Here is a 143,296-nt window from a genome sequence, read left to right on the forward strand (position 1 = left end):
TAATCCAGGCTTTAGTATATTTTCATTTCTATTAAATGAAGACTGGCGGTGAACACCGAGCTCGCTGCATTTCACCATCTCTCCGCACTAACCAAAGCAGTTTATATTTTGCGAAGTAAACAGCAAACCAGCACATCTCATTTTTGAAATTCCTCTGGCTTCTCTTTCTGACCTTTGGTATTTGTCCGTATCGATGCTCTCGCTAAGCCATTGCACAAAAACACCTTGAAGTGTCAAGCTTTAAAAATGAGTCTTCTTCCCTCGTTCTCCCGTGCAGCCTGGATTATCTCGGCCTTGTCAAAATACATTCTCTAGTTAGAGGTTGGAAATATTTCCCTGCTGGCTCCCCGGTATTGATTGCGCAGGCTGGGCTGCGCTGCCCAGAGGGAGGGGAGGACGGCACCGGCGCTGCCTCCGCGTCCTGCCCGCCCTGCCCGCCATCCAAACCCGGGACACGGGGCTCCTCCTGCTCTCATCCACACCCATTGCCAAACGGAAAGGAAGAAGCTTCTTAAATGGTGGAAACCGTTCAACTCATGGGCCAGTAAATCAGCATTGGGAAATCACCAACGCGCCGTCGGGCTGAGGCCACGACACCCACGCTCTTCAACACGGCTCCATTTTATTGCACGAGCATATTTACACCGGGCGGTTTAATTCACAGAGAGGATGGGAGCGGATTTGTCAAGAAGCTGCTGGAGAGGCTGACACATGAACCATTCACATATGCGGGGACTTCAGTCATCACAACATTGTCACACAGGTGCCTCATCATGTCACCTTTTGCTTGTAAACTGCCAATGAAGCCACATACGTCTCCATGTCTACAAGGACAAGCCCAAACGCAGCACCAGAGGATCAACAGAACACTGAAGATGACACTGGGGGACAACAGGGTGCTGGGCCGGGCTCAGCAGAGCTGCCCCGGCTGGGCTGGGCTCAACTGGGTGCAAGCAGCACGGCAGGACAGGGACACGGTGGGGACATGCGGGGCAGTGACACCCGGCACACCAGCGTCCCCACCAGGGCTGCGGGGAGCGGACCCGGCCCCGCTCTGCGCCCCAAGGGGCACGTGTGGGATCCCGGCTGCATTTGGGTTGGAAAATGAACACGCACACGCGCACATACACGCGCACACACGCGATGCACCGTGAGCCGGCGGGAGGATCCCAGGCCACGGCAGCCGCGGTACAGGTACCTCAGCCCTGCTCCACCACAGCGTCTCGGTCCGCGGATTAAAACTCTCTCTTAACCCTCTCTTTAATTTGTTTTTAATCTGCAGGGTTACATATACATCTGTATGAACACAATGGACATGCACGTTGCGTTAGTTCACTTAGAAAAGACCCTGATACTGTACTACAGAGTTCTCCACCGTACACCACATTCCCGCCGCAGGGAAGATGAAGCTTGACGGCAGTTTGTGTTAAACATTCCTAATGGTCTTCATTTCTTGCTTTTTCTATATATATTTATTATTTTTAAACAGCAAGCAGATATGTGTCTTCCGGATGTCAATCTCATCTCCATGTACAGCGTACTACACAGACATCTAAAAAAATCCATGTTTTTTAGATTTAGAAGCCATTTTTAAAATTCATTTATTCCTTTTTGGGGCAGGGAAGATTCTACAAGTACCATTTTCACTCTATTATGTAAAGACAGCCGCCCTCGGTGAGCTTTTCAGACAAAACCAGCAAAGAAAAAGCTATACAAACATATACATCAATATGTTTAAATAAAATAGTATTTTATAGATCTTTTTCTTTCCTGTGAGCATAAAGCAGCACACTTGCACACTATTAAATATTTCACAGAATGAGATATGTAAGAGGGAAACACAGTCAGAGCTAACGTTGCACAGGACAGGTACCAACACACCCACCCCACTAACTCACCTCTCGCCGTTTCTCCGGCCAGAAGGGTCCCCGCCGATGCCGGTTGTGCCGCCCCGGTCCTGCCCCGGTCCCCGCGAGGCCAGCGCGGCGGTGCCACCGCGGCTTTGGGGCCTCGCTGCCCCGCGCCTCCCGGCACAAATGGCAGCGGCTTTAGGAAGAAAACGCTTTTTATCTTTTTTCTTTTTTTAAATAAATACCTGCATTGGTAAAGAAAAACACCCTTATATATAAATACTCCTTTTTTCAAGTTTGCTATTCCACCTTAGAGAGACTTTTTTTGTTATGTACACGTGGACTGTTTCTTGCAGACGACAGCAAACAGTGACCGGGCACAACAGCGCTTCCCGTCCTCGGAAACTGAGACTTTGGGTGAGAAACCCCCGGCACGGAGCCCCCCGGCACCCCAGGGCTCCACCTCGTTCAGTGCTCACTGGAGACAGTACATGTAAACACGGGCTTTTTGGTAAACACTGACATTCTGCGAGTGTCCAAGGAAACGTGCGGTTAGGAGGGCTGCGGCAGAACCCACATCCAGCGAGGGGCTGGATTTGGCCACTGGCACAGCCGGGGTGATCCCGAGGATGCCACCATGGCAACACTGGTCCCGCTGCTCCATGCTGCGCAGGAGCCATCCTCAGCACCATCCCCAGCACCGTCCCCATCCTCCTGCTGCAAGGGAACCACTGGTGTCAGCATGGGCACGGCGAGGAGCGCCGCGGCAGTGAGGGTTCCCCTAGACCATGAAGCGGTGCTCCTTGCCGTCGTGCGCCATGAGGATGACGAGGGGTTCCCCTAGACCATGAAGCGGTGCTCCTCGCCGTCGTGCGTCATGAGGATGACGAGGGGTTCCCCTAGACCATGAAGCGGTGCTCCTTGCCATCGTGCGCCATGAGGATGACGAGGGGTTCCCCTAGACCATGAAGCGGTGCTCCTTGCCATCGTGCGCCATGAGGATGACGAGGGGTTCCCCTAGACCATGAAGCGGTGCTCCTTGCCGTCGTGTGCCATGAGGATGACGTTGCGGTTGGAGGTCCAGATGAGCCGCGCCAGGCGCAGCGCGTTGTGTGAGCCCGGCGACGCCGGCTGCACCGGTGGCACCTGGTAGGTCTTGATGCAGCGGAGCTGGGGCGCCGAGTTGAGCATGCCGATGCTCCCCAGGAGAGACGTGTTCATCTGCAGGGACAGCACCGTCAGCCCCTGCCTGGATCCCCCCGGACCCCAGCGTCCCCTCGCCACCCCAAACCGTGACAATCGATGTTGCTCGAGCTGGGCCAGCTGTGCTGTTTAATGCCCTGTTGGTGCACGACCGGGCACACGGGAAGCCCTGACCAACTCTGTGCGCTCACCTTACTGCGCTGCTTGGGGGAGTTTTTAAAGGATGCTGAGCATAAGCGTACGCCTTCAGAATTTCAGGGAAAACTGTGAAATATTAATGAGATTGTATTTATGCTAGACTGGCGTTTACCAAAATCACTAAAACACTAGAGCCGAAGATGCGCAGAACAAAGAGCAGTCGTGGTGGGTACGGACAGGAAAGCCCAACAGCGGGAGCTTTTCCTTGCCCGGTGGCTGAAGGGCCGATGGGAAGCGACCTCCTGAGCCCGGCTTGCTGTGAAGCAGCCCAGGCACCGCTGATGCGCCCCGTGCAGCTCCACCATTTAACAAACGAGACCCTCTGATCTGACCCAGCAGGAGGCACAAACCCTGCCCTCGGAGCAGCGCCCCGGGAAGGCTGGGCGGAGCGGGGACGCTGCGGGCGCGCTGCTGCTGCTGCTGCTGCTGCTGCCGCCACCTCCTGAATTCTGATCAGGACAGAGCACGAGCCATTACTTTTTTGTGGCTCCTCTCGGCAGCAGCGCGGTGTCAGAGGGTGTAAATCACGGCATCTCTAGCAGGGAGCGTGCGAGCACCACTGACATTTTCACAATTTAAATCATCTTGAGTAATAACCCTTTTAAGATGACTAATGCTACTGATTTTCCTGCATTAATAATAGTGCCAAATAGAACACAGAAGGGAAAAATCACTAGTGCACGAGGTCACATTTTAAAGCTAAATGTGTAAGAATATTTAACTCTCTATGCAAAAGCCGCTTTAGCGTGCACATTTACACACCTGGAGGAGCGCGGCAGATCACGATTTACAAGTCATGCCCGACTTTTTTCCTGCCAATTCTGAAAGATCTGGTCTGATTGCTTCCCAGATTCTCCCTCAGCACTTAAATGGAACAAACACAGCTGATGGATGAAGATTCCTGCTGTTCTCATTTACCGTCTCAGAAAGCGCACGATACAGCGATGGGTAATCATTTACTAATTTCTTATGGCACCTGTAGAATTACTGAATGGCACAGAAACTGGGGAAGCACGTTAAAGAGCGTACCTGGTACTTACGGGTATAACTGAGTTCTGTTCTATAGTCTGGCTACTGTAAGACTCAAAGACTGCGATAGCGCACATCGCCTGATCACATCGGCTGCTTCCAAATAACAAATTAAGTCTAAAGCCATTTGAAGGAAGAAAAAAATCCTGCTTAGAGAATACAGACAGCAGCCTACAGCTGACAAAAAGCATCTGTACTGATGCGAGGTTGCCAAGAAAATGATCGCTCACCTTTTAAAGACAACAAACCCCTGGATACCTCACAAAATGGTGGCCTGAGTGGTTCAGGCTCAGCGTTTGCACCTGGGGCTCCCCGCTGTCAGCGTCTCCTCGTGCACAGCCGATCCCCAACCATTACCGGGGTGGTGAGGGCCGCGGCCTTACCTGCCAGAAGCAGAGGTGGCTGTCGGAGTTGGAGTAGGTGGCGAGGTAGCGGCCGTCGGGGGCGAACGCCACGGCCGTGATGGGGCCCTTGTGCCCGTGGATGGTCTGGGGAGGGAACGGGAAGAGAAACAGAGCGGTCACCACGCGGCACCGCCACGGTGCCCAGCACAGTAACCACAGACACACGAGCACGGGGGCTTCCAGAAACCCTCTGTGGAAGGCTGAGGGAGGGCAGTGTCGGCACGAAGAATTAAACCCGACGCAGAGATGCCTCCCAAGCTGCGTCTCCAGCCCTGTCACACGTGGGACTCGTGCCCAGCACAGAGAACACCTCCTCCTGACACCCAAATGGGAAAACGCCGTGGAAACGGCTGGTCAGGTGCTAAATACCACAACAATTCATCCTAAGAGTTCTAATAGCTGCTTAGTCAGTAAAATGGAATTAAATCAGTGCAGGAACACAATCCCCGCCAAACTCAGCTGTTACACCAAAGCGGTTTGTCAGGCATATGCACATACTCTGCAACACCCGGTCAGCAAAGCCGGCTGCGACAACAGGAGCAGCTGCGCTACACCCATCCCCGGCACTCCCGGAGACGAAGACCGGCTCGGGGCTGCAGACGGAGCTGGCCGCATAGAGTAAGAACCCCTTAATATACTCATCTCTTGTTTATAATGCAAAAGGCATGTGAACTCCAACCTGCCCCTGTAATGTAATCACCACAACCTGGGATGAAAGTTTGAAAAGGCAATTAATTAGGTGATCCAATGCTGGGACCCATCAAACTCTTCAGCACTTAACAAGCAAGTAATACTTGTCAATAAAATATGTTTTGGTAATACAAAGGTAGAAAAATCAATAGTACTAGCACACTTGTTGCTCTTTTTACTACTGAAAATGTGTTCTAATAAGTACAATCCTTAAGGGAATTAATCTGCTTTGTTATTTAAAGGAAGTGCTTCTCTAATTGATGCTAATCCTTTCAAGCCAAGATTTATTTTTCAGTGCACTCCGTCAACAGGCGCTTCACAACGCTCATCTCGTGCTTCCGAGGCCAGCGGGTAAGCCTAACGAAACCAAATTAGTGCTGCTCATTCCAAATACTCTGCTTGCACCCAGACATTTGGTGCTGGGACTCCTGAACGCTGCGTTAACGAACCGCAGCGCTAACGAGCCAGCGGAGAACACGCGGCCCAACGTGCTTTCTGTGGGATGGCTTTGGACCGGCTGCCCCCAGCTCTGCTGCTCCGAAGCGGCTCCGTCCGCACGCAACGAGGAGCGCAGGTCTCGGTCTCGGTGGCGGGGCAGAGCGCGGGAGCGGCTGCAGCTGCGGCAGCGCCGGCGCAGCCACCGCGTTCTCACGGGGGACGCTCCCAGCAGAGCCCACGCTGTCCCCACGCTGTCCCCACGCTGTCCCCAGGCACGGCAGACCAGCCGGTGACAGCCACGTTCGGAGCGCGGCGTTCCCTAAACCCTGCACTGAACTGTTACAGGTGATGTGAAACGCTGTATCACCACGGCAATTCCATTTTCAGAAACTTACTAAAACGCACACTTCAAGTTGATAAAGTAACCTACACACCCTATTGAGACATACTAATATTTTACTGCCTTTATTATTTGACATTTGTCTCCCCGATAACCCCGCTCGCTGCCACCGCTTAGGGCTTCACTACAGGTTACAAAGGTTAGAACAGGACTAAAAGAACACGGGCAAAGAACTTGCAACGAGTGAGAGATACCTGAGTCAACCAGGACCCAGGGCCACAGCACCAGCACACAGCCTGCTGTAAATTAACGAGCTAAAACTTCAGCACAAGGAAGAACATCTACACCCACACTATGCCTTATTTCCCCTCGACAAGTTGCAACCTTTTCAAGCAGCGTTTGGCCAAATTCAAATGCCATGTATACATTTCAAAAGAGAGACGGATTTGAGGATGCCAGCTCACCTGAAACAAATTACCAAGAGCATCCCAAGCAGAGGACATGAGATGTCCAGGGGCACCAGCACACTAAGCCGCGTACCTGTTCCAGAAATTTCCTCGTGGCTGCAGAATTACCAGCGGTGCTTTTGGGTGCGGGTGCGTGATTTCTGGCTCACACAGTGCACGGATTCCATGGGGTTTTGTCAACAAAGGCCACGTCTGCAGACGGAGCGGCCGCAGCTCTGCCGCACGCACAACCGTTTTCCAATTCACCGCGAAACATCAATTATCTTTATCAAATAACAGTATCTCATCTCAGTCCATTATCAAGATGGAGTCTTATTTTAGCTGGACTGCAGCCCTATCTGTATATCAAGGCTGGCCGCGGTGCCAGAGTGAGCGAAAGGCTGCGAAATAATCAATAATCATCAGCAAATTGTGGTCGACAGGTTGCGAGGATGGAAGTTTTTGATGCAACCTGCACCTTTCTGCGCGGCTGATGAAGCTCACGCTCCGCGGCAGGGGCGCGCCGCCAGGGCAGCTCGGACGCGGCACCGGGGACCGCGGCGCTCCGGCCACCGCAAAGCCCTCCGGGATGCGCACACAGCCGGGATCCAGGGGAGAAGCTCGCTCGGGAAAGGGCAGCGAGAAAGGACACAAACGGGAACACCAGACAGGTCGCCAGCGATACCTGTCTATTTAAACACAGCCAGCTCTCTGCTTTCCAGAATAAAAGTGGGATGAGATCACCCACATAAATGAAAAAAAGCATAAAAACATACATTAGGTTAATCGCACAGCACCCTTTCTATTCAAGCTGTTAGCTTTATTCAGCGCTTTTCTTATGATAATTTATTTTTGAAATAGAAGTAAGGCACAGAACGAGGTTGCAAGCGTTTTGTGCCGGGTTTTCACTTCTGAGCATGGCGTGAGCGATCTGCAGCCCAAACGTCGCCTCCCCGGGAGGGACGGAGAGGTGATCCAGCCACACACCTCCCTTCCAGCACCCAGCAGATCCTCCAGAAACAGAAACCCCAGCAAACCTGCCACCACCCACATGGCCAAGCAGGTCATTGTCTGAACACCAACCCTGCTCCCCTTCCCGCAGCAGATTCCTGTTGTGTTGTGCTGCCCGTGTCGAGATCTCAGTCTCGACCTCCGAGATGCACACGGAGACACTGGAGGATTAAAATGACAATTAGTGTCTATTTCCTAGCAAAAGTAGAACTGATGTGCAAGATTAAAGACTGATTTCTACCAGCCACCAGGTATCTTCAGAATCTGGCTTAAAACTGCTGCATTTCCTCTTCAGACAACAGAATAAATGGCAACAAAATCATCTGCTTTTCCAAACCAAACCAATTCCTCCCAAAGAAAGGCACATTTCATATCAACTTGATGCTAGTGAAACCTTTACATAAATATAACATGAACACTGTCAGTGTAAACCCAAAGTATTCCAGAGCGTTCCTCCCCACAATCTCCTCCAAGGCACGGATAATTAGTAGGAACTTAGAATGTGAAGAATGTGAAACCACCTGGTAGCCTATTAGCCTGGAAAATACTGAATACATGACTTGATAGAAAAGGGAAAAAGAGAGAGAACCTAATCTCTCCCTAAAAATGAGGTAAAAAAACCCCACCACGTATTTTGAATTCTCACAATACAATAAAAAAGGCTGCAATTTTAAGCCCAATTTAAAGCTTTAACAATTAACTAAAGTCCCAAAGCCCTGACATAAGATATTTCCTTGAAAGTGAGATTTCATGTAGAACAGTCTAGCAATTGTAAATATTCATATTGCAGTTACAACCTCTCTTTCAAAGGCATTAGGAAGAAGCGCACGTTACCAGGCACATCCGCACAAAGCGGTAACACGAGCCAAGAGCACGGCACAAACGCAGGTAACTCAGGTGCTGAGCTACCATCTTACCGGCTGTACTCATAACTGACACCTTGTTAAATAACTGATACTAATACTGTAAATTTCACTGGAAAAAACCTGTCATCTATAAATGTTGATCTATGGTTTGTAAAGAAAGGTGATCCTTGGCATCCATCATTCTATTAATCACTCGGTGTCATTTTCCAGTCCGTACATACAACCGCCTTTCCTGAAAGCGAAATAGAAATGTGCTGGGAGGAAAAAACCCCACCTAGAAAGTGGTTTTGTTCCTTATCGATGCAGTTCAAACGCCTCCCCATTTTTTGTTCAAGCAGATCACCAGCACCCTGTGTCACCTGCAGTGTGAAAATCAGGGAAGCATGTTCAGAGCATGGTTGCGAGAGGCGAAACCCAACACCTGAGCTTCACCCGCAGCAGCGCAACGACACTGTAACGCACTGGGTAAGGTCCCACATTGGATCATCATGAATTACTCAACGCCCACATCCCCACACAAAAGCAATCTCTCCCTTTAGCCAGCATTTCTGCTGGTTTTGGGGTGAGACCCCAACAGCCAGAACTATATTGGCGTGGGGACAGATCCGTGTCTCAACTCACGCTTGATCCAAGCACACCAGGGCAATTAATGCATTTTGATAACCATTGTGAAAGGCTTTCACTTCTGAATAAAAGCATGTTAAAAATGTTCAGCTTTTTCCCCATTTCAAAACTTCCTCCTACACAACCCTGAAGTTATTTCACATCTCCTGAGCAGCCTGGAATCTGCTGCTGAGAAACAGAAGAACTTACAAGATCGGATTTGGAACAAGAAACCTGTATCCAATAGATGGCGTTGCCCCCTAATAGTCATGTACCCGGCACACTCCTAATTTTCAGATCTTATAAAGAATAATAAAATGTGCAAAGGAGCCTGCCCTAATTATCGCAGGAGCCCCAAAGTGTATTTCCATATTCAGCAGTTTTTATAGTTCATTAATAAATCACGATCCAAGTGACTAAAGCTCAAACAACATAGAGCAGTCCATACTTCCTATTTGCCTGCATTATATAGCTATTTATAAAATAAATCTGGCCATCTGAGCTTCCAGAGGACATCTGTCTAAGCAAAACCCACCAGAACATCCCATACAAAGGTGTCAGGTGCCAGATTTGGGAAGGAAAGCCCGGAATCTGGGCACAGCCGTGCTCAGCCCAGCGGGTGCTCTGCGGATCCGCAGCACAAAACGCCACCTGCTCTACAGCGCACACATTTGTTGAGGACTAACGGTAACGTCTTTTAAACACAACAAAAATGCACGGCTACACACACACAACAATAAGGCAGATCCAAAATACAGATATTGTGTCCAAGCTTTACATAAAGACCATTGAAACTCAAGGAGCTGATCACGCAGTACAAGGAATAACAAAGAATGTTACCAGAGAACTTCTCTGAAGAGATACGGCAAATACTTGGTCATGTAAACGGTTTTAACTCCAGGTGCTCATTTCAACATGACCTGTAAGTCTATCTTCTCCTAGGGCACTGGTCACCCGTAAGAAAACCTGGATCTTATTTGACATCAGAAAAGCGTAAGTACCTCAAACGTAAGCATCGTGGCATCTTGTAGGGAGGAGTTTTAGGAAAAAACCAAAGCCCTTGGTGGATTTTCTCTGTTAGGTAAGTGTACTGCTATAACCACTTATACAAATGGTGTGTTTCAGAGCAGGGGTGCACCCACCCAGCCCCGGGAACTCTGTACCGAACCGGGGATCCCCGCGGCGCTGCCCCGGCGTCCCGGCTGCTTTACCTGGCACTTGCCGGTGCGGATGTCGTAGAGCGCCACGGAGCCGTGCCGCGCTCCCACCGCGATCCGGTGGCTGCGCTCGTAGTAGCTCACCATGTAGAACCTGCGTGGGACACGAGAGCGAGTCACAGGTGAGACCGGGGGGTTCACATCCATCTGCAACGCCATCGCGTGATTAGTGTCGGAACAGAGCTTGATTGAAAAACCCATCCACCGCCAGTTTTCATAGGTGGCATCCGGCAAACAAAGCCAACTGGTGTTTGATACGTTCTGCAGAATCACATCACATTTATTTACTTCTATTACACAGTGCTCGACTTCTCCAATGAGTTTGGGAGTAAACCACACGATGATCACCAGGTCCCCGAGTGTCCCCGTGCCTGTTCTGTGTACGGGGAACACAACAATGCTGGATGGCAAATGTTAAACCAGGCAATCCTGACACCCTACAAAGCACTTTTCCTTGAAAATCAAATGAGAAAGAAAGAGAGCAAGCATAGGGAAAAATACACAAACTCATACATGCTTGTTTGGCACGGGGGGGCGCAAAACGAGAATTTATCCAGCACTCCCTTATCTAATAACATCCTGCAGGTGAAAAGGAACTGAAGCATGTGATAGTCCTTAACATTCAGGCACCAGTTTGAACTCAAACAATAGCAAAATCCAAGGAATTTCTAGACCTTGCAACACGGGAGAGCCAAAGCACAGGAGAGCAGCAGGTGCTGCTGCAGGCCAGCAAACGGCATTGCCCTCGCTCCTCACGGCCTTCACACGCCCGTGTGGACGCGGCGCTGGCTCCGGATTGCTCTGGGAAAGAGGGATCCACCAGACTGCACAACAGCAGAGGGTGCGGGGAAAAAAGCTTAAAGGAAACAGCTGGTTTTGGGTGCAATTTTCTAAAAGAATTAATTACTCCTTAAGCTGACATCCGGTTGTCAGCTCTTTAGCCTCATTCTTTATGTTAAATGTTCATTAGAAAGAGCCTGTTGATTAACATCATGGCTAAATTAAATCTTAGTTTCAAATTCCAGTATCTTGCAGCAGCCAGAGGGGTTCTGGATAACAATTCTGACACGCTTCAGGACTATTTCACTTCTCATTACTTTTCCTTTCCACGCAGTGAGGCGCTGGGCACCACCAGCATCGCCACAAGAGCTGACGGACCCTGACCCCTCCAAACCCTGCAAATACCCAACCTCGGCCCGGCAGAAAGAGCTGGGGTATTAAAAGAATTACCATCGGGATTATGGCAAAGCGCTTCCCCTTGGAACCTCTCCAGAGATTCAACCATTTGCTGAAATCCAATGAACATTTCCATTGGGCTGAAGGGTGGGGTGCTGTATCATTTTTACAATGGCTATAACTACGTAGAATAGGAAATATTACTGGTAATCTAACAAAATTTTAAGAGGAGGTATCACTATAAAAATCCAACAGGAATAAGGAGATTTTTGCATTAATTCCCACTTAGCCTTGCATTTCTCTTTTAAGGTAAGCCTTTTAAAGTACCGGGAAGAAGGAAGATTACCTCTGTCAGTGGACTACCTGTCAACAACATCATTCTTCTTTTTTTGAAACTATTAAATATTTTAATAGCTTATTAAATTAAAAGGTAACGGTCGACAGATGATTATTATAATTTATCGGTTGTACAACTTTAATGGTATAACTGGGATATTTATCACAGTCTAAAGATACTGTAAGTGTTCCCATTTTATAAATCACATTTTACTATTTGAAGTCTCATTTTCAGGGGGTGGCAGAATGAGCCCAAGACAAAGAGAACGGCTGATGCTGAAATCGCACTGCGGGTCAGCGAGGGAGGCGGCTCCGGGGCCACCCGTGCCTTTGGGTGCGCAGTGATCCACCGGGCCACCGGCAGCGCCTCACGAGGCGGCACCGCGCTCCTCGGCCCCAAGATTCTGGGCAAGCTCCTATTTGTCACTTTCCCGAGCTGCCTCTCGCCACAAATGGCGGATTTTCAACGCTGCCCGAGCCGTTTCGGCACACTGGGGTGTGCGGGGCAGCTCTACGTGACCAGCAGCGCTCGCTCCGCTTTGCGGGGGAAAGCACCGTGCCAAAGGTTGTTTTGCTCTTGAGAACGAGACACATCCTGCTGGTGACCCAGCAGCTTTCCTCACGGTTTTCTCACCTGCAGATGGCTGGAAAGCACTCCTGAAGACCCTTCTTCTTAACCAAAGACCCTTCCAGGCAATACATGATGATGTCCATCACCTTGGAAACAAAAAGTTAAAGTCATTTGATATACAGTATTTTATGTTCCATAATAAAAGTTCTAACTAGCAAAAATAGAGAATTTCCATGCCTGACTGCATCTTTGATATCCAACTTTCAAATATAATTGAGATAAAACAAACAAGAACTGTCCTGCACGTGAGAAGAGTTTACACCAGCAATGCTACTGATAACGGGAACCATTCAGAGCACCCATAAACAGCTTTAAACCAACAAACCAGCAGTGAACATCAGTGATGGAGCTCTACAAGTAGCTCTGGTTTGAAAAGGGCCTCTGGGCATCAGTATCAACGTTACAGATCTGTCACATCATTTGTACCGTTCCTCAACAGCATCCATCAGCGCCAATGAATGTGCCAGATCAACCATGCACGGGATCCCCAGTGCCACGAGCACCCCCGAGCTCCAGCAAGTTTTCTTGCTTGGGGTTTTGCCCCAACAAAGCAGTTTAGTGCAATTTAATGCAATTTTAGCATTTAGAGTTCAAAAAATGAGCTGGGCAGCATAAATCAAATCCTCTTCGTGCACAGAAAGGTTTGCGGCCCACACGAAGGAAACTCCACAAGACACGGAAGCCCCAGCAGGGCCGGCGGCACAGCCTCACCTCCACCAGCAGGTCCACCACGTCGGTCGGCATCTTCTCGATGAGGATCTCGATGACTCTGAGGATCTCCCCTTTCGCCCGGGCCAGGGTGGTGGTGTGGATGTTCTGCTGGGACTGCGTGTTGGCGGCCAGGGCCGTGTGTCTGTGCACCTGCGGACAGCAGACAACGGTCATGGGCAGAAGGTCTGCACCGTGCATGATGCTCTGCTTCACTTGGAGATCTGGGGATCGTTCCTCATCATCAGTGGAGCCACTAATGGTTACCCTTGGTGGAGTCTGCAAACTAGGGCTTACCTGCTTTACGTCATTCTGAGTCTCACTGAACTAAAGGCCAAGGTAAGGGAATGCCCGGGTCTTGATTACATCTTTCCTTAGGTATTAGATGGCTGCTTCATAACAGGCTTTTCTGGCTGGGCACTGAATATTGCCCACCCTATCGCTTTGGCTCAGCCCAAGGCTGGACCTGGGCTCAGGCTCAGCCAGACTGTGCCCAGCCCACACCAACCCCTGCGGCTCTGTCCCCACTCCATTTTAACTCATACTTAATGTGGTCCTGTCTGCATTGCCCAGAAAAAGCAGGATTTTACACATCCTATTGGAAGTTTCCATAATCAGCGTACAACGATTAAGCCAGACACAAATGACATCCCAAATTCTGGGTGATTTGAGCATCTGCGGGAATACAAACATTCCGCTTTCCGGGAGGGGCGGGCGGGAGGGCGCGGGTCCCGGGGTCACCCACCTCCTTGGCGATGGTGGTGATGAAGGCGGGCGGGCGGGCCGTGGCGATGAGCGACAGCGCGTGCCGCGCCGAGCGCGCCGAGTCGGCCGCCGGGCTCAGGGGCAGCCCCATTGTGATGCTAAACGGGCGCCGGACAAAGCGGGAGAGAGAAAAGGAGCATTAGAAATATGGAGTGAAAAGATTAGAAACAGCTTATAATGTCAGTTCAAGGTCAACGGGAGCACTCAAACAGTTAGAATATAATGGACTTCCAACAATGAGCGGTGATTAGGAGTCAGGGTGTTCTATCATCAAATACAAAATCGAATAATCAACCATGAAGATTGAAAACAGTATGCGCATCTGTCTAAAGCGTTAGAAAGGCCTTGTTAACAAATTATCCGTATGTGCTGAATACATATAATCCAACTGAGGACGAGGCGAATGTGGAATGTCTTCCCGAGAATTTACGGTTTCTTCTTTTATAATGTTTTAAGCACAGGCTGCAAAAAACCCCCCGCTCACGGTAATTGTCCTGAACTGAGCTCAGCACTGGTTACCGGGGAGAAAAGCTTCCGCCAGAACCGCCAGCACTGCACCCACGTGGCCTGATTCGCCTTCCTGCGTGACCCGGCGGCAGCGGCACCAGGTGACACAGCCCGTGCCCTGTGCTGCCCAAACACCGACAGCACTCACACGCTCTTTAGAATCTCTAACACCGAGTTTTAGCCACAATTCTCTGGATAACAGCAAGGGACTAACTGCCATCTAAATGCCCCATACGCCACATTTTCATTTGCTATGATATGATAAATGCAAGAAACGATAAGGTAATGGTGACTATAGCAGCGAGGAAAGAGCCTGCAAACCAGTTTGCCCGCTTCAAAACGTTTCCAGGTGTTCTCCAGGTGTGGTCGGTCCTGCTGCTGTGCCCACACCTGCACCAAGCGCTGGCCCCACGAGCTGTGAAGGAGCTGGTCACAGTACCAGCGCGTGTGAACCAGAGTGTTAATAACAGTGAAGCTTTCCGCTAAAAAGCCTCAGAGGCTCAAGACTTTGTTAAAGCAGAAGGCTGCAAGCAAGCTCCGTGTCAAGCAAGGCTTGGAAAAGAAAAGCACAGTCGTGGAGAAGAGCAGAATCATCCCACGCTTTATCTCTGGCATCTCTATGTGCTTCTATTATAAATTGGTAAACCCTGGTTTATCAGATTCATTTGCTCTGAGAACAGTCAGACACAACCTGCTCTGAAAAGAAATGAGGGAAAGGAGACATTGCCCCATCTTTGGGGTTGTTTCAATCACAACACATCTGCTGCCGCAAGCAAACCAGACGCCGTCCCCGTTTCCCCCTCGTGTCGGCACAGAGCCCAGCCGAGCGCAGACCCGCAGGACCCAGGGCGGCCAGGAAGAGACCGGTTCGTTGGTCCCAACTCCAAAAACACTGGAGTTAATCTGCTTATTCACCTTGCAACATTAACATCTGAGAGCTGCTCTTCTTCTGGGCACCCTCCCTTCCCCAGATGCACCCCACCTTCCCCCAGGCCTGAATCCCAACAGCTGGAGGCTTTTGGGAACCGATACGCTATTCAAATAATATCTTCAACTAAATATAGATTCTCTTAATAGATAACTTGTTTATGTGTGTAGCACAATTTGTCACAACCAGATGTCCCTATATAAAAGTTTTCCACTAAACACAAAACTAAAGAGATTTAGCCTAGTTCAGTACACACGTATATAAACATATGGATCAATCAGAATGCAATTTGCTAATTTTGGTATATCATAATCTATATCAAACTATAGCTTGTAATTCAATAAGTAAAACACCAGACAGCAACGATCCCTATAATCATTGTGCCAAGAAATCCAAGTCCACTAAGTGCTGGAAAACCCCTCTGAACGGAGCAGCCCCACTGGCACAGCCGGCTGCCCGCACTGGGGGGACTGGGGCAGCAAAGTGCTTATAAATACCGGAGCTTTGGGAAACACCTCAGATATTTAGTTAATTCAGAAGGGAAAAAGAAAACCACGGCTGGTTTTTTGGTCGATAGACGTGATTTTTTTGTTAGTTTGAAAAAGCAGCAGCTTGCCATAAAGCTCTTTCCCACCGCACCCTCGGCAGGAGGGGCGCGGGGGGCAGGTGTTTCGGTGCGGGGCCCGCGGCGGAGCGGGGGGCAGACACGCTGAGCCCCCACGCGCCGCAGCGGTGCCCAATGGGCCGCTTTCAATCCAAACCTCGTTATGGGTTAATAAGCAAACGCCTTCTCGCTCGTTACGCCATTTATCAGGACGGCAATTGCGCTGGGCTCCTCCAGGCTGCGCGCCGATGCGCTCACTCGCCCGCGCGGCAGACGGAGCCACGCTGACCTGTGACAGCAGGGACGTCACCGCGGGACGCGGGGACCGGGCACCCCCGCCAGCCCACGGCGGCACAGGCGGGACGGAAACATCGCGGCTGCTCCTGCGCAGCGCAAAACTCACCCAAGTCCACACAACCAACCACCTTCAGCCCGTTTTTAGTTCAGGTCTTCAATCAAAACTCATGGGTGCTCAATAAAAACACTGCTCGTGTCCTGCGAGGTTGCACACGTTAAAGAAATCCCAAACAATAACAGTCAAGAATCCCATTATCTTAACACCAACTGCATTAAGAGACAGGATTTTCCCTCTATTGCAAAGTCATCTTAATGACCTCACTGAAGCATCTAGCCATAATTATTGGATTTAACCATAATAATCTGCTGGCATGACTGACAGCACATAGCACAATCAAGTGTAAAAGTTTGCCTACATGTTTGTGCACATGTAACTAAAGTTGTACAATAACAGTAATTTCTAAGAAACAACACAAATACACACTTAGAGTTCCACGCAGCAAAAAAAAAAGCATTACATTTTTCCGTGTATTTTAGGTCAAAGTGTCAGACTTCCTCACAAAACCTGCTCCTTCCTCCAACCCCAATTACAAATACCTAATTGAAAGAAGATTTTATTTCACAGAGGTTAGAACGCAGGTGCAAGGCAGCACACCATATAAATCTTGATTTAGGACACCTTCCTGAGTTGTTCTCTGACCCCAGAGCCAGGCTGTGCTCTATTGAGTTTATCACTTCTGAGCAATCCTAAGTCTACAGGTTATCTTGATGCTATCAACAGCGGTGCTGTTGATAACACAACCACCTTTTCAAAGGGCGCTTTCCAAAACAATTCACATCCTAAGAGCTTGAGCTTGTAAAAACCAGGGTGGGGAGGGGGAAAATCCACGTATTCAGGCACACTGGTGGGAAATACCTTCTGAAAAGACTGCTTTACAACAGAGAAAGGGTACAAAATAGTATAGAATCATAGGGTGGTTAGGAAGGGGCCTTGAAGGTCACCCTGTCCGAGCCTTGCTGTGAGCAGGGACACCTTCCCCCAGCTCAGGCTGCGGGACGGACTGATGCATTTTAGATATAAAAACGTTTAACTCGCTTCTCGGAATAACTGGCAATACAATGGGAAGCCAAGCGCCACGTACCCCCGGCGCAGAGGGGGTGATGTGCTGCTGGGAGGTGCCAGCGCCGCGGTGTCAGTGTCATGGTCAGACCCCCTCCTTTCCCCGCTGGAAACAGCAAGTTAGACGGTTGAGACGCCCCACTGGAAACCGGAGTCACCCCACGTCCCACCCCGGGGCAGGATCCCACCCGCTGGGCTGGTTTGGGGGTGAGCACCCAACACCTACTTGGCCAGCTGCTTCTCGGCGTCGGCGCAGAGCTCCAGCAGCCCCATGAGCACGGCCGACACGTCCATGTAGGGCTCCCAGACGGTGAAGCCGCGGCCGATGAGGTCGATGGCGGTCCTGCGCACCGTGCTGTGCGCCGGCAGCTTGGCGCTGGGCGGCTGCAGCAGCAGGAACGTCAGCGCCTTGCCTGCGGGGGGACAGAAGCCGCTCAGAGCCGCGCCGGCACCCTCTGCTCCCGCAGCCCCCCGCAACCGCAACCGCGGCACGGCCGGCCCAGCCGAACGCACCGCGACAACGCTGGCTGCCCCGAGGCTTAAACGTACTATTGGCAACACTAAATAAATAGTATTAAATGCGGTTTGGGAAAAGTACACAAAGGCTACATACCTAAGTATTGTTGCCTGCAAATGGTGCAAAAGACAGAATAAATCAATACAGAAACAACAGTCCTCCCTTCAATAGACACTCACTGAGAAAATCATGTAAATCTGTAACATTAGCAGAAACGTTCAGAAAAAAACCAATAATTCTGAAATAATTTCTACGAAAAACAAGCTTAAACGATTAAACTTGGGAAAACTAGTTAAAATGAACCATGCTGAGATGACAGGCTTTTTAACGGGGATCTTGGCTCCTGGCGGGCCTGCTCAGCTGAGACACGGCACAAACCAGGCACCCAACTCACCAAAACTCCACCAAAACAACGGCTCCTTTCCACACGTGCTGCACGCACTGAAGAAATGTGATCAATCATTTCATTTAGGAGACTATTTTTTTTAGTAATTACCTATCTATAAAGCAAAGGAGGGCTAAACCAAGCAACACTCCCAGATAACTTCTTATTGCTACATAATTATTCGTTACCTCTTCATAACGTTCATTCAGCTCGCTCTGGTGGCAAGGATAGCCTGTTAACAGGTTTTTCTCCAGCTTTCAGAAGCAGGCTCTGAGCTGCTTGTTTTGTGTGTTAAATGAACCACCTGTGGTGTGACGTGCTCAGCAAAGCCAACAAGAGACGCTTCCCCAGTCCGGTCACCCCAGCCCCACACGTCTAAAAGAACTGAAAGGTCCTTCTTGAAGTGGACACCAGGCCACAAAGCTCTAATTTGTCTGAATTTCACGTCTCAAATATCAGTATTTTTTTGGAAATCGCGCCAACTCGAACGTGAGGGCAGAGAAATTCACCCCTCGTCCCGGGATCTCCGGGCACCGCTCCTGCTGCAAACGCAGCTCAGGACGGGATGGATGAGCCCACGTCCCTCCGCCGCCCGCTCCTCCGCCTCGACATCTTTGTTTAAGCTTTGACTTGGTTTAAATGAACGAATTAATATTGACAAAAACATCAACTAAGCTAATGAGTTGTTAGTTAAGGCAATAAACATGTCACATTAGAGTCAGCGCAGTAAAGAGGTAATTAGCCCGGAGCGGCTCCGCCGGGGGGGCACCGCGGTGACCGGGACGGTGTCACCCACACGGTGCCACCGGAGCGGTGCGGCCGGTGTCTGCTCCACGCAGAACCGCAGCAGAACCAGCGGCTTGTCTGTCTTGTTGGATATATACATAAAACCCTTGAAACCTGAAGATCTGCCCGGTGAAAACAGTTGTGCTGATTTACACGCGCCTTCTGCTAACGGCAGCCACTGGGAAACTCAATAACAGAATATTATACAGAATAAAGCTCCCTTCTTTAAAAATTAGGCTGCGACTTATGAGATGGAGTCACTTCAAGCAGTAACTCGGCAGAAAAGCAGCTCAGGAGATGAAATTCCTATATAATAAAGCTCCATATGCAGCAAAGCCGGTGCTGTTAAACACCTGCCTGCCTTTCCAGGGGTTCGCTGAACACATCAAGGTTTGAGCCTTTGCTCCTTATGGCATCTTTATTAATGAAGACGTGACATGAATACTAAAGCTCATCAGTTATTTTCGATGCATGTAGCCCCCGGATTTCCAAGATGCCTTTCCTGGCTGAGTCTGGAGAGCTGTGACCACATTACATCAGTCAGCATTGTTACCCCCGATCTGCCGAGAGATTGAAAAATTAAATCATTTGCAGAGGCAAATCAATAGCACAGGCACGAAGGAGACGCTGATAACTCCGACTCGGGCCTCACAACGTGCCACGGGATCAAGTTCCAGCTAAATACAAATGATGGGCTCGGGAACGTGAGTTAGCGTCCTTGCACCTCGTTCTGTTTTGTGTAGGAGGTGCGGGACTGCTCTCGCTTCCAGCCTGCCCTCCCAATTAAACCAAATTGTCACCCCTTCGGAGGGATGTTTTCCTGGTTTGACGAATATCTGTGAATGCCAAGAGAAATACAGAGATATAAATGTGGAGAGCCGGGTTAAAATCCATATCCCTTCGGCCCTCCCTGCTTTGAGTACAGCAAATTCTTATTGCGCATCTTCTCTCATCTTTCAGACAGGTATCAAACCAGGGATATCCTTAGGCCTAAATTAAAAATAGCCACATTATTGAAGAATTTGTTCTAAAGACTTAATGATAAAATGATTTCTTTTCAGTCACACTCAATGTCCAATTTCCTAGGTGTTTTTACAGAACTCATTTTCACGTTGGCCTTTAATATCATTCCGACACTTAGGTTTTAACTGAACTCCCTTTGGCTCTGGTCTCTTCGAGCCATTTAAACCTCGTCCTGGCACCAGACCCAACGCCTGCAACTCCTCAGCCCCTTTCAGCACTGACACGAGTAACGCCTGCGTTCATTTGCAAAAGCACGGTCTCACAGTGTATTCAGAAGCAAAACAGTCATCAAGTGTGACAGTAGTGAGATTGTATCATATTCAAAGTAAGAAACCTCAGAAACGTAATTTAATCTTCAGGGGAACGCTCCCTCCGTGTTAATTATGCACGGCATTTCTGGAAATGTAACGAGAGGTTTAATAGGTCAGAACAATCAATTCTGGGTGCAGTAAATTGCCAGTGTCTCTGTTAAACACCATAGTATATATTGCTTTTCCAGGGGAGAATATCCACTGGGGGGCCAGGAGAGCGCTGCCTCTGCATCACGCAAAATTCTGGAAGACTTTGCATCATTCATTAGGAAGGGGACAAAGGAAAAAGCAGAGAGTCTTTCTAAGAGCTGGTTTCCCAGCCTTTTCAGCCTAACCCCGGCCTAGTTAAACCCACCTAACAGTGCCATTTTTCTTCCTCTCCAAACCTGCAGAGGGGGAATCAGATGTGAACGCAAGATCAATTCTGTTCCAAGACACTAAATGAGGTTTAGATCAGACTTGTTTCAATTTATGGAGAGAGCCCAACTATGCTGCCTTAAATGCCTTCTTCCTCCAACTCTGAAATTACATTACAGAGCTATAGCAAGAGTACACTACCATTATTTTAATCCAAAATTTGTTTATAATCTAGCATGAAGGAGAAAGCCAATATGACTCGGGTCATAACTGTGCATTAAACTTTGTATTTTCATTCCTGTTAATTGCATAATTCCATTAAACCACACTATTTATTTTAATGTTTTCTAAGGAAAGCTATTTCCATAGAAATGATCATCATTCCATAGGAAGTAGCTGTTTCTTCCACCCCACTACTGACCACACTATGAATCTCAGGTCTACCCCATGTTAAATTCTACTGTCAGATTAAATATATTTGGGACACTGCAATGCTGGAAACCCCAGTTTAACAGAAGACATGAAACACCTGACTTTACACCCCACATCATTCCCTGCTTGTGTACACTTGGTGTGCCTGCATACGTGTAAAAAGGGACTGCAAAGCCACAGCACAACCTCTCTACCACAGACACCGCTCCAGCTGCCATGATTGTGTGACGTGAAACCCCAAAACGCGCTGTGCGAGGAGGTTATGCTCGTGTAGCCTGAAAAACAGTATCAGTAACTCAGTGCCACGAACATGCTGTCGTATTTGACACTGACTGAGTTAAAGGGCAAAACACTTACCATTAATAACTATACTGATGGCAGATGCTTGGAAAAATACACTGCGTTAACAACAGAATCAAGTATTTTCATATTCAGGACGGAACAGTCGTTCAGATTTATCAGCCCATTAACTTTATAAACACAGCATTAGCTGCAGTTTAAGTGTGATGTGGTGCATCCGTAATGAGAAATTCTTCGGGTGGCGTTTTATAATTAAATATCTCATGAACTATTTGTAAGGTCAACAGAGATTAATGCAGGATGGCAGGCGAGGTTACCACGGGGATTTCTAGAGAATTCCGCCCTCTCAAAAAGGGTCACGATTATTATTTTCTTAATTACAGTAAGAAACCACAGGCGCAATTTTTACAGCACAAACTCTGCGGGTGTTAACGGTGTAAATGAAGGAATTCATTTTGACAACCGGTAACTTATTTGAGTGCTGCTGACTCCCACCATGGCTTCCATGCTACGGCCAGGAACACAGAACAACTGCACCCACTTTACTGTGGCGTCTCAAAGTTTTAACAGGACGCACACCAAAGAGAAAACACGTAAGTCTGAGTGTGCACTACGAATTTTGCTTTTTCTTGCTTGAAGAAATGATTTTAGAATAGAATCATTTTGGTGGGAAGAGACCTAAATGCACCTGGCTCTGATTTTCCACCAGACACCCTGCACGCCTCCCCGTGCCCTCATGGCCGGTACGGTTTTCTCCAGCTCCACATCCCGAAAGGTCTGTGCGCGAATACGCGACCCCGGCAGCGCCCAGCCCTGCGTGAACGACTCCACCGAGAGCAGGAGCCGCCGCGCGCTGAGCGTGCAGGGAGCCAAGGGGAGACACCTCCTGCCCCACCCGAGCGCTGGGCCACTCACACGTGTGCCTGGCCAGGGAGTAATTGGACCCGCCGCTGGTCAGCCCGAAGCCCTCGGGAATCTGGCTGGAGCTCCGGGGCCGCGTGAGCAGCTTCGGGGGCTCGATCTCGGCCCCGAACTCGGCGCCGATCACGCCCAGCAGGACGATGGCCGTCGCCTGCTTCCGCCGCTCCTCGTACGACGTCGACATCTTCTTCATTTGGGGGAGGCCGGACAGACAACCTACCACGGAAAGGGAGAAACGGGAGAAAAACCAAAAGCAACGGTTTTCATTAATATTGCAAACAACGTTGTGTTTCCCAGTAAAATAAAACAGATTTTCATTTAACTTCAATCGCATCTTCAGGACCATTACTGCCCTTACCCGGATTTTTGGCTGGTGAGGATGATTCCATTTTACTTTTCAAAACAACACATGACAAAAGTCTAAACACCACCTATTTCCAGGCCTGTGTCCAATGAAACCCCCTCCAAAACCCACCAAGATATCACAGGAAAAAAGAGCCACCAGCAATCTGCCTAATTTATATTTTAATTTGTTCACTTGAGAAAAGATCCACAAAATCCTGGTGCTGCACGGCTCCCTCTGCTCCCGAGGCTCACGTGGCTGGGCAGGAACGGCACAGAACCCACGGGGAAGGGAACCAGATTGAGAACCTGTCTGCACAAACCCTCCCGGTGCAGGGAAGGCGCTGTGCGGGGACAGCGACGCGCGGCCGCGGGGAGGGAAACAGCGGCCAGCTCAACAATGGCAGGGGAGGAAAGAAAGGAGAGCAAAAAATCAATAGTAACTGCCTGAAGAGAAAGAAAGATGAAAATGGGCTGGAATAGACAAAGCCAAACGTGTAACAGCTTTAATCGGTTAGCGACGGCTCAGCCCAGTCCCGCCATCTGCAGACACCGGCTCCTCGTTACCGCTCGCACATGGGCCCCGCGCCGTCCCCACGGGGCACCGGGGGTCCCGCACACCCCGCCTGGGGTGTCCCCACCCAGGGACACCGCTGTCACCAGCCAAGGGCCACCGCCAGCCCAGGTGCTCAGCGCCAGCCCGCCTGACAGCTCGGATCAAGATGAATTGGCACCAACTCCTGATCCAAGATTGTTTTATAGAGTTTAATTTCGTTTCTTCCCCTGCTTGGATGAGCACAGCCCCGGTTATGGATTCCTATTCTAACACGGCCACCAGCAGCTGCCGGGCAGGGCTGGGGAAACCATGGGCGGCGAGTGGTGACCTGCTGTGGGCTGAACACAAACCCACCCGTGGGCTGAACACAAACCCACCCGTGGGCTGCTTCCACTTGGAATCTGGTGCTGCACCGTCCCACCTTTCGCTTGATTCCAGCAAGGTGAAGTCAGCCCTTCGCTGGATCCCAAGATGGATGTCGGAGCATCCTTCAAATCACAGGCCTGGCTCAGCAGAACTTTCCCGTTTCAATGTGAACGGCAAACACCGAACCAGTGGGCGGCCCTGAGCCCCAGTGGGACAGGAGCTCCATCGCTGCATGGCACACGATGCTGCGTTCAGTCTGACAGCCCGCTAGGTCTGGAATTAACACGGGATCCCGAGGGAAAACGGAGCCGGTTCCCCGGCTCCAGCGCCCGGATGCGGAGGAGACGACTCTTGAGGAGCCAAACTATCAGTTCCAACCAGACCGCGGTGGGGAATATTCTCAGAGGGTTTCGTGAGCGATGCGGTGTGTGTCAGTCTCTACCCTGCTCACTGCTGTAACGTGGCATCTTCTGCCTCAAAAAAACCCAAATAAACCCAAGAAACTATAAAAACACCACACCAACAGAGAACCCCAAACCCCGACCCTCTCCCTGGTAACACCCCTTCCCAAAACCTCCACATGACAGAGGAAAAAAACCTCTAAATATTTTTGCCCCCCATCCCTTTGATTTTTTAATTACTAGCAGAAACATGCAGTTAATTGCAATGATTTCCTAGAAATAAACTGACAGCCAGTTGGGAGATCTTCAAATGAAATAACGTCTCTAGAAGCAGTCCTTCCTACACTTCCATTTGTCTCAGGAAAACGCGGTATTTTCTCAGCGCGCCGTGCCTCCGTTTAATCACGCTAACGGGTGACACGCAGATCCATTTTCTTGACAGGACGGTTGATCACCCTATCACAGGGAGAAAATTAATAACCTCAAATAGCTCTATGTGGAAAACAGAAGCTGCCCTGCTCAAAGGACAAAAAACCTCCTGCATTTCAGCTGTAAAAATAACACAGTTCCCACTGCACGCACCCAAGAGGAACCCGCGGCGGCCACGGTAAACAGCCCAAAATATCTCCATCTGGGAGAATCACACGTCCACAAGTGCTGAGAGGAGCCAGCGTCACAGATAGGAAGCGCGTTTAGGAAGCCTTTAAAACACAGGTAAAATCTTTCTGAAGTTTAAATTGTTTAAAAGGCTGTGAGGTATTGATCACTTCATTTAAAACCAGAGTGCAGCCACGAGGTCAGGCTAAATCTAACAGTTTGAAGCACTTTACTAAATAACTCTAAAGATCGCGTTAATTGGCTTTGCACAGTTCTTGGGTAAAATTAATTTTATCCTAGCTTACAATAAAAGGATTAAAAGACAAATTAAGTTGTGCAGGTTTAAGTGGAGCGGGAATCAATGGATTTGAGCGAGGGCTGAGCGGCTGCCGGCCGGCCGGGCTGGATCTGCCCATGCAGCAGCGTCCTGGGACACGGACTCCTGCTCTCCAGCCTCTTCCTCCCTTCCAGCTCTGACAAAAACACACAGGTCAATCCAGAAAGTCCTCGGTCCTTCCACGCGACGCCAGGGGAGACACAAACACCCAAACTTATCAGCAACAACCTGCGCACCGGGAGCTGTCAGCCTTCCTCTGCGCTAAAGGGACACGGGGAAAGAACACAGAGGAGCTATGGGAGAGAGCTTTGTTTCATCTTGGCTGTCAATAATCACAACCACTTCTTCATGTCAAGTGTACTATTTTCTTACACTAAACACATTCACATAAAGCTGCTTTGCTTGTGACCTCGAGAGGAAACTGCAGAATCCTTTCAGAAAACTGTACGCTAAACATGCCTATGAGAAATACCTTTACCTTTAATAGCTCATGGTTCTTAAACCAGCCGAAGCCACGCTGCATGCTTGCCTACAATTCTAGTTTTTAAGCTACGTACAGAAGAATAATTACAGTAATTTCAGCACCTCCTGGAAGCTCACAAGAAATCAGAACCGAAAAATATGACGAGGAAATAACAACAACAGCAAGCGATCAGGAGAAGAATGCAGAACGGCTGCTGGGCAGCGTGGCCATTGCTGCAGAGGCAGCTCCCTCCTCCGGCACGGCCGGGAAGGGCTGGGACGCGCCGGGGACACGCTGGGGACACGCCAGGGACACGCTGGGGACACGCCAGGGACACGCAGCCGTGCCCACGGGCTCACCAGCGAGCTCCTCACCATATAGCGCTACAGAAACATCCAGTGGCCCCACACAGTTTACCTGTGAATATGGAAACCTGACATGTGCCCAAAGCTGCGACCCTCACCCTTACAAACCAGAACCACTCCATTCAACAGACCTGAGATCCACACAACCTATTTTGTAAGAGGTCTTGTTACTGTTCCTATAATTGAGACAAGAACTATAAAAGACTAAAACCAAACTACGCTGCAGCTTCACCCAGATATAGCTGAAATGCGCACCGCTGGAATGACATCTATGCAATACAACTAGAGGCATTTTAGTGTGATAGCAATTAGTATTTTCAAATGAAATCTGTGTTTTCCAAAGGTATCTGCTAAAGCACTGTCAGCCAGGGAAGGGGCCACACCAGAACCAACGTGTGTCTATTGTTCTCCCTGATGAGGTACACACTTCAAAACAGAGATATGTATGTGTTTAGATAGCAAAAAAGGGCTTGATAAAACCACTTGAAAACAGATTCAGGTAAGGATGAGCAGAACCACTGTGGAACAAACCCAAAGGCTGTTTTCTGGGGGTTTGGTTTGTTTTCCTGCCTATCAGCACGCTGATTTCTTTGATAACACCTGTCCTGCTATTTTCTTCATGTGTCCACAACAAAGTACTTGAAAATACTCCACATCATTTTTCTGACCGTTCACAGGACAGCGCCCGGCAGACAGGTCTGTTAACCGCAGGACACTGCCCGGCAGACAGGTCTGTTAACCGCAGGACAGTGCCCGGCAGACAGGTCTGTTAACCGCAGGACAGTGCCCGGCAGACAGGTCTGTTAACCGCAGGACAGTGCCCGGCAGACAGGTCTGTTAACCGCAGGACACTGCCCGGCAGACAGGTCTGTTAACCGCAGGACAGTGCCCGGCAGACAGGTCTGTTAACCGCAGGACAGTGCCCGGCAGACAGGTCTGTTAACCGCAGGACACTGTACATCAGACAGGTCTGTTAACCGCAGGACAGCGCCCGGCAGACAGGTCTGTTAACCGCAGGACAGTGCCCGGCAGACAGGTCTGTTAACCGCAGGACAGCGCCCGGCAGACAGGTCTGTTAACCGCAGGACAGTGCCCGGCAGACAGGTCTGTTAACCGCAGGACAGTGCCCGGCAGACAGGTCTGTTAACCGCAGGACAGTGCCCGGCAGACAGGTCTGTTAACCGCAGGACACTGTACATCAGACAGGTCTGTTAACCGCAGGACAGTGCCCGGCAGACAGGTCTGTTAACCGCAGGACAGTGCCCGGCAGACAGGTCTGTTAACCGCAGGACACTGCCCGGCAGACAGGTCTGTTAACCGCAGGACACTGCCCGGCAGACAGGTCTGTTAACCGCAGGACAGCGCCCGGCAGACAGGTCTGTTAACCGCAGGACAGTGCCCGGCAGACAGGTCTGTTAACCGCAGGACACTGCCCGGCAGACAGGTCTGTTAACCGCAGGACAGCGCCCGGCAGACAGGTCTGTTAACCGCAGGACAGCGCCCGGCAGACAGGTCTGTTAACCGCAGGACAGCGCCCGGCAGACAGGTCTGTTAACCGCAGGACAGCGCCCGGCAGACAGGTCTGTTAACCGCAGGACAGCGCCCGGCAGACAGGTCTGTTAACCGCAGGACAGCGCCCGGCAGACAGGTCTGTTAACCGCAGGACACTGTACATCAGACAGGTCTGTTAACCGCAGGACACTGTACATCAGACAGGTCTGTTAACCGCAGGACACTGTACATCAGACAGGTCTGTTAACCGCAGGACAGCGCCCGGCAGACAGGTCTGTTAACCGCAGGACAGTGCCCGGCAGACAGGTCTGTTAACCGCAGGACAGTGCCCGGCAGACAGGTCTGTTAACCGCAGGACACTGCCCGGCAGACAGGTCTGTTAACCGCAGGACAGTGCCCGGCAGACAGGTCTGTTAACCGCAGGACAGTGCCCGGCAGACAGGTCTGTTAACCGCAGGACAGTGCCCGGCAGACAGGTCTGTTAACCGCAGGACAGTGCCCGGCAGACAGGTCTGTTAACCGCAGGACACTGCCCGGCAGACAGGTCTGTTAACCGCAGGACACTGCCCGGCAGACAGGTCTGTTAACCGCAGGACACTGTACATCAGACAGGTCTGTTAACCGCTGGTGTGTGCTGCCAAGGGCAGGACATTTGCTGCTCTGCTTTCTGACAATATTCCCCAGTGATGCCAGCAACACGGCGGCGGCCGGAGACGGAAGACCCGGCAAACCCCTCACGGTGAGCAATGGCACTGATCAGGTAAGCACAGAATACTCTTTTTAGAGACAGCTGGAACCACAAAAACATCTACAGAAAATGAAAGAAGGTTCATCTCTGTTAAATGTTTCCTGTAAGGCCTTGTCTCAAATCAGAGGTCTGAGCACAGGGATGTCGGAGCCCCCAGATCATCCTCACCATATGCTGTGAAACGGTCATTTTCGGGCTAACAAACCCTGTCGGGAACCTGTTCACCTCCAGCCAAAGCGCTACAGAGCGGCTCCTGGCAGCCCAAGGGTTAAGCCGCCGATTTTCTGCTGTGGAGGTGGTGCTACTTTAAGCCAACAGTGTTTAAATCCAGCCCGACACCATCGATCCAGCTGCTCTGCTCAAGGTGAGACCAAATCAACCTGTCGGAAGCTCTGAGCAATAGGCCTGGTGGTGCTCAGCGTCCTCAGCCCCGCATCATGCTAAATCGGCAGTGGATCGCTCTTCCGCAGAGCCGGAATCAGCCCAAAGCCCGGTTCAGCCCAAAGCCTCGCTTAAACCCAGCCATGGATGATACGTATTAGCTCCTTTCATGCAGTTACACACTCCCATCTGGCCTCACCGCAACTCTTCTGCAGGAGGAAACACTGATGCGAGCACCAATTAGTACCTTCTAACGAGGCGATACGAAGCCAGCAGCAACCTGACTCCGCGTCCACAACCGCGGGTCCTGACGCCGCTGCTGTCGATCACCGTCCGAAAACCCCCAGACCTTTAACAGTTACACCTGAAGCAAGTAAAGCAACACCACATTTGATTTTGGAGCACACAGAGAGAGCTTTCCCTGCTTTCTCTCACCAATAAACGTCCCTTTTTTTGGAGGTGCTCAAAGCGTCAAAAAGCAAGTGTACTACAAGTATCTAACCAACTAAAGCCAGATGAATGCAAATGGAAGGCATTATTTTCAACAGCATTTAACAAGCTGTTAACAAGACAAGTGTAGAGTTTTGGATCTCTCTAGACATAGGTGAGACTTCAGTAACACCAGAACAGATCTGGACTTCACATTCTGACGTACGATTATTTTATTGAAAGGAACGTTAAGAGTAAAACTATTCTACATGATAACCATTTTGAAACCTAACGGCAACTTTTCTGATGCTTTATGAAAAGATGTTGCTCCCATTGGAAATCAATAGGAAGGCAGAAGAAATTAGATAGCTGTGATTTGCCAGGGAATCAATAAGAAATAGAGCGATATTAGAATGCACGTTCTTTCACTTCTACATATTAAAATTCGACCCGCAGGTGAACAAAACTTCCAGAATTTACGGGTGACATCCCGTGAGGTGCCATTGTATTTTTCGAAGGTACCTATCATATCATGTCTGACAATGTAAGGTATTTTGCTTTTAAGATCTTCCTGTTTCTGACAGATGAAAATACACTTCTGCTGCTTCAAGGTGTTATTTGCAGTGATCGAACACTGCTTCACGAACGTGCTGCGGCACAGCAAATCCCTGCTGAATGTTTATACGTGGGCCTCTCCTATGGCGCTTTGCACCAGCCATCCCGGGGGGTACTTCAGGTGCAAAGGCACTGAACCCCCCAAAATGTCCACGGACAGAGGGAAGCTTCCAGCACCCCTCAGCACGGGAGTCCACGGACACGGGCAGACACAGCCCAGGCTTCATTTACTGCTTGGTTAGACCAGTATTCTTCGATAGGCACACACATTTCGTGCGAGCTGTAGCAGACTTTACCTTGCAGGGGGATCATTTCAAGCCGAGGAGCCGTAATCCCCGTTTTACGCGATCCCGGAGGCTCCCGATGCGTGTGTGCTGAACGCACGCCACGCTCCGTTTGCCTTTCAGTCAATTAAGCTTTAAGCTGTCAGCAAACAAGACTTTTAAGTTAATTTTGAATGGCCACAAATCAAGCTGAAGGTTGTGAAAGGGCACGCTCGCATGCCGGCATGAGAAAGGCACTTTAATTGCCTCTGAATAGCTATTATATGCTGCAATTTGCCTATTGAATCTTAGATGATCTATTTATTTCGCAAAGTGCAAAGACTGGTGAAAGAATTAAGTGCGTGAACTTTAATCACCTTCTCTCTTGCGTAAGTAGGTAAAATCAAAGTCTTTGCATATAAGAAGTACGACTGGAAGCACAATCTTTTAGCGCAGTTCAATACGGTTGCGTTATATTTTATTTTTGAACGGTGCCAGCTGTCCAAACTACAGCTGGCGTGTGGAACGAGCCACCTCCGGCGCAATAACGTATTGCCGGTTTTTTAATCACAAGTAACTGGCTGATCAACAATTCCTGCACCCACAGCTTCACCGAGTGGTGAGAGATGCTCCGTACCCACACAGCAAAGTCTGCCCGCGTTTGGGTCTTTTAATAAGCTATATGTAATTATTAATTAAAACAGGCTTTGAGGTTTTAAACCTTATTAACATCTATGGCATTTTTCACCAGCAAGTCTAAAAAGGTAAATTGAACAAGCGCAGAGGTTTCAGGTCTTTGCTTTCCACCACCACCCCACTGTTGGGGAACCAGTATCACCTCAGGGCAACGGCGTCCAGACACCTCAGCAATAACACCGCCAGTTCACAACCGTTATTACTCCTGGCGATGCGGTAAATCCATATTCTGCAATGAAGTTACCGGATGACAGGTGGAAAAGAGCTTACTTGTCGCATAAAGAAGACAGCGATCTCAAACCACAGATGCCCAGTAAACTTACACAAAAAAAGCCTTCCCAAATTTCACAAGTTGCTTCCAACACTAAAGGAAACCTTAAAGAACTTGTAGGTTATATTTACTAATATACTGGTCATCAATTAAATGTTTCATGTAATAGTAAATAGCACAAGATAACAGTAATCTCCACATGGAGAGCCCAGGAAACCCCACGCTGCAGCGTCTCTGCCTAATGTCGCCGAGCGAAGACGAGCGGCCAGAAGGACGCAATTACGGTATGAATAGTTCTCTAAGACAAAGAGAGCTCACTTTTCCCATTCAACGGGATTTCTGAGAGCAGCTGTGGCACAAAGGGAGAGGGGGCAGCGCTGGAAGCAGACATCTGCCACCACCGACAGCGCGCAGCCACAGACACAGCGGGGCTGGTACCCCGCGACGGCGTGCAAAGCACGCACCGACCTCCATGGGCGTGCACCCCGCGACGGCGTGCAAAGCACGCACCGACCTCCACGGGCGTGCAGCCCGCAATGGCGTGCAAAGCACGCACCGACCTCCACGGGCGTGCACCCCGCGACGGCGTGCAAAGCATCAGCGACCTCCGTGGGCGTGCAGCCCGCAACGGCGTGCAAAGCACGCACCGACCTCCGTGGGCGTGCAGCCCGCAACGGCGTGCAAAGCACGCACCGACCTCCGTGGGCGTGCACCCCGCAACAGCGTGCAAAGCACGCACCGACCTCCATGGGTGTGGACCCCGCAACAGCGTGCAAAGCACGCACCGACCTCCATGGGCGTGCACCCCGCAACAGCGTGCAAAGCACACACTGACCTCCACGGGCGTGCACCCCGCAACGGCGTGCAAAGCACACACTGACCTCCACGGGCGTGCACCCCGCAACGGCGTGCAAAGCATCACCGACCTCCATGGGCGTGCACCCCGCAACGGCGTGCAAAGCATCACCGACCTCCACGGGCGTGCACCCCGCAACGGCGTGCAAAGCACACACCGACCTCCACGGGCGTGCACCCCGCAACGGCGTGCAAAGCACGCACCGACCTCCACGGGCGTGCACCCCGCAACGGCGTGCAAAGCATCACCGACCTCCATGGGCGTGCACCCCGCAACAGCGTGCAAAGCACGCACCGACCTCCATGGGCGTGCACCCCGCAACAGCGTGCAAAGCACGCACCGACCTCCATGGGTGTGGACCCCGCAACAGCGTGCAAAGCACGCACCGACCTCCATGGGCGTGCACCCCGCAACAGCGTGCAAAGCACACACTGACCTCCACGGGCGTGCACCCCGCAACGGCGTGCAAAGCATCACCGACCTCCACGGGCGTGCACCCCGCAACGGCGTGCAAAGCACACACCGACCTCCACGGGCGTGCACCCCGCAACGGCGTGCAAAGCACGCACCGACCTCCACGGGCGTGCACCCCGCAACGGCGTGCAAAGCATCACCGACCTCCATGGGCGTGCACCCCGCAACGGCGTGCAAAGCACACACCGACCTCCATGGGCGTGCACCCCGCAACAGCGTGCAAAGCATCACCGACCTCCATGGGCGTGCACCCCGCAACGGCGTGCAAAGCACACACCGACCTCCATGGGCGTGCACCCCGCAACGGCGTGCAAAGCACGCACCGACCTCCACGGGCGTGCACCCCGCAACGGCGTGCAAAGCATCACCGACCTCCATGGGCGTGCACCCCGCAACGGCGTGCAAAGCATCACCGACCTCCATGGGCGTGCACCCCGCAACGGCGTGCAAAGCATCACCGACCTCCATGGGCGTGCAGCCCGCAACAGCGTGCAAAGCATCACCGACCTCCATGGGCGTGCACCCCGCAACAGCGTGCAAAGCACACACCGACCTCCATGGGCGTGCACCCCGCAACAGCGTGCAAAGCATCACCGACCTCCATGGGCGTGCACCCCGCAACAGCGTGCAAAGCACGCACCGACCTCCACGGGCGTGCACCCCGCAACAGCGTGCAAAGCACGCACCGACCTCCATGGGCGTGCACCCCGCAACAGCGTGCAAAGCACGCACCGACCTCCATGGGCGTGCAGCCCGCAACGGCGTGCAAAGCACACACTGACCTCCACGGGCGTGCACCCCGCAACAGCGTGCAAAGCACGCACCGACCTCCATGGGTGTGCACCCCGCAACAGCGTGCAAAGCACGCACCGACCTCCGTGGGTGTGCACCCCGCAACAGCGTGCAAAGCACGCACCGACCTCCAAAGCACACACCGACCTCCATGTGCAGCCCACACTGGTGTGCAAAGCACACCAGCGCTACTCTGTGCAGACAGCCCGTCAATGCCGCCCTTAGCACGACCACTACACCAAGAAGCTTCGTTGTCCTTTTAGAACAGGGTCACGTTTCATTTGTATCAAAACTTGTTTTTGTATTCCACCAGCAGTAATTCTGTCTCAGGCAACTTCAACCAGAGACTTGACCCGAAACCAGAGCTGCCATAGAAACTGTCTGAGATCAACAGGAAGAACCAGTTTTCTGTTAGACTTCCCAAAAAGCTGCACAAAGCCTAGTCCATGAGAAGACAGCTTTCGCGATCTATAATCTGCAGTATGCTATACTAAAATACACTGAAGTCATTCCAATTTCAAGGATATTGATATTTAGCATATAGGTATTTTGCTTAGACACTATGTAAATCAGCATTAAAAAAGATCAAAAGATAGCTGCTTATAATTAAAACACCCATTTCCTATGGTCTGTCACTTCAGAACATGCCTTTGTCTGTGCTCACCTGCAGCGGTGCCATCCCAGCCCATCCAAACCCAGTGTTCTCATGTCTGTGCTCACCTGCGGCAGTGCCATCCCAGCCCATCCAAACCCGGTGTTCCCATGTCTGTGCTCACCTGCCACGGTGCCATCCCAGCCCATCCAAACCCGGTGTTCCCATGTCTGTGCTCACCTGCGGCGGTGCCATCCCAGCCCATCCAAACCCGGTGTTCCCATGTCTGTGCTCACCTGCGGCGGTGCCATCCCAGCCCATCCAAACCCAGTGTTCCCGTGTCTGTGCTCACCTGCGGCAGTGCCATCCCAGCCATCCAAACCCGGTGTTCCCGTGTCTGTGCTCACCTGCGGCAGTGCCATCCCAGCCCATCCAAACCCGGTGTTCCCATGTCTGTGCTCACCTGCGGCAGTGCCATCCCAGCCCATCCAAACCCAGTGTTCCCGTGTCTGTGCTCACCTGCGGCAGTGCCATCCCAGCCCATCCAGACCCGGTGTTCCCATGTCTGTGCTCACCTGCGGCAGTGCCATCCCAGCCCATCCAAACCCGGTGTTCCCATGTCTGTGCTCACCTGCGGCAGTGCCATCCCAGCCCATCCAAACCCGGTGTTCCCATGTCTGTGCTCACCTGCGGCAGTGCCATCCCAGCCCATCCAAACCCGGTGTTCCCGTGTCTGTGCTCACCTGCAGCAGTGCCATCCCAGCCCATCCAAAGCCCGTGTTCCCGTGTCTGTGCTCACCTGCGGCGGTGCCATCCCAGCCCATCCAAAGCCCGTGTTCCCGCGGCGGTGCTCACCTGCGGCAGTGCCATCCCAGCCCATCCAAAGCCCATGTTCCCGTGTCTGTGCTCACCTGCGGCAGTGCCATCCCAGCCCATCCAAACCCGGTGTTCCCGTGTCTGTGCTCACCTGCCGCGGTGCCATCCCAGCCCATCCAAACCCGGTGTTCCCATGTCTGTGCTCACCTGCCGCGGTGCCATCCCAGCCCATCCAAACCCGGTGTTCCCATGTCTGTGCTCACCTGCGGCAGTGCCATCCCAGCCCATCCAAACCCGGTGTTCCCATGTCTGTGCTCACCTGCGGCAGTGCCATCCCAGCCCATCCAAACCCGGTGTTCCCGTGTCTGTGCTCACCTGCGGCAGTGCCATCCCAGCCCATCCAAACCCGGTGTTCCCGTGTCTGTGCTCACCTGCCGCGGTGCCATCCCAGCCCATCCAAACCCGGTGTTCCCATGTCTGTGCTCACCTGCCGCGGTGCCATCCCAGCCCATCCAAACCCGGTGTTCCCGTGTCTGTGCTCACCTGCAGCGGTGCCATCCCAGCCCATCCAAAGCCCGTGTTCCTGCGGCGGTGCCATCCCACCCCATCCAAAGCCCGTGTTCCCGTGGCGGTGCTCACCTGCGGCAGTGCCATCCCAGCCCATCCAAAGCCCGTGTTCCCGCGGCGGTGCCATCCCACCCCATCCAAAGCCCGTGTTCCCGTGTCTGTGCTCACCTGCGGCGGTGCCATCCCACCCCATCCAAAGCCCGTGTTCCCGTGTCTGTGCTCACCTGCGGCAGTGCCATCCCAGCCATCCAAAGCCCGTGTTCCCGCGGCGGTGCCATCCCACCCCATCCAAAGCCCGTGTTCCCGTGTCTGTGCTCACCTGCGGCAGTGCCATCCCAGCCATCCAAAGCCCGTGTTCCCGCGGCGGTGCCGTCCCACCCCATCCAAAGCCCGTGTTCCCGTGTCTGTGCTCACCTGCGGCGGTGCCATCCCAGCCCATCCAAAGCCCGTGTTCCCGCGGTGGTGCTCACCTGCGGCGATGTCGTCCTCGGCCAGGTCGTGCTCCTCCTCCTGCGCCTTGGCCTCTGCGCCCAGCGTGTCCGGGCTGGCGCTCCCGGGCTGCACGGCCTCCGTGGGCACCCCCGCTGGAACAGGCAGACACCCGCTACAGTCAGTGAACAACACCCTCACCGCAGGAAAATCAAATCATCCTGTGCTATTGTGAACCACGCAGTGCAACGCCACAAAACAGATAAAGAGCAATCGCCTTCCCATTTCCCTTCACACTGTATACACAAAATTATCCTTTAAGAGTCCTTTCCACACTGTAAATATCTCTCGGTTTTTATTCTTTTTCTGACATCTTCCAGCAGCATTAAAAATATTAGATACACATCTTACAGACTAACAACCATATACACTGGTATTAAGAACTAACACCATTATTACAATTCAATATTTACTGCAGCACCCTAAGCTTATTATTCATTTGATACACTGAAATGTTGCAGCACAGAATTATTTGCCTTATCCCCTTCTGCTCTTTTAAATCAAACTTTGCAGGAGCAAGATGATCAACCTCCAACATAAACAGCAAAGTCTTGGGGGCCCAATCAAACTCCCTTTACTTCAATGAGATGTCCCATTTCAACTGATGGCAGTTTAAGTTTTACTCAATTAATCTAGCTCTAAGGCCATTTTTCTATCTGCAGCAGCATCACCAATCTCAGAACGCGTCTGTTCCTCGTTGCAGAGCCAGCACCCCGAGCGTGCCGCGTCCCACCACACAGCAAACATTCACACTAACTGAGGTAAAAGACATTAAATACAAGCATGATATTCAGCAAAGAAATCCCTGGGAAAGGAGAATTCAATTTGCAGAATCCATTTGATGCTGAAGATGGTCCCTGCTCTTTAAACTCAGCACGCAGAGAAGGGCAGCAGCATTTTTCCCTTTCTGAACGTCATCTGAAAACACATCCCCGTGGCAAACGCCCCAGGACCACCAGCACCTCAGAAACAACTGTGTGCTGTGAAAAGGAGGAGCAGACAAGGCCAGGGCAAATATTTACAGTCGTATGACAACGTTGGTAGCTACAAGATGAAGCCTTGGAAGCTTAGCTGTCCTCCTCCCTGCGGGAGCCTGAGCACCACCGACACCTGCAGCATCTCCACAGGTTTAACCCACAGCACCACTTGCCCAGCCCTCCTGCGCGACGCAGGGTCACAGGCTCACACGCCAACGTGGGACTGCAGGGCCCAACCAAACCCCGGATCTATCGCTCCCCGCACACAGCAATGTGAAGCTCAGGGCAACGTGGCCAAGCAGGAGCCGCCTGTATGCTGGAGACCAAAGGGGAAAGAACCTCTGCCCCTCTATTAGTGATCACCGCTTGTTTTAATCAAAACACCCCTGTTAACGGGTAAGGGAAACACTCTACATCATGCATGAGAACTATTGCAGAGCAACAACATATGCTGGACACAAATATGCTGCTATTAACTTCTGCCCCTGCATCCAGAGGCAAAACAGAGAGAAGTGGAGGATAAAGGAATCAAAGCAATATTTAGCTTTCATATTTCTTCTCCTCTTCTGGTATAAAACTACCCTGCTCACAAGTTCATAAACAGTTCTTATCCCCTTCAATTCCTCCCCAGACCTTTTAAAATGTGTCTTACAATGTAACTGATACGCACACTTCACTGACAGCAGCACATTTGGAGCCTCTATTTTGTTTCTCATATCATATTCTTCAGGGTGTCAGCATCTTTAAGTCCATTCACATGGACAATAAGACTTAAATGCCTCCTCAGCCCTGTCATTCAGGAGAACCAAACTCTGTAACCTTAATTCACATAGTTTATTTATATTAACTGTGTTCAAAACTAACTCCAATTTGCTAGTCCTGAGCTGTTTGACAGGTAGCAGCTACTCCTGAGCGTAAAGGGCAGCTCTAGTTGTATTCTACAAACTGAGTCCAGCTGACCTCCGAATCAGTTAAAAATGATCCGAACACCCAAACTGGCCCGAACACCTGCCAAGGCGAATCGCGCTCTGTGCCCCGACCAGGCACCCGCTACACGCTGTAACCAGCAACAGCTCCATCTGACCAACAAATCCTCAGCATCGCTTTAAATAACCGCTTCCGTGTCATTTACACGTTCCATTTAGATTTAATAACATTATTACGCATCTCTCAAAAATCAATTGGTGTTTAATAAGATCTTTCTCTGAACAGAAACCACATTCGTCGGTGGAAAGATAATCTCATCTTTAGGAAAGATGAACACCTACAACTTAGAAGCAAATGTTCTCATCCACTAAAGCATGAATTTTTACTGGTTTGCTATATCAGGCAGATGCTTTTGGACATTATTCTACAAAGGCAAGTTTCTAGCTGGATAATTGACGGGAGTATCTCATGATGCTGACAGTTCTTCCAAGAACAAACTCTTAGAGTCCATACAACCTCTGCTTTAATAGCAATGAATTAAACAAAAACACTGGAGAAAAATACAGCAGCTTAGTGGTCAGCAGCTATTTGATGTATTAATATCTGGTCAGCTGTGGCTGTGAACACCAGCCTGGGCAGGAGCTGCACCCAGTGTTGCACAGCCGCTGATGGACACACTGCACCAGCTCCTTCCAGAGGCCTCTTACGCTCCTGGGGTGCCGAAGGATCCTTTATAACAACTCCCGTCATCTAATTATACATTATTTGAAAAGGAACGTCAGTGTTTGACCTTAGATTTTCTCCCCCTAGATTGCAGCACTGTTCATGAGTGTACAATTTGTTTTTTAATTTTTTAAAAATTCTAGTAACCGAGTTTAGTGGTTCAACACGGCATTACTTACGCGATATAACGCTGTCGATGTACTGCGGTAAGTAAGGAGCCCAGGCGTCGATGGTTTCCTTGCGCCCCGCCTGCTCGATGCGCCGGAGCTCGGCCAGCAGCAAGGCCTGCGCCGCCTCCCTCACCTGCAACGCAACCCAGCGCCCGGGCTCAGACACGCTAACACTCACACACCTTGGTTTTAGTCCAAAAGATTCAATGTGCAAGGAAGCTGAGCGATAAAAACACTCGCGGCCAAATGGGATATAAATGCACTTCCCTGATGCATAAGGATATGCGGTAAGCGGACTCGCGTCACTCACACGTTGTAATGGGTTTCCAGCAGTTCCCAAGGAAGCCACCTGAGCACACATCCCTCCCGCACAGGACCCCCATGTCCCCACCACTCAAACACCCGCTGACAACCCTTCTAGCGGCTGCTGCAGAGATGCTCCGAAATAGAAAGCAACTCAGCAGCCTCTTGAAAAACATGGGGTAAGGTCTCTTTAATTCTAATAAGATTCTTATTGGAATCACCATAGTTTTTAATTTCTGAAAATACATACAGTGTCCAGAAAGTGGGAAAAAGAAGTATTAAAATGTGATCACTTTTTCAACATTTTGACAGGTTAACTGGAAAATTAACTTACTGAATCTGATATAAAACCTGCAGGAGCATGAGCTGGAAAATGATGTTTGTATTTTTATATTAAGGGTGTCCTGGTTTTGTTAAAACCAAGTTTCTCTTTTAGCGAATTTGCCTGTCAGCTAAAGCCTTCTTATTACATGTGCTCTCCTGAAGGCCAGATCCATGTTTTGGTAGACATAGCAATGGAATGCGAGGTCATTGATAAGGACGGATGCACATCTCGCAAGAGGGGCCACAAGGAACAGGTGACCAGAAACTGACCAGCAGAGTATAGCATCCCATTCAGGTGATACTTCGTATAAAAGCGGGAGATCGAGGATCTCATCCCTTTTCCCTATGGCCGACATTAGCAGAGGACCTTGCGAGTCGCCCCTGCGAATCAAGGCCCAGTGACAGACTGAATCCAGCTCCGGTTGGCTGCAGAGTCCAGTCCAGGACTTTGGGTGCCGGCTCCGCAGTTGTTGGGACTTTCCGGATTGGTTTTGTGTATTTTGTATTATTTTCTCTATTTTATCAGGAGCATCAGTAAAACACTTAATTTTTCCAACTCTCTTCTCTCTGTCCTCCTTTCCCTCCCAGTCGCCTGTCCTTAGTGGGGAGAGGGAGGAGAGGGGGTGAGCAATACATCCGCAATGCACGCCCGCCCGAGGAAGAGGCGCTCACCTCGAGGCAGCGGTCCTGCCAGCGGCGCGCCAGCATCTCCAGCAGCGGCGGGCGGAACTTGTCGAGGCCCAGCAGGTCGGGCAGCATCACGCAGTGCATGGCGGCCAGCTGGCTCCAGCCTGCGACAAGGGACAGCGTCAGTGGCTCTGCCGGCACCGCCAGCGCGGGGGCGGGAACGCGAGGGGAACCCGCACCGGTGCCGCGGCAGGGCGCCCCAGCGGTGCCCTCTGCCGCGGGCTGCCCCGTCTCTACCGGTGCAGGAGCCACTCCACACGCTCGGGTGGTTAACTTGCACGCTTATGAACACACTCAACACACGCACTAAATACAACAACGAGCCCTTACAAGTATTATGGCCATTTCTTCCCAAAAGCCTAAGCCATGGTTCTGCGTTCAGGATTTAGATGCCCAGTTCAAACCATAATTAGTGTTACTTATTGTACTTATTAATGTCCTACATGCAAGTGTGATAGAATTCTATTACAGAAAACTTTGCATATGAATTGCCACACAGGGTTTTCTGTCCCATTTTAAAGGTACACAAATCTATACAACCACGTTTGTCTACCCTTATATACCCATCTAAAGTGTCCTTCACCAGGCGTGTTCATGCTACAACCCTGCAATGTTTCACGGCCAAACCAGTGGTGAGAAGCGCATTGAACTCAAACAACACAGCTTGCAAAGGTGCTTGGAAAGCACTCTATGCAAAAGCATTCTTTCAGTATTATGCTGCTCTACGCCGACTTGAGAAACCGGAGAAATACTTTAGGTGAGCATACAGATCTATATTATTACATTGTCAGCAATACTGAGCATAAAAATCTAAATATTTTAACTAATGAAGCTCTTCATGGTGCTACAACATTATGTCAGTTTTCTTTAAATAAAAATGGATTCTACAGAAGAATTTCCAAGTCAAGAGAGCAGTGTTTCTAATGCTTGAGATGCACGAAAGCAGGAATTTACAGCTTAGTAGGAAGGGCATAAAAATTGTGATTTAAAGCAGCTTGTCTACAGGGATACAAGGGGGTGGGTGGTTGGTTTGGCCACCTCCCGGTCCAGAGAGCAGCAAACCCAGAGCCCTCGGACAGCCCATTCCAGGCAGCCCACGGCACAGATCCGCTCACCCCGCCAGCGCTACAAAGGGCTCCAGAATCAACTCCTCCACAACAACACCCTAAACACATCAAATTAAAGCCATAACAATGATAAGGGACATTAGTTGAAAGTAAAAGACAAACAGATAGAAAAGTGAGGAAAGAATACCTTCATTGACTAAGAAACAGGTATGTAAAGGAGGAGCAGTGTCAGAGCCAGAGGGCCCAGCTTCAGTGCTGGAGGCAACAGCAGGAGCGACTTGCAGAGGAAAGAAGAAGAAATAAAGAGAGAAAACAAAAGGAAAGTGAGGAGAGCAGCTTCTGAAAAACAGATTAGTACCACTGAAGAATGAAGAACAAAGCTGGAGGGAACTGTGGTAATATTAACTTAAAAAAACTCTAGGTTTTACAAGAAGTGCGATGCCAGTGAGGAGAAGACATGCAGCTGCAGAGAAACACAAACACCCACAAACTCGCAGCTCTGGAAACAAAGCCATCACACACGTGTCTTCAGATCGCTACATTGGGCTTGACAGCACAGTTCCCCAGGAATTTAAAACAGGAGCTTTGCTGCTGCTTCTTGTGCTTTTTTAGACAGGTGTGGAATTTGCACTGGTGGTTAAACCCCTGAAATAACCCCTTGGCAACCTGGGCCGCCCGCCTGCCACTCGCAAGCATTGCAGCAGGTATTAGCAATAGGGAGTTCTAACAGGTTCCTTTGTGTCCCCACCCAAATGATTTTAAGCCCAAGCACAGCAAGGACTAAGAAGTGCAAGCAGAGCACAGCGTGTCGGAGCACAGGGGAGCAAAGAGGAGAGCCCAGCTCAGGCCCGGTGCTCAGAACCCAACCCTGACGTGTATTGTACAGACTGCAGTGTTTCTTGGTGCAAACAGCATCTAAAAGCAGTTCTAAACATTATACTTCCACTAACATTATCACATGAAAAGATGCGCAGACCTTATGGCACACACATGCTACAACCCGGGGTCAACACGGAGATTTAGGGGTCACTATCCAACACTTCCTTCCTACAGAGAAATTACCATATGTCATGCACAAGCATCTTCAAATTAATGCCGCTCTTTTATTCCGTTGCAGAACAACAATGGGCCGGAGCCCCCGACCCGATGCGGCATTGTCTCGGGAATGGTCTGTTTGCTTTCCCCGCAGTCAGCTCCTTTTGTACCGGGACATCTGCATCACAACTGCTGCTCCCACCGCGCCCCACACGTGCGGCCCAGGCACCGCCGTGCCCTTCGGGGGGCACAACCTCGCTTCAGGACGCGTTCACTAAGCTGCTCGCTCTACGGAAATCACCTGTTTGTAAAAACACGACCCGCTCCGTTCCAAAAGCGAAGCCTTGCTGTGAAGCTTTCCCCTGGTTCTGCTGCAGTTCTCAGCTCTCCTGCAAGGTCAGGGCTCATCCGGGACACACACGGGTCACACCAACCCACAGCAAGGGGGGCACCACATGCATTAATTGTCCCGCTAATTGACTTTCAAGAAGAATAGCACTAGAAACGTATGAGTAGCAAGATGCTGCCGTGGTGCACGGGGGATGTAAAGGGGGACATGAGCAAGCGCCTTCCCCAGAGCAGGCACCACAGGTCACTGGACCTACCAAACGGGACGATTCCGGAACAGGAGCGTTCGTATATGGTTTTGACAGCACGCTGAATTTCACCTTTATCAACTGTCTCTCATGAAGTTTTATATATATATAATATATATATGTATACATATATATACATGTTTCTACCGGATCTCTGTATGTCTGTCCCCCAAATTAGCAAAGCTGTGCGAAAGAGAAATTACAGAGTTGCCATTTGGGAAAGGAAAAACCAGAGTGGAACATCATCTTTAAAAACGAAACACAGACCCTCTCTGTGACAAATGTGCCTTTTCTCCCACCGAATTTGCCATAGAGACATCATCTCTGAGAAACCCTGACCTTTCAAATACTTATCTTTCCAGGAGGAAAAGCAAACAGCTGTAAAACAAAGAAACAAACAAAAACCCCACTAAACCAAAACAGCCACAGATGTTGAGGCAGGAGTCCTGATTTCCCTTTTAATTTAAGCATTTGTCACTGCCTGCTGGTTCTCTGTTCATGTAGCGCCCTCGATCCTCAGATATCAGTTTTGGCCTCTTTTGCACGCAAGTGAAGCAAATCAGAGGGTTGATGTAAAAGCCGCCCGCTGTGCTCACTCGCTCCGGAATACAACAGCAGTGGCACAAGGCGGACAGCCAGGGAACCCTGCAGGGGCACCCGCCGTCACCCCGCATCACCGCACGGGATGACTGCACCAGCTGTGTTAGAACAGCTTCCTCCCCCTTCATAAAAAGGAGAGGAAGTGTATATATACCACGTAGATGTGTTTTACTTATAACATACAGTATGTTAGTGTGCACAGCCCTTAGTTACAGACTTTAAAACTCTACCTATCACCCCAACACCACACTTAAAATATGTACTTATCTGTAAAAATTCCTTGTCAGGGAATGACTTCATGACAGCATCAGCATCTTAGATTCATTCTTAAAAAGACCTTAATCATTAACGTTTTTACCTAGAACGTTACAATTCTTTTTCTTTCCACATAGAAGCTAGCAATATTTTAATCATTTGATAGTGAGGTGATAACTACAGTGTTAAGAGCTCAAGTGACATCAAATTGTTCCAAAGCAAGTGATTTCTTACCTTGCTTAATTTGTCCTTGGGCCGCATGACTGGAAACAGAAGGGGGTGGCTTCGCTTTGGACATCTCGGGGGTGCCTGGCCTAGGAGGCCTGAGCACAAACGGCACATGAAGGAAGGAGGATGGGGAAATAGAGAAAAACAACATTATTTGCTGGAGATACTATGACTAAAACTTCAAAAAGCAACACTATAAAAAACCGTCAGTTTGACAGGGAAAAAAATAGTGTCATTTACAGTTCCTCAGTAAGCTTATTCTTGGTGATTGAAAGTTCATCTGTTTTGATTTATTTAGAATTTGGCTTCATTATAAAGACTCTTTGAAAACAATAAGCACTAAAAAAGAGGATAAAAATAGCCTCTCAGACCTACTGGTGCATATGTTAATACAGCTCTACGTTCTACTAACACTGTAACTTCAGCAACTCCATTCGAAGCAAGAAAAGCATAAGAAAATACTACATTAAGAAAAGCAATAAGCTCATTTCCATCTAGGTCCCCCGGGTTGTCATAGCCATTCAATACAGCAAACCCACAGGAAAATTAAACAAAAGACAAAGCTGTATTGAAACAGAGCTCAAAGGAAGTTGTCCCGCTGGAGCGTCTGCAGTACCTGCTGGGCCCTTTCTTCATGTGGTCCCCGATGAAGGTGGCGTTGGTCATGCTCATCAGCGTGTTGGCCAGCGAGATGACGGAGAGCAGGTGCTGGGTGGTGACGGCGCGGGACACGCCGTAGGTGCCCTTGCCCAGCCCCTCGGTGAGGGACGCCTTGCGCCCCCCCTCCACCCCGCGCGAGGGCTGCCCCACGGGCTGGTTGTAGCCCGGGAGCATCAGGGACATGTGGCCTCCCCGGGACAGGAGCCCGAAGGACACCGAGCAGTGCGGCTTCAGCATCCCGAGGCGATCGAGGCAAAGCTCATCCAGAACAGAATTGAGGCCCCAGGCATGAAGACAGGACATAAAAAGCTTTGCTGTATCCATGGTCAGGTTATACTCTAATAAAGTTAACGGTTTAGATTTGCTAGAGCGATATTCTGGGTCACCATCTTCTCTCCTCTGTCTTATCGACTCTTCATCCTCATCTTCATCATCAAGAAGGTGCTCTTTTATGTTCTCTTTGATGGTTTCCTTGACCTGCTGGAAGAGGACGGCCGCTCGCTTGCCGGTCAGGAAGGAGCCTCCTTTGTCGGCCGCTCCGGCGGCCTTCTGCAGGCTCTCCGGAGCCGTGAGCGCCGTGTTGGGTCTGGAGGCCTCCTCGGTCAGCAGCTGGATGATCAGGGCTTCCACGTCAAAGAACAGCACGTGGATATCTGGGTCTGTTAGGTTGGTCTTTATAGCTTGGACCATCAGGGAGTTATGGGAGTATTTAGGTAAATTCCCCTGAAAAGTCAAAGAAGAAAATTAAATTTCAATTGCGTTACTTTCTTAACACTCTTCACCAAGTTAATTGGGTAATCAAAGTTCAGGAAACTCACATGATAAAACATGTTATGACAAACATTATAAAACAGCAGAAAATAGTTCTCAAACCGTAATTAATTTTCAGCACTTAAGTTACTTTGGTTCCATTTACATCTATTTACACGTATATTTCAGTAATACTTTTTCTGAACTGTCACACAGCAACAATTACCAAAATGAAAGCAAATCAAGCTCTAGCTCCACCTTCAGCAAGACGTGCAGGAACAGATAACATGTGTCCAACACGGGGGAACAGGAAACCAGATCAACGCTCCTGCCGTTCCTCAGAGTCACAACAACATGAGAGAGGGGGATTTGCGTGTGATGAATATGGATCACAAGCGGATGGACAGGGTTCCCTGTCTGCTCATCCATGCTACAGACTAGCAGAACATGTACAATAGAGCAAACACCTCAGACTCTATGAAATGCTGCTAAATCCAGATTTGAAATAAACTGAACCTGAAAAACCACAGTAGAATGCACACTGAAGTGGGAGGTGGCATCACGAGCAGTAACATACACTGGGGAACAATGTTCAGAGATATGTGGGAGTGATTGTGTTGGCTGACATGAAGATATATTATTACCCATCTAGAAAGAGGTCAGTTTATCTGATGCACAAGTTCTGTCCTCACTGACCCTAGAGAAAGATGGTGAACGCAGTAGAGCTGTGACGAGGAACTTCACGATCAGACTCCAGTAAGAAAACCACAACCACTGACAGCACTAACAGAAAGCACCAAGTGAAACGTGGTTTTGCAGTGTAGCTCCAGATAACACCGCCTGCGTTAGGAACTGCACCATGAGGCTGAAGAAGGCCGAGAGTTTTTCTTCAAGGCCAGTTTGCTCCTCGGACTGAGCCGAGCCAGGCCAGGGAAAGCTGGCTCAGATAAGAACCCTTCAGTTACAGCAATGAAGACTTCCCGTATTTAACACAGTTATTTATAGAAATAAACGTTTCGGGTGCTGCATCAACACCAGACAAGCCAAAAGCCAACTCGCCTTGTCGGAGGCCTCGGAGGCGAGCAGGTTGGTGGCCAGGGTCTGCAGCTTCTGGTGCGCGACGTTCTTGAGCGCGGCCAGGCTGCGGCGCGTCATGGCCTGCTTCAGGTTGACGGCGGGGTGGCTCAGCGCGTCCACGGCCGCCGGCACCGCCTCGTCGCAGGCGTTCAGGATCTCCACCGCCGTGATCCCCATCACGCACCTGTCCAGCGCTCCTGGCGGGGCGGGAAGAGGGACGGTAAGCACAAACCGCCCCGGATGGCCCAAGTATCACAGGTACAACAACGGGTGAAAATCATTTACATCACAGGATGCAGGGCGGAAAAGTTCCTGTTGTGTTAACAGCGATTTTTAGAACTAATGTTCCTAAAGGGATGGAGTTTGCCTACATCTCCATTAAGCTACAGCGCGCTTAAGGAAAAACCAAATTAACAAAAATGAAGACAAGTTTAAAAAACCCACAGCGAGATCCTGTGCTGCCCAGAGCAAAGGCTGCAGCGGCCACCAGTTCTAGTGGAACGCTGTTCTCACTCTCAATTCCCTATCCCACCAACCACCTGGGTGGATTAAATTCCACAGGTTTCTCAGGTTCCTCTTTGCTTCCTAGAACTTCAATTCAAAAAACATTCTCATCTAGTTTTCACAGTAAGCTGAAAATAACATTCAGACTTCACTGCCGGTTTGTGGGTTTGGTTTTTTCTCTCCTATGAGAGTTAGGAGTTACAAGGAAATTGCATACATGTATTTTGATGCATTTTTTCCTCACTTTCTCCCTTTCAAATATCACAAAATTTTCTACAAAGCTGTTTTTATTCAACGCCTTGTTGCCTGTTCTGTTAAGGCCCATTTTTAGTTTCTTCCAAACGAAGCATCAGTCCCTTGAAAACACAAAAGCACCAAAACAAACAGCAAAACCCAACAAACACCTTCTCCCCCCCGCAGAGCAGCGGTGCTGCACTTCCCAGCAGGCGCTCGGGACAGCGGCCACGGGAGGCCGGGCACCAACAACCCGCGGCCACCACGCACAGCCAACGCTACACCTGCTCCAGGCAACCAGAACCCGCAGGGGAACGGCCACAGCACGCTGCGCGCGTCCAAAACCAAACCAGCTATTCCATACAGTAACATCTGTATTTCACCAAAGCTCACATCATCTATACTTTCTGCAGAAATGCTACGTTTCCAAATACAAATGTATAAAAAAAATTTAACCCTTCTCTCAGATGCAACTTAGAGAAAACTATAACCTAATACATATATATATATATATATATATAAATAAATATATAAAAAACATTGTTTAATGGATGCCTTTGAAGTGAACCTTACCGGTGTCCATCTGCCAGACGTACACGGAGCCATCGGAGCAGCCCACGACCAGGTAGTCGTCGGAAGGTCTCCACTTGATCACCTGGATGGGGAAGAGGTGGCGGGACGCCAGCATGATGCATTTCTTCTCCCGCAGGCTGAGAAGCCCTACCGAGTGATCGCTGGCCACAGAGCAGATGCAGTGCTGGACTCTCGCCTGAGAACAGAGACAAGTAAAAGAAACCTTAATCATAGCGCTGACAGGTTGTATATAACAATTTCTTCTTCACTGGGCCAAGCGTGGGGATCAACAACCTATTTATAGATAAAATACAGGCAGACAAGTCTATGGCTAAACTCACTAGAAACAGAATCGCACTTGTGGAAATTCTCTTAAATCCAATCTCTTGCACGTCATAAGGAGCAAACAGGTATTAGAACCATTTTGTTGGGCAAAAAACAAGTAATTACTGTTTCCAAGTAAATCAGTGTTATTTTGTTAACTAAATTCTACCTACTCATGCAAGTTACAGCAGACTAAAGTGTCTTCAACCCCCTTGCCTTGCCTAGCTATGGTTCAATATCCAGCTTTTCCACTATTTTTAACCCTTTATGTATCTAAAACATGATGCAAACAAAACCATGATTAACAGAACAATTGAATTATTTTTAAGTGTCTGCAATGTTATACATGGGGTCAGTGCTAGATCTTCAGTACTGCACATTACATTCACATTCTCAAGAGGGATTTGAGGAGCTGCACCAGTTACGGAAAGCGTGAGACAGGTTATCAGACGTATGATGGAAAACTTACACTACAGTTTTCTGGTGGAACTAGAAGCTGTGTAATTTCTCCACCATGCACACAGAAGATATGTTTCATCTCGCCAGAAAATATATCCCATATGATGACTGAGAAATCCACACCACCTGAGATCAAATACCTTTGATCATAACGAGAGGAAACCTGATGAGGATACAGTAAACATGTAATTTTGTTTCGATGGCCGCGGAGGGTCCGGTGAGGTGGCCAACCTGAGAAATGGGGTGAGGGGCAAGAGGGGGAGAGAGGAGGGGAGGGAAGAGAGAGAGGAAAATGTAATTCAACAGGACAGTTACCAGGTTTGGTTTTTCTGGACATGGACTGTTAGGCACGTGGGGGTTGTGTAAAATAGTGTAATGACATGAAATTTAAACTGGAAAAGAGTTTTTGTGAACACAGAGCAATAATGACAAGTCTGTTCACTGAGACCAAATAAATGAGTTAAATCACTCTCATCCTAACACTCATTCTTGTATAGTTAATGGAATCATTGAATACCAGGTTGGAAGGGATCACAGTGGTTATCTGGTCTTTGCCTTCCCTGGCAAAAAGTTAAATGGAGTAAGTCAGTTATAGAAAGGAAACACTACAACCAACAGCTCTGTATGTAACTGACAAGCTCAGAGGTACGTTTACAGACAAATATTTCCACGTCTTTTCTGTTTATCAGCATTCGTAAAACCAACCCCAAATATTTGTTCTAAAAGTACAATCACAGAAGTATGACAATAACATTATCTGGGACCAAAACACGCACCAGCAGGCCACCCCGTACCACCCAGCACGCTCCCCAGCGCACAGGGGGAATCCTGTTGGACCTTCCCACCGCGGGTACAGCCGCCACCGTGCCCAGAACAGCTCCGGGAGGGACACTGGATGTGAGCTGTTCCTAACTGCGGTGTACATGGTGCCCGGCATGGGCTGCGCTCTTACATCTGGGCAGGAACAACCCCAGGACCCAGTATAAGTTGGGAAACAACCTGTTGGAGAGCAGTGTAGGGGAAAGGGAGCTGGGGATCCTGGGGACAGCAGGGTGACCATGAGCCAGCACTGGGCCCTTGTGGCCAGGAAGCCAATGGGACCTGGGGTGGGTTAGAAGGGGGTGGTCAGTAGGTCAGAGAGGTTCTCCTGCCCCTCTGCTCTGCCCTGGGGAGACCACCCCTGGAATCTTGTGTCCAGTTGTGGCCCCTCAGTTCCAGAAGGACAGGGAACTGCTGGAGAGAGTCCAGCGCAGCCACCAAGATGCTGAAGGGAGTGGAGCATCTCCCGGGTGAGGAAAGGCTGAGGGAGCTGGGGCTCTGGAGCTGGACAAGAGGAGACTGAGGGGGGACTCATTCATGGGGATCAATATGGAAAGGGGCAGTGTCAGGAGGATGGAGCCAGGCTCTTCTGGGTGACAAACAGTGATAGGACAAGGGGCAATGGGTACAAACAAACACAGGAGGTTCCACTTAAATATGAGAAGGAACTTCTCAGTGAGGGTGTCAGAGCCTGGCCCAGGCTGCCCAGGGAGGTTGTGGAGTCTCCTTCTGTGCAGACATTCAAACCCGCCTGGACCCCCTCCTGTGGAACCTCAGCTGGGTGTTCCTGCTCCAGGGGGATTGCACTGGGTGAGCTTTACAGGTCCCCTCCAACCCAGACATCTTGCGCTTTCCAAAGGGACCCACGCACCTCTCCTGAGCATGTGCTCCCCTTGCAGCAGCTGCACAATGGCCGTCTGCGTGGCGGGCACAATGACAATGCTGCCGTCCTCACGGCCGCACACCAGGCGCCCGTGCGCGGGGATGTACACGCTGGCCGTCACCCGCAGCGGCTCGCTCGCGCTCGGCACCACGCTCAGCTGGTCGATTATCCCCGCAGGCCGAGGACTGAGCTTATCAAAGGCTTCCTGGAGGGACACCGAGGTCGTTGTTGGCAGTCCTGTTCAAAAAGGAAACGAAATTAAAGGGGTGAGGCGGGATGATTTAAAACATAGTAATAATAAAAGAGATGAAGAACAGAAATGAGGAATGCTTTTCTGAGAAGACCTCAAAGCTCAAATACACCATGCCACAACATTTTGAACAAAGTAAAAGGTACATACTGGAGATTAATCTACTGTGTAACATGGAAAAAACATGTCAGAGCTGGAAGAGCAGAGGACTGAAGCTACAGAAGGAAGTTCTGCAGGCAGACAGCAATGACCACAGCTAGCATTCGGAATAAAGCAGTTAAAACTTACTACCTGAAAAACATTCAGAGCAAAATCAGATTTTGCTCATGTAGGAAAACATTAAGTTAACATAACTCTTACAGGAAGCTAACAACTAAAGAAACCTCAGCTTCGTGGATCTGTAGGAAAAGCAGCAGAGCTCCACACGGTCACAACACACAAGACAGAACAGCTGCCCACGGCAAGGCGTGGGGAGGAGGCTGCTCGAGCTGTACCTTTCGCACTGCCCGGCTGGTCCAGGGCCTCCGGCACACTCCAGATGCACAGCCTGCCCGAGGAGTCGCCCTGGATCAGCAGCTTGTAGGAAAACTGCCCGTGGCCACAGAAGAACCGAGTCACCGGAGGGCAAATTAGTAGCTGGGAAAAGAAAAAAGTAAATTAACAACTTTGGAACACATGCAAACTGCGTACCATCCTCAAAATGTACTTTCCCCACATAATCCACTGTACCTTTTCAAAGCAGGGCAAAAACTACCTACTTTATGCTTTATCTTTCTCACAGCAGAAATAAGAAATACAACAATACGAACCAGAAGAAACTGTGGTTAGTTATAAAACAAGCCACAGGTTTAGGGGAGAGAAACAAAGATTTCTACATATATTTGGGTTTATTCTAAATATAGTAGTATTTCTAATACTTTGTGTGTATATTCTAAAACTGTTAACATCCTAACTGCAAGGTGAGCTGAAGTTACACTGCTCTGTGAGGAATGTGGTCTGCAACAGAAGCAAAAAAGGTTTAACATACATATATGTATGGGAACTGAAGATTCGTTTGACTGGAGCCTGAGCTCCACGTTCATGTGAAAACCGACAAGAACCAAACCAAACTAAACTAAACTGTAGGGAAATCATCTCTTTCTGCTTTCTCTAGGGAAAGAAGAAATCCTAAAGGGCTACTCTGAAAAAGAATAACTGGTCACAATGTAAGCGCGTTTCGGTTCTCCGCAAGAGAAATGCGGTCCATAAAAGCAACGCCAAAGCAATGTATGTTACCTGTTTATCTGCTCTGTCCAGCACACTGTACAGTAACGGCGGAATTGCATTTTCCACTGCTTTCCCCACGTCTCTGCGAAATGAATCGCTGGCCGGCAGGCAGCTGGGGCGAAGAACAAAACCGCTCTGGTTACTGGAGTGTGGTTAGTACAGCGCTAGCTAAACCAGACTAAGCAAAACCAACCCCCGAGCCCTTAACCATGACATTTTTTCTATCAATAATACAGTGTCTAGCTTTTTTTTACTTTTGTCATTCTACATTTATTTAACCTCTTCAATACCTAACTTCAAATTAATTTCATCTTTTCACATCCATGTGCACAAACTCAGCTGGTTGTGCCTTCCATCAATGGGCTGAACGAGTACTCTGGTACAGTAATACAATCAGCACTTCCTCCATATAGCAAAATCTTATTTCTTCCTTATTCGGACCTAGTTGAGGAAACATTTAAGTGCATCTGTTCCCATCACACAGCTCCAGTAGGAAGCAGGAAAGACATAGCAAATAGATCAGAAAGCAGTGAAGAAGTCCTGCTTGAGGAGATCCACATTACTGAGCATCGCTGCAGCGTCACAGGGGACACACGCTTGAAAATATGCTCACGGAACACTGGTTTCTGCAACATTCATGGGATTTTGTAACCAAATAAAAGCCAGATACTCAATATTTCTTCAAAGCTGCTCATGTCTTTATCCCAGAAAATCAATTACCTGGCTGGTAATTTATATATGAAGCTTTGTCCATCTTCAGTCCATACGATCACTTTATCAGCTGACACGAAGTCGCCCCCAGTCCAGGTCTGATCGTTTTCACTCGGGACGGAACACAAGAGGGAATAATCTCCCGCATCAAAAACCTGAAAAGAAACAGAAAAGGCTGCTGTGATTAACCAATTACCCACTAAATGCCCAGAAAGCAGATAATTTCAGTGTCAATATAACTACGTTAAAGGACTTGGAGCCTCTTGATCCAAACGTCCTACTGGGCACGTATGGAAATCGGGCTCCGCAGCAGAGCTCGGCCTTACCCGCCAGTACTTGGAGCAGACCACGAGCAGCGAGCGCTGCGTGAACGCGCACAGGGAAACGCTCTGGCAGTTCTGGCAATAGATCGGCTTGGACTCCTCTTCAAATACTGGTGTTGTATCCTGAAAGAGCCAGCAAACCAAACCAACATTGAATTATGAGCCTGAAATTAAAGAGAGATGTTAGCTTCTGTAATCTCATCTGCAACAACAGCATTTCTTGATGGTTTTAAACTTGCTCACCTCATGAGCTTGTCGATGTTCCTGCAAACTCTACCTGGATAACCACGTTCTGTTTTGGTAGTTCTGTGGGTATAGCATATCCTGAACAGCAGCCTTCCTGGGACGCAGACCCTGTCTCTGCAGCAGGACAGGATTTTCCTGAAGTATTATTTCCTCATTTTCAGGACAGGGAATAAGCGTTGTGCCCTGCACAGCACCATTCCAGCGCTCAGACAGCAAACAGCACCCGAGGCCCAGCCCAACACGCAGGTGGAGACCACAACACAAGGAAACACCAGCTAATCATTTTTCTTGCTCAAACCGAACTTAGGGCCGTGACAGAGAGCACACGATGAAAAAGGGACAATGCCGTTTCATAAGCCACCAGATGGCCAACTTCTGAGGAAAAACCAAACCCTTGTAGCAGTTCTTATTCTATGATTCCTCATAAGAAGATCTGCAAGAGCACGCGGTATCCTCCTTTGCCACCTGAGTCTAACAAATTCCCCAGCTGGACGGATTAGCCATGCCTGTTTAGCATCAGCACCGGCAGTGATCACCTTGATCCCGGCAGTGAGCTGGAACCAAGCAGAGTCAGCTCATCTTCCTTCTTTCTGGGCTCCCCACACCCCGAACAGCCTGAACTGTGATAGGCTCCCGTTTAGTTCTGGCTTTGCGCTCCTCAGTTCCACGACAGCCGCTCTCCACAGCTCAGAGCTGCGTTTCCAGTGTGACCGTGGAGCGATGTGGGCTAAACCATGGCCAGCTGCAACAGGGCTTCCAGACACGCAGCAAACCTCTTGTAAGACTTTCTTCATTAGTGCACAGGACGGCAGGAACTGCCAAATAACAGAGAGCTGTAGATATGCCCTAATAAGGAATATTCCAAAACCTCTATTCTCTGCTCAGCAAGCCCTTCAGGCATCCTCACATGACTTCCGATCTTTCTCAAAGAAAGGACTGCAGATACACAAATACCTTTAAGAGCATAAGAAACACAGCTGCAGAACTTAATCTTCCAAAAGGAGTATTGTGATAAAGTCCCTTCTGTAATGCCACCACCACATTAAGACACTTCCTATGCGGTACAGGGCCAGCTTTAACTCTGACTTATTTCTTCTATCTATTATGCATAGTAAACCTGTATTTATTAGCATCATCTCTTTCAACTAATGAGCCCTTATAGTGCAAGCTCTTGCATGTAAAAGTCTTGCCTGTCCTGAAGTTACGCATGCAACACAGCATCCCTATCGGTTTGGAAAGTTAAACACTACTGTAACAACCTTTGTTACACATTCCCTTGGGAACTCAGAACTCCTGTGAAATGTAGCACGAGATGACTTCACAACAGAACAGGACTTTCAAAGTAGGGAAAGAGAAAAGTATCTGTTTGTTACACAAAACATTTCATGGCACAAATCAAAAACAGATTTGTAGAAATTGGAGATGATCTTATGCTTAACTTTGAAATAAGTTCTCAGTGTCAAACAAAGATCAGGAGTTCTGCTGGTAACCTGAAGAATCAGCAAAGCAAATTTAAGGAAGCTGATTTTCAAATAGCAAAGAGGAAAAAATACAATATCATTAGGTGCTGGAAGAACAAGAAACAGCATCAGTAGAAGTTCTCCTTCTATCAGAACAGGCGATATCATGAATTCAGCAGCTTTTACCTGCATGCGACTGACTTCGGAGGTGATGATCCACACTTTGAGGATGCCAGTCACCGAAACCGCCACAACCGTGTCCTCTGGGGAGAAACACACGTCGGGCTGGTGAGGACAAGGACACGAGGACGGACACTGCAGTTCCTCCCCGGCCCTTGGGAAAGCTGACAATACTGTCCCTCTTACAAAGGCAAAGCCATAGCAAAAGCACCAAAAATAATTACCTTGTGTTCTATCGGATCGAACGATAGTCATGGAGCTGATCCAGTCGGGAGATATCTTTGATAACAAAGAGTAGAGAACTTCAAGGCTGGTGGCATCCACAACCAGAATTTCCGGATAATGCCCGTGGCACAACAGCCTCCCCTCGCGCTGAGTCCCAACGGTAAACTCATAGAACTGTGTGGATATCAACAGAACACAGAAGTTATACTCCATGAGATATCAATTCCTTCGTTTTTAATCGAAACCACAATGTCATAGGTGCGTTCTGGTGCCCGTGTGTCTGCCGCTGACACCGCGCTGCCGCGGGAGGCTTGGCCAGGCCCCTGTCCCGCACACCCGCTCCCAGCAGCGCCTCCGCTTCCCCAACAACCTCATCCGCGTGTTCCCACCTCCACAAACACACTCCTGTCCTCCTCTCTAGCCAGCTTCTATCATTTGGCATGATGCATTTTTCCAAATGCTGAAGCACAGCACGTATTTCAAGCTCTGGGGCATCTGATGCTACAGCATGCGCTATTTATGAGATACTTCAGTACGCATACGGTGTCACTATTAAGCTTAAAAAGACACAGAGCCTTGTTTTGGTAGCTGATCCACAGTTGTCCCTGCGCCGCCGCACAGAACAGGAGCCGTGCAACTCACACGAGCGCTCACCTGGATGCCCGTGTGGGTGCAGGCCAGCTTGGTGAACTCTATGCACCTCCCGTCATTCACGTCCCACAGACACATCTCCCTGAAACACACAAGGCAGATTAAAACTACATTTCAGTCTTCCAAGGATTTGCAGATCATGTACACCAGGAGAAACTTTGCCATTTGAACCATTTGTCAGTGACTACATGAACTGTATTTAGGGAAAGGAAACTCAAAATCAACTTGAACTTCCAGCCCTTCTATCCAAACCTACGGAGTCTCTTCTTCCCCACAAAGACAAGGGAAACAAGTGAAATGCCAAGGTTCATCACTAATGATTGATATTAAGTAGACACAAGTACATAACTGAGCATTTCTCGCTTCTCTCGCAAGCGTTTCAAGTCATTCTGTAGTTCTATTGCCCGAGTCAGGAGGTGCTGAGCAGGCCCAGGAGCAGAGCACATCACCTCTGCCTTTCACCCCATTTACAGCATTACCCTTACAACTTCCTTAACAGTTAATCAGAACAGACTGTCAGCTGCTTCTCACCTTTCTCCCCCTTTTACATCAGATATATAGCTTCACACTGAAAAGACATTTTGGTTCTAAATCCAAAGGAGAAGATTTCAGTACTAAGTAATCAGTACAACGTGGAAATGCTAAGTTTTCACACATTCTACTCTCAACTTCCATGTTAAAAGGTTGTTCAGGCATATTGTTCCCCACCTCTTCCAGGTAAGAACAACTTCATTTTAACTGGATATGTAACAGACATATACCTGGTCAGGCACATTTATATAGACAGAGGCTAAGAAATTTCTTCCTCAACCAGAACTGATCACATTTGCCTTAGCCTGGAGGTCCGACCTTCAGTAAACAGCCTTCTAAAAACACAGCAAACGAACAGAAAAACCCAAACTCCAAGTCCTTTTTCCTTTATAGGCTTGTTTTGCATAGCAGAGAAGTCTGCCATTCAAGCAGCAAGGCTCAAGAACAGGCGGATGCTCTGGGAAGGAACACCTGTGCAGATACAACGAGCTGCCCTCTCCGCCCCGTCCCCAGCACGGAACAGGCGTGCATGGGGACACGCCGGAGCTCACCCGCTCTCCGAGGCGCTGACCATGTACTGCTTGTCGCTGGAAGCGGAGGCCTTGGACAGACACGTAATGGAGGCGGTGTGCCCGAACAACAGCGCCCTGGGATTAATCTGGAACGGGGAAACCAAATGGAAAGTGAAGACAGGCACAGGAACTTAATACCCAGTCCAGGTCTTCATTTTATGTACTAGAGAAATACAAGTGTTGATATATATACACACACGTTTAATTAGCATAGCGGCAGATACATAACCTTGAAAGAGTTTGCACAGCATGCTGCTCTAGTACATGAAAAAGCGTTTCTACCTATTCCTGTAAAGTAAATCTGTAGGGAAAAAAGCATTTTGCAAACTGATGTATGGGTAATTTCAATCATGGGCTGAATTTGGCCCAGCTTGAATGAAAAAATTGTGTTCTACTGCAACAGTAGTTTCCCCCATCAAGTATAGTTCACAACCCTATATATTCATAAATAAGTCTATATTAAGCCTATGCATAAATTAAAGATAAAAGCCTGCCCTTTTGATTTGTCCTTTCTAGAAAGAAGCAGTTGCTCTCTCGTATTCTTTCTTTTTAAATATACCAGACACCAGCCTTACCTCCAGGTGCAGCGAGAGGCACCAGAACAGAGCTCCATATCGCAGAATAACATCACACCAGTTTAAAGGCAAGGCAGACAAGGACGGGGACACCAGCCTTACCTCCAGGTGCAGTGACAGGCACCAGAACAGAGCGCCATATTGCAGAATAACACCACACCCGTTTAAAGCCAAGGAGGATGGGGACACCAGCCTTACCTCCAGGTGCAGCGAGAGGTCCCAGAGGCAGATCTGGCCGTCGTGGCAGCCGGTGACGATGACGGGCGGCTGGTCCATGAGCAGCAGGGAGGAGATGCAGTGGGTGGGCGCGCGGCGGCCCCACAGCACGATGGGCAGCACCAGGCTGTTCCCCGCCATGGCGCCGCCGCGCCTGCGGGATGGACGAGCACCGGTTACACCACGGGGCCCACGCTTAACGCGCCCCGATCCTCACTGAACCTACACTGACTCTGGAATGACTTTGTACACATCACAGTCACTACCCCGCCATTCCTCACGTAACGCAGAGCACAGTCACCACTCCTCGGGAGCGCCTGCATCTTCAGACACGGATTAAATGACATCCTCCAAACAGCCACCCGAAAAACCCAGTGAACTGTGGGAGGATTACAGCATCACCGTTTGGATTTCTCACATGTTTTGCAAAAGATGCTTTTCCAAGTGGCATTTCCCTACACACACAGGCAGCACATTGCATCTCCCTATGTGCACAGACGCTTCTGCCAAAAATCACTCTCTTTGTTATAATAAATGTAAGTAATAAATGGCTGAAGTCCCAGGCTGCGGCAGCTATGACACGCCTGACAGCAGAGTTCATCCCCATTGCAAATGCAACAACCTGGAACCAAAAACCAGTTCTGGAGATGTCTGTGCACTGGTCAGAGCACCACGGTCGCCCCAGTGTCCCACTGACACGGCTCCTTCAAATTCACATTTACACTGGAGAACCTGGTGCCCCACAGTAGGTGAAAACAGGGGGAAAACGTTTCCAAGGCCAATGCCACTCCTGAATTCACCCTCTGGCAGTTCACTCCCCCTCGCACACACCGCTGAAGGGGCTGACTATGCAAATATGAGCTCCTTAGAAACACGAGTAGCCTAAATTAAAGATGTACGCTGGTTTGGAACCTTTCCGTTTCTGGTTTCCAGGCCTCGGTGGTAAACATTTTCAAAGCGTCATCTCCCTAAAATCAGCACATAGGGAAAGATTGGTTTTCAAAGAGTCAAGTTGTATTGACATAAAAGCAACTCCGGATCAGCCAGTCCCTCCAACACAAGTGTTCTGAGGAAGTCGGTACTGCTACACGTGCTTATTTAATATCTGAAGGCACCTTTGATCAGCACCATTTGCCATACAGCCTGGATTCTGGCCACTCTCCAACCAGAAATACATGCAACACTATCGTCACACCAACATTTAATATACTAAAACCTACTGACATAAACAACATGTGGAATCTTTTATCTGTCACAAAGCCAACATGGTCTTGGTGACTGTGAAACACACAAAGGTGTCTGACCCACAGCTTCGGAGAGAAAACACATCACAGAAACTCAAGCAGCAGCAATACAAACAGCTGGGCAGGTGAGCAGGAGTTTTAAGCACCAAATAAAGCGCTGGTTTTGATAACCAACGGCTTACAGACGGTGAGAACCTGCAATCCCCGAGTCTGCGTTGGCTTGGACTGAGCCGCTCTTAATAAAGAAAAACGCTGATTTTTGAGTTCTATTTCTACTGTACTAATGGTAAGTTTATACAAGACATACCTAGGATCCATCCCAGCTCCTATTACTCTCAGAAACAACTGAAACCCGGCCCGCGTGGCCATCGGCACAGAAAACACATCCCTGATGTGCACTCAGGTGTCTCCTGCTCCGCGCTCCAAGAGCTGCGGAGTCGCTCTGCTCTGCCTCCGTAAAACCAGGAGTTCCGGAGACCCACTGCTTGGAGCGCTTGTGATAAACGACGGGTGAAAGCCTTGTGCTGCAGAAATAAACACACACAATATTGCGGAGGTTTATGTTCTGAAGTCACCAGGCTCAAACCAGAACAGAATTTCTCATTTAGAGAAGGAGTAGAAACACAAACGCAAGCAGAATTCACCAAGGAAATATTTTTAAACGCATATTGCCCTGTCTTTCTACAGATAGACACCTATTCTCCTTTCGCTTGACCGACGCAGCAATGCTTGCATTTGTTCAGACATACGTAAGCCTATCTTACAGCGCTACAGAAGAGGGGAATTCTGCATTATGAGCAAAGGAAAACGAAGGTGATCCTGAGCCCCAGCCAGGCCGGTGCATCCTCTGGGTGACAAACTCCCATTTGATGCAAACAGAGGAAACTCCGCAGATGTTGCTCGCACGGCCATGGACCTGACCTTTCCTCATCCTGTGTCACCTGGCGGGGACGCCCACGTTTCAACAAGTGCTTCAGCATCACAGATACCTTCTACAGCAAAACACTACACAAAGGTCAATGTAAATTCACGTCACCTTTCATCTATATAAAGGTTACAGTGCAATTTCTATGAGAAAGGAGTTGTTTACTGATTTGGCCAAGCACTGCCTGCAGCCCCAGTGCAAAGCACCTGTGCAGCCCAGGAATCCAACACCACAATGTACACGGACAAACGGGGACGGGACGGCAGCAGGAGCAGAATAATGAATAACTAAGCACGGCAAGTGATGAAACAGCTCCTGGGGCCTCTGAACAGCAAAGGACACACTGCGGTTCTCCACAGATCCCTTACACAAAACCTGCAAAGTGCCATTTTAGGCCAACTCTTTTCTTGCATCCAATTAGACTGCCTTGATTAACAACTACTTACTCGGAGCTGTTATTTAACGGAAAAGTATAAATAAAGGCCATCAAGCATTGAACTCGCTGTGCACAGCCTGGGACGAGCAGGGGTAAAACCGGCCGGGAAACGCAGCGTTCGTGGTTATGCAACGGCAGATCAATTGTTCTGTCTGGATGACCACGGCACAGAACCGCAGCATGATTACTGAATGCTAACGAATACACTGACCTTACCAAGAGCTACAATTCTAAAAATACTTGATTTAGAGTGAAATAACCATAAAATCGAGGGAAAACCAGAAATAAAGTGTTAAGACATAACAGAAAGAAATGCAATCATAAACAATAACAAAAATCACCAAAGCAAACAACCAAAAGTACTCATCTAACTCTTACCACCCAGTTTTTGTAACGAAATAAAACACCTCTTCCCATTCCTCTCCCTCGGTGCTGCCCCAGGCCAGGGCCCAACGCTCAGTACTTACAGCGAGCGGGCGGTTGGGAACGCAAACGGCTGCACTTGGCAATGAACACGGGACCTGCCCTGCCAGGGCACCGCATTGTACCCCATGCTCCGCCAAACTGCCCGCAGAAACCACTCAAGCAGCAACGCTACAAACCCTTGCTTCAGCTGGATTTCAAAAGGAACGTACAGGATACCCAAACATTCTAAAGTATTAGCACATACACCTATTTATCTTTTCCATGCAGAAAAACGCAAGAGAAAGCACTGAAAACACAAACAGCAAAACACTTTCTAAAGGCTCACGGATATTCACAATTTAACACTTTCATCTAAGAGAAGCAGAATTCTTAGAATATTTACTATCAACCCTTGGGAGAGAGAGTAAAAAGAAAAGCTACCTCTTTCCGTCTACTTTTTTATTATGGTACCGCAACAACTTCATTAAAACCTTCATTTTCAGAAAATACCACAAGCTCATTTTAACAGCTGCAGAATTCAGTCCACAAAGAGCAACCCTTTGCTGTCACCAGCAAACTCCAAATACCCCCCTGCAAAACCCAAACCTCGCTGCCTGTAAACAATCAATATTTCATTTTTACATCAGTGATGACAAACCACAGCAGCAAACACACACTGTCCCATTGACAAACGGGCAAAAAGGCAGCGACGTTACCAATGAAACGCCACCTTTGAGTATTTATACCTCCCGAGAAAACACTGAGTTTGCAGAAAAGGGAACTGAAGTTGGAACTGGAAAAAGCAGACATCGCGCTGAGTTCCTCGTGCTAAATCCCCCTCTGTCTTCACTGGGATCGTCAAGCTTTCCTCTCCCGCTGCCACAAGCGCCGCCAGCCCGCTTTCTTTGCCCCAAACATGCACTAAAAGAATGAGCGTGTGGTTTTGTAGATGGGGGGTGTGTATATCTATTTGTGTATAAAGGCATACCTGTATCTATTTGCCAGATACAGACATCTCAGCTATGTTCTTTGCATTTAAAGTGATACCTTGGACTAATTGATGATCCAAAAAAACCAAAACTAATGTACTGATCTGGCAGGATAGCCACACAACTCTCCACTGCTCTGCTAAGGCTGCATTTGGGCAAATTTCACAATCTGGGATAAACTCCTATTTGAGTAAAGCTATTAAACTGATTTCTCAAGTACAAGATATTAAGTACTGAATCAGAGCCTCCCATAAACACCTTGATCAAGCCACAGCCCTCTAAACACTACTGAGGACTAGTATGCTATGGTAAATCACAGCTAACTCACCGAACCAAAGCACAACCAGAAGGCAGTAACTCCAACCCCCAGTGCGCTGGTGCAGTTACACACAGAGGCGCAGACAACGCTGAGTCAGCAGTGGTCACTGTTCAACCCGCTCCGGTAGGACGGGCAGGGTACAGAGACAAAAGGCAGATTCACAGCTTTATGACTATTGCTTCTGCACCAGCCACGGCACTCGGCTGGTCCTCTGCCCCATCTGTCACACCAAGGAAACCCAGCAGCCGTTGCTCTGGTTTGAGGTCTAAGTGGAAAGATCCTGCGCACACCCACAGGAGGACTCAGAGCTTTAGCAGATGGGTTGTCACCTTCTGCCACAACTCACACCTGCAAACTAACCCCAGTATTTTAAAAAGCATTTGGCATTCCTGTCTGTCTGCTTTTTGCATGTACTTTTACCTTCCAAAGTGACAGCAAGACCAGAAGAAAACCACCCACGCGCCTTGCTCCACCTGTACACAAACTGTTTGTGGAGCAGGAACATTTTACCGGCCACTTCCTCAGCTTGTCCCACAACTTCCAGCCATGATGGGAAACCTCAAGTTATATACCCTGACCCAGCACCCAGAATAAGGATTTTTACAGCCAGAAAATGGCCTAGAACAGAATTAGCGTAGGGTGGGAAGCCAGCAGTGACTTCCCCCTGCACAGGGATCCTCCCAGGGCTGGGAATGAACCCTCCTTCGGGGAAAATACAAAGATACAGCTGCCTTGGTTTGAATGGAGCACAGCAAAAGCCAGGAAGGGCTCTTTCCAAACACATTTACTTCGATTAAAGCACAAGCATATAAAGAATTCATCTCAGGATATGTGCAGACATTAGAAGAACCGGCCAGAAAAATAAATCCAGGAATTGAGTGTTTCTTTATCATATATGCTCTCAGTATATAACAGCTCCAAAACGAACCATTAAACGCTGCCAAATGAACATCTGCTTTTAAACAAATGTAACTGTGCTCGCGTTCAAACAAAGCAATTCAGAAAGGTTGAGAATAAATCATCCCTTTCCCTATCAATGTTTACCACATGTTAATGCCATTTTTCTGTATTTTCAGCAGCATTTAAATGACATTATTATCCAGCTTTGCCCCCAGTAAGTACAGAGATGGCTGCCATCCATGACACCGGGACAAGCCTCCTAAGTGCATTGCATATTTTCACATGAACAGCAATTTTTATGCCTAATATTTTTCACGCATATGGAGTCTCTCATTCAAAAAGACATTAGTTAAGCATTGTAATACGCCTCCCAAAACCATTTACATAAAGACAATCATGCATTTATGGTAAAGGCTCATTTCTGTTACATCATGGCTTGCATTTGAATAATCCAATGCGTTTTATAAAAATGTGAGGATTTTTAATTTAATTACAAGTTACCTTTTCCCATTTTACACTTGGGGATGGAGAAAAGGGATTAATGGGGTAGGGAGAAGAAAATGAAACCCCAAGAGCTGTCCAGGGGAGCTGATGATCCCTCCATACCCGAGAGGCACAAGGAGCGTCTGGGGCCCCAGTTCCACACAACACCCCTAATGCTACTGCTGGGAACACTCACACCGGCCTCACCACCCCACTCATTAAAGCTCAATCCCACATCCCCGCAGGACAGAACGAACCTGCTGCTTTGCACTCCATCTGGACTGTCCCGCTACACAGAGCTTCACGTGAAGTGGGCAGGCGATTTCAATCCAGGTGACAACAACTAACGAGCCAGCCCATCATTCTACTTAGGCTGATTGGGGATTAACAAACCAGTGGCATCTGGCCACCTTTTATCTCCATGTTCTTTTGCTGATTCAAAACTCATCACCTGAAGCCTTCTTTGCTTCTCCCCTAAATCAGGAGCTTCTCCACACATCCAGCCAGCAACTCCACATCTCTTTAAATGGATTTATGCCTAATAGCCATGCCCAACCTGCAGTGCTACAGCACAGAACCTCTGTGTTTCAGCACAGTACTTGTCGCAGGGCTCCCTGCCCTGAGTTGACCATTATGTATACAGTAATCTAAATTAAAAGACTGTAAACATTGCTGTCAAACCTTCCCAAAGCACTCAAGATCAAAACCAAAGTCAATGAACACAAACTTGTGTTCCAAACCAGAAACAGACAAGTAACCAGTTAGGACACAAGTTCTCCCTTAACCTTCAGCTGGCAGTAACAACAGTGACAATCCAATGACACATCGCTGCTGGCCCCTTGCTACAGCTGAGCAAGCAACTACAAACATCTCATTTTCAAGTATCTAACAATACGAAGGTAATGTTGGTTATCCCCCCAAAACCACAACTGCCTCTATATGAAGAAGGTTACAAAACAAGAAAAAAGAGGAAATAATAATTTGGGGCTCTAAGTCCTTCATTACAGTTGATACCTTTGAAAGCCATTTGCAGGTTTTGCTGGCTCGTAACTTGATGACACATTAAACCCACATATGTTTTTCCCGTTTAAAACTGTCACGATCACATGGACAGTTATCATAAGCAGTTGCCAAGCAAACCACATCACATCCCCAGCTGCTGTCACAGAAAAAGGGAACAGATTAGAGAAGCCACGACATAACGAGAATTTGGCAATGAAAGAAATTCAGGTCGCTCCGCAGGCCTGTTTCTGGAGGAAGGGTCGGTAACTCCGATAACCGAGAAGGGGCTCTCGTTAGCGACCGGCCGCGGACACCGACCCCGGCACACCCGGGGCACTGCGGAGCGAGCGCCGGTCTGCGCTCAACCCCGCGGGGAGCACAGGCCCGAGACCCGCACAGGCCCCGGGACCCGGCCGGGGTGCTGGGGACTGCGGGCCCGCACTGCGCCGCTGCTCGGCCTGGTCACCCGCGGCCAGGCCCCCACACCTGCTGCCGCCCCCAGGCCCCGCCGTCCTCTCCGCACAACACGCCGGCCCCGCCGCCGTCGCACCGCACCCGAGCGCCGCCCGCCCACGACGGAAAGTCCCCTCTGCCCGAGGGCTGCCAGCGGGCACCCACCTGTCCGGCCGGGCGGCGCGGAGGGTGCGGTGCGCACGGTCCCGCCCGGTGCGGCGACCAGCTGACACCGCCGGCTGCCGCGACTGCTGCCGCCGCTGTCGCAAAGCCCCCGGCCGACGTGACTGACGGCAGGCAGAGGCGTCACCATGGCAACCGCGCGGCGCAGCGGGGAGGCGGCGGTAACGGGGCTCGGCGGGCGGGCCCGGGCGCGCGGAGCAGCGCGCGTTGGGCTGGCGGAGGGGCCGGCACGGGCACCGGCGGGGACGCGGACACGGGCCCGGCGCGGGCAGGACAAGGCCGTTCCGCCGCCTGCCCCGGTGCCGTGTGCGCACAGCTGCGAATGCGGTGTCGGTAGTGACAGTGCAGAACGGGGAGGGAGCGCCGGGCTCACTGCTGGCTTTACTTAGCTTATCCTGGAACGTCATTAATACAAATATTTCACTAGTTACCATTTTTCCCCTTAACTGCTGATGAGCAATGATGGCTCCGAATTTGTCCAGTTACCACACTCACCTTGCTTTACAAATACCTACAGCATTAGGGAACTAAAATATCTACATGTTATATCTGCAGAAGAAAAGTATCGCCCCATAACGCCACAAAAACTAGCCAATGACAACATTAGAACAATTCTAAAGTTGACACATTCTGAAGGAATTCCCACCATACGCGGTTTCCACCTTCCAGGTGAAATAAAGCAAAATAGCCTACCTGAGCTGGGTTTGTTCTCAGGGCGGTGTCAACGGCCCATGCTGAGGAGATGAGGCAGGCTGCTGATGCTGTTGCTTTAGCAAAGATAACGTTTCTACTGCTGGTGTTTTACCTGTGCAAACAACTGCCTCGGTTACGGACAAACCCACGCGGCCGCCACCTGCCCCACACCAAAATGGCGCGGCGCGCCCCGCTTGCCCCTGACTAAAATGGCTTCCGGGCTGGCGGTGGCTCCGCCCCCTCGCTCTCTGCCCGCTCTCAAAATGGCGGCGGCCGGGCCGCCCGCCCCGCCCTCAAGATGTCCGCCGGCGGGCGCGCCTGCGCCGCGCGGTGCATGCCGGGCCGTGCATGCCGGGCCGCCGCTTCCCGCCGTGACGCTGCAGTAGCCAGGCCGGCTCCGCCGCCCGCCGCTCGGCGAGGATGGTGGGCGTCAAGGTGATCGCCAACGACACCGAGTTCCAGCCCGAGCTCAGCGCTGCCGGCTCCCGCCTGGCCGTGGTGAAGTTCACCATGCGGGGGTGAGTGAGGCCGGGGTGCGGGCTCCCAGGCCCGTCACGGTGGGCACGGGGGTCCCGGGGCGGCGGCCGCCGCTCCGCTCTGTCCCCAGCGCCATCCCCGCGGGCTCGGTCCCGCTGCGGGGAACGGCGCTGGGCCTGACCCAGCGGAGGCCGCTCCCGGCCCGGGGCTGCGGGGCCTCCCGGGGCCGGGAGAACCGCTAGGGCCTTGGGGGCTTCCGCTGGTTTTATGTGGTTCGGAGCCGAGCTTTCGAAGTTGGGAAGTGCGGTTTGGGGACAGAGTGCTGTATCATTTCAGTCATCGACCAGCTGCTGTGGGTAAGAGCTGTGAACTGTTGTTTTTTTAGCGCTAGTGACACCCTTTGTCTGTAGTGTGTAAGTATAGTCACAGCACCAGAACGGTATTTTCTGTTTCTGGTGTTAAATTCGCCGTTTTGCAGCCGAACCGGCTTCCCTGGCCCTGTTTGCGGGTGCGCTAAGCTTGGCTCTGGGATCAGCCCCTGCGCTGGCCTAAGGGGCAGCTGTGGACAGACCCTGTACCTCGCTCAGGGCTGCTGAAAGCGGCTTTTGCCTCCATGGAACTTCACGGGGTCTTCATCCTTCTGCCCAGGGCACGCCGATGCTCTCTGGCCCTGCTCGAGAGCAGTGTGAGGTGCAGCCGGGTGTAACGTGGGTGAACTGCTGGCCAAAGGCAAGCCTGACAGTTCTGATAGTCACAGCGATTTGCAGAATTAGGGAGAATAGTGAAGAATAGTGGTAGCGCTGGGGGTCCTGGCCTTCAAAGCGCACCTGTCAAAGCCCTAGCTTTAATGCCAGTGATCTGCATCTTTATTTTTCCACCCCGTATTTAAAGGTACAGTTGAACCATTCCACTTCTAATGGCTGTTTGGCGTTCAGGAGAATTCAGGTCTAATGTTCTGAAAGGTGTTCTGTTCAGGTAGAAGAGGCTGCAAGGACCACCAGCCGTGCACTGAATGGGTGCTGACAAAAGCATCGCTACACACGTCTGAGATCTGGTCGCTGCTGCTTAGTTCTGGGCTTGGGGTTCTCTGTAAGTCAGTGACTTTCCTCCCGTGCTGCAGCGGTGCTGCTGAGCGCCATCCTGCCGTGTGCTTGTGTGCCCAGGGTGTGTCCTGCCTGCTGACAACCTGGTGTTTTAGGTTCCCGTTGGATTAATGACTTGGTGGCTCAGGATATAAATCCCTACGAGTCAGCCTTGCTGCGCCACTGTGGATCCAGACCCGGGACGTCAGGAAAGCTGGAGCGAGTCTTGTCTTGCTGCACCTCTTGGCACGTTGGCATTGACAGAGCTCTCGGTTATGTGCTGTTGGAAGGAGTTTCCACGGGGATTTTTTGCTGTTTCATTTCTTGATTGCTGCTTTCGCAACAAGCTGAGTTGTGCGAATAGTCCTTAGCGGGATGGTTGTGCCTGTACGCTTCATCTGTGCCAGCAGAGGTATAATAATTAACAAGTACGCATTTCCAGCCAGGTTGACACAGTGAAGTCAGCGGAAGTCAGGTCTGTTCTGCCAGGGCCAAATAAGTCTGGTACTAGCTGGTTACAGTTGTAGTGAGTGAGATTTAGTGGAGTAAGGATTTTATCATTCCTGGCAAAGGTTTGCTACATTATTACTGTTAAATATTTCAAATCACACATAGAGATTTTACCATGGACGTTATTTTCTCACAAGTGGTGAGTGGAGTGCTTGTACTGGTTTTCTGCTGAGAGCTTTTTTGCTGTTTCAGGGAAAGCAGGGGACTCTTGGCCCTCCCTTATGTCACTGCAGCTAGCAGGACTTTGGCTCGTGGTGAAACAGGCTGGAGCTAAACCCATTAGCTGGAAAATATGAAGTTGGTATTAATTAATAGGTGAAGCTAATCATGTGACCTTGAAACTGTCTGGGGAAGTGGGACTTAACACTGGGTGATGTGTTTCTAAGTGTCACTCTTCATTGTCTCGCCAGGATGGCTCACCGTCTGTCAGCCAGGTAGGGAGGTTATTTTTACATGTGCCAAGGATGTCGGTGAGAACGTGAATGTGCTAATTCTCTTTGGGGCTGATGTTTTTCAAGAAAAGTTGCAATTAAAGTGCTTGTGTTTTTGTGTTCGTTTTCACAGCTGTGGCCCTTGTTTAAGGATAGCCCCGGCTTTCAATGCGCTGAGCAACAAGTATCCCCAGGCAACTTTTTTGGAAGTAGATGTACATCAGTGCCAGGTTGGTATTCAAACCTGTGTTTTCAGTTACAAGAGGAGGAGCAGACAAGGGAGTGAATGGGAGACTGAAGGAGAAGTGTTCAGCCCGTTGTCTGCTGTGGCTGTTGACACGTTTGGTGAATCACAAATAGCCATGCTGTGAAATTCTCCAAACTGGGGACAGGCACAAGATGTGAACAAACAACACTTGGATTTAGAAAAGTATTCTCGCAGCCTCCACTGTGACATCCTTCATTTGGGCTCGAACAGTTCCTGCTGCTCGTACTGTTTACATAATACTGCTAAGTGCAAACGATTCAGTATGAATTAAAGAGTAAGCCTTCCCAAACAGATATTGATGTGGTTCTCGAGCAAAGTGAAGAATGCAATAAACTGGTAGGATTAGTGGGAGCAGATTCCACTCAAGTGGTACTCAGCTGTTTTCAACAGACAACAGTGGTGCAGGTGAGCTATTGATTGACTTAAGGGTCGCTAACAAAAACAACATTGGTATGTTGAAAGGAAGTGTCGTGAGTTACTGCAAATTATAATGGAGATGAATATGAAAGCGGTAACAATGTTTGCAAATGACACTAAATGATGGAAAGGTTTGGAAAAACTACCGTGGGTGCGTAACAGTGGCAGTGTGAAGTCCATTCAAAGGATGACCAGATCATAATGATTTGGGAGGATCTGAAGAAATTAAATGAATTTAAAATTGTCGTCAGAGTTGAAGCTCTTTATAAAATAAGAACTATTGTCTGTGGTGTTTGAGGTGATGGAGCTGGATGGATACCTGGTATGTGCATTCTTGCCTAGGTAAGCAAGCTCGTTTTTGCTGTCTGATGTTGGTAATACTCTGTCGGGTAACGCTTGTCACCGATTCCTGCATTCCAGGGAACAGCAGCCACCAATAATATATCGGCGACACCAACGTTTCTGTTCTTCCGGAACAAAGTGCGAATCGACCAATACCAAGGAGCAGATGCTGTGGGTTTAGAAGAGAAAATAAAGCAGCACCTGGAAAATGACCCTGGAAACAATGAAGATACAGATATTCCCAAAGGATACGTATGTATCTCTTTAGATTGATTGACTGTTTGTTTGCATAACACGCATGTTTAAAAAAATCTCTTGCTTTTTCAACATATTCTTAGTCAAGTGATACTACTTTAGGCAAAACCGTAAGTTCCCTGTGGCTTTAAGAAGGTAATTTGTCTGGGCTTCCTTTATTCAGACAAAATTCATTAAAATGTGCTTATTCAGTAACTGTCTTCCCAAAATGTTTTTTAAAGCGTAAAAACATCCATGGGAAAAGACTGTCAAAAATGTTGCAAAGTTGCTCTGGTTGTTCCCTTGGCTTTTACTGCTTGGACTGTCCTTGAATTTGTGCTGTGGTGGTGCGAGATGTCAATGGTCTGTCTTCAGGCCTTAACGTATGAAATCGGTGGTTTTCAGCCTGGCACGCTGTGTGCCAGTTGGACGTGGTTTACTGCAGTTGCAGGTAGAAACTTCTGGTTATCTGGAAGGGGATACAGGTGATTCTGGCTCTGCAGTAAAGCCGCCTTTTAAATGGTCGAGGTGTGGAGCATGGATAGCACTCTGTGTTCATTCCAGAGTGTGTATTTAAAGCTTTTAGTTGGACTCTTTACAAAAGAGCTGGGCAATAAAACAACTAGTTCATGGTGAATTGGGTTTTCTGTTGTTCTGTGTTTTTAACAAGGTGTATGGAGAAAGGAGCAGGGGAAGGTTTCATAAAGTTAATTGGTATGCAGAAAAAGATATAACGTAAGGCTAGCTTTGCATATAGAGCCGGGAGGAGCTGTAGTGGTGATGTTTTAGTCAGTTCTGCAATATGTAATAGATTTTTGGGAGGCCTGTTTGTGTTCGGTTTTGGGGTTTTTGGTTAGCTGATGACAGCTCCAGCCTGGTGTCAGTTTGCCTGTGTTGTGGTGTGACTTCATGGTGCTGTGGTCTCGTTATCTAAAGTGCATCCAAAAATCCTCCCTGAGCCCCATTGGTTATTCTCAGAACAGCAAGCGTGTGCTGCAGGGTGGGGATGTGGAATGGAGGGGAAAACGTCATTCGGTTGTGAACAGGACACATCCGAGTAGCACAGCGTTCGTAGCTTTTGTTCGTAGTATCTTGTGAGAGAAACCCCTGAGGTTTGCTGTGTGTCTTGTTATTTTAATCTGTTGAATGAAGAATTTCATTCATCCCGATGCTTACTAATCCCAGAGGAGTTGATGGCACACTTGTCACGCACTCAGCGACGCTCTTGCCTTTCCTTTCAGATGGATTTAATGCCATTTATCAATAAAGCCGGCTGTGAATGTCTTAATGAGAGTGATGAGCATGGATTTGATAACTGTTTACGTAAAGACTCTACCTACTTGGAATCAGACTGTGACGAGCAGGTACAGTAGACAGTTTTCAGTGAGGTTTTCAATGATGGTCTGTTCTGCAAGCGTTTTTTGAAGAACTTGTCTGCTTTATATCATTATGGTGGTGTAAGAGAGAGCGGGAGATGGTAGTAGGATCTAAGTAAAATTAGTATACAAAGGTGGTTGTAGCCTTTCCATTTTCACATCCCTTTATGTGTGAAGAAAATCCAAGCTGAGCAGCACTTGCTGATATGTTGAAGTGACAAACTAGTGTATGTGTGGAATATAGCAGAGGTAATACTTGATTTCAAAGCTCAGACTCTTTTCTGGTTAATTATTGCGCTATGTTTGGCTTTAAGCATGGAGAAGACAGCATTTAACAGCAACTCATTTCTCCACAGCTGCTTATTACCGTCGCTTTTAGCCAACCTGTCAAGCTTTATTCTATGAAACTTCAGGGGCCAGATAACGGTGAGTGAAGTGTCTGTTCAATCACACTTTGAGACTAAAGCTTGCCTGTGTTTAGCTGAGTTTTCTAAAAGTGACACTGTCCCTGGAACCTTCTGAGAATCCCACACTAAGTTGTTTGTAAATGAATGTCCTGCATGGGTATTTGTGTGACACAAATGTAAGTGGTTACTGTTGTTCCATATGCTGCAAAGAGAAACTTTCATTTGCTCTAGGAATGAATGTGGGAGCTACTGAAAGGCATAGCTCTGTTTTTCTGGTAACTCAGTTTACATTATAAAGTTACATGAAGTGTTCAGTGTCATATGGCAGACTATGGCTTGTAGTGTTTTACTGGATGTGTTGTGTGGAGTTGTCTGTGACGTGGGTGAGCAGTACAGCTTGGGGTGTGCTTCACTGGCGGGTGGTGCTGGGGGATCCGCAGGACAGATACCGGAGCTATGGGAACCCGGGCTTTCCCTGAGCAGGATCTGGAGGCTGTGACGAGCGAGGGCTTCTCAAGCAGCATTTTGGAAGTCTATTTAAACACTGGAATACCGCTCCTGTATTTTAACGCAGGGCAAGGTCCAAAGTACATAAAAATCTTCATCAACCTTCCTCGATCTATGGATTTTGAAGAAGCAGAAAGAAGCGAGCCGACTCAAGCCCTGGAGCTGACAGCAGACGATATCAAAGAAGACGGTATCATCCAGCTGCGCTATGTGAAATTCCAGAACGTGAACAGTGTCACTGTGAGTACCAGCACTGCGCTGGGGGTCAGAACTGGGCTTTGGAAGCTGTGCGGGTGGGGTTTAACCAACCACCAGGAAAAGATGAGCGTTCTGTATAATCCTTGCTTCAAGTAAGGGGACTGTAGCTTCTCTAAAGGTTACGGAGACCTTTATAATTGGAAAAAGTGTTGGTTAGTTCAAAAATCTTGGACACCTAATGTTTTTATGTATTAATTCAAGGATGGACAGTTTACCTTAACTCCTGTATTTGGGTTTTTCTTCAGTTGTTTGTCCAGTCCAATCATGGTGACGAAGAGACAACAAGAATTACATACTTCACCTTTATTGGAACTCCAGTCCAAGCAACAAATATGAACGACTTCAAGCGAGTGAGTCCTTACTTCACAACACTGCTGAATGTTTTAAAATCTACTCAAAAATGGGTTGGCAGAACACGTGCACTTGGTTGGTAGTACAGCTCCACAACTGAAGGTGGTTTTGGCATCCAAAAGAAAACGTGTAGCTTCATCTTACAGCTGTTTGGTCTTGCTTAAAGTGTTTGTTCATCAGCTTTGTCAAAGTAACTGATAAGAACGTATGTAGGAAAGCTTGAGGGGCTGTCCAGTTGTATATGCTATAGCAAATGTTGGGTTTTTGACAGCTGTCAGATTTATGCCTGGGTTTTGAAACTTGCTTTCTGGTGGGGTTTGCGAAATAGAGAAGCAGTTGCACGTACAAACTAAACAGGCTCCTTGGGACTGACTTGACTCCTACTTTGAAGGGTTTCATTCCCTGGGCAACATTAAGCTTGAGATCTGGTCACAGGATGCCTGTTACATTAAACATCTGCTTTTTAAAGAGGAAATGAAGGAGGAAACAACTTGTTACAATGATTTTAGACACACTAGTGCTGAACAGTAGGGCACTCTCAATCGGTGATTTTTCTTTTTTTGAGAACGTGAAATGGGCTTGAAAAGACTGAAACCTTAACACTACTTACAGGTTTTTCACAATGTAGTTAGGTCTTTTTAAAGGAAAGCGCTTTAAATCTTAGTAGCCTTTGTAAAAGGGCAAATGCTGCTGTCACACCTGTGTACGGACTCGCGTGGAGGTGACCGGTGACACTGAAACACCACAAAATTTGTAACGTCAGAAGGTTGAAAACACCAACGCTCATCCGTGTCGTGTACTTGGTATTTTTAACGTCAGAACACGATCTTAACTTCTACATGTAAAACGTAACATCTTTGCAGGTAATAATTAGGTTAATAAGTAGAACAGGTATTGCTGCTTTTTGGTGACACTGGAAGTCTTTGAAAAAGTCATTCTCATGTCCTAAAGTTAACTGGATATCAATTTTAGACCTTCCTAACACACCACTTCCAGTTCTCCCCAGACTCGAAATACGTTGATTCACAGTCTGCTTACCCTTTTTGTTCGATACAGCTCTTTTGCACTGAGTTGTGCAGTTAACGTGGTTCATCTGCAGTGCTTCCTGGTGGTGTCGGGAGGGGAACGGGGCTGACTTGGGATTTGTTCTCTGTCTCACTTCCAGTTCTCTGTAGACTCTGCACGTCAGTTTTGCTTTCAGAAGTACCGGGAGTTTCTTTGCCCAGCGGTGCTCAGCAGAGGGGCCGATCTTCCTGGGCTGTGCAGTCGTGGAACTGGAATTGTTTGGCTTGGAAAAGACCTTCAGTATTGTGGAGTCCAGGCGTTAACTAAGGCAGTGGCTAATCCTGTCTCAATTCAGATCCTCATTGACGCTATGTGTAAATTCCCGTTTGCTTCCTGAACGTGTAGTTTTGATATTAGGGTGTTGAAATATTTCATAACAAATGGGATGTGTAGTCTGACAGAGCTGCAGTGCTCTTAGGAATTTTAATTTTGGTTTCTTCTCTTCCAGTGATCCTGTCAGCTATGAAACCTTAATATAGTGTTGGGCACTAATTATATTTAGGTTTGTAGATTAACTGGGAAACCTTATTGTTCTTTTCATCTCCTTGAGTAGTTCCCCACACTGCTCACTGCTCTCATCTGTCTCACTCCCTCGCCTCAGTCTGTCTCTACCGTTCGTGTTTCTCTTCTAAATACGATAGAAATAGCATTGCAATGTGATTAAGAAGGTGGAGTGGGGTCCCAGCTGGGCCCCCTCCAGCGATGGGGGCTCTGCCGTGTCCCTGCGGGCTGTGCCACCAATTCACGACTCGCGCTCTGAAAAATTCTTTGCGTGTAGTTGGTGGTGCTGGATTGAGTGAGCAAAGCTATAAAAGCTGCTTTCAAACTTGTTTTAATATGTTGTGTGTATCCTGCTTCTTGCACAATGTAACTCAGATCCTCTGTGAGGAGGGAAGGAAATCTTTGGAGTGGTGGAAAAGGGAGACACGGAGGAGAGGATTCCCGCTTAGAACGGCCTGCGGTGTGGGGAGCGAAGCACAGGCAGGAGTGGGAGACATGGGGTTTTGCCCTGTTCAGCAGAGGGCTAGCATGAATGTTCCCTTCCTATACATATTTAGTATATTCCAAAATGCTTGATTTAAAGGCATGTTTGTTTTTAAAAATGTCTTTAACGCTAGAAGAGTTCGTGCTGCTGTTTCTGGGCCGTGCAGGCTCTGACTTAGGGCATAACTGGTCATGCGAATGCCCCCGGTCGAGGCTGTTTGGGCTGCATCAGCTGGTGCTGGAGACATGGTGCTGGAGACGCGCTGCTGCTCGGCCCCGGCGCTCTGGGCAGGGTGCTGGGGGTGTTACTCTTGATTGGTAAGTTAGCGTTAGGTTCCTGTGACCTGTGGTGCACTCGAGCCATGCTTTTGTGTCTGGAAAGGCCTGCAACCACCCATGTCCCAGGTAGTTCTGGTTTATTTCTGGTGTGAGTGAACCAAAGGCACGGGTGCTGGGTGTGAGGCTGGAGCAGGAACACGGGCAGGCTGTGCGGGTGTCCTGTCCCCTGCTGCTGCAAGGCTCGCTGTCTGCTCAGAGCCGCTCATCTGCGCTACACGCTGCGGCTTTTTTTTCTTGTAACGTTTTGTTTGTTTGTTTTTCAGCTTAACTTCCCTTTTCTAAAGAACTAAAAAGGCAGAAGAAGTTAAACAGTAATACTAAGGTTGAAGCGGCCGTGCAGTGCTCCCTTGCTCCCTCTGCTCATCTCGCGTCTCTCACCCTTCCCAGCACCCAGCGCTGCCGCGATAGCCGCCTTCTGCACCTCCTGCCGTCAGGAAGAGCCTTCTCCGCCTTCTGGCTCATCAACTCATCTTCCCCTCCGCTCCCTGCTCCCAGTCTTGCCTTAAACACTTCTCCTTACCTCTCACTCTTACCAAATTCCTTCCTGCTGTTATCTTGAACTTGACATTTCAAGGCAAACCATGCAGTACTTTAAAAAATAGCTGGTGAGCTTGTACACGTGTGGCCGGGGCAGGGCTCTCCCGCCAATCTTAGTTGCTCAAGCTCTTTATGTCTGAAACACACCACATGTGCTCCGGAAGGTTCGGTCATGGAGTGTCTGCAGCGCCGCTCTGGGTAGCGAGCCCTGGGCTTGGTTGGTTTGTCGCGGTGAAGCCCCGGGCCGGTGCTTGGCTTGGAGAACAGGCCGCTCCAACCCGCCGGCCCTCGCGCACGGCACGGCCACGGCTCCGCTGGGACAGGAGCGGTGACAACTGCTGGGTGTCTGTGCACGTGTCCCCTTGCTTTGGGGAAGTGGGATGGTCAGAAATGGGCTTCTTTGAGCTGTGATCACGGAATATCCATAGTGGTGTGATTGATTTTCACAGATAATACACATGGGCCACTTGTCCCTTTCTGCCTCAGACTGGTACAGCAATGTTTTCGTGTTCCACACTTGCTAACACCTAATCTTTTAACTGTGGTTTTTCTTTCTTTCTTTTTGGCTTAATCTGTGTGTGAACACAGTTTGGTGCTTTGGAAACACACAACAAATGAATACTGCTTCTTGACAAGTTTAACTATCTTTTTAACTTCATTAATTGGATCTTAACGCAAGTGTTTGGGCTTCCAGTTTTTATTCTTCTTTCCTCACATTGTGGGTTTGGAATTTTCCTGACCTGAAGCATTAGCTGGAATTTACAGCTTGGAAAATGCTCCTGGTCAAGGGTTCCTTGTAGGTGAAATGGTCTTTAAAAGTACTTTTTATGGTTAGATCTCAGTGACTTTGTGACGCTGATAACTCAGCTGACCCAAAGCTGCTGCGCGGGGAAAAAATGTGGTGAAGTTTGACAAGAAACGCAGCAGGGGGAAGGATGAGAAGATGAGGAAGGGGGTTTGGTTTTCTGGTATCACTACTGACTGCGTGAGGTTTATTGTTGCTTGACTGCAGAGGTGATTAATACTGAACACGCTTGCTGTAGGAGTCAATTGCTTAGGATACAGGGAAGGTTTTACCCCTCTGTTTTCAGCGTGATTACGAGCACTAAAGGGAAATCCTTTGCTCCGCTGGTGTAATCTTCAAATCTGTGTTCTGGCAGCACCAGTCAGAGCCACAAGTGCTGCATAGGTTCGAACCCCATTACGGGGAAGTGCTCTCAGTGGGGTGCACAGCAAGGATGCCCAGGGGAACGAGCACACTTCTCTTTGGGCACCCAGTGCTTCTCTTCCCACTCTAATATTTTATACAGTGTATTAAGGTTGGATGCTTGGTGTATATAACATATTAAGCATGGTCTGCTCTGCAGTTCCTGTCTCCTAACTCTTCTCCAGATGAGACCGATGCTTTGCTGTCCCTATGGGGACTAAACGTAAAGTTTGGTTGTTGTGCGTCCCTCTTAACCCTTAGAGGGACCCAGGCTTCTGCCAGCGCTATAGTAACGCATGCTGAGGTGCATTCACCTCGTTGAAAACTCGGTTGCACTTGCTTATTTTGAGAGTTGCCTTAAAAACTCCTTGGCAGGACTCTTTTCAGTTCAGCAGTGTTTGTGTTTTTCTCTTACCAGGTAGTTGGCAAAAAGGGAGAGAGCCACTAGGATGCAGCAGACACTGGGAGGAGGGAAGGAAGGAAGGAAGGGAAGGCCTTATCGCAATCAGATCTCCACTTACCTACAGCTCCTGGATAATTGCTTGACCATAACCAGAGACTGTCAGTCTGTTTCATTTAATGCCATTACCAATAAATCGTTGCTTTTGTTGAGACCGTTTCCCCAGCGTGTTTCTGTTGTAATCCTCATACATGTATTTGTAAATAAAATGCGTTACTTTTGCCAAGTTTAATTTTGCTCCTCTAGTAACTGTGGCTCTTCCCTTGTTCCGTTCAAACCTCAGAGCTCCACTGGCTTGTCTGTAGGAACAGAAGACATAACGCAGCTCGCATTTGTTCAGAGAGTTTAAGATGTGGGATGTAAGTAAAACGCGGCCTTCAGAGCCCATCTGAAAACCCCGGCTGCCCGGTGTGGGACCGAGCGAACCCGGGGCCGTTGTTCTCACAAACAGGCACTGCTGGGGCAGGGAGATCTTCCCCTGCTCTGGAAGCTTCCGTGTCCTTCCCCGCCTCGAAGGGCGCTGGAGGAGGCGTTTCAATCCCTTCACCTGGACGCGCAGGTTGGTCTCGAGCTCTTCAGCACCGAGAGCTGACTCTTGTGCAAGTGTTTGCTTTTTTAATATTAATAGAAAACACTGACCTTGTGTTTTGGGCAGACTCAAGCGAACTGCGCGGCTATGGGGCTTTAGATGTTCGTGCACCCCACCTTAACAGGAATGCGTTATTTCTTTTATTGGGTTATTTCCTTCTCTCTGGATCTTGATAAGGAAATGTTTCTTGTGAATATTAAACATCTTAATTAGAATGCCTATACTGCTTTGGTAAATTTTCTTGGAAGCGTGCCCTAAGCGATGTTAATAAATCGGGCATTGATCAGCACTGTATACATATAATATTGTAGAAATTCCCAGTAAAACTTGCTAAGTGTTTTAATTGGCATAATTAATTTCTTTGTAAAGTTAAATTTGTTACATTTCTAATTACCATAAATCCCGCTAAGGCTTAAATCCTGTCCTAATTGGCATTCCTTCCTTGAACACAGTGGGGTGGTTCTGCTCTGGCGTGGCAGATCCGTGTGTTAATACCAAGTAATGTGTCTCTGTGAGCGCAGATATTTTCTCCAAACGGAAAACTGGGGGTTTTCTAGAAGAGTCGTCTTTGTGAGCGGCGCTTTGCTGTTCCTGCGTCCCGGGGTCTGCATCTGTACCTGTACCTGTCTGCGGTGGACATGCGGCATCTTTCCCACTTCCTTCGTGGGGCGTGAGGCACGGACCACTCTGTATATAGAGAATCATTTTTAAATAGAACGGAGGACAATACGAACAGCTGTTCTCTTTATAATTTTGTATTCTAATTATCTTCTGGGTTATTAAGTGCCTCATCTTAAGTATTGCTTACCTCATAATGTTTATACCTGAGAGATTTGATGATCTGGTGGTTCTCATGTTTGTAAAAGTCAAGTTTCTATCGTGGTTTCTTCGGCTGCATGATGCGTACCTTCCCTAATGATGTACAGAGAGCCCAATAAATGTTTAGGGGTGGCTCAGATGTCTCTCTGAATGGCACACGGGGCAGTGCTGAGGCTCCCGAGCTGGAGCTGCCGTGTGCTGGGGGTACCTGGTGGTGCTGGGTTCTGTGGGGTGAGTGCTGCTGGGCTTCGGCTTTCGTCTGGTGAGGAGGTCACGCTGAGGATTTGGTCCGATTGGTAACGGAGTCTGAAGAGAGGGACCCGTGGAGCTGACGTTCTCACCAGCCTGGGCTCCGGGTGAGTGCGGTTCCCTGTCCTTGGGGTCGCTCATTCCCCGCTCCCTTCGGAACCTTCTGTACATCCCGAGGCTGCGTTCCCGTGGGACAGGAGGGTGAAAGAAGCTGTGGGACCGCTCAGGACTGTTGCTGAGGTGAGTGCTGTGTGTGTGCAGGATGATTTCTGCGCTGGGTGTGCCAGCGAGCTCAGCCCAGCTCAGGGCGCAGCTTTGTCCCATGGCCCCAGCTGCCCCGCTGCTCTGTGCCCAGCAAAGCTTCACCTCTTGGGCTTCCAGTGAAGTGCTGGAAAGCTGCGGGTGATCTGTGGGTGCGCGTGTGTTTTACACCAACACCACGGTTCAGCTGGTAGGTTAAACAGCAGCTGTGTTACTTGTGGGCTGAGATTACTAAACGGGTGTTACCGGTGCTGTGTTGGCTGGCATTGACTGTACTCCTGGATATCTTTTGACAGTCTTCAGGCTGGGTGGATGGTGGTTTTCCTACCTTTTCCAGAATGGCTGACGTTATTTACGCGGAGAGGCAGGTTTTGTTTTCCTCCTGGGCACATCTGCAGGAGCGGGTTATTCCGGTCGGGGCCAGCAGGTGGCGCTGCCGGCCCGGCGGAGCGCGCCCGGCGGAGGGGGCGTGGCCAGGGGCGTGGCCGGTGCCCGCGGGACACGCGTGTGAGTTCCGCGGGTGCGGGGCTGTGCGGGGCACGGCGGGGCCGGGTGGTTTGTTCCGGACGGACAGCAAATCCCCAAGCGCTGCAGCGCCGAGCGGCGCCGGGACGGGCACGCGTCCCGCGTGGGGGCACAGCGCGGGGCTGGCGTGGGCAGCTCGGTGCGTCCTGCCTCGCTGCGGCTGCCGCCGGAGGTCAGCGCGACAGCAACCGGCGGAGAACGAGCCAGCCAGTTAGCGGTGAAGGGTACAGGTTAGCCACGTGGCCAGAACACCCGAGCTGAACAGCACGGTGCTGCCGAGGTTTGGGTGGTTAATTGAGGTCTGGTTAACTGGCTTACCTGAAAATACGTAATCTGAGTCTTGCACGTTCCAAAACGTGTAAAACTTACCGTACAATTTGTCTCCTCTTGCATTGTGTTTTGCAGCAGTTTGTTGTTTCCTTTCCCCGCCACCTCCCGTGGCTGGATGCGAACACTTTAAACGTTTAAACGAGAAGTCCCAAACCTGTCCTGTGAGTCACGCGGCGCTGTGATGGGGTGATCTGTCCGAACCCAGCGCTGTGATGGGGTGATGTGTCCGAACCCAGCGCTGTGATGGGGTGATGTGTCCGAACCCAGTGCTGCGATGGGGTGATGTGAACTGCCATCTGAACCCAGCGCCGCGATGGGGTGATGTGAACTGCCATCTGAACCCAGCGCTGCGATGGGGTGATGTGAACCGCCGTCCGAACCCAGCGCTGCGATGGGGTGATGTGAACTGCCATCTGAACCCAGCGCCGCGATGGGGTGATGTGAACTGCCATCTGAACCCAGCGCTGCAATGGGGTGACGTGAACCGCCGTCCGAACCCAGCGCTGCGATGGGGTGACGTGAACCGCCGTCCGAACCCAGCGCTGCGATGGGGTGACGTGAACTGCCATCTGAACCCAGCGCCGCTGGGGCCGCTGCTTGCGGACGCGTCTCCTGCTGGAAACACTGCTCGTTTTCTCCTGCCGGGACCTGTAATTGCTGGTCTGCCAGGTATTTGCCAACATGTTTTTTCCATCTTTTGTCGTTGATTTTCAGAGTGCTGCAGGATGCAGAAGGGCAGAGGAAAACAACCCGCGTTAAGTAGCAGAGGGGTTTGGCTGTGTTTAACTCAGCAGAGGCCTGAGTTTTAATCCAGCAGGAGGCATCACAATTAATCCTTCCTGCGGCGTCCACTAGGACAGCTTAAGAAACTTCAACAGGTGCGTCCGGCCACGTGTTTGCAGCCGCTGCTCGAGTGGAAACGGGGGTGACGGCGGGACCGTCGCTTCTGTCCCCATCAGGTACCCCTCTTCTCGCCGATACCCGCTTGGCAGTGAGATCTGAACACTGCTTAATCGCTACCTGATTACCTTACGGATATTAGTTGCACTGGATGCAAGCACCGCGGGGGGGTGCGTACATATATTGATGCAAAGCGCACAACTAGTGCCATAAAAGTTGCCTCAATTGAAAAATTATCATGTTTAAGACTAAATTCATCTGGGCAGTAAGAATCACCTTCTGTTCCCCGGACTCTGTTGGAAGGAAAGTGAACCCCCATCTGCGGTGGGAATCGGTAACATGGCCGGAAAGCCCGGGTCCCATTTGAGCCCCAAGAAGCCTGTCCTCAGCCATGGGTTGTTCACAGGGCTCAGCAAACGCGTTACCGGGTCCTGCACCCGATGGTGTGCGCGGTGGAGTGCGCTAATACACAGGGGGAATGTTATTAAATACTGCTGCCAAGCCCTAAACTGTGGGTGTCCCGGCTGGGTGCTCAGTTCAGCCCCACTGCACCCAAGTTTTACCCAGATCCCCGGTGCGGTTTCCAGGTTCCGGCAGTGCTGTGAGCCCAGAGCAAAACCTGCCCGCGTTCCCTGGGAATCAACAAACTGCAGGGAGGAGAGCTTAAAACCATCAGAACGTTCCTCTGCGAACCCTGTGGCACTGAATTTGGATTTATGACTTGTTCTTTTAGGAAAAAAAATCTGGTTTCTAATGAAATACGTCTTTAAAAGCTGCCAGTTTGAAAAAGCTGAAAGCATCGGTTTTCCCTAAAAGAAACAGATTTTCCTCTAGATGAAGAACCCGTGATAACGAGCTGCGACGCTGAATGGTTTAAACTATTATCCCTAAGAAATTCCCTGAGCTTTTTTTCCAGCAAAGCGCAGCAGTTAAATCTGATGGAAAAGAACTAATTTGAACAATTCTTCATTGGAAAATATACTTTTGGTGAAGCTGAAATGGTTTAGAGGAACATTGCGCCTTTCAGAAAACTTTCAGTGGAAGAATTTCGGAAGGATTCACGAACGGCACGGAAAACTACCTTTCCAATTGATTTAAGACTGCATTTCCTGCTGTCTAAAATAACGTGTAATGGTTATTTCTGTAAGGTCCTGTTGATATTTTTAAACGGAAGCATTGGGGGTTCCCGTGGCACAGGTGTTCTCGGTGTTTGGGGTTCTGGCTCGGGACAAGGCCGGGTGTCCGTGCTGGGTCACCGCCGTCTCCTTCCCTGCCCTTCATCACGAGCCTTCCAGCTCTTTTCTTTGGTATGAATCTATTCTTTAAAGTGGCAGCGTTTGATATTGGGCACGACGGCACCGACGGGAGACTCAGCACAAGTCACTGCTTACATTGCTTGCCTTGAAGGCCATCTCGTAATTACGGGTGAACTGATCCCCACTCCAGAACTTTCTAACGGGAATTTTTCATGCTGCTCCGTTCAGAACAGCAATACCACAATTATGACAAGTATCGCACTGTGTCGCTTACGTAACAACTCACGGTTATATTGTCTTCACAATATGATGAGCATCGCGTTCTCTCCTTGCAGAACTGGGAGCAGCGGCGACTGAGACAAGGAGAAACTTGTGGCACGGGGCAGAGAGAGGATGGAGAGGATGCGGGACCTGGGGAGGATGTGCGAGGGGCTGCAGAGAGGAGCGATAATTACGTGTGAGCACATATGTGGAATATTTTCTCAAGTGCTTTAACCCGGGGACATTTTTTCCTGAAGGGGTTGGCGCGAAGTCAAAGGAAAGGGGGGACTCACCATTTTGGGATTAACGCGTGGTCTATTTCGAGAGCTGGCGAGCTCCGTTTGGGGATGTGAAGCGTGGGTGTGGTGAGCCCGTGTTTCTGGGAGCCGGGCCTTGGTGCGGGCGCTGTGGGCTCAGCGTCGCTGCAGCCGCGCTCCCGGGGAGCAGCCCGTGTATCTCCCACGGAGCTGTGTATTGGCCGCGCACCTCTGCGCTGCCTGCTCCCGTTGCATCTCAAATACCACGTTTCACCAGCCACCCGCAGGACTCGGTCCTAACGAGGGTTACTTTTCAATAATTATCTTGTATTAACGAGCGAGAGTAGCTCTCTGGCTAACTTAGCGCAAAAGGAAGCTGGGGGTGCTGTGCCTCGCCGAATCTCTGCTCATCGCTTTTTAATGCTGATGGGAAAAGGGAGAAAAACGTTGATGGCATTTTTGTGAAATTCCACCCGTTTATGGGCACATGAAATTAAAGCTTTTATACACTTAGGAGCTCCAAAGGGAACAAATATGTTTTCCCTGCTGAAGTCTGCTTAAAGCATATAACAAATGCGATTGCACAGCTCAATATTTCACCTAAAACAATACGCTCTACCATTTTAATTTTCCTGTACAAAATTGTTCTTCATATGAATTCATGTCGCATTATTTCCCGATTCCAACTAAATTAGAACTATATAGATATAAATGATATACATTACCTTTATTATACAACATCTAGGTAAAGATGAACTAATTCCTCAGCCATACCTCAGCTTTCTTATCAATTATCTCTGTGGCGTTTTTGCTTTTGTGCGAAGTCTTGCAGTTGAAGGATTATTTGACTGGATTTGTAACTATTGCAGCATTAATTGCATTTCTACGTAAGAATTAATACTAGTTTTTCATAAGAAATATGGAAAGCAGGGAGGAAGGAGGTGTGGCAGGTTTTAATTTGGGGGGTCCGGTGGTGGGTTGTGGGGTGACAGTGCCGGGGTGGGATAGGGATGGTACTGGGGTGTGATGGGGATGGTACTGGGGTTTGATGGGGACGGTACTGGGGTGGGATGGGGATGGTGCTGGGGTGGGATGGGGATGGTGCCGGGGTGTGATGGGGACGGTACTGGGGTGGGATGGGGATGGTGCTGGGGTGGGATGGGGATGGTGCTGGGGTGGGATGGGGACGGTACTGGGGTGGGATGGGGATGGTACTGGGGTGTGATGGGGATGGTACCGGGGTGTGATGGGGATGGTACCGGGGTGTGATGGGGACGGTACTGGGGTGTGATGGGGACAGTGCTGGGGTGTGATGGGGATGGTGCCAGGATATGGGGGGCCGGTGATGGGGCTGGTGCCGGGGTATGGGGGGCTGGTGCCGGGGTGTGGGGGGCCGGTGATGGGGCCGGTGCCAGGGTGTGGGGGGCCAGGGCTGGGGTGTGATGGGGCCGGTGCTGGGGTGTGGGGGGCCGGTGATGGGGCCGGTGCCGGGGTGTGGGGGGCCGGTGATGGGGCCGGTGCTGGGGTGTGGGGGGCCGGTGATGGGGCCGGTGCCGGGGTGTGGGGGGCCGGTGCCAGGGTGCAGCGCAGCCGTGGGGCAGCGGGGGGTGGCAGCATCTTGCGGGCGCGCTGCCCGAAGCGGCTGGGGGCCAGGCTGTCATCTCCATCACCGGGAAATTGGTCTTTTGGTGTAATTTTCCTCCAGTAATTAGTCTCTCTGTGATTTTTAGATTTTGTGTCATGTTGTGCGTGCAACGTGTTTGACAGCATACCTGCCGGGGAAAATATCTGCTGCGATGGGTAAGGAAGTATCATTTTTTATGGAAGCCATCAGGAAAATGGAACGCCCAACGTGGGAGCGGCTGGGGGCAGGATGGCTCTCCCTGGCGGGGAGGGCTCCGCCTGGGCCAGCGCGTGTGTGACAAACCGCGCTGTCCTGCCCGCTCCGCGGCCGTTTCACCGCTGCTCCTGGTGCGGATGGGACGGCGACAGTGGGGTTTTCACCCCGAAACCCGCCGGGCGCAGGGAAAGGGGCCGCTGAGCACCAGCAAAGTGCTGCGCGCATGGGGGCCTGGCTGCTTTGGAGGGGTTGGTCACAGCTTCAGGCGTGGGAATACGTTGGTTGACTTCTGTGCAATAGTTTAAGCTTGAGCGTTGCATTGGGTCTTAATATTTTAAGTGAGGTAAGTACCTATGGGGGTTTTTTAATACTGAGCCAACCCAATCAGAAGACGGTCATTGCCAGGGACAGGGCGCAGCAGGGGACACGGCTGGGAGCAGGACATGAGGGGGGACTCATTCCTGGGGATCAGTATGGAAAGGGGCAGTGTCAGGAGGTTGGAGCCAGGCTCTTCTGGGTGACAACCAGTGACAGGACAAGGGGCAATGGGTGCAAACTGGAACACAGGAGGTTCCACTTAAATATGAGAAGCAACTTCTTCCTGGTGAGGGTGTCAGAGCCTGGCCCAGGCTGCCCAGGGGGGTTGTGGAGTCTCCTTCTCTGCAGACATTCAAACCCGCCTGGACACCTTCCTGTGGAACCTCAGCTGGGTGTTCCTGCTCCATGGGGGATTGCACTGGATGAGCTTTCCAGGTCCCTTCCAACCCAGATAACCCAGGCTGCTTTCATGTGATTCAGGGGAAGTTAAAGTACCGTGTGCGTTAGGGCTTGCGGGGTGCTATGGCGTTTTAACACCCACACGTTTGTAGGAATTGTGACTAAACGTGTTTTCCAACAGGAACAGAGGTGCAAACAGAGGTATTTGCTGGGTGGCAGGTGTGTTAAGGTGGTTGGCTAAGTGATGTGCAGGTGCCGTTAGCGCGGGCAGGGCTTGGCGGTGCCGAGCGCGGTGTGTGGGGCGCGGTGGGGTCCCGGGGCTCCGCAGGGCTCCCCGCGGCACGGCCGGGGGTTCCTGGGGCTGTTTTCCCCGTGTGTCAGCGGATGGTACCTGCACAGGAACCCACGGGATCCTCTGGGAGGTCTGCGAAAGCGTCCTGTCTCGGAGATGTCGGTGTGTGCCAGCGAGCAGGAAAAGCACCCCCACCCTCCCCTTCCTTTACATTGCGCCTTTTTTAGCAATAATTAGAAGAACTGATTTTTCGAGTGAGTTTATCTTGGAAATGACTGATGTCTGCACCGTGTGAAAGGGATGGTGACACAAATGGCAGTAAACAAATTGCATGGGGCAGGTGGCAAGTCGTGACATCAGGGCTAACAGCGGTGTGGCTGTGGCACCTGCCCGTGCCACGCTTGTTAGGCTGGTAAGGTACCAGCCTATTATTATTATTGTTGTTGTTATTATTGCCATTATTAGTCCTGGTTCCCCCTGGGGAGCAGAGGTGAAGCCTGTGCGGTTGGAAACCGGGGGGTGAGTTTCTGTGCCCCTGTGTGGGGACAGAGGGCATCCCTGGCACCGCAGCCCCGTGTGCCACCCAGTGCAGGTGAGGGCGTCCCTGGCACCGCAGCCCCATGTGCCACCCAGTGCAGGTGAGGGCGTCCCTGGCACCGCAGCCCCGTGTGCCACCCAGTGCAGGTGAGGGTGTCCCTGGCACCGCGGCCCCGTGTGCCACCCAGTGCAGGTGAGGGTGTCCCTGGCACCGCAGCCTGAGTGCCACTCAGTGCAGGTGAGGGTGTCCCTGGCACCTGCCGGGCAGTGCCTCAGTTTACCCCGGGGGCCGTGCAGTCCCTCGTCCCCCCGTGCCCCGTCCCCGTGCCGGGAGCGCGGTCCCCGCTGCGGTCCCGCCATCCTGCCCGTGCTGCCATCGCTAAGCAACGGCGGGGAAATATGGCCCGGTGGCTGCTGCTCCCAGAGACACCTCCCACCGTGTTCTTTCCTGTGCCACCGCACAGTGTGGCGGATAAAGAGCCCATTTTCTATCTTTGGGTGCCAGCGCACGTTGTGACCATCGGTGCGGGGATGGGAAAATCCATTGGCAAAAGGTAAATGAGTGACATTGGGACCCGGAGTGGCTGCTGTACCGAGACACCGCTACCCATCTCAGGGCTGGGTGCTGCCAAGCAAAGTCCCTGAAGTTGGGGCTTTTTCACATCAGAACTTCAAGCTGATCAAAGAAACAAACACTTTTAATGAAACATATGCAAGATACTTAGAAGGAGAAGATTCACAATGCATCTGCTGCGGGACCAGAAGGCTTATCAGAAGTGTGAAGTGGGAGGAGAAAAATTACTCGCGTGTGATGCCAGAGAAGATTACAGCGATATTAAGCAGAAGGAACGTAAACACGTGGAGCTGGTGCTGGCTGGCGCGCGGCTCGCCCTGCACAAAGAGCCGCCGTGCGTGGCATGGGGTGGCGTGGCATGGGTGGCGTGGGGTGGTGTGGCGACTGAGGATGCTCCGGTCCTCGTGTGCAAAGCCGATGTGCGGGGATGGCCACAGGATGGTGTGGTGTGGCGACTGAGGATGCTCCGGTCCTCGTGTGCAAAGCCGACGTGCGGGGATGGGCACAGGATGGTGTGGTGTGGCGACTGAGGATGCTCTGGTCCTCGTGTGCAAAGCCGACGTGCGGGGATGGGCACAGGGGATGGTGTGGTGTGGCGACTGAGGATGCTCCGGTCCTCGTGTGCAAAGCCGACGTGCGGGGATGGGCACAGGATGGTGTGGTGTTGCGACTGAGGATGCTCTGGCCCTCGTGTGCAAAGCCGACGTGCGGGGATGGGCACAGGATGGTGTGGTGTGGCGACTGAGGATGCTCTGGCCCTCGTGTGCAAAGCCGACGTGCGGGGATGGGCACAGGGGATGGGTGCGGGCTCTGGGTGCCCAGCACCCTCGGGGGAGGCAGCGGGGCGGCCGCAGCCAGCGGCAGCAGCACACAGACCGAGGCATGCTGCAGTGTCCATGCATTGGCGTTTTCCTCAGGAAACAAAAACTTCACCCTAATATCCGTTTTTTTGCAACCTGTCTTATCGAAAACATAAATACTGTGGAAAATGCGTAATTTCTGGTTAGTTATCAGCAGGAATATCGCGTAATTATTTGTGTTCCACCTTCAGGAGTGTGCAGACATATGGCTTATCTATTTCAGCCACCGGCCAAATTCTGCTCTCCCTCAGCCCCTGCAGCCCCGGAGCGCCCAGCGAGGCTGCGCAGTTTGGCTGGCAGCAGGATCTGCAGCTCTTCTTTCTTGATAAATTGAGTGGTTTGCATTTTCAAAGCTGCCTTCCCGTGGCGTCCCCACGTTTGCAGGACCTGCCCCACACGGCTGAGCTGCCGCGTGCTGCTGCTCGTCCTGCACCGGGAACGACCCTCTCTATCTAATCATAACTCAATTTAGTCTCTTCTTCTAAATATTTACGTGCTGACCTAGCAGTTTGATACATCTTGTGGGCAGCATTGTAATTGACTGTCACCCTTGCTCAGGACGGTCGTGTCTCTGTTGTTTCCCATCTCTTTTGCTGACTCCCGCTCAGGAGGCCGCCGGTTGTCCCCTCTGCCCGGGAAGCTGGCGCTCGGGTCCCTCGGCAGCGCCGCGGGGACGTGCGGGTCCCGCTGCCGGGCCCGTTTTGCCTGAGGTCGCCAGGCACAGAGAGCCACCGGCATCTGCTCCGGCAGCTTTTGTGCCGCTCCTGACCTTTCGGTGGCAGCTGCCGGGCTGCTGCTGGCCCCGGGGACGCTGGAGCCCCTGCTGCGCGGTGTCCCCGGCTCCCGGCCGGGGGACCAGAGGAAGCAGCAGCAGCCTCTGAAACGTGGCGGTGCCGCCGTCACAGCCACCGGCACCTCTTCCCAAAAGTTCTGGCGATGCTCCCTTGCCTTTTGTGGCCCACAGGGGCAGGGGAGGATGGAATGGCATGGGACAGAATGGAATAGAAAGGAACGGAATAGAATGTTTTCAGCTGGAAGGGCCCTACAACAACCATCTAGTCCAACTGCCCCACCACGTCAGGGCTGACCAGAAGTCAAAGGATGTTGTTAAGGGCGAGGAGCAGGCTCTGCGCTGCGAACGCTCCGTTCTTTCCGTGCCCGCACCGCGTGTGCTGTCACCGGCCCTCGGGGACACGGAGGAGAGCCAGCCCGGCAGAGCAGGTCGCTTTGCAGCTTGCAGCGCTTGGAAGAGCAAGCTGGAAACGAAAATAAACGAAGGCATGCAAACAGAATTCTTTCCAAAACACCCGTGCTCAAGTGGGGTTTTTTTCTACCACTGTTTTTAAAAAGGCATCTGGCAAGCCTTTCTTCAAATTTATTTTAGCTGAACGCAAACAAACAACAGCTCTAATAAGCATAGTAGCATATTCATTAGCAGTTCTGGCTACAGCTTTTGAAGATAAGGTGAGGAAGAAGTTCTTTAATTTTATTTGGGAAAACATACGATCATTACGGAAGGGATTTTAATCTTAAATAGCAAGGAGTATAAATATATGTAAAGCATCTCATTTCAGACTGTTTTGGTCTACGGATCCAGAATAGCAGGAGCTCATGTTTATTGTTTCAATATCCATCAGTGAATTCCCACTGAAGTGGCCAGCAGAAGTATTCAAGGTTCCTTTTGGGGAGTGTTTTCTGTATGTGGCAGCAGCCTCAGTTGCAGCAGGGCTCTGTGCTCACATCCTCAGCCTCAAACGGCTGCGTTCGCATGCACCTGCGTTTTGCCGTTGGAAAGTCCCCCTTCAGAAAGGACATTCCAGAGTTCATCCGCTTGGGAAGGGCTGTGGGGCACACAACTCGCTCGACGGTTTCTCAGCCGCCCCACGGAAACCCCACGGATGGGGAATCACGAGCGCGTGTGCGTACTGCAGAGAAATAACCAGAAACGCGTGTTTGCAGCGGTATAAATGAGGCTCATTAGGAAGCCAGCGGAAAAGATGGGGCTGATCTGAGCCACCAGGACCGGGAGTTTCCCAGACCCGTTTCACATTCAGCGCACACAGTTCCTAAGAAACCATTGCAAGTGTTTCACGCGCACCTGCAGACCACGATGGCCGCTCCAGGCCTCGGTCGCGCGACGCCTTCCCCGAGCCATCGATAACCGCGTCAGGTTACTCGGGAGAAGCCGGTGGTGTTGTGCAAAGCTCAGATAGTAGCAGGTAATGAGTATTCCCATCTCAGCAGATTTCTAATGCAAACTCATACAGAGAAATATTACACATTAGCCTCCTTTAGAGGAAGCTCATTAAAATAGGAGTGTTTGCACTCCCACTGCTGTATGAAGATGTTGCATTTTTCAAATTTGATTCCTAAACCAATTAGTTTCCCATCCTACAAATGCCTTTTCTTTGCACGCCACACATTACAAAGGCGGAGTTGCCATTTCTGTAATGGGCACCGCTATTTGAGCTGAAGCGCTTGGTCTGGTGAGTCAGGTTGGGGGTGCGGGGTGGGAGCGCAGCTGTGGTTCGCAGGGCTGCTCAGCCGCGGAGCCGGTGGGAGCTCGGGGCAGCTCTAGGGACAGGAGCCCACCCGCGCTCGTACCGCGCGTCGCAGCCCTGGCTGCGCAGCCTCGAGCCAGCGTGAAATCCCGTTCCTCTGTAGATTGCAAAAAGCTGGGGACGTTTTGAAGACGTACACAAGGAATCTGTTAAATTGCATTTGCATTGAATTAACTTGGGTGGTCCCCACGTTCTCGAACATCTAAAGGAGCAGAGAAAATGTATAATGTAAGCGATGTAATATCACGTCTAGGCTAGCAGTGACCTGCTTAGCTATGTCAAGATGTTTTCCTTCAGGAGGACCCGTCCGTTTTTGCTCACAGGAAGCCATCCAGGCTCCCGGCCCGGCCCGATGGGTGTTCTGGGTGTTGTGCGATGCGTGGGGTGCGCGCGGCTCCGCGGTTACCGGAGCTCGTGACTCAGAGCCACCAGGCGCACGAACACCAGCCCCGCTTTGGGCAGGAACAATGGAAAATGCTCTTCCTTTCTGCAGCAGAACGGGGCGATCGCCACGTGGTTGTTCCTGAGCAGCAAACAATCCTCCTCTTCATGTTTGTCCGCCTCTAGTGCAGCTTGGTGCAAAGTCAGCGCCTGATAGACTAAATCATTGAGATGAAGACAGTGAGCCAAATTCAGCTTTCATTTACTGCCCTCAGGAGAGATGACCAGAATGTCATTAATAAAGTAAACAGCAGTAGGTGGCTTATGAGTAAAAGACATTAATTCCTGAAAGCAGGACACACATGGCGTGGTGTACGTTGGCCAACAGTTTAAAAATAATTACGTCTGAGTTGTTTATACAAATGTGGCTAGATTTTGGGTTTATCCGAACTGATCAGATCTGCCGTGAAAACCAATCTCAATTGTGATTTCCGTGCGGTCTGATGGCTCCCTGACCTACATCCCCGGCTCGCGGTGTGCGCGGGCGGTGACGGGGGCGCAGCGCCGCTGCCCCAAATCACAGCCAGCCTGCTTGCCAAGTGACTGCTTGGGATTAGGTGTAATAAACTCGGAAACTAGGTGTAAATAAAGGATAGGTCATCAAAGCACTGTAATGTGATGGTGAAGAGCGTATAGGTTCCGTAATGACGTGGGTCTGTGTAGGCGGGGATGCAGCCACCCTGCAGCCACCAGGGAGGGCATTTCTGGAGCAAGCCAAGAGGTGCTGTTTGCATTGTTATTGCTCTAATTTATTAACTCCAAAACACACAATAAACCCACACAACGCGTTAGTTTGCAGTCAGTAGCGCTCTTTGGGTGCAAGGCTCTACGTCTTGTTCGGTGCGGTCCGAGGTTGGGAGCCGGAGCGAGGGTGACGGCGAGCTCCCCGCGCCGGGTCGCGGCACTCGTCTCTCATTTCGGGAGGAGTCCTCTCCAGGAACGGCAATGCTGAGGGTTATTACAATAATAAATGAGTTGGCAGCGCAATTTCTGTAAGGCACTAACGCCCTTTCTTACCGAGCGCTGTTAATTCCTTGTAAAGCTTGCGCTCGCCGGACGAGCTGCGGCTCCCGCGCGGCTCCGCCGAGAGGCGGCACAACCAGGAGCTCGTGTGCTTCATTTCTTGTTGTCCAAACAGCTGTTCCTGATCGTCCTCCCTGCAGGTATCTGTTTGGGGATTAGTAATGCTTCGTGTGCTCGTACATCACAAGAAGTGGATGTGTAATTACATTAAACACGCTTCATCTCCTTGGACTCACTTATCCCGAATTGCTGATATTGGCTCAACTCAATGAATTTTCTTCATAGACTCTTGTATTTCAGTTTTAATTCGAAGCTCTGAGTGTTGCGGACAAGTGAAATATCAGAAATCAGCGACTCTTTGCAAAACGGGACAGCTAATAGCCCTTGCCATTCGGGTCAGAGGTGTGCACCGGCTCGGTGTCACCGGCACTGCATTACTTCAAAAAAGAATGTATATATGTATTGTTCTGTATTCAATATTTGGCTGCCATATGGAGTCTGAGCCTGGAAAGGTTTCCAGCAGGACAGGCCCCGAGCAGCCTCTCTGGTTCTGAGGTGACAGCAGCGACCTGGACCGTGCTCCAGGGCCAGGGCTTCAGGCGTTGCCCTCGTCCGGGATGGGAAACACATACCCCTCATAGCTACGGATAGGAAATAAGCGAGGGAAACTATGCAGAAGGCAGTAATAAGGGCTAAAAAAGAGCTTAAAAGCTCCCGTAGGAGGTGCCACCCGCTCGGTGCCCTGCAGCTGGGCGCTGCCACGGGCGGTGTGCGTAGTCACAGGAGTGGCTGGCGGATGGAAGCAAAGGAGCCTTGCTGCACCTCGGTGCTTGCCGGGAACCTCAGGTTAAAAACAGGCTCAGATCTGAACGTCAGAGCTTGCCCGGACAGCCCCGCGAAGGGCGGGCGGGCGGCAGAGGCGTTTGCAGAGCGCCGGGTTTCGCACAGCGTCTGCTGAGCACACATCTGCAGCGCTGCGAAGGGAACACGAGTCACACTCAGATGCCCAATGCATTTTTCATTTTCCTCGGGGGTCTAATCAGAAAAATCTCGGATTGAAATAGATGAAGACAGTCACTCCGCTCTTTATTACAGGGGAAAAAAATGAAAAGGGAAAGACGACAGGCATGAAAACTTTAAATGAGAACCTCGTGCCCCTGGAGTGATTCACATCTCTGTGTGTTTTGATCCCCCTGTAGCTGCACAGCAAAATCCATAAAGATTTAGTGTACTCCCAAACACCACCCCCTTCGCACTCCTCTTTCATGACTGAGTCTCCTTGATTAAATCATGTTGATTTTACTTTATCTCAGTCCTAGGAAACCACAGATTTGCCTACATCAGAGTCCTAAGCAGCCCGAAACAAAGCAGTCCCAGAGCTGGGAGGCTGCCCCGCGACTCTCTGAGGCTTTGGCAGGGAAGGTGCTGGTGCCAGCGCCGGGATGGACCCCTGGGTGCGGGTGGGCACACGCAGCGCCGTGCCACCCCGTGTCTGCTCCGCTCTGCTCTGGGAGCAACATCTGGCGAGTCCCTTGCCCACAGCTGGCGCCCCGGCCGCTCCGTGCACCCCAGCTAGCTGAAATCGGGGGAAAAGGGATTTCAGTTTTGCAGCAGCGCCCTTCCTGTGATGTGCCTGTTTGTCCCCGTCCCGACCCGTGCCCCTCGCAGCACCCCGCGCTGCGTCCCCCGGGAAAGCGAGCAGGAGAATCACAACCACCCCGCAGCCCCAGCGCCCGTGGCTGCGATTCAGCTCTTGCAAAACCATCCCTGGGACCGCGGCGCGGCGTTTCCTCCCTTTTCCCCTGAAAGCACTTGCTTCATCGCTCTCACACGTTTCCCCGGCGTGGGGAAGCGGCTTCCTGCGGGCTCCCCCGCATCCTGGCCCGCGCCGCCGGGGACGCCGCGGCAGCGCAGGAGAGCTGCTGTTCCCACGTGTTTTCTCATTCCGATGGCGTGCGCTGTAGCGCGGGCAGGGGCGATTCAAACGCGGGGTCAGCGGCAGGGGCGCCCCAAAGCCAGCCCTGGGGACACCGCTGCCCGCTCACCCAGCCCTTCGACCCACACAACTCCTGCACAAACCAAAGAGCCGTGAGCTCGTGGCACACGTGCGTTGTGCTTCAGTTTCCATGGTACTTACATCTACCCGTTGACATCTGAGATTATTTCGACTCAGCTCTACACTGCAAAAATAATAGTTTTTAAAAAATTCCTTCAACCTGGATATAACGACACTGAAAATTCGAGATGGATGTTCTTGCTCTCTTAGTTGTGTTTAGCTGGAAGGGCAGTAATCCTCCTTTTTCGGGCAGGAAGAGGAGGATTTGCAGCCAGCCCTGTCTGAGCACCGCGTGCCAGGGATGGGGCTGTTGCGTTGCTTTCGCACCGTCGCTTACCCCTTTTTTGGGTGGTATTTCCCTGGCCACCACGTGCAATGGAGCTGAAGGCTGGAGGGAAGTTCACGGCTGAGCCCGAACCAACGCGGCTTAACAGACTTAGAGGCCTCGCATCTCCCCTTCGGAGGGAGATTAGAGCGCGTTCCTCCTCCAAATTCGCCCCAGAAGCAGCGAACTTGGTTAATCTCGTTCGGGGCCTTGTTATCCTCTTTGCCGAGACTCATCCCATTGAAGGTGAAGCCTCCGCGGAGGTTTCCCAGGGATCCCAAGGCGGAGGTTGCGCTGCTGCTCACGCAATCTGAATTTAGGGAAAGGTGCTGGCTATTGCTGCATGGTTTTTATTAATTAATACTTTATGATGAATATTAATTGCGCTCCAACTAATATTCATCTTAATCAACAGTCCAGAAGCTGTAACAGAGCAGTGAGCCCGCCTGCGGCTGGGACGCCGCTTCACGGCTCAGGGTCTGCTCTGATGGAAAACACGATATTTGAGCCTACGCTGCTCCGCAGTTCACTCTTTACGACCCAAATTCCTTGTGCAGGCTGGAATATTTTGGAGCAGTTTTCAAGCACCTGGAGGCATCAGCGATCAGTCCCGAGCTTCAGGGAATGGTGACGACGAGCGCTGGGCGAGCGCAGCGCACAGAACCGCCCGTGTCTCTCTACCTTGGTCCTTCAGAACTACCAAGCACCAGGTCCAATCCTCGCTTTTCTTCAGAAGCACCTTCTGGACGCAGAAATGCCAATTGCACTGATCCCCGGGCATTGACCGTTGTGCGTGGCAGCTGCCAGCAGCGCCGCTGGATTCAGTGTGAATTCCCGTTAAATCGGGGCGGCTGGGCGGCAGCGCTGGGGGCTCTGCCGGGGTAAGAGCTGCGAATCTGGAAACTGAAAATGAACATCCTCACGCTAGAAAGAAATGGCCGTTTCTTAACTGTGATTTGCCCTTAATGCCCAGGTAACGAAGGGACGGCTTTTCTTGCCTTGCCTTTAGAAGATCGCGTCCTGGAGCCCCGAGCGCGGTGGCGCCGCGTCAGCCCCGAGACAGGGGCACGTTCTCACCTTCAGGGACGTGATCTTATTAATTTTCCCGTGATCCGGCAGCACGTGGATAACGGAGAAGGTAGATGGCTAATTGGCTAATTCCTTTTCTTTTCCTTTTTTTGTCAAGTAAGAACAGAAGAGCAGAGCAAAGTGAGGAAGAAAGGGAAGATGTAATAAGACATACTTTCATGTAGTTGTAGTTAAAGAATCACAGAACACGTTTCTTCCGCCTTCTGCGAAGCCGCGGAGCGTTTCAAAAGCACCCGCACATTCAAACGGACGGCAATGCCGCGGTTCATACCTCTCTCCCATTGATCTCTAATTCTGCCATTATCCAATGAAAAATACCAATAGCAATAAACCAGAGAACTCGATGTGCCACAGACAACCTTCAAACGGATGGCTCGGTGAGGGAGAGGAGGAAATGAAGCACTTAAATCTCTCATCAGATGCTCCGAAAATTATTTCAGCTGCTAAAAATGCTAAACAAATTTTTATTTCAAAGGAGACGTTCCAAAATCTTCCCCTTTGATAATTGCTTTTTTCTTAAACCATCTGTCGTGTATTTGGTGGCAGTCTCGGGGGGCCGGTGCCCCCTCCCTGAGCGCGGGTGAGCGCAGCCCCAGGTGGGGCTTTGGGACCAGCCCGTGCCCATCCCCACATCCCACCGGCAGGAGCCTGGGACCCGGGCTCGGCCTCGGGCGGGCGCCGTTCCTGCTGCTTCGGGAGCCTTCGGGGATGCGCTCTCATGGGCTTCGTTAGCGCCCAGAAAACAGCAGAGAGGTGCTGGTGGATCTTGGCAGTGTTGTGGAGCTCCCAAAGGCCGGGTCCCTTGGGCAGGGGCCCCGCAGCGTGGTGCCCGTTTTGGGGTGCTGCGGTGCCCGAGGGTGCTGCTGGGCTGCGGGGCATCACCCACGCAGGATGGATGGGATGGGATGGGCGGGACAGGACAGGAGAGGGTGGATGGGATGGGACCGGATGGGGTGGATGGGATGGGGCAGAAGGGACAGGACAGATGGGATGGGATGGGATGGGATGGGATGGGATGGGATGGGATGGGATGGGATGGCATGGCATGACATGGCATGACATGGCATGACATGGCATGACATGGCATGACATGGCATGGACAGGATGGGATGAGACAGTATAGGATGGATGGGATGAGATGGAATGGGACAGGATGGATGGGATGGCATGGACAGGATGGGATGAGACAGGATAGGATGGATGGGAGGGGATGGGATGGGACAGGATGGATGGGATGGGAGTGGATGGGATAGGATGGGACAGGGTAGGATGGATGGGATGGGATGGGATGGGATGGGATGGGATGGGATGGGATGGGATGGGATAGGATGGGATAGGATGGGACAGGGTAGGATGGATGGGATGGGATGGGACAGGATGGATGGGATGGGACAGACGGGGCTGCTGTGACGGCAGGTTCCTGCTTCCCAGCGCGACTGTCAGCGGTGGCTTCTGTCACTGACAGCTCCACGCTTGCTCAGTCAAGTGCTTTTTTTCCAAAACAACACTGTGAGAAGGTTTCAGATTTGCAAAAACGCTTTCAATTTGGTGATGTTGTTGGAAAAATATTTGCTTCCAAATCGGCGTGCAGTGTAAAACAGAAGGGCTTAATGCTTGCTGCTTTGCATTACATGCTTTGCTAAGGAATGAGCGCAGCTCCGGCAGCCTTTTCCCACTGCTGGGGAAGCTGAATGCTTGCTGCGGAAAACAGGATGTTATTGCCTGACTTCATTTTCTTATGGGGTTAGGATTTCAAATATCACTCGAAAATACCAAAGCTTGTGCTATTCATTGACAGATTGATGGCCCACACTGTGATTTGTAATACTTTGGTGAACATCTTGAAATACTTATGTCATGGCTGAGGTAAGGTTTGAAAAAAACACTTGCTTATTTTGTTACACTTTTGTAAATGTTATGGTTTGTGCTGATATTAGCGTGTTGCAAACCCAAACAGCGCTGTGCTCAGCTGTGCCTCTCCCGTTGCTGCTCGGGGACGTGGCGCTTGATTCCACGTGAGCCCCGTGGGGCTGGTCCCGCACCCCCAGGATGCGACCCTGGGCTCAAAGACCCCCACTCAGGGACACCCACCCCCCACGGGCTCCTGCTCCCAAACCCACGTGCAATATCCAGCACAGCACAATGAGCGGTGGAGAGGTGCAGCCGTGGGGGCAGCGCTCGGCTGGCAGTGGGGCAGGGCTTTGCAGGACATGGGGCCACGGCTGCTGTTCCCACACAGCGCGGCTGGTTCTTGCCCTGGGGGCTCCTCCGCACTGTGCCGGGGTGGGGATGCTTCCATGGCAGGAGATGTGGTGGGGATGCTCCCGTGGGGTGGGGATGCTCCTGCGGGATGGGGATGCTCCTGTGGGCAACCATGGTGACGATGCTCCCATGGGGTGGGGATGCTCCCGTGGGGTGGGGATGCTCCCATGGGTGGCTGTGGTGACAATGCTCCCGTGGGATGGGGATGCTCCCGTGGGGAGCCACGGTGACGATGCTCCTATGGGGTGGGGATGCTCCCGTGGGGTGGAGATGCTCCCATGGGCGGCCGTGGTGACGACGCTCCCGTGGGGGTCCCACTGTCCCCGCAGCGGTGCTCCTCACTGGGTGCTCACACCCTGAAGCAGCTGGCAGAACTGGTGCTGGGGCTGTGCTGGAAAGCTGATTTATCATTATTCTCAGCTCTGACACATTTTCCTTGGCTAGATATGCTGTGGTCCTTTTTTAAGTTAGACTTCTGAAATCTCATGATCCTAAGGGTCTCTTTTGACATTATAGCAACATTTTAAATGAATTTGCAGGAGAATACACGAGAGAGATAAAAAGTCAGGTTACTGCAGTGTGTGCTGAGCCATCTGACTGCGGGCAGGGCCGCTCTGGTGGCCGCAGGTGCCAGAGGCCCCAGACTGATCCAGCTGTGGGTGTGGGCTCCCCTGTCACTGACCCCACATCTTCACAGGGTGCTGGGACACACTGCGCATCTTCCCGGGGTGCTGGGACACACTGCGCATCTTCCCGGGGTGCTGGGACACACTGCGCATCTTCCCGGGGTGCTGGGACACACTGCACCTCTTCCCGGGGTGCTGGGACACACTGCGCATCTTCCCAGGGTGCTGGGACACACTGCACCTCTTCCCGGGGTGCTGGGACACACTGTGCATTTTCACAGGGTGCTGGGACACACTGCACCTCTTCACAGGGTGCTGGGACACACTGCGCATCTTCCCGGGGTGCTGGGACACACTGCACCTCTTCACAGGGTGCTGGGACACACTGCACATCTTCCCGGGGTGCTGGGACACACTGTGCATCTTCCCAGGGTGCTGGGACACACTGCGCATCTTCCCGGGGTGCTGGGACACACTGCGCATCTTCCCGGGGTGCTGGGACACACTGCGCATCTTCCTGGGGTGCTGGGACACACTGCACACCTTCCTGGGGCGCTGGGACACACTGCGCATCTTCCTGTCTCGCTGGCTCGCGGGTGCCAGCAGTTGCAGCTCATCTGTTGGCAGTCGGCGATGTGCTGAGAAAATGTAGCTGTGGGATTAAAATAAAAAAGGCTATAGGGTGACCAGATGTTCTGGGCATCAAACCCAAGCAGTCTGAGGGAGCGGGGCGAGACGTCTCCTCTCAAATCACGGTCAGCTCTGGGGCTGTGTCTCTGCAGAGCGCTCAGTCCTTCGGGGCAGGTGAGTAGCCCGGAGGCTGCAGAAGGCGTCTTTCCCGAAGATGGGATGGTTCTGCATCTCTGTCTCCATCTGACCCCTGGCAATAAGCCGGACCTACATTAACTCTGTTTTTCACTGGGCATCCTCGGCTGCCTGGTCAACCTCTCCTTAGGGACAGAGCCCCAAAAGCTGCGAGCCCCCTGCGTGGCAGGATGGCGGCAATGCTGTTTTCCTGGGTACGCTCACTAAGAGTTTTAAAAGGTGCTTGACCCAGTGGGGGGCACTGTGCTCACTGTTTTGGGGTCCAAGGGGATCATCTGCGGAGCTGGGTTGCCCCGTTTCCCTCCTGCCCTGCCTGAAGATGCCCTGGGGCAGGAACGTCTCTCTTGCTCCTCTGGTTCCTGGGTATTTTGCTGTATGTGACAAGAGCCAGGGCTGAGCTGGGCTTTATCCTCACACAGGGTTTAACCTCAGTAGCTGTTGCTCAGATTTAAGCTCAGTAAGTTATGTGGCTTTTGGGGACAGCAGCCCGGTGGCTCCTGGACACCAAAGCCAGCAGAAAAACTGTCCTGATGGGCCGGCTTAGTTTCTCACCAGGGGAGGTGAGAACACTGGTCCCCTGGAAATGCTGCTGCAGATACAGGGAAAAAGATGAAGTTTTCTTACACCTTCCTCTCTATGATTCCGTGACAGTGGGACAAATCCTCCCCAGTTTCTTCAAGCGGTTCCCAGCCCAGCAGTTACACTTTACATCTCTCTCCTTCCTTTTCTCCCATTCCCAAATCATCTGGAATTTTGCTGCTTGGCCCCTTCTGTTCACATTTCCACCCATTCTTCCCAAACCATATGCAGGGGTTGGTTTGCAAAAGCAGAGCCTTGCGTGACTCCTGGAACAGCAGCGAGCCCCAGAGCAGGAGGAAATGCAGCTTGGAAATGAATCGCTCCCCCTTAAGATGAATGCAAATCAGGGAGCCTGAAGAATAGTGGGAAATCAAGTAAAGTTAAGTGCTGGAAACCATTACCTCCTGCTGGTAGTTTAGGACTGTACAAGAGCCAAGTCCGCAGACATCAAAGTGTTTACAAATTCAGCTAAAGTCAGCTCTCATGGTGCTGTAGGAAATGGGATGGGCTGATGGAGACCCAGTGTGGGTTTCTCCGTAACAGAAGAAAATTAATGCGAGAGGGAATTTTATCATATGAAATCGCTCTGTGCAGCTGACACTAAATTTCGGTGGTTGTTATAAGAATGACCTTTCAAACCGGTACCAGCGTTGCAGTATCTTCCTAGCACTTGCCTTTGGGGCCCATGGGGCGGGTGGTGTCTGCACAAAAACGTGTCTGAAAACGTGACCTCCCTTCCCTGCTTTGGTTGTCTTCTCATTTCTGGACACTGTGGTTAGTTTGGAAAGCCAAAGGGAAGTTCGTGCTTAAAGGCTTTCAAAAGCCAGGTTACCGAGCTCTTGGAATATTGATAGCCAAAATCCCTGAATCCTGCACTGCTCGAAGGCGAAAGTGACAGGGATAACAGAGGGAGAACTCTTGGTTGCCTCAATTTCTGACACTTCCTAGAAACGAGCAGTTGTTTTCTAGAACTTACGTGTCCCCTACCACATGGAGAGATGAATATGTCCGCACGAACACCGCCATGCCCATGTTAAGGTGGGCAGCCCCTTCCCTTGCGGCAGCCGGAGGGAAGATCCGCTCACCCCACGAGCACCCCCATGGGCCCTGCGGGAAGCACAGCAGACGACAAGCCCGACAGCGCCAGTTGCAGGGGCATTATCCACAAAGCATGTAATCCTATCCAAACCTCCGACAACAGTTTCACAGTACGCCAGAATTTCTTTTAGGACATTTTCTATTTTCATCCCGTGATCCCATGTAATACATAGTCTTGGCATTTCTTATCACTTCCAACCATGCATTTCTCAATTTTTTTAATGTTTGTTCCAAATTTCAGTGCTGTGCATCCTTTTTGCCTTAGACCAAAAGCATATCGCACATTCTCATCATTTTAATTAAACTAGGGCCAATCCAGGGCAAATGTTTGATTTTGACTCAAAAGGTGCATGCAAATCACAAATTCCATTTGATTCAAAATGGAAAAGGCTCCCTGCGACATCCTTACTGTATCTGGAATTAAGCAGCCTGCCAAATTCATGGCTGCGCAGCACTTTAAAAAGTGCCTGTGTTTTTGAAATTAAAAAACGAATCCATACATTAAATGTGGCTGCGCATGCATTGTTTTAAAGACCCACAGCGAGTGCTGCAGTATAAAACTCAGATCTTTCCACTCGAGGCAAGCGCCGTTTGAATTTATCGACTCCGAACAAGCAGAGCCCTGGGTGTGGGTAGGGGCTGGGATTTGTGTTCGGTGTCTGCCGGAGCAGTTTCCTGGTCCTGCAATGATTTGCTGTTGCAGATGCATGGGCGTGCGTGGTCCTGTGGGGCCGAGGCGGCTTCTGCCCCGGGAAAACCTGCGGTTTTGTGAGGACAGAGCTGGAAGCATTGACAGCACGGAGCTGTCTCAGCGGCTTTGCAGTGCTGGCTCTCCCTTCTCTGCCCGGTTCGCTGCAGACCCGGCGCCGGGTACCACACAGGAGATGCTGCGGAAGGAGGGGATAGATGCTCTTTGGCACGAGGGAACATCCCAGCGTGCCCAGAGACACAACCCAGCAGTGCTGCAGGCTCTGCCCTGCTCGGTGCCACCCTCGAGCGGTTGTTGGGTGGTGTCGGAAAGGCCCGGAGCCGCTGGCTGTGTCATCTGCTGGACGCGGCCTCTCCACCCTGGGAACGCGGGGCTTGTTCTCGGAGAGGTCATGGTTATCACGAAGCTGTTCCTCCTTCCTGTTTCCCAGCGCTGGCGGACAGCGGTTTTGGATCACTTCTCGGTCTTTATCCGCGGAGAGGTCCCTGATGTGACTCTTCCCATCGCGTTGCGGGTCCGCTGAGCCCCGTGGGGGAGCAGCGCGTGTCCTGGAGCGTGTCCAGGGGACAGTGCGGCCGGGCCAGCGTCCTGGGGCAATGCCCAGAAAGCCAGGAAATGCCCCAGAAAAGTGATCAGGAGGGCCCTCCTGGTCCCATCAGCCACTGGCCCAGCCCTCCTCCTCCTCTTCCTCCTCCTCCTCCTCCTCCTCCTCTTCTTCCTCCTCCGGTTGGTTCTCAGGTCCTCGTTTTCCTTCCCTGCCTGTTTTCCACAGGACCATTTTTCTTTTTCCCAGAGAAACTGTATTTGAGTTATTTATTGATAGTGCATTTTCACATGAAAAAAAATCTACAGGGCTGTAATTTGGATGTAATGTTCCCCAAAAGCCATTCAGGCAAAATTTCTTTTTAACTGTGGCTAATTACGTCTACTCTGTTGCTCAATACCAAAAATAAGAGCATCCGACGTAATGTTTATTATTGCTCTCACAAAGGGGAAAAATCATAAATTCTTTCTAATGGGATCTTTAATAATAAAAAAGAACATAATCATTACTATCAAAAGATGTATGGCTTCCATGGGGTTTATTTACCAGCATTTTGTCTGATTAAATCTCTGTTACGCTCACAGCATTAATTATTGGAGACTAATTAGGCAAAATTGCAATGTAAACCCTAACAAAAATAGTCTCTCAAACCCCAAACTCTCCTCCCGCCCCCTTTCGGCGAGGTGAACTTTAGCTTGCAGCGAACAGCAGATTTGTCCCCGAGTGTCCCGCAGGTCCCTGGGCGGGTGGCGCGTCCCCGACGGGCGGTTTGCCGGCCCGGCCGCACCGCTGGCTCCGTCGGCGTTCAGCCGGACTGGTGGTGCGGGTTATCGTGCAGCTCTGCCAGGAGCTGTGCGCCGCTCTTCTCTCCTTTGTGGATTCTGCGAGGTGCTCCGATTTGTTTTCCTCGTCCCTTTGCGGGTACCCGGCTGCTCCGCGACCCTTCCCGCTGCAGCGCTCATCCCCCGCGCACCAGCTGCTCGCTCAGCAAAACAAGGACACAAATCCTTCTCCTCCCCACGGGGCAACTGTCCTGGGGTCCAACCTTTCTCTGGATGTCTGAAACAGAGCGAATTTCTGCTCACCTGCAGTTTTTCAGGAGTGCGGAAGGAGAGATTAAGCAGTGCCTTGCTGAACCTCAGCTCAATGTGCTCCGTCAACTCCCTTGCTCTGTGCTGGGGAGAAAAAACAGGTAAATGCAGCGCTGCTTTTTTGAACGCTAGAGCCATTTAATTAATGTTCAGTATCCCTAATTTGGGCTGGCAGTCGTATGAACCTATATCTCAAAGTGTCTCAGAGCTCCTTACAACAGTGTGCAGAGATCGGTGCAAACAACACTCGAGCACGGGCGGGCGCCGAACAGAAAGATCTTTGATCTCAAACATGCTCCAGGAGTTCTGCACATCTTCCGTGTCCCATCTCTGCCCCAGACTGCACATCCCAACTGTCTCCATCGCTCCCCCGAGGTCCCTTTGGCAGCCCCAGTGGCTGCTGCCGTCCCAGGTCCCCATCCCGAGCTGTGCCCGTCCCTGGGGCTCAGCCTGCCCCATGCGCCCCACACACTGCACCCCGCAGCCTTGGCTTTTCCTGCAGCGGGATGACGCTGTGTACTCGGCCCAGACACAACCAGGTCCCCATCCCGGGCTGTGCCCGTCCCTGGGGCTCAGCCTGCCCCATGTGCCCCACACACTGCACCCCGCAGCCTTGGCTTTTCCTGCAGCAGGATGACACTGTGTACTCGGCCCAGACACAACCCAGATTGCTTTCCTTGGAAACAGTCCCTTGCAGAATGTTTGCCTAAATAAAAATAATCATTACTTGAAGCCGTGTCCTTTCTGGTTTCCCAGCGAGGCACATCTGTAGGTTTTTGTTTTATTTTGGTTTGGTTTGAAGTGCTCAACGTTTTTCCCCGCCACCCGTAATCATGAATATTGCACAGAGGCATCCTCGGCACAGTGCGCCGCAGATTCCTCAGCACCGCAGCCATGGCTTCTTTTTCACATTTATTTCGCTGGGCTTTCCATATCAATTCCATCTCATCTGGCTAAAAATAAACGTGGAAAGTGGGATTTCTGTGCCTATCTCAGGCTGCCGCAGCTGCCGAGCAGATGTAGCTGCTTTCCAGTTTTCCTGTTTGTGAAATGGGTGCAGCTAAATCTGTCTGTAGCATAATTATTCGCATCCATGACAGACGATGCTGTAAAGGATGTGGCACCTACGGCTCCTTATGCGTTTTCACACGCTGTTCCTTGATGCACAGGCTCATATTTTTGCAGGTTGAAGGCCAAGAACATTGAAGTTACTTTTTACAGGAAATCAGTTGCAGGAGTGTAAAGAGTGAGCCCGTGTTACGGTTGCTGGAGATCCAACCTTGTATGTTGCTTATTTTTTCAGGGAGTAACATTCATTCATTAGCATTTCAATTTACTTATTATTTGGATAATGCTAATGCATTTTGAAAGGCTTTCTCAATTTCCATGGTTTAGATGGAAACAGACTATTCGGTATCAAAAGCAGTCCTTGTTGCACGCAAGAACGCGATTTCTGTGCTAATAAGTCTTTCCGCTACCTTTTTCCAGGTTCAAGCCCGCTTTGGTCAGAGCGATGGTGGCTGTTGGGGAACGGACGGCCCGTGGGCGGCCGTCGTGTTTAACTCCGAACCCGGGGTCCTGAGCTCCGCTCTGTGCACCCTGCACTATTTCACAGAGCAGAGGGCATGGAAGGTGCTTTCTTTACACAAGCAATAACTGGAAATGTAGAGATTTGTGCCCAAATCCACAGGAAAGGTGCAGCTGGCCCCGCTTTGGTCGCAGATGCCGTTGAAGCACATTAGAGCACAGTTACCACCTCACCCGCTTAATCCCCCAGGCAGCCGGCGTCGGAAGCGTTTCACCCCGTTTTCGGTATCTCCAAACGCGGTGGGTATCCGAGCCTGATTTCTGATGGGGAGAAGCAGTGATAGCGCAGGGGCAGGTTTGCTCTGCCGCGGTTTGATGTCTGCTCCGCGTGCTGCGGATCCTCCAGCTCACCCTCGCGTCTGCTGCAGCTCAGGATCCGCCAGAACACTTCACAAAAGCTTTGTAATTGTTTTGTTCTGTGCACGTGCAAGGGCGTAACACATTTTTGGGTTTTGCCGTGTTTTCGCCCCCCGGGTGCTGAGCAAAGCTGGAACACCCCCAGCTCACGGTCGACGTGAGATCCCAAGCAGTGTCCGAGACCCCCAAGCAGTGTCCAAGACCCTCAGCAGAGACAGCACCAAGAGAAATAACACTGCGCAACACCTACACATCATGGATGGTAAGGACCGAGGGCAACCAATAATTATTGCACAGCTTTATTGGTAGCTGATTAAAAATAGATCCAAAGATGTCATGTAACCATTACTTTTGTTGGTGAGCACGCTCTGGCTCTGCTGGCCTCTCTGCCCCTCTGGTGACGCAGACACACCGTTCGTTGTCCGTGGACCGTCCGTCCCCAGGGGCCAGTTAGGCAGAGCTGCTGCCTCCCGAAGGAGCGCGCGGAGCCGCACGCCTGGGCGGCCATCAAGGCCACTCAGCGCTGCTGCCGCTCCCTTCTCATCTGCCCCGTGGATTTCCTGGGAGGGTTTTACCCTCTGAATTATGTTTTGAAGCTTCTAATTTATGCGGAGAAGATGGTTCTGTGAAAGATAACATTGTGAAATTATCTGCAGTTATTACTGTAATAGTGGGACGGTGATCTTAATAATGACACTACTAAAGCGAGCATTTCATTAGAGGAGGGCGACCCTGGCTCTAACGACGCCCTTTGATACACTGCGCCTGCGATCTGCTAATTGCACCCTCGGAATCAAGTGCCGGTTCACTGGCTGCAAACCTGGAGCATCGCGAGCGCACAGACTCCCCCAGAGCAGGGAGTTTTCATGGTGGGGCGCCTTCTCCTCCCCTGTCCCGCTGGAACGCATTACATGGAAAACAGGACGGAACGGGCGTTCTCTGCGGCTGCTGTGCGTCGCTTTTTTCAGCACTGAACAGACTGTGCACAGGGGTGTGTTGTAAAATATATTTGGGAACCGTAATTAAGCGTAGAACGGGATAAACAGGAGAACAGCAGAAGTTCTACTCCAGCCATCCATTCGCTAGAGCTCCTCGTTACCCCTTGCTGAGTTACATCAACATCTCCGCTGTGTTTTTCATCGTTACCTGAGAAGATTAACAGCTTTTGGGTGCCAGTGTGATTTTACAAGTCCGGCCTGCCCTTAGTGAGAAACTCCCCAGACAGGGAGGAGGGAGCTCCTGGAGGAGCTGGAGCAGGGCAGGTTCCAGCGCACCATGTCAGATGTGTGGGAGGACTCCGGGAGAACCTCCGGGGATCCGCATACCAGCAATTGCTGAAATAATCTGGCCCCCAAAGCTGTTGGGATCGTACACATTAAGCGCACATCAAATAATAAAAGACAAATTCCTGGGGAGATGGAGCTTGGAGCTGAGGTCCCCGCTGCTGTGGAGGAAACCCCGTCTGCGAGTCCGCGCCCTTACTCCCGAGACCCTGGCCAGCAAAGCTCGTCCCAGGGATGTATATTGCGGGATAAAAACTCACACGTAACATGGGTTTGAAAACACTGAGAGCTCGCAAGAGAAACAAATAGACCCACAGGATGTTTTTACAGGATCGTCAGCAATAAACATAAATGTAATGCATTTGACGCAATGCATTTGAGTCTCAGAAATAAAGAACCAATCGTGCGGTATAAAAGGCCCGAAGACAGCTCAGCAAAGGGACTCAATCTTAACCTGCTAGATTGGTTATTCCGTGGTGGTTTCTAACTCACTGCTATGAGTGTGTTACGGATATTGCACACGCGTCTATACAGATATTTGCATTACGTAGTTGTGTGTGTGCGCAGAGGGAGAGGATCTGTGATGGTTAAGGTGATTATTTTAGCATTGTCATCCTGCACGTGTCACTGATGTGCATATTTGAGATGAATGTTGATATCATTGGTTTCTTCTTCTGATCTTTGAGCCTTTTGCTTTTGATAACAAAACGCAGACCGATCCACAAGGAATTATTGGAGTGATTTTCCTAAGACCAGCCTGTTCTTTCCGTTGTAGGATACAGATGAGGATTTCTATACACAGTCAGCAGTCTATAATCCGCCTGCTCTCACCTGTCTGGCAACTCGTATCGGAGCGTGCTGCAGACGGGGAGAACGTGTGGAGTCAGCAGTAACCGCGAGTGGGCAACGTGCAAAAAGAAACCGGCAAAAGGGAAAGGAGAGGGGTTTAAACCTCGATGATGAGGCTCCAGGAGAGCAGCGCTCAGCCGGGCAGCCCTGCTCTGCTCGTCCCGCGTGGGGAGCTGGTGGTGCCATGGGGCTGTGGTGGTGCCATGGGGCTGTGGTGGTGCCATGGGGAGCTGGTGGTGCCGTGGGGAGCCGGTGGTGCCATGGGGAGCCGGTCGTGCCGTGGGGCTGTGGTGGTGCCATGGGGCTGTGGTGGTGCCATGGGGAGCTGGTGGTGCCATGGGGAGCCGGTGGTGCCATGGGGAGCCGGTGGTGCCGTGGGGCTGTGGTGGTGCCATGGGGCTGTGGTGGTGCCATGGGGAGCTGGTGGTGCCGTGGGGAGCTGGTGGTGCCATGGGGCTGTGGTGGTGCCATGGGGAGCTGGTGGTGCCATGGGGAGCCGGTGGTGCCATGGGGAGCCGGTGGTGCCGTGGGGCTGTGGTGGTGCCATGGGGCTGTGGTGGTGCCATGGGAAGCTGGTGGTGCCGTGGGGAGCTGGTGGTGCCATGGGGCTGTGGTGGTGCCATGAGGAGCTGGTGGTGCCATGGGGAGCCGGTGGTGCCATGGGGAGCCGGTGGTGCTGTGGGGCTGTGGTGGTGCCATGGGGCTGTGGTGGTGCCATGGGGAGCTGGTGGTGCCATGGGGCTGTGGTGGTGCCATGGGGAGCTGGTGGTGCCATGGGGAGGTGGTGGTGCCATGGATGGTTGCGGTGCTGTGGGGAGGTGATGGTGCCATGGTGCTGTGGTGGTGCCATGGGGAGGTGGTGGTGCTGTGGGGCTATGATGGTGCCGTGGGTGGTTGCGGTGCCGTGGGGAGGTGATGGTGCCGTGGGGCTGTGGTGGTGCCATGGGGAGGTGGTGGTTCCATGGGGCTGTGGTGGTGCCGTGGGGAGGTGGTGGTTCCATGGGGATGTGGCAGTGCTGTGGGGATGTGGTGGTGCCACGGGGAGATGGCGGTGCCATGGGGCCATGGCAATGCCATAGGGAGGTGGTGGTTCCATGGGGATGTGGCAGTGCTGTGAGGAGGTGGGGGTGCCGTGAGGAGGTGGTGGTGCCGTGGGGCCGTGGCGGGGCCGTGGGGAGGTGGTGGTGCCATGGGGAGGTGGTGGTGCCGTGGGGAGGTGGTGGTGCCGTGGGGCCGTGGGGAGGTGGGCGCCGCGTCCCGCTGGCTGCGCGAGGTGCGGCGCTGCTGCACGCACAGGCAGATTGCCCACCAGATGGTTCAGCCTACTCTTGGAGAAATATTTGAAAGGGCAACAAAATACAGCAGGAGCCATTTGACAGTCCACATGGTTAGTGCAAAATTAGCCAAAATGAGTCCGCTGGCAGCACAGCCAGTGCTGAGCAAAGCTGGAGCTGCAGCCCAAACCCTCGGAGGTTCAGCACTGGTGAGTGTCGCTCCTGGATTTCACTGATCGCTTCTGGACCACACAAGCTTAGCCCGGTACCAAAAAACCACCAGACTTGTGCATCAGGTCAGTGGAGCTGGGAGAGGGGCAGGGACCTGCAGCCACCAGGGGATTCCTGATGCCCCCGTCCTCCGAAACAACGCAGCCTCCTGCCTCCTGTGCCACCTCCCCGGCTGACACAGCCGTGCAGCCCCTGTCGGCGCAGGGGGATCCTCCTGCAGAACAGGAAGGCAAGGAAGGAATTAGCGAGTGTCCTAATTAGAGCCCAGAGAGAGTCACTGCATTGCCACTGATTTAGGCAATTAAAGTCTCTGCCACCCCAAAGCTGACATCTTCAGGTGGCTCGTAACAAAAATTAATACCGCTGCTAACTGTGCACCTAGTCATGCTGTAAAGCAAATTAATTACTGCAACAGAACTAATAATAACAGTTCGGGCAGGATAGGAGCAATATTATGGTTTACCATCAGAGACTGTGCTGAGGCTTTTGCCTCTCTGCTGCCCATGAGTGCAACCCGGCAACTGCTGACTGTAACATTTCTATTGTATAGTTTATGCTAAATATGCATATCTTAATTGCATTAGTCAAAATAATTAGCTAATATATTTTTGCATAATGACGAGGTAAGCAAATATCACCATAGCTCAGTGCTTCTTGCATGAGTAAATTTGGAAAATTAATAGACTCCCAATTTCCTAATTATCTGTCTTTTATTCCAAACTCAAACAATGAAACGCTATTGCACACTCCTGGGCAGCTTGTAATTTAGTTTGCACCTTGAAGATTTAAAAGCACCTGTTTTCCTTCTCCCCGCTTTGAGAAGGCAAGGAGAACAACCCTTCCTCCCGCGCCGTCCCGGGGACCGGGGCTGCTGTGCCCGGATGCCCGAGCTCCCGAGCTCCTGGCTCCCGGCCCCTGCGCTGTGTGTGCACTGCGCCCCACGGAGCCGGCGCGCTGCTCCCGGCCCCTGAGCCGTGTGTGCACTGCGCCCCACGGAGCCGGCGCGCTGCTCCCGGCCCCTGAGCCGTGTGTGCACTGCGCCCCACGGAGCCGGCGCGCTGCTCCCGGCCCCTGAGCCGTGTGTGCACTGCGCCCCACGGAGCCGGCGCGCTGCTCCCGGCCCCTGAGCCGTGTGTGCACTGCGCCCCACGGAGCCGGCGCGCTGCTCCCGGCCCCTGAGCCGTGTGTGCACTGCGCCCCACGGAGCCGGCGCGCTGCTCCCGGCCCCTGCGCTGTGTGTGCACTGCGCCCCACGGAGCCGGTGCGCTGCTCCCAGCCCCTGAGCCGTGTGTGCGCTGCGCCCCACGGAGCCGGTGTGCTGCTCCCGGCCCTTGCGCTGTGTGTGCACTGCGCCCCACGGAGCCGGTGTGCTGCTCCCACCCGCTCCAGCTGCGGCGCCTCGCTAACTGCACCAGCTTCTGTATCTCCATGCAACTGCAGCATTCCGGAGTGCGTCTGAACGTGGAGCTCGTAAACTCATAAACACAGATAGTGTAGAGCAAAACTGTGCTGGAACGGCTAAGCGTTCCCTCTCTTTAACCTGTGGAGGGCACGAAAACGGAGAACTTGGAGCATCTCTGAGCACAGACGAGGAGCCCATGCCTGCAAACCTGGTTCTCCTGGAACCTTTTCCTCCCCGGCGGGCAGGAGGGGGCTCAGACACGGGGAGACTCGCCAGGCTCCCCCAGTCTCCTCCACAGCCACAGGCACAGGGCAGCTCATCTCTTCCCTCCCTGCAAACAAACACAGTTTTCCCCACAATTTATTTTAGCAACATATTTTTTCTGCTAAACCTTCCTCACTCTTTCTCCCTGGAAAAAAGATTTCATTCTCAAACGTCAGAGCTGGGCAGCATGAAAGGAGCCACAGCTGCCCATTTAGCGGGCTTGCACCGCACGGTTGGTACCGCGTGCTGTACAGTTGCAGATTGCCTTGTGTCCACCTCTGCACGCATCACGGTTGTTGGAGCTCTCCGGGAAGAATGAAAATGAAAATGACAAAAGCGTTCATCTGAAGGGAAGGAGGCTGCTGAGCTCATTTTATGTCTTCACCTCGAAAAGAATCCACGGCCTTTTCCAAAGCAGCCGCGTTGTGGATTTGAAGGGAGCACCGAGGTTTGTGGGCACCCCGCACCTGGGTTTGCTTTGGGTGCTGTTTGGTGCAGGCGTCAGGATCTGCTGGCCGCGCACACGGCGCCGCGGTCGCGGCGGTTTGACCCGTGTTTGGGACATCGCTGTCACCGACTGCCTGCGAAACTTGTGCAATATAAATGAACCAGCTGGTATCGGGAAAAGTGTGAAGAGCTTTGTTTTCTGCCGGGTGGGGGAAGGGAAGGGGAGTGGGTGTGCTGCGAGCTTTGTCACACAAAGCCCAGAGATTCCGTGCTTGTGAATGTGGCTTTAGTACAGTTTGGGATATTAGGACTTTTTTTGTTGTTTCTGCTCTGCCGTGTTCGGTGAAATCTGTGGCTCCTGTCACTCCTGTTTGCTGGGCAGCTGTTATTAAGCCTGGTGACGCATTTGCCTTTTGGCAACGCTGTCTGCTGGGGATCCCGTGGGAGGTGGGACCCTCACCGTCCACCCTGCCCCTTTCCCATGTGCTCGGGGTGCCGCGATGGACCCGGTGGGGATGCTCACCTCCCCTGCTCGCCACGCACCTGCAGCGCGAGGGCCACCAGAGCTGAGCACCCAGCGCGTCCTCGTCGGAGACACAGGGCAGAGGAAACAAGTTAGAGACCCTCCCTATAAACCTGTCAGTGTGTCTTTATAATGCCACTTTTGGTTCATTTCCTAACCTCTCTGCAGCCGCATTGGTGCATTTTGGTGTCCACAGAAACAGGTCATTGTCACCTCTTGATGTCAGGTGGCACCTTTGAGTTGCGCCTTCCATCTTCTCCTTCCCTTGCTGGCACTCCTCGGGAGGTTTCCCGGGGTGATGCCCGCTGGGGGGACGGGATGTGACACTCGCAGCCCTTTGTGTGCCACCTCAGCGGGACTGGGAGCAATCTAAAGCCGCTTCCATGTGAGGCTCATCCCCAGCCCACGGGACAAGCAGGGGTGACACCCGAGCAGGTTTGTCCTGGGGGACCCCATGTGCACCCCAGTTCCGTCCCCCACCCACAGCCAGTGCGCTGCCTGCACATTCCAAAACTGTGCTGTCAGCAATATCACAAAAGCCACTTCTTTATCAAAGGTCATTACCAATTATTTTGTAAAGAACCGACGCTTCAGTAATTACCTGATTTTATCTTTCTTTTCTTTAATGTAGGTCATTTATATTTCATTATTGTCATGTTATGGCCTATCTGCTTGCAAAGAGGCATATATTAAAACCAGCAACTTCGCCTTCGCGTCAGAATTATTGCCCTATATTTCATTTGCCATTTTATCTACTGTTCTGGAGAAGATCATAGCTTGTTAGTTAAAGTGTTCTATAAACTAACGCGCAGGCACACACGGGCGCGCTCTCTCCCGACCGTTCCGCTCTGTATTCCGACCCTTCCCCACCCACAGAGCAGTGAAGAATGTCCTGCCTGTTTATTTTAAACCCAGAGGCCGACGGCTGGTACCTGGTTTTCCACCACATCCTTCTCATGCAGCTCCCGAAGGAGCTTGTCCCAGTGTCATCCCGCTAAAGGAGAAACTCTCTGTCACTTGTATCCTAGGGGTTCAGGATAATTATTGCAGCACCCTATAAAATGTATTAAATTCATCCTTATTAAATCCTAGAGGGCTGAGAGCCTATTCTGCTGCTTATCAGATGGTTTAGAGTTTATCCTGACTGCCTCCTCACACACACAGAAATAACAAAGGGGAAATGGTTTTTGCAAACTAACTCCTAGCTCATTTGGTCTGTTTTCGTGATTTCTGTGTCTGTTTAGAGCACACAGCAAGACGTTCTCCCAGTTCATGACAACTCAAAGCAAAACTCTGCTAGGAAGCTAATCCTGGAATGGGCCTGTCTGGTGTTATCATTTATGTTTCCCCATTGCCGTAAGAGTATTTTAATGATTTCAATAATGTTCATAGCATTTAATTATAACTCAGTTACCTGGTATAAGTAATTTCAGTGTCCTTTAATACAGCGCTCTGAGCCATGAGCTGTCGGAGCGCGATGCTCCCGCCTGACCTCACCCTTCCTCCGGTTGGATGCGAGGCAGGAACATTTAGGAGAGCTGGAAAATACATGTAATGGCTGCGTTTTGCCAGATGTGTGAATGAAACCAGATGTGACAGCTCAGCTGAGAACAACTGCGTGTCGGTTCAGCCCCCGGCGGGCTGCGGGAGGGGGGTCAGCGCCAGCACCGCTCCCTGGCCGGCCCGCAGGAAGAGCTGCCCGGGGTTGTGGGGGTCTGTAAATCGGCAGCGCTCATCGCAGCGTGTGGGGTGTCCTGTTAAAAAATGAATCGGAGCAATGAGCGGTGAGCTGATGTGCCGGATACGTTACGGCAGCCAGGCTGCGGTGACGGATGCTGCAGCGCCAGCAGGAGATGTCAGAGCCCACACGGGCTCCAGGACAGGTGGCAACAGCTCTGGCGATGTGAGACGGGAGAGACCTGCGGGAGCGGGGCAGGGAAAGGGGAAGCCAAGGGTGGCTCCGTGCAGCCTGGGAGCGAGGATCGAGCGGTCTGTCCGTCCACCCTGGGAGCAGGGATGGAGCGGTCTGTCTGTCCGTCCACCCTGGGAGCAGGGATGGAGCGGTCTGTCTGTCTGTCCGTCCACCCTGGGAGCAGGGATGGAGCGATCTGTCTGTCTGTCCGTCCACCCTGGGAGCAGGGATGGAGCGGTCTGTCTGTCTGTCCGTCCACCCTGGGAGCAGGGATGGAGCGATCTGTCTGTCTGTCCGTCCACCCTGGGAGCAGGGATGGAGCGGTCTGTCTGTCTGTCCGTCCACCCTGGGAGCAGGGATGGAGCGGTCTGTCTGTCTGTCCGTCCACCCTGGGAGCAGGGATGGAGCGGTCTGTCTGTCTGTCCCCCACGCAGGGAGTAGGGTCGGAGTGGTCTGTTTGTCTGTTTCCCACCCTGGGAGCAGGGACAGATCACTCTGTCTGTCCCCAACCCTGGGCACAAGGACGGAGCGTTCTGTCTGTCTGTCCCTCATCCTGGGCGCAGGGTCGGAGTGGTCTGTCTGTCTGTCCACCACCCTGGGCGTAGGGTCAGATTGGTCTGTCTGTCCCTCACCCTGGGCACAGGATGGGATCAGTCTGTCTGTCTGTCCCCCACGCTGGGCTCAGAGCTGGAGCAGTCTGTCTGTCTGTCCCCAACGCTGGGCACAGGGTCGGCTCAGTCTGTCTGTCTGTCCCCCACGCTGGGCTCAGGGCTGGAGCAGTCTGTCTGTCTGTCCCCCACACTGGGCGCAGGGTTGGATCACTCTGTCTGTCTTTCCCCCACCCTGGGCACAGGGTCGGTTCAGTCTGTCTGTCTGTCCCCCACCCTGGGCACACAGTCGGATTGATCTGTCTGTCCCCCACCCTGGGTGCAGGGTCGGATTGATCTGTCTGTCTGTCCCCCACCCTGGGCACAGGGTCAGATTGATCTGTCTGTCTGTCCCCCACCCTGGGCACAGGGTCGGATTGATCTGTCTGTCTGTCCCCCACGCTGGGCACAGGGTCGGATTGATCTGTCTGTCTGTCCCCCACCCTGGGCACAGGGTCAGATTGATCTGTCTGTCTGTCCCCCACGCTGGGTGCAGGGTCGGATTGATCTGTCTGTCTGTCCCCCACGCTGGGCGCAGGGCTGGTGTCTGCGGGGTCTCGGGGTCCCGGGGGCCGTGGCGGGAGGCTCAGTGTGTGCACAGGTAACTGTGCCAGGCATGTCTGGTGCTCCGTGGCACTGGGGCTCCGCTGCCACCGCCGCGCGCGGCGCACGTCACCATCCATCTGTCACCGCAGGTAAGGCTCTGTCTGACCCGGCTGCTCCAAATGACCCCTCTTTTGGAAAGGTTCATCTCCATAAGTGTATCCTGCTGAGGGTGTATGTGACCTGTTGAGAGACGCTGCTCAGAAGCTTTTGGCACGAGTTGAGTACTTAGGGGTGACTGTCATCTCTTTTTAATCAGCTTTGTATCTACTTCAGGAGAGTTGCTCCTCATTTACTCCACGGTAAGAGAGAAGCAGATCAGGTCTCTGATTCACCCCCACAAGCCTTCCGGGATAAAAGGGATAGTTGATTTTAATATATGTAATTAAATGAACTGATGATGACCGGTGTATTCACGTTATCAGTGTCTGTTGTAAAAACGCCTTAGACTATGTTGTTTCCTCGCACCCTCGCGATGTCTGACGGGGGATGCTCTCCAACTAACGCAGAGCTCCTTTGTGCTCTGGCTGGAGTTTGCTCACTTTTGCATCACGAGAAGTCTGTGATTTCTATCCTGTGCTTAAAAACACACCACAGGACCTGTGTGCACGTCAGGCTGAGCCCGGCCCAGCAGCACAGGTGGGGTAGCAAACGATGCCCCAGGCAGGGACCCCGGAGAGCATCCATCCTGCAGCGTGGCACAGGCAGAGGGACCAGGGTGCTGCTGCCGTTGTGGAATCCACAACCAGCGCAAGAAAAGCCTTCAGAAACCGCATACAAAACCTGCGTGCAGAGAGCAGCCTGGCAGCGCTCGTCACTTATCGCACGGTCATACCTGGATTTGCAGGTACACGTGTGTATATATGCATAGAAATACGTATATATGGATTTAATATGTGTATATGCACACACACACGCATTAGATGCAATAGGATCTACATAAGACACACATAAAATGAAAAGCCACATGTAGACAACTGCACATGCACAGACCGGCTTCAATTAAAGCAGGACTATCACAATATCATCTCGCAAACTTTTTAAATAAGAAAGTCATTTCCTTACAAATGGAACCCTTGTTAGATAACTTTGCAGAGGAATTTACACAGCTTAATTAAAGAACCAGCTCTGCCTTGTCCTCCATGTCCGACGAAATAAGGCAAATAGTTTTAAAATATTACACTCAATTATACTTATAAATCTTGCACAGGTAATGAACATATTCTTTAGATTGCAGAAAGAGCCGGACACTTATCTTACTCTTTAAGATAAAATACCACATCCATATAATGCATTGCTAAGCTTTCTTTTACCATACACGTTGCCCAGAAACCCATTTTCTATTAAATAATAATCATTGTAATTAATAGACTAGTTATTTTATCTCCCTAATCTGGTTACAGTAATTTATCAAAGGTATGTAAATGAATGCGAAAAAAAAGGCAGTTCATTATTATTTTCTAAAGGGTACACGTCTCTCGCTGAAGCATGTAAAATGTAATTCTCTTGAACTTAATAAGGTACTTGACTTGGCGTAATTCTGGGGAAGAAAACCCATGGAAGGCTTTACGTTCCCGTGTCACGCTGGATTTGCCGTACCCGCAGTTCTCTGGCAGCCCGGCACCCAGGTGAAAGGGACCTGATCAATGACAGCACCTGAGACAAGTGCGCTCCAACCAACTTGAACTGTTGATGTTTGATGACATAATGTCCCCTCCGATTAATGACAAGGCTATCAAACACCTGTATTTAGCAGAGCAGATGTTGCTTTGATGGTTGAACGCACACAGAAATTGACTTCTACAGGACCAACGCTAACTTCGCCATTATGTTTCTCTGTTTGTTGCACGGTGTTATGAGCGGATTGGAACGTAACCCCGCGTGCGAGGAAGGAAGAGCACGTGCTCTTCACTACAGTTTCAGCACGGTTTGGGGGACACAGGGTTCTCTTTGCTGTTCCGTGTCCCTAGAGGCACCTCTCCCCAAGGTCTCAAAGCAACTCCCGAATGGAAGGACTTTGTGGGATACGTACAGAGATGATGCTGCCCACAGCGCAGCCTGAACAAGAGCACTATGCAGCCTTTACATCGTGTTCTCTTCTCCTTCCACAAAGGGACGGCTGCCTCCGAATCCAGCCAATGTCTCTATTTCAGCTCCAGCGACGGTTACTTAAGCTTTGACCCTAAGGGAGTCGCTTACACCGTTAGTCATTCACATGCTCACATCCGCGTTATGCAACTCAGCTGCTGTTTTCTGAGGAAAAAAACCCATTTGTTAAGAAAATGCCCATTAAGGGCAAATAAGCACAAGGACCACTTTCTGTCCAGGGTGACCAAAGGACCCTACCTTGGAGTTCTCCTCGCGTTAAGCACGCAGAGCAGGGCCAAGCTGTTGCGTTTGGTGTCCCCAGGGGTTTCCAGCCGGGAGCTGCAGATGGGATCCCCCGGGGCTTTATTTATAGAGCACAAGTGTCTCCAGCTCTCCCCATGGCTGCAAGCCTCACAACATTAGGCACTGCTCTTAAAGTCCCAGCTTCCTTACTCCTGGTATTCCAGGAGGGTCGAAGATCTCAGTGGGTAAACAAGAAGTACCTGAGTCTCCTGGGAGTCGAGAAATGCCACAAAACATTTCCTAGAGGTAAAAAGCCTGTGTTATAAGCGGGGCCGCTTGCAGCCGCTAAAACCTTGTGCCCATCTATGTGTCAGGTGTCCTTGGCACGGTAAAACATTACCGGGGAACAGAGTGACTTGTGGTTTTCTGTTCACTCTACATATTCATTTCACTTCTGTCACCCTAAACCTGCTTTGATTCTTACACCGTGTTCTTCAAATAGTGTTTTCAGATGTTGAAGTATCGCTGAGTAAGTGATTATAGCTCAGATATGGTGAATAACCGTTCCTGTTAGAGAAAACAGCTTGATAGCCATGCTGTTATGAACTCACTGCAGCGCTTACAGGGATGTGTATTGGACTTTGTACCTGCTCTAGTCCAACATCCACCCTTTGGTGGCACCGCCACCCCACCGAGGCCAGGGCCTCCGCATTCTCCAGCATTGTGCACGTAGGATCTTGGATTGTGAGTTTCCGAGCAGGTTCCATCCTTTTCCTCCCTTTTGCCTGGCAGTTGGTATGGAGATAATGATGGCAAATCAATGCTTTGTTGGCTCACCGTGTGTAGAAAGAGCTGGCTCTGTTTCATCTAAAATAGCAGGATTATTTGGGATGCTTTGGTTGCACGTGGGCTCTTCCCTGTTGTTTGGCTCGTTTTCCGCACGCCCCACGGCAGGATCTGGGGACAGGCTTGAAGTTAAAGTACAAAAGGAGGTAACGTGGCATTTCAGCGCGCGGGAGACAGCCCAGGATCACGTCCAGCAGCAGCGCGGGGAAAAGGAGCTTCTTTTTGTTGTGAAGGACATGGAGTCTGAACACGGCCCTCACACCCCTCAAACATTTATAAATACATATTTATCGGCCAACAAAGCCTTTGGAATCGCTTGCGTTCCCTTGGGCAGCTGGGAGGACCTGCTCCTCCTGTTTGCTGCCTTCCCCCGTCAGCAAATCCCTGCACACAGCAGCTGGTATTCCGATACCGCCCGGTTCTGTGCCGCGGGAGCCGGGCACGGCGCTGGCGCCGAGGGCAGACGCCCCCGACCGCCGCAGCACCTCGTGCACGCCGAGAGCGCAGACACATCCAGGCTCACACACAAGGAACGCAAAATCACGTCCAATTATTACAGCTTTCCTACACATCCTAAAATATTGCTTCCATAAGCCAGCCTGAGACAGAGAATTACATTCATTTCATCCTCCTGAGATTAGAGAGAAGTTCAAGTTTCTGTTCTAGATAAATAAGATTTCCTTAGAGCGGTTTAACAGCTGCAACCAAAGGAAAAAAAGCAAGAGGAGTGAAGCCATCCATTTTCCGCAATCAGGCGCACAGTGGCAGGTGCGAGTCAAGGGGCATGGCCTTTAGCAGGACCCAGGGCTTGGCCGCAGCGCTGCCAATTAATCATCCAGCAACACGCACTCGACAGCTTGGAGAAGGCTCCGGTTCTTTTTCTCATGATTGCATTGCTAATTTGGTCTTTAAACTTCCTGAGAGCAGGCAAGACTTAAAGAAAAGCTGTCAGGTTTTCGGATATGATGCTTTTGGAAAGGGAACCTTTTCTAAGTTGGTTCAGTCAGCCATAGCTTGTGAGCGGCTAATTCAGGTCAGTGAGAAAGCGTTTGAGGGGCCGTTTCACCAGGGATGGGTGTTCTCCACGGCGTTCACCTGCACCAACTAGTGTGCATGTTCTTTTACTCGTGACGTGGGCTCCTGATGTTCATGTTACAGTGCACGCATGCGTGTGCACACGTGAGTGCACGTGTGTGGGTGCCCATGTGCATGCAGCGCTCCCACACCCACACGCACCCCAGGTATTAATGTGACCTTATTTTGTGGGACACGGGGGAAGGAAAGCCCCAGAGCGCCTTTACCCCGTGTTTTCCTGCTTCCTCAACAGTCGACTTGCTTGTTTGATGCCGTCGTCTCATAGACCGAAACAGCTGCCGGGGGGATTTGGGCAGGAGCTGGCACGTGTTACTTCTGGTTTATGTAAGGTCTTGCTGCAGCTTCTATTTTTACCCACGTTAATAAAAAGGATTGTTCATCATTATACCAGCTTAGCAGACACAAATCACATGCCTAGGCAAATCTTCGGGGGAGGTAAGGTGGTTCATTCCATTAATCCTGCGCTGCACAGAGCCACAGCGAATCCGGGCTCTGGTAGCGGGTCGAGGGCTGGGAGCGCGGGGCTCCTGTGGCCGGTGGTGGCTCTGCTGGCTGTGGGGGTGTCACACTGCCACTTCTCGTAAACACCGGGGAAAACCAACCAAACAAACGCTGAAACTGAGCGCTTTGTCAACACCCGAGATTGATCTTAACCCAGTAACGGTAATATACAAACATTAGTAACTTGCAGTCTAAACAAATATTGAAAAGTTTGACAGCTTTTCTTCTAATATAAAAATAAACACGCAAACTGTTTAGAAAGCGAGCCAGCAGTGTCTGATGTCCACAGACTGCAGCTGGACAGCAAGGGACGTGAGGCTGTGTTTTGGTTTTCGTAGTTCAGTGAACCCTGACGGAGCCGAGTGTGCGAGGAGTGAACAGTGCGGTGTCCTCGGGGTCACACGTGTCACCGGAGCCAAGGTCCCCGCTACAGACAGGAAAATGAGTGATTTACAGCATCCCCCATTTGGCCGATCTACTCTCATCTCAGCGTCTAAACCCCCTCTGCCTCCTGACCTCTGATGGGGAAAGCAACCTACTGCATCATTCAATGCCATCATAATAGAGAATAGAATTAGATAATGCAGTAGTAATGAATAATAAAATCACACTCCTGTTGTCTTCCTACCGAGGTTCAACAAAACAGAAAATGTTACAATACTACTTGGCTGGGAAATGGACCAGAGAGTTCGAATCACAGCCGAGTTTTTGCACGAATTTGGAGGTGACCGGCCCCATGTGACGATGGAGCGGGAACATAAACCAGGCCCAGGCTGAGCCAGAGCCAGCGGTGGCTTTGCAATGTGCAAACTGCGCGTCCCCGCGCGGGGACAGGCGACACAAACCCCATGCATCTTTATTAGCAAGCGCCGGGCAGCATCTGGAGAGGCCCAGGCAATTATCTCGTGGTACCTGTCCCAGGGCCAGCTGTGCTGTGCCAGGATGCTCCTGCGCCTGCTTCCAGGCTGCCCGAGATGGATGGAAATCATTACATTTGTGTGCAGTCAGCACTCTGACACTGACGCCGCATCAGCTGCCTGAGCTTTTCTCCCGGGGGGAAGACCGACCAGAAACGTGCTGGAAAAACAAGGGCACTGCTTCAGAAATCTATTACTGGAAGGTCTGAGGGGGGGGCGCTGGCAGGTTTCTGTATTTGCTGACAACTCTCCAATTCTCTGTATCAGGTCAGGTGGGAAAGTTAAAGGGAATTAGTCAAAGGTGTGAATTTATAATGAGTTATTGAAATGAAGCCATTGTCGAAACAGGCACATCTGGAATTAAAGTGACCTTAATGTGATATAGTTTGATTTTCCGCGGGGTGAGCGGAGTTGAACTGAATTAAGCCCGTTCTAATTGTGAGCAGGGACGCGGTCAGACGTGCGCTCCAAGGACCGCTGCGGTTTGGGTCGTTACTGCTGGGGAATAGTGCGCTTTGCAGGGGAGACGCGGAATCAGGGGCAGCGGCTGATCTGTGGCTTTCACTTGATCCTGCTCAGCAATTGCTTGGTGCACTGAGAATTTGCACTGATGTTTCTGCTTTCCGGAGGTGCCAGTGACTTTATTAGCTTATTTTTTTAAATAAAGTGTATACATACATACATATATACAAATTAACTTTTTCTGGCTATGCATATATGGATGTATCTGCCTGTTTTTCTCTCCTGCTCTTAAACATAAAATCGAAACCAGTCAAATATGTACTCACGTTCACAAACATTAGCTACTAATGGCAATTATGCATTAATTTTCAAATACTGGGTTAACCCGAAAGAACGGCTGATGCAATCAATGGGTTTGAAGCAAAGTTCCCACCCAAAGAGCCGACCTTGCAGCGGCCCCGTGTGCTGCGCAGGTGTCCGAGCGGGGCAGGGACGCCGTGTCACCCCATGTCACTGTCACCGCGGGTCCCAATGCAAACGCATTGCCGTGGCCAGCCCGGGCTCGGTGCGATGGCGGGATGATAGGACGCGACCAGGGAAGCCAGAGATGAGCCAGGACGCCGCGTTGCGTCCCCAGCATGGAGCGCGGCGGGTGATGGAGGGCTCTGCCATCCCCCGGTAACCACAGCCTGTGCATCAAACGCGTGCCGCGGACACTAATGCCATTGCCATGACTAATGCCGCGGGAATACCTAATACGATCAGGTCCCAAAATATCTCTTTTTTACCTGCTTTTTTTTTTCAACCTCGTATTTCTATTCTGTCATTCCAACATTCATTTTTCCTAATAGAATTTTAAAACTTCCTGATGTGATTATATTATTCATTGCATCCTATTAGTGAAAACAAACTGACTCAAACGGACCTGTCAGGACCTGACCGCAAACTGCTGGCACGCTGGGAAGTTTCTGGGGTTCTGTGTGGGTTTGTGCAGCCGTTTCCATTCCCGCACCCCAGAATCCCGACCCTGCGATATCTGTTTGCTGTGCTGACCTGCACAAACAGCTGCTGTTTGCTTCTATGGATGCGCCTTAGCACAGCTACAGCCTTTACTCCTCATTGAATTACCGCAGCCTCAGGGAATCAGAGGAATTTACCTAAGCACTATGAATTTAAGGTCCCATTTTTTCCCCCAGGTTCAAGGATTTAAAGCAAAAACTGGTTCAAATGAGCATAAATGGAAAGATCAGCTTGCAGGGGGAGGTAAATATCGTGAGAGGCGCTGCAGAGCCAGGCTGAAGGTGACAAGGAAGGTGAGAGCAGCAACCAACAAACTTCTGGAAAGAGCTGATCAGCCTGAAAATGCCTGTGCTGGCTAAAAACCCCAAAGAAGAAGGCGTAAGACGCAAATGCTCGTGACCCTTTCGTTCCCACTACTAGCGGAACGAGCCTTTCTCCTTCTCCCTGCATTCCCTTTTGCGGTGTTTCAAAGACTGGAAACTGTTTTATTCCGTAGCTAAAAGTAAATGCGCCCTGATTACAATATTACGAAAAGGAGCATTATAGTTACAGCAAATAGCAAGCATTGTGCTTTCCTTGAAAGTTGCCTTAAAAGATTTAATTTATATTTTTGATGATGAGTGAAATTTTTCGCTTTAAAAAAAAATTAATCAGCCGTCAGCGCTGCAAATTTTAATTCTCTATTCACTAATGTTTAATAATGCCATTATATAATAATACATTAAGAAGCAAAATAAGACAAGCCACTTCATTTTGCTTTGGTCTGCCTTTGAGGACCGGCACTTGAATCCTGCAGATGAAAGGCTAATACTTTTATCCCTTAAACTACTCAGTCAGCCCCTGAAACTAAAGGACTTAAAGGAGAATAATTGGCTCTTTACAGAAGGAGAACAGAACAATGTGCTCTCTGCCTCTCAAGTTCTGTTTTGCATCTGGCTCCATATTCGTTCCTTTGTATAAATAAATTAAATAATGTCACCTAAAGAACCGGATCACAAAAATACTCTCTCTTTACACTTTGTTCCAAATTAATTTCCAGATGGCCGTTCTCTTGTGTTCTGGCCGAGGAGAAGATCCTGGCCCATGTGAAGCACGACCAGGGGCGCGGGGGGGACCGTCACTTCGTCTTTGTACGTGTTAATTGCGGGGACATCGCAAGCTGATGTCCATAAAAACCAACATGAGCACAGGGTCGCGTTCCCTTCCGAGTGTTGTAAACTGCAGAGAAGGCAGAGGCGGGATGGCCAGCCTGGTTTCTGGTGTCTGGAGGGCTGGCCCTGGTGCTCCCGGTGCTCCCGGTGCTCCTGGTGCTCCCGGTGCTCCCGGTGCTCCCGGTTCCGTGTGGAAGCCAAGCCCGGCGCGGTGCCAGGAGCGTCTCCTCTTGTCAAGCCAAGGGTTCCGTGTTCACTCAAGCTGAACACATCCCTGTGCTGCGGCCAGCACGAGGTGACCAACACGTCCTACTTAAGCCCTATCTCGAGACCGTAAATGTGAATTAAACGTTCTGTAGGCTGAATAACAATGCTCACGACAAAGGTGAGTTTCAGCCCAGGTCTTTAGGCGTGCTAGAGCTATTTTCTCAGTCTCCAAGTCCCTGCATGTACTCGCTCTGCATTTGCTCTGTTTGCAAGGCCGGTTTCCCTCCCCATGGAGTTGTTCTGGTCCCTTCTGTGTCCGCAGGCGTTGCAGCCCCCTCCTGACTCACCGCTGCGCCCCCGAGCCCCAGCGCCTCCGCCAACGGCCCCGCAGGCTCCTTTTGCCACAGCTCCTCGCAAACCCATCACGCAGTCTCGCATGCTCCGACCGCCACGTGGCCATCAGAGCTTGTGAAATCTTCCAGCCAACAAACGCGCACGCGTGCAGTAACCTTGCTTCGGCATCTTATCTTGGGGATGCTGATGTAAGCACATTGCACAGTGGTTGGCAGTGAACTTTGCACATGTGTGGAGCCACGAGTCGGGAACAGGGAGTCATCACCGCTCCGGTGCAGGCAGGAAAACCTGCGTCTCCGTGCTGGGCCCGGAGTTCGTGTTAATTAACAATTAACTGGGAGGATTGCTGCCCTCACGCTCAGCTGAAGAGATGCCGCACTTCTTCCTCAACAGGGCACTCACCTGGGAAATTGAAGTCTCAGGTTCAAACCGCATCCCTGCTCTGAGAGGCAGGAATACAGCTCCAGGTTCCTCGGAAAAAATGGTGACAATATAGGTGTTGAAGGCACTCCTGTCAATCAGCTTGTGGCACAAATCATTCTGCAAGCACAGAGCTGGTGCAGAATGGGGGTCACACAGCTCCAGATCCAGAGACTGCGAGCGGGCTGACGGGGCCGCCAGATTTCCTTCCCAACCACCGCTCCAAATCCCCGTGAGCGCTGAGGGCCATGTGAACCGGTGTGCCTCTGGCTGGGCTCACGTGTGAAAGGGATTTACGCCATCACAAGGGCTGTTTCTGTCACCCCAGGAAGGTAATTAAATGGTGCACAATTTCAAACCAGTCTTAACAGCCTTTTTCTGCTTTTCCTCCAGCTCACACCACTTTAGCACCAAACTAATTACAGGCGAGCTTTCCCTGTGACTCTTCTGGAGCTCAGAACTGACCGAGGCCCCACAGACAAGGGAGGGCTGTTCTTTTTCGACACCCACAAGTCCTGTTGATTTTTTTTTGTGTCTGGTTTTGTTTCTCAGCTGGATGTAAAATGTAGCTGCTCGTATTGGCAAAAACTCTCCAAACAGGATGCTCGGATAATCCGAAAAGGATGCTCCCCCGCTTCCCTTCACGAGGGAGGAGGAACAGAAAACAGGCTGTGGAGGGACAGAAAACAGGGGTCTGATCAGCTCCCGAACGACTCAGCACCAGCACCTTCACACCTGGGGACTGCACACCAGAGATCATCCCCAGGATGGTGGGCACCCGCGGCAAGGGGCTGCGCACACATCTGGGCTATGCACCCACAGCTGGGGAGATGCACCCGCGCCTGGGGGCTGCGCACACATCTGGGGGCTGCACCCATATCTGGGAGCTGCACCCATATCTGGGGGCTGCACCCACATCTGGGGAGATGCATCTGGGGGTTGCACCAACATCTGTGGAGCTGCACCCACATCTGGCAGTTGCACCTATATCTGGGGAGCTGCACCCACATCTGGTGGTTACACCTATATCCGGGGGCTGCACCCCTATCCGGGGAGCTGCAACCACATCTGGGGAGATGCATCGGGGGGGGGGGGGGGGGGGGCGGGGTGCATCCACATCTGGGGAGCAACACCAACATCTGGGGGATGCACCCACCGGCGCTTCCTCCGGGAGAGCTGCAGCACCCATAGTGCCAGGATGCACTTTGCTGCAGTTTCATAACATCCATTAGACATTTAACAAAGTAAAGCCTGTTTGTATGGTAAAATATTGTGCCCACGCCCGCTTATTATTCACAGGGAACCCATAAGTATTCATAGTCACTTTCTGGCACTCCTTTTGGGATTTCTCTGTGTTTCAGTCCCAGTTCTCCCAGCATCCCGGAGCATCTTCCTCTTCCTCTCCTTCTCCCTCTCCCTCCTTTGGGCTCCTCAGGTGCTTTTCGCAGCCCCTGCGGGTGCTGTTTGGGGCTGACCCGGGCGCCGTGGTGCGAAGAAGCACGGCGCTCTCGGGAGAGCTGCATCTCCTCAAATCCATCCTCTAGGGAATACAAGGGATTCTTTGCTATTGAAAAGAAGCAGGAATTCAGCTCTGAAACACAGGTTTCTAGAGGTCTAACTCTGAATTCCCTCTGCTCCAATGCTTCTATAATACTGCTTGATTTCTCCAAAGCAAGCTGACAGTATGTGAAAGTCATTCTTATTTTTCCCCTTCTTACCCATATGAGAAAGGAAGCACAGTCCATTTGCTGGAAGCCCCTAAGCATCTGCTGATTTGTCAGTTTTATTTAGTTGAAATGCATTCACTTTCGCTGCATAGGGGACCATTTAGACAAGCTAGCTGCAGAAAATTAGTTCTACTTTACCAGCATTAACTACCCTGATTGTACATTAATTAAGATATGCTTTGTGACATACGATATGTCCTCACACAAATATTTGGGGAGTTAGGCCATTCTGACTACGTAAAATTAGCACGGAAGGGGTAAAAGTAGCTCTTGGTGGCAAAACTACTTCTCCACCTTGAGAATGGAGATGCTGTGGGTATTTTGCATGGGAGCTGATGTTTAATGGTATTTCATTGCTTGCAATTGTGACTCTGTAATGCAAAATTCAGCCCACTGGAACTCACTGTGTGAAGTAACCGAACCTCGTGGCTTTGCCGTGAGCTGGTTGAGAGCAATGTAAAAATAGTGATAAACCTTTAGAAACAACCGCAGAGCATTTGCCACATCAAACCAATAGATACAGAACACGTAGGGATCTTTCTTTCTTTACATGCCTGCCTTTTAAAGCAGGAGCAGCCTGCCTAGGTAGCTGGCCTTTAAGCCTTCAATTAATTGAACAAAGATTTTAAAATTGTTCAATTGGTTTCATTAGGAAGTGTATAATAGAATAATAAAGTAAAACAAATGATATAAAGCAGACCCTCTAATTAGCTCTACATGATTGATACAGCTTTGGACTAGGCATTTGATCTCAAACAAAATGCAGTTCCTTGTTAAGAGGATTTTTAATTGATGTGCAGAGAGGTATTAGATGATGTTGGAAAATAATTACTCAAAAGCTATTCATGCATTTGGCTGAACATAACAAATGAAGTTTGGGCTCTGGATCTGGCGGAGTGGACACATGCTAATTAATAACGAGAAGAACAAGAATCTTCCAGGAGTTTTTAACCCAGTGTTTACTGGGAGATTGCTTCGCAATTATGCGCCATAATGAGGTTGTCATCTAAACAAAATCAACATTACTCAGATGTCATTTGCGATTATTAAACGTTGCGGCCCATCTATACGTTCAGTTGTGTTTACAGATGGCAATACGTTATCCATCACCGGCGCCGCCACTCGCTATCCAGCTGCCACGGGCGCTCCCGTCCCCTTTCGGGCCGCAAAACGGAATTACCGAATGGATTCTCAAAGCCCCAAGTCTGGGGAGCAAGGAGGGTTTGCACACCCCTGCTTTTGGGAGCTCTTCCAAGCCTTCTCGATGCTCCACAGCGCGGTGATGCCTGCCCATCAGGCACAGCAAATGCACGTTTGGAGGTTCAGTTGTGCACACAGCGTCTTCAGGTTTGAAATGCACCTGGTTTGCGCCTTCCTTGCCTAATAATGCCACCTGACATTCGTCCTGTGTCGCAAAAACACGCCCCACCCTCCCAAAGGTGAAATGGGACACTTGGAGAAGCCGAAAAATAAATCAGCACTGTCTGCTGTGAACTTCCTTCAGTGGAGTGTGTGGAAATGTTCGCTTTCTCGGTTCTTCGTTAGGAATGTCAACAGCATCAAGGAAGGAAAAAAAGCTGACTATTTTGGCTATTTACTCCTTCATGTTTTATGATGATGTGACTTGGTAGTCTACTGCCATACCCAGCGAGAAAAGCTCCTGGAGGTCTCCTAAGATAACGCCAGCACTACGCTAAGTGCACCGGACCTGAGCTGGCAAGGACCAGAAGCACCATGAGAAGGTGAAGATCAGCTAAGCGGGGCTCATGGCCAGTGGATGTTGTGCCAAAAGCTCGTCTGGTTCAGCGTAGTGTTAAATCAGCTGGAGCTTTGCTAAACACTCGTGGATTTACCCCAAGCCTGGGACCTGGGGTTCGGTGCGGGCGGCAGGCAGCGAACAACAGTGCTTTCTGCACGAAGCTGCTGTTCAGGTACATCTCTTCTTTCGTTCCGCAGTGCAGTGTCACTTGGTGGTGACGAGGACGATGCCCTGGGAGTGACTGCTCGTCCTGGCTGCCCCAGCACCAATATGCACTTTTATCCCGGAAACTCAGAGCCGAATCCTCTGGGTGCTGCCGGGCCAGGTAAAGCAAAGCGTGTCTTAGAGCTTTGCTACCACTCTTTACCTTCATAGACAAAGGGCAATTCATCTTTTAATAACTCAGCTTTTACCTTGGCAGTATTGAACAAAACCAGTCTTATTTCCAAAAATTACTGTGGGTTTGGAGGCTCCATTTCTGGTTGTCCAGTCCAACACACCTTGAGCAGGCTGGACTGGGTAAGCGGCCTTTAAAGACCTTTTAGTCTGGCACCTGAGCTTGGCCACACAGGTCCTGGGCCAGCTCTGGAAAAGGTGCATGTTGGGCACCATTTGGACAGGAACTCAAAGAGGATTTTTCGCCCGTTTTATTCTCAGAATACATTCCATTAGTACACTAAACAAATTTTTAATTGCTTTCCAGTTTGTTTCCTTGCCCCGACACAAACCCACGCGTGCCTGTGTTTCGTGTGTCCCGCAGAAACCAGCCCCGTCGGGAAGATCCCAGATCCCCAAGCCGCCGGCGCCACGGGAAACACGACTGCGCGGCAACCAGGAGCCCGCTGTTCGCAGGACTGATTATTTAAGACAACCGTTGCTCCCGCGTGCGATCCTGTGCGCAAATTACACGACTCATTTACCGGCCCAATGTCACTGGTCTGTAATGTGCCGCGGCCCCGCAGCTCCAGACCAGCCGCGCTGCATCCTTCGTCAGGACAGAACGTCGGAGATTCGGAGAGCGAGGCCAAAAGTCTCGCTTTTCTGCCTCAAATAAACCGCTCCGACACTTGGCAGCCACGGCTTTGTGTTCTTCGTGAGCTGCGTTCGGTGGGTGAGAGCGCGGCGTGGTCTCAACCGTTCTCAGGAGTTTTATTTTTGGAGAAAGACAGATAGTATTTGGTGAGATAATTAAGAGTTTGCGAAGTTTCCCCGAGAAATGCAAAAGGCCCAAACCATCATCTTCTGCTCATATATGCATTTTACACTCAATTCTTCATTTGTCACCTCCTCCTCCACTAGTTTATAAATCTGTTAATTAATGGTGTTTATTCTCTCCTCAGCCTTGCCTGAGAAATGGTTTGCTGATTATATTATTAGGAAGTGATGATAACATATGTGGGAAAAGGTATTTTTTTGTATGTGGGCTTACCGATCGCTATGGAAACAAGCAAATATTTGCAGACCTCAACTACTGATTAATACCTACTGGTTATTTTGGCTTTCTGAAGTTACTGTCTGCATGTGACGAATTTCTCGCGAGCGGTTCTCTATGACAATCTATTTACATGTGTAATAGTCTCATCAGCAACGACTCCGGCAATTTAAGGCTCCATCACATTGTCGCGTTCCTGCAACAGCCATTTTATCAGCGTGTGATTGAAACACAAGCACTGGGCATTATTTTTAAACGCGTTGGTTTTATTACAGAAGTATTTCTCCCGAAGGGAGGGAGGCGATACCAGCGCCGATTGACAGCGCGGTGCTGGAGCCGCCTTGAGCCTGCTGCGGCTGCAGAGCTGGTAACAGCAGCTCCGGCAGAGCACGGCAGGAGAACATTGGCCACGGCTCCTCCATGGCACCCTGAGCCAAACCTGCTTATCAATTAACACCGAGGATCCAGCGCAGCACTGGGAACATCGACCGCAGGTGATGGAGATGTCAGGAGACAGGCGGGACGGACTTGGGTCTGCATGCAAAACTCTTTACACAGGTGCTACAGACCCTCCTAGAAGAAGAATCATTCTTCTGCATGCATGGACATCTCCTTTGGAAGGAAATCTTTATGACCTGGTTTTGCACGTCATAAACCCATCACAGGATTCTCTCAGATAGCTACGAAGTATGAAAAATAAACCTTTGCTTAGTAAGTTCTTTACTCTCCACACATCTTGGTCTCTCCAGAGAATCCTAAATTCTCTCCTCTGCAGTCTTCCAAAAGAAAATAAAGAAGGAGATTTGGTTTTGGATTAGAACGGTTTTGATTCCCAGGTTGCTTTGGAAATGGGATTTGAGCTCTTTAATCATACAGATATTGAAAATACTGTGGTAGACAGACAAAACGTAGTACCCTGTGTCCCTCTTACTGAACTGTTCCCTTGGCCAACACAGAATTATTAATCTGGTTTATACTCTTGCTCACCATAGCTCCACACTGACCATGTCTTCATGGTTGCTGGTGTGCAACCACCGCCACCCAGGGCTGGAAAGCTGGATTCAGCCGCAGCTTCTGTGCACAAGCACCCCATGATAACTGTGATATGAATGCTGCCTCCAGACTTCCCGCAGCCCGGCCACGGCTCCAGAGCAGAGGTTGGCCCCGCACGCACTGATTCTGCACGGCAGTCGGGTCTGGGAGATCCATGGGCTGCGCCGGAGGGCAGCGAGGCAAAGGGGACGCAAAAGGTAGCAAACGAAGCCACGGTGATCTGCAGGGCCTTGGGGCATCTCTGAACATCTGCAGCCACCTCGGGCAAAATCCTGTCCCTGCTGCAGCAAATGGAGGATTTGCCGCTGACCTCGAAACGGCCAGGATTCCGTCCAGGTGCCGCTGGGTGGTGTGGCACGGTGTTGTGGGGTGTGCATGGGACCGCGGGGTGTGCACAGTGTCACGGATGTGCACGGTGTCATGGAGTGTGCGTGGTATTGTGGGGTGTGCACAGTGCCGTGGGTGTGCACCGTGTCACGAGTGTGCACCATGTCATGGGTGTGCACGGTGCCGCGGGTGTGCACGGTGTCATGGGTGTGCACGGAGTCACAGGTGTGCATTGTGTCATGGGTGTGCATGGTATTGTGGGGTGTGCACAGTGCCGTGGGTGTGCACCGTGTTACGAGTGTGCACCATGTCATGGGTGTGCACGGTGCCGTGGGTGTGCATGGTGTCATGGGTGTGCACGGTGTCACAGGTGTGCATGGTGTCATGGAGTGTGCGTGGTATTGTGGGGTGTGCACAGTGCCGTGGGTGTGCACCGTGTCACGAGTGTGCACCATGTCATGGGTGTGCACGGTGCCGTGGGTGTGCACCGTGTCACGAGTGTGCATCATGTCATGGGTGTGCATGGTGCCGCAGGTGTGCACGGTGTCGCAGGTGTGCATGGTGTCATGGGTGTGCATGGTATTGTGGGGTGTGCACAGTGTCATGAGTGTGCACAATGTCATGGGTGTGCACGGTGCCGCGGGTGTGCACAGTGTCATGGGTATGCATGGTGTCACAGGTGTGCACGGTGTCACGGGTGTGCACGGTGTCGCGGGTGTGCACCGTGTCACAAGTGTGCACAATGTCACGGGTGTGCACAATGTCACGGGTGTGCACAGTGTCACGGGTGTGCACAATGTCACGGTTGTGCATGGTGTCACAGGTGTGCACAGTGCATGGGGTGTGCACGGTACCGTGGGGTGTGCACGGTGTCACGGGGTGTCACAAGGTGTCACTGTGTCCCAAGCTGGGGCTTGTCCCAGCACAGGGACCTTGGGGGGGCCTCTGCACCCAGGGCAGGGCTTGGGGGTGTGAGCAAAAGCGAGAAGGGAGCAGAAGCAGCGGGGAGGAGCAGGGCCAGAGCTCTGCAGTCTGCCCCGCTCTGCTGTTCGCCACTGAAATATTTCTCCAGGGAAAACTTTGTTTTAATCCGGTTGGGTTTCACAAGCGAGCGGTTTAATGGTCGTGCCCAAGGTCCTTCGCCGGTCTCAATCCACGCTACAAAATCAGCAGATGTTGCAGTTTACCCGGGGTCTGTCTGGGGGAGAGCAGCTGAAATGCGGCTGAGCCGGGCCGGGCTGGTGTGCCGGTGGTGCTGGCGGCCCCGAAACGCTGAGCACGTTTATGAGCAACACACGGGGTCTGCAAATAGCCCTGTGAAGAACTGGATTCCGTCCCCTCTGCACCGAGGACAAAACCACGGCAAAGGACAAAGCCCAAACGTGTTCTTGCTCCTTTGGATGCTGGATATCCCTGCAGCTGAACTGCTCGTTCACAAACCAAAGTAGGTGGTTAAACACATAAATCTAAATCACATTTGTAGCTACAGAGTGAGTAACTTAATCATATAGATATGTATTACATAAATAATACTGTAATCATGTGTCTGACGACTTATCCCTTCGCGCTGACCCCTAAATGAGACGCTGAAGATGCTCCTGACAGCAAGATCAGGCTCTTCGAGCTCCATCAACCACCACTGACACCAGCCAGCGGTTGGCTTCCCAGGGCCAGCCCTGGCGGTTTATCCCTGCCCTTCAAAAGCCTGCAGGCCACGAGCTCCTCAGACAGATTTGGGAATATCGAAGCCACTGCTGTTTCTATCCCACCAGTTTATCCCTTTCCCCCTGCCCCACGTGGTGTCAGCCCGGCACTCAGCTTGTGTGTCCTCCTCTGCACCAGCCCTCAGAATCCATCTTTGTTCTCCAGCTTTCTGCCTCCCTCCTTGTCCTTCCTACCCAGGATCGCTTTTTATGTGGTAATTTTATTTATTTCCACACTTGGCTTTTCTTTTATTTATTAGTCCTCTGTTAAAAATCCCTCGTGTTCATTTTTCCCACACTAGTGCTTTTAAAATATGACATCTCTGCACGTGCCCTTGTGAAAAAGCAATACAAGGTGGGGTCAAGGCATTAATGGTAGGATTTGCTCAGCATTGATCTCATTCTGGAATCACAGAGGCTGGGTTAGGCTAATGCTGAGCAATCCTGGGAAAAGGAGCCTCTGACGGTTGCAGTGAAACCACACGGTTTGCTTAGCGTGTTATTAACAGTCCCAGCTCCTGGGGACAACCGACGATGAAAGCATAAGGGATTTTAATGATGGGGATAGAGCTTCAATATATGACTTGGGAGACCTTGGAGAGAGGAGGGAAGTTCAGAGAACACAACGCAGTCCTGCCCAGAACCCTGCAGGTGTGTGGACAGGACTCATTTTGGCAGCACCAAAGCCCCAGCGCAAGCACCCGGCTGTGCGAGCTCCCACCTGCTCTTCGGGATGCAGGAGCCACTGCAAGGAGCCGGCCCTGGAGCTTGGTCCCAACAGCAAAAGGAAAATAAAGCACTTTCGCAGCAAGGAGGACGCTGGAGGTTTATCCCAGGAAAAGCCACCCATTCCAGCCACCACCCCGCGCCCCCAGCGGGCAGGACAAGCCCTGGCGAGGAAGGAAGCCCGTTCCTGCTTTAGTCCACTCTGAGTCTTCCCAATGGTTATTCTGGGTGCAAAAAGCAGCCCTGAAGGAGGCTCGGTTGTACCTTCTGCTCCCCCGCTCGCCTCCGCCGCACGAGTCTGCGTCCATGCATCTCAATATTGATAATCGCATCAGCTCGCTATTTTACTTAGCAATGGTCTGGCTCCCTTAATGAAGCAGTCTCCAGCTTCTTCATTTCCTCTTCTGAGTAACCCGATTATTGACTTGTAATTTGTCACAATGATATAGCTTGGTTACTAAATGGGAAATGTTTAAATCAAGCAGCAATTAATGCATTGTAAAGCACTTCAGGTAATTGTGTAATAAGCAGCACATTACCTAGAGTAGTAACACATTTTACAGCTAAACCAGCAGGAAAAAGCATGTTTTTTGCCAGGTTATTTTAGGGTGTGAAACACGCTGTTGCGGAAAGGCAGTGTGAATCCATATTACGCAGGAATCAATGGATGCCCGTCTTTGCAGCCTACAGCAGGAGCTGTGCGACAAGGGCACAGCATCTTTCCTCATCAAGCAGCTTCTGCGAGAGCGAAGAGTCCAGCTGAGCTTGCTACATCCAGCTGTACTTTGTTTGCTACTTAATGGAGCAGGTCGTGGTTATCGCACCCCAAAGAAATCAGCTCGTCTCGGGCCGAGGAGCACGGAGCCAGCGCTGAGCTCCGGCGCTGCCGTGCGGTGGCTGCCGCCGGTCACCTGCGGGGACAACCACACGATGACAGCTCCGCGCTGGCACCTCCAGCTGCTCCCCGGGGGGCATCAGCAGGGTTTGGTTGGCAAGAGCGATATTGGCTAAAGGAGCCGCTAGTGACGGGTTATACAGCCCTTGGTAAACTGTGAGACCCCGGGCAGGGGGCGAGGGATGAGTTTGGGTGCTGCGGGTGCAGAACCTCCACGCTCCATGTCCTGCTGGCTTCCACGTGCTCCTGGACACCCAACGTGAGCACGATGCACACGGCAGTGGAGAGAGAATCCTGAGCTCCTTCCCAGCACTAAGTGTTGGGAAAACATAAGCTGGTCCTCTGGCTTTCAAAGAAAATGTTTCCTTTTTTTATAAAAAATAAAACACTCCCTCTATGTAGGCTATTTGGCCTTCCTGAAGAATCATCCCAGTGCTCGGACTTTAAGAGGCAAGAATAACAGGCACACGGCCCTCGCTCCTTCAGACGGTGCTCGCGGGGCGCTGAGCAAAGAAAGTGCCAACCAGCGCCTTTCCACCTTCAACTCGGAAACATGCTGAGCGCGTTTTCTCCTTCAGCCGCCTGTGTACCCGGTTTATTCAATTCAGGGCGCTGTACAATAAAAATCAATAAAAAGCATTTATTATAAAGTACCAGAGATTAAAATAACCGACTCGGCCATGCTATTAAAACATGGGTCGCTCAAAGCGAGGATGCACACTTCACACAAAATATGATTTATGCTCTGCAGAGGGGAAAATATCCAGTAAGCAGAAAAGGAAGTTTTGTTGTCTTGCCGATGAATCACTGTCCTGCTTTTAAAAAAGTCAACAGACATGAAAATATTATTTCATAAAACTAATTTAACATTTTATGGTCAATATAAGTGCTGTAAGCCATTACTATTTCTCCCTGCTTGCAACAGCACCTTCAAAACTTGACTGGGGTCAGCAGAGCAGCTGTTTGATGGACTCGTACTCAAGGGCAGGTGGACGTGCTCACCCGTATTTCCCCATGTGCATCCCTGGTAAACCCGTGGTGGTTTCTCTCCATCCCAACCGCTCCACGGACTTTCACAAGTCGGCTGAAGTTTACTCAGCCCACTAAAAAACAAGAGGGGAAAGAGCTCCTGCAGTTCGTTGCAACAGGCAAACCGCAATGCATTTAATTTGTAACTTGCCGTTTTGTCCTATAAACTCAAATACTTATTAACACTGTAAATATGCCTTTTTACTGGCTCGCTGACAGCTCACATGCTTTCTGCGCTGTCTCCTTAAACATTTATGAGCACTCATGAATATGCAAATTCACAATCTAATGTCTGCAAAATGGTTGCAAGTACAAATGCTGTGTTAATATTTCATACAATGATGGGAGCAAATCAACAATCATAAATTTTGAACAAATATGTTGCTTCATTAATAACTAATGAGGCGATGCACGGAGCTCTAGATTTGGCATTTAATGGTAAAAGTGGTGTTTAAAAAGCGCTTATCAGGCACTACTCCCATTTGAAAGAGAGCTCGCAGCCTCTGTGGCTCACGGGAAGGTACCAGGATGGAAACGTCGGAGATGCGCTCGCAGAAACAGGGAGTTGTGGATGCGCCTCCAACTTCTGTTTCCCAGGTCTGTGCTGCTTTTGGAAGCCAGAGAACTGTGAAGCTGTGGAGCACCTGTCCTGAACCTCGCTGAACCCTCTTGAACGCGGTCCAGACGCTGGGCCTGGCTTAAGGACGCCCAGGTCAGCAGGGTCCCCGGAGGCTGGGGGACACCTGATATAATCCCCGACTGAAAACCACGGGACAGCCCACGGCAGTCAGCGGTTCCCTTGGCAGGGATGGGTGCTGAGAAGAGGCCTCTGCACCCCATCACCCCGCGCTCGGGTGCCTCTTCCAGCAGAACTGGCTTTATATAGTGATTTAACGAAAGCCTGGACTTAGTGTTTCCCTGCACAGACCCTGCTTTGCCTCCAAGGAGGTTGGCGACATGGCATGTCTGAGTTTTCCCTCGATGGACGGTGGACCCCGTGCTTCTTCCATGGTGCACGACATGACCAGAACTGCATTGGACTCAATCAATGCAGGCAAGCAATGCCAGCTCCCTCCGAGCTGCTGTTCATTTGTCTGTCCTCTCCCGTCCCGGTTGTCCAGTTTTGGTGGCTGGAGATGAGCCGGACCAGCCCACCGCAGCCGCTCGTCCCTCCCTGTGTCCTTCATCCCGCAGACCGTGCAAACCGTTTGGCAGGACCACAAGATGGGGCCACAAACATCGGGGCAGGCGGATGGGGCAGGTGGATGGGGCAGGCGCATCGCTGTGTCCACCACCCACGGGTGGGTTTAGGTGCACCAAACACAACCAGCCCCATGTGTCTCGGGGACAAGCAGCAACAACTTGTTAAAAGTCTCCAGATCCTGTCAAAATGCCTCCGTTTTACGGCTTTCAGCCGAAGGTTGAGGTTTTTGATGAGGTGCATGAGCAGTGACCTCATAAATTGCTCTATAAAGTGTAAACATGATTTCTGAAAATTCTTTTTGAAACCCAACTTTAATAATGAGCCAGACTTGGAACTGCCTTAAATATTTATGTGCACGGTACGCTCCCTGCACAGCTTGGAATTATAGAATATTCCTTCTCTTTTTGTGCATTTTTAGGCTCCACTGCCACCAGCTTTTGACACTTTAATTTAAGCATAGTTAAAAAAGTAAAAGATAATTTCTCTTTTCCACCTTGGTATAAAGATAAACCCGCAAAACCATTCCTGCATTTGTTGGTACAATTTCAGGTTTTAGCTATGTTGATAATTTACTTTTGATGCTAATTAATTACAAGTAATCATAAAAACAAATTAAAAGCACTATATTTGCAGCGGGGGTTTTTTTTAATGCTTATGAAACAATGCATCTTTATGCATCTGTTTACTTGCTATGTACAAAACTGTAATCTATATGCATAGGAAAACAGGTTTAGCGCCCAGCACCGGTGCCGTAACCCATTTCCAGTCCCTTGTTCCCGGCTGCCTTTCCTTTTCCCAGCAGCCCAGGGTAAAACCCCAAAGTCCATCGCTCTGAACCTGGGGAGAGGGTGAATCTAGTGATCAACTGCATTTATAGACAGGCTTGGGAATGTGCATTGAAAAGGAAATGCGGTTTATTTATAGATAAATATCTATCCAAAATCGCTTAAAATCATTAGTAGTTTAAAAGTAACTCATGCTTAAAATAAATGATTATGTGTTAATGCTCCAGGCTGGGCTCGGCAGGGGAAACGTGACCTGGCGTTGTGTCCCGGTGCTGCTTCACTCCGCAAAACCGCACGGAACCGGCCCTATCTGGAAGGTTTTCTGAGGGAACGGCCCCGTTTCTCATGTGTCTCAGATGGCCCGAAAGAAACAGAAGAAGAAAGGAAGAAACAGAAGCTTTTCTGGGATTAGACGTGAAGATGAATAAACAATGCCATGCAGTCAGCTCTGCAGCACGGAGCTCGGTACGGAATTGAGCGTTTTCGTTATGCCTCCCTACTTTTTGGTTTGGTTTTCAACTTGGTGCAAAACGTTGGTGTTTTGCAAAGGAAAGCACGGGGAGGTCTGGGCTGGGGAACGGGGTCATTTACACAACCTGGAGCACTTCGGATGAGATGTTCCGAACAAGACACCTCCTCTTCACGTCTGTCCGAGGTGTTCGGGACCTCTACTGCATATTAAGCAAATGTAGATGGCAGTATATGTAATATGTGCAATGCCCATATTTGCTACATGGCTGATGGACCTCTATACGCTTTTAATAATCAGCTGCCATACACTAAATATCCAACAGGTGTATTAACAAACCTAGAAAGGTGCATTTACATGTGTGCTTATTGCATGTTAATTCTTAGCACCGAGAGGTTTAACAATGCAATAGATATAGATCTAACTAAATGCCATAGGTGTTAAAGCTCAAGCAACACGTTTCTGTTAATCAAATGATACTGAATTAACATACTGTACAATAATTGCCTTGTTAAATTTAAATTAAAACCTTATTTGAGATACATAATCTGGAGTGTGACTCACTGTTCTAACCACATTTAGATTGTTGTCAGTACAATTAGGATTTTGAATTTACAAGTTGGGTTTGTTTGGTTTGTTTTAATTTAATCAATCACTATAGCAACCGCAGAATTGAGCAGGAGATGTTCCCCCTGTTATTTGAAAAAGCAAACCTAGAAGCCAGCCTGCCCAGCCCCGCTTCGCTTGCTGCCGTGGACCCAACAGCCAGGGCACCCTCACCGCGCCGGCACACGGCAACCCCGTCTCCGCGGAGCTCCCCTCTCTGTGCTGGGGTGCCCTGACACCCTGGTGGCACTGCCACAAATGCCTGCGTTGCTTGTCCCGTTTCCAGCAGCCCTGGAGGGCTGGGAAGGCTCCTCACCGGCTCCTGCTCTGCGCTCCGTCGCGTTAGGGGTTTACTCAGTTTGGCCAAGCACGGAACGTGCCAAGGGGAAAAAGAAGCAAGTGGATATTTCATCCCAAATCAAAAGTATTTGGGCTGGCTTTGAACCTTAACCAAACACCCAAGCTGATTTATACAACGCGCGGATTAGTTCGCTTGAGCGAGGAAAGTTGAGCATTATAGGATTACACAAAGTTGGTTACTTTACCCAAGTGCAGTTGGACAAAGCGCTTTGTGCCGAGAAAACACATTTTGTACGTAGCGGCTTCAGCGGCGATTAACGCCGGGCAGCCCCAGCGCTGCCCGCGCCGAGCGGCCCCACCTGCACCCTTCATTACCCCGTTCAACCAGCTCGTTATTTGGGCCCTTCCAGGCGCAGGCGCTGACCCCAGATTTACAGGTGTAGCTAACGAGGCGCACGTTGCAGCCAGATGTGCCGCAAACGGACACCGCGCGCACGCCCCGGCGCACAGGAACCCGGACACGCTCGCTCGTGAGATCTGCCCCGTTCCTGGAGCGCCAGCCTTGCACGCCAGCCCCAACAGATGGAAAAAACTGCAGAATGTATCGAACGCTCCTGCTAGTTCCTTAAAAATAATTATCTGGTTAAAAGTGCCAAATGTGATTTTCATTTTTCCTTGTTCACGGGACTGGTAAAGTGTAGTTAAATTGGCAGTGATGCAACACCGCAGAGTTATGGCAGCAATCACAGAGGGAACAGGCCAGCGAGTGCATTTTGACTCGGAAATACAGCATTTAAGCACTGTCCAACCTCATTAATTTACAACTGGGGCTTTGTGTGATAAGCATAACATATCAATTATACATTAGGCACTTTTCAATCATAATACATGTGTTGAAGGTGTGCAAGGAACAGTTAGAGAAACGCGGTGCGGTGCACGGCGAGGACATGGCCCGTGGGGGCTTCTCCAGCGCAGAAATGGGCAGATCCCCCCCGCAAAGAGAGGAGCCCCAGGTGAACACCGCAGCCCTGCGTGGGGTGGGAGATGCGGCTGAACGAGCCGCGAGCTCATTTTCGGCAAAGCGAGAGCCCAATCGTGACTCAGGGCCGCGTGTTGCGTATGCTGCCTCGTGCCTTTGACTTCAACTTAGGTTTAACCCAACGAAGATCGTTGTCTGTCTCAATAAACACCTGTTTAGAGTATTTTAAATGTCTGGTTCCCAAGAGTTGTGTTATAATAAGGCACAGGTTTAATTGCACAGAAAGGAGAAAAAAAAAAGGTATGATTTCTAAAAGGACAGAATACTTATGATATTTATGGACCCATTTAACACACTGCTTTGGTTTAAAGAGGTGGGGATTTACATGTGTTAAGTGCTCCTACAAATCTCCTTTACCCTTTCTTGGAAAAGGGCAACACAATAATAATTGTTAAATTTATGTGTTAAGACGTCTGTACTGTAGAGCTCAGCACATCAGTAAGCTAAGCACAATACGCTATCTGCCTCTGGTTCTTCTCCTTTATCTCCGCTGCGATTCCCGATCACCCCGCTAACGGAGCGATGGCTGCTGCGGCGAGCGGCCCATCCCCGGCAAGGGGCTTCCGCGAGCGTCGGGAAGTTGTGTGGTGTTAGTTAGAGTTAACACAATCGAATTACATTGCCAGCGTATCATGTTCTGATCTGGCCGGCCACCAGCGCAGGAGTGGCCACCAGGATGGATGGTGGAGCCTCGGGGCGCTGGTGCAACGCGGCGCTGGGCCAGCTCTGTCCAGCCACAGCACCAGAACCAGAGGGTTTTCCACCGTGGACCACCAGGGAAGCTCTGGTTGGAGCTGGCCCAGGCCCAGGAGGGGTGCGAGCCCCTCTGTCCCGTGATGGAGCTGCCGTCTCCATCACGGGGGCGTCGCCAGGCAGCTGTGCCGAGACGCAGCGAGTCGCCAGAGCAGATCTGCCCCCACCAGCGACAGAAATAGGCTGCGCAAAATGTCAGCGATGTTCAATATGGTGCTAATTGCTGTTTGTTTATTCTTCTCCTTAAAAACCTCCGAAGCAACTGAAATGCACCCCGAACGAACTTTTATCACTGATAACACCATCTCTTAATTTAGATGCCTGGAGAGGCGCAGGCTGGAAAAGGCGCTGGTGTTTATCTTCCCCTGCGCTCGGTGCAGAGCCCTGGAGAAAGCGCCTTCCCAAAGGCACTGATAGTCAGACGGTCTCCTCTGGGAGGACGGTGTGTTCCCAGCCCAGGCTTGTTATGCTGATATTTATCACAGTTTGATTTTTAGAACTCCTGAATATGTTTGCTTTTCGTATTTTTTCCATACGCTGCCGACTTCACCGCTATTCAGAGCGATGTTTCTCTGCTGAATGCGTGCTGGGGTGAGAACGTGCTACGTGCATACCTGCGAGTTTCAGGATGCTGGAAGCAGCATAAATCGAGATCAACAGTACCATGGGCATTAGGTGGGACCCCTCCTGTGCCCTGTGCAGCCCGGCTGCTGCATTAGTGACAGCTTAAGACAATAAGAGAGAATTCCACCGCATTTATACCAATATTCAGTATGTGTTTACATAAACACATATTTATACACCTGTGTGTGGGGGGTGGTTATATAGATAAAGCCTAATGAAAGATCATGATGGGATCGCTCATCATGACTCAGGGAGTCCAGAGCAATTAATTCATCCTCATGGCTTTAGGAAAGAGCGATCACCACGCTGCCCAGACAGCATTCCCGCAGACGTTTTTATATATACACAGGTTAACGGTTGGACTTAACGAGGGTCTCTTCCAACCAAAATGATTCTATGATTCGATGATTCTATTTAGCATCCCATTAATGTAGAATCACGGTACTACCAGGGCCGTAGTGTCAGTACACGGCCTGTCAGGACACGAGGATGCCCCCTGCATCTGCTGTGCCGCGCTGTTCCTCTCTGGTTTAGTCTGGATCATGGGAATATTACCATGGCTTTCATGGGGAGAACATGAAACAGAGAGTAAATGATCAACACTGAGAATCAGAGCGCAACCCGGCTCCAGCGCTGCGGGCACAGCTATTGATACATACCATATATGCCATCTATACCTTCACTGAAGAGCAAGGCATGCTAGCATTTCGATCTGAACTCATCTGAGTGCAAACCAGCTGGAAGGCAGGAAATGGGGTAAGCCATGGTTCATTCCTTCACTGGGGGAGACCCGTGTGTGTCACCCCCGCCTGGAGGCTCCTCCGAGCCCCTCTTGAGCTCGGCGGCATCGCTGGGGAACCGGGATCCTGCTCCCAGCCGGGGGAGGCAGCCCCGCTGAGGCCATTTACTGCCACAAACACCCAGAGCAAAGGCAGGATGAATACTTAATCCTGTGTCAGATGCTAGGTTAATACAACGAAACAATTATCATTCCTTGTCTATAACCCTTTCCAGCTCCTAGCAGAAATCCGATATTTAACTTTTTCCCGTGTATGTTTGGTAGCACTGATGTGCTGTGCACACGCTGCTCTGTGCGCTGCGGCGAGCGCGGGGCCCTGCACCTTCTGCCGTCCTTTGGCGCTCGTTGGCTGCGGGGCTGTTTCCCAAGCTCAGCGCAGTATTCTTGAGCGCTGAGCTCATGCAGCGGTTGTTTACCTGCTGCTGGGCCAGCGAGGCACGCTCCCAGCCGCTGCCCTCCAGCCAACTGCCTTTATCCAGAGATAAGAGCGGAAATTCTCATCTAATCCCAGGGCTCCGCAGGCTGCGTCTCTGAGAAAACGCTCTGCTCGCAAAGACCTGGGAGGAAACCGAAGAGAAGGGGCCATCGCTGCCTCTGGGCGCCCTGCCCTCGGCACCGTGCTCCGGACAGCCCGGCGGTTCCAGCTGTGAACCATCGGCTCTGCTCGCAAAGCTCCCAGGAAAACCCCAACGCGCGAATCCAACTGCGCATCCATATGACGGACGCCAGTTTATTTTGCTCTACCGATTCCGCACAAAGCAGCGGTGTATCGCACACGGGCGGTGCTGAGCAGCTCGTGCCGCACACGCGATGTGTGGCGGCTCTTTGCACCAGAAGGGCGCTATCCGGAGCGAACCCGTGCGCAGGTGCGGAGCTCCCGGCTGTGCCTGAGGGGGCGGCGCTCACTGCCCAGGCAGATCGGGCTTTGCGCGGTTTGGCCACAAATGTGCCCGTTTTGGGTCGAGGCTGGCGGCAGTTTGCTTATGAAAGGAAAGCTGGAGCAGCAGCCTCGGGGTGGCTTTGTCGGGGTGACCATAGGGACCCTCACTCCCCGCGTCCCCTCCAAGCTGCTCTGGCCCCACAAGGACACGTGTTCCAGCCGCAAGCGTTCCTGCTCCAGTTAGTGCATGTACGTTTATAAATGCACTATATCCGTGCACATACCTATACCCAGACACACACACTATAGATATCTATGTATATAAGACCGTGGCCCCTATAAATGGCTGTTACAGCACCTTTGGCTGGGCGTTGCTTCAAAAGCTCCGCTGCATTATACCCACCGCTCCCTTCTCTCTTTTATCACTGCGCACAAAAATTCAAAGAGATTTGTAGATGTAAACCCATGTAACAGCGGGGTTAAAATTTAAAGGCAAACCCATTGCAAGGATGTTGAAATGATCCCCGTCCTCCGCATTTCCAGGCTGGGGAGCTGTGGGTGAGCCCGACCTGCAAGAGCTGGGGGGGCCACAACCTCAGGTTCTGGGTGCTGGCAGCGTCCCCCCCGCTTCGAAGACCCCACATCGCCGTTGGCTTTTATCAGTTCCCATTCCCACTGCCTCCTCTTTTCAGTTTGCCTGTTTATCTGCAATCTGTCTATTTAAATTCCTTCTAAACAAGATGGGAATATCTTTATGCCTGTTTGTAAGAATATTCCGCATCCATCTGTTATTTACATCAGTCATTTTCCTGAGGTGTCTCCAACAAATCCTGGCTGGATGCTCTGTATGTGTTATTAATAAAACAGCTGTAAAAATATTAACTGTACGGCCTAATTGCCAGCCCTGCCGAAGAGCCAGATCTATCCCCGGACGGATGCTGAGGCTCGGAGCGTGGCTGCGGTCCAGCCCAACTGCAGAGCCCAGCAGCGACCCGGCCCTCGCCCCTGCCTTCCTATTTGTTTCTGTGCGCGGGATCACCAGCGCTCATTTGATTCTTCCCACTCACCATTCACTTGGCGTCCCAAGTTCAAATCCCTGTTGAAGGGCCTCAGCTTTTCCGCAGGGAAAACGGGGAGATGCTGCATGATTTTGCTGCTCTTTTTGGGGAGCTCGACCCTGGGGGAGCAGCTCGAGTGCGCTTGGGCCATCGGGAGCGACACCTCGCACTTGCAATTCTTTGGGCAGTTCTCCTAGAGCAAGAACATTACTTTTAAAGGAAAATATCAGGATTTAACCCAGAATAACTATTTTCATTAATGACTCTGAGCGCTCCTTCAACAGGTGTCTTTATTTCATCCCTTGGGCTGACTGTTAGTGACTCCTCCACCTTTCCACGGGTGACGCATGGTGCGAGTGGAATAGCTCCCAAATCTGCTCCTTTCGCAGAGACTTGAGGAGACGGGGGGAAATGCGAGTGCAGTGCGGGTGCAATGCCCTGTGCTGGTGACGGCCGAGCTGTGTCACCACCGGGGCTGTGCCAACACCCAGGGGACCCGCGGACAACGAACAGAAGCATCCCCCTTGCAAACTTGGGTTCAGATCAGAAACACTTTCTAAAGCAATGTGCTCACTGGGATTTTGCAAGAAAACAGTGAAGATTCAAGATACTATGTTTATTTAACAGCATTAACTTTTCCTGAGCGTAATTTGAGATTTTGGGGGATTTCGTGTGGCCGACAGGCAGAGCCATCCCTGCGTTTCACTGCGAGTCCTGCTCTCCCAGGAGCTCCAGTCTGAAGATGAGTGTTTGTGGTATTTTTTATGTTACCATGGGGATTGCTATAGTAACAATTCTCCTAACCCTTCATTTATTACTTTACTTTGTTATAAAACTAAAGGTAAACCAAATAGCCAAAGAAACAATAGCTTTAAAGAGATTTCACCCTCCCTGCCATCCATGCTTAATGCTCCAGCGAAAGGGCCTTGAGTTTGTGTTTAAAGGACAACAGTTGCAGATAATTTAATACAGTCAAAGGAATGCGATTCCTCAAGGTTTCCTTTGAGACTGGGGAACGGCAGCCGATCTGTGTCATAACACATTACAGCGGCTCAGCAACCCCGGGCTGCGGAGCATCCCCGGGCTGCGGGAGCTCCGGGGCGCCAGGCATCAACATACCCACATTGGCTTTGCTGGGGACTGGCGGCACCGCTCCTGGCACTGGGACACCAGCCCCGGCATCACCGGGACACCGGCATCACCGGGACACCAGCATCACCGGGACACCGGCATCACTGGGACACTGGCCCTGGCATCACCGGGACACTGGCATCACCGGGACACCGGCATCACCAGGACACCAGTCCCAGCATCATCAGGACACTGGCATCACCAGAACGCTGGCATCAGCCGGACACCAGCATCACCAGGACACCAGCATCACCGGGACACCAGCATCACCAGAACGCCGGCATCACTGGCACACCAGGATCACCAGGACACCGGCATCACCAGGACACCGGCATCACTGGGACACCAGCATCACCAGGACACTGGTATCACTGGGACACCAGCCCCAGCATCACCAGGACACCAACATCACCAGGACATTGGCATCGCCAGAACACTGGCATCACTGGGACACCAGTATCACCAGGACACTGGCATCACTGGGACACCAGCCCCGGTATCACCAGGACACCGGCATCACTGGGACACTAGCATCACCGGGACACTGGCATCACTGGGACACTGGTCCTGGCATCACCAGGACACCAGCATCACCAGGACACCAGCGTCACTGGGACACCGGCATCACCAGAACTCCGGCATCACCAGGACACCAGCATCACCGGGACAGCAGCATCACCAGGACACCGGCCCCGGCGTCACCAGGACACCAGCATCACTGGGACACCGGCATCACCAGGACACTGGCATCACCAAAACGCCGGCATCACCAGGATACCAGCATCACCAGGACACCGGCCCCAGCATCACCAGGACACCGGCATCA

At 50.9% G+C, this 143,296-nt stretch overlaps 2 protein-coding genes and 1 long non-coding RNA gene across 5 annotated transcripts; 2 read left to right on the plus strand and 1 right to left on the minus strand.

The window, feature by feature from the left end:
• Positions 1 to 1,255: 1,255 nt before the first annotated feature.
• On the minus strand, positions 1,256 to 64,905 carry LOC136114602 (WD repeat-containing protein 7). Of its 3 annotated transcripts, none has more exons than XM_065859990.2 (28): positions 64,741 to 64,905; positions 56,691 to 56,862; positions 55,897 to 56,003; positions 54,818 to 54,896; positions 54,163 to 54,337; positions 53,945 to 54,021; positions 52,056 to 52,175; positions 51,739 to 51,884; positions 51,028 to 51,130; positions 50,247 to 50,388; positions 49,491 to 49,739; positions 47,811 to 48,031; positions 47,018 to 47,213; positions 45,689 to 45,903; positions 43,836 to 44,602; positions 43,226 to 43,314; positions 40,693 to 40,782; positions 39,424 to 39,542; positions 38,134 to 38,257; positions 35,309 to 35,422; positions 22,394 to 22,615; positions 17,594 to 17,780; positions 13,892 to 14,009; positions 13,150 to 13,299; positions 12,442 to 12,524; positions 10,290 to 10,389; positions 4,664 to 4,768; positions 1,256 to 3,071 (listed from the first exon to the last, which is right to left on the minus strand). In XM_065859990.2, the coding sequence occupies exons 2-28, from the start codon at positions 56,847 to 56,849 to the stop codon at positions 2,868 to 2,870; spliced, it is 4,461 nt and encodes a 1,486-aa protein (XP_065716062.1). In that variant the 5' UTR covers positions 56,850 to 56,862; positions 64,741 to 64,905; the 3' UTR covers positions 1,256 to 2,867. The 3 variants fall into 3 exon arrangements, with proteins under 3 accessions (XP_065716062.1, XP_065716061.1, XP_065716063.1); XM_065859989.2 differs by lacking the exon at positions 64,741 to 64,905 and adding an exon at positions 64,030 to 64,135; XM_065859991.2 differs by lacking the exons at positions 40,693 to 40,782; positions 64,741 to 64,905 and adding an exon at positions 64,030 to 64,135.
• Positions 64,906 to 65,060: 155 nt separating this feature from the next.
• Positions 65,061 to 76,224, plus strand: LOC136114596 (thioredoxin-like protein 1). Its single transcript, XM_065859978.2, has 8 exons — positions 65,061 to 65,258; positions 67,374 to 67,470; positions 68,346 to 68,519; positions 69,743 to 69,865; positions 70,234 to 70,303; positions 70,859 to 71,031; positions 71,295 to 71,399; positions 75,951 to 76,224. The coding sequence occupies exons 1-8, from the start codon at positions 65,161 to 65,163 to the stop codon at positions 75,978 to 75,980; spliced, it is 870 nt and encodes a 289-aa protein (XP_065716050.1). The 5' UTR covers positions 65,061 to 65,160; the 3' UTR covers positions 75,981 to 76,224.
• Positions 76,225 to 83,079: 6,855 nt separating this feature from the next.
• LOC139826350 (uncharacterized) lies at positions 83,080 to 95,770 on the plus strand. Its single transcript, XR_011736294.1, has 3 exons — positions 83,080 to 83,239; positions 93,223 to 93,803; positions 95,553 to 95,770. It is a non-coding gene; the product is annotated as an uncharacterized lncRNA (long non-coding RNA).
• The last annotated feature ends 47,526 nt before the right edge of the window (positions 95,771 to 143,296 follow it).

The sequence above is a fragment of the Patagioenas fasciata genome, chromosome W (assembly GCF_037038585.1).
Source record: "Patagioenas fasciata isolate bPatFas1 chromosome W, bPatFas1.hap1, whole genome shotgun sequence".
Taxonomy (NCBI): Eukaryota; Metazoa; Chordata; class Aves; order Columbiformes; family Columbidae; genus Patagioenas; species Patagioenas fasciata.

Bases quoted from the DNA above. Each gene is read 5' to 3' on its own strand.
- LOC136114602 (XM_065859990.2), bottom strand. From the start codon at position 56,849: ATGGCGGGGAACAGCCTGGTGCTGCCCATCGTGCTGTGGGGCCGCCGC. The intron at 51,885-52,055 runs GTAAGGCCGAGC...GTTTCTTTTCAG, and splicing joins TCTGCTCCAAGTACTGGCGG to GTTTTTGATGCGGGAGATTA. The intron at 3,072-4,663 runs GTAAGGCCGCGG...CTGTCCCTGCAG, and splicing joins GCCACCTCTGCTTCTGGCAG to ATGAACACGTCTCTCCTGGG.
- LOC136114596 (XM_065859978.2), top strand. From the start codon at position 65,161: ATGGTGGGCGTCAAGGTGATCGCCAACGACACCGAGTTCCAGCCCGAG. The intron at 71,032-71,294 runs GTGAGTACCAGC...GTTTTTCTTCAG, and splicing joins AGAACGTGAACAGTGTCACT to TTGTTTGTCCAGTCCAATCA. The intron at 71,400-75,950 runs GTGAGTCCTTAC...TTCTCTTACCAG, and splicing joins ATATGAACGACTTCAAGCGA to GTAGTTGGCAAAAAGGGAGA.